General features: G+C 36.6%; 9 protein-coding genes across 27 annotated transcripts; 7 read left to right on the top strand and 2 right to left on the bottom strand.

The window, feature by feature from the left end:
• Window positions 1-17,569: 17,569 nt before the first annotated feature.
• Window positions 17,570-29,025, top strand: LOC110720849. Of its 19 annotated transcripts, none has more exons than XM_021899909.1 (20): window positions 17,576-18,032; window positions 18,171-18,244; window positions 19,258-19,306; window positions 20,986-21,074; window positions 21,605-21,722; window positions 21,806-21,957; window positions 22,084-22,174; window positions 22,250-22,314; window positions 22,410-22,481; window positions 22,575-22,865; window positions 23,142-23,456; window positions 23,564-26,111; window positions 26,191-26,389; window positions 27,143-27,410; window positions 27,487-27,592; window positions 27,691-27,821; window positions 27,897-27,973; window positions 28,053-28,164; window positions 28,266-28,444; window positions 28,525-29,025. In XM_021899909.1, exons 6-17 carry the CDS (start codon window positions 21,954-21,956, stop codon window positions 27,935-27,937), a joined length of 4,131 nt encoding a protein of 1,376 aa, XP_021755601.1. In that variant the 5' UTR covers window positions 17,576-18,032; window positions 18,171-18,244; window positions 19,258-19,306; window positions 20,986-21,074; window positions 21,605-21,722; window positions 21,806-21,953; the 3' UTR covers window positions 27,938-27,973; window positions 28,053-28,164; window positions 28,266-28,444; window positions 28,525-29,025. The 19 variants fall into 19 exon arrangements, with proteins under 19 accessions (XP_021755616.1, XP_021755614.1, XP_021755601.1 ...); XM_021899906.1 differs by having other exon boundaries at window positions 20,986-21,086; window positions 21,882-21,957; XM_021899914.1 differs by having other exon boundaries at window positions 20,986-21,086; window positions 28,271-28,444.
• Window positions 29,026-35,965: 6,940 nt separating this feature from the next.
• LOC110720848 (protein GLUTAMINE DUMPER 2-like) lies at window positions 35,966-37,200 on the bottom strand. The gene has a single exon (XM_021899904.1). The coding sequence runs from the start codon at window positions 36,940-36,942 to the stop codon at window positions 36,421-36,423; it is 522 nt and encodes a 173-aa protein (XP_021755596.1). The 5' UTR covers window positions 36,943-37,200; the 3' UTR covers window positions 35,966-36,420.
• Window positions 37,201-41,680: 4,480 nt separating this feature from the next.
• On the top strand, window positions 41,681-42,289 carry LOC110720671 (uncharacterized mitochondrial protein AtMg00810-like). The gene is made up of 2 exons (XM_021899724.1): window positions 41,681-41,878; window positions 41,999-42,289. The coding sequence occupies exons 1-2, from the start codon at window positions 41,681-41,683 to the stop codon at window positions 42,287-42,289; spliced, it is 489 nt and encodes a 162-aa protein (XP_021755416.1).
• A 17,095-nt stretch (window positions 42,290-59,384) lies between these two features.
• On the top strand, window positions 59,385-67,858 carry LOC110720846 (uncharacterized protein At1g32220, chloroplastic-like). Its single transcript, XM_021899903.1, has 10 exons — window positions 59,385-59,801; window positions 62,084-62,201; window positions 62,342-62,430; window positions 62,783-62,838; window positions 62,915-62,970; window positions 63,319-63,412; window positions 65,686-65,765; window positions 66,549-66,591; window positions 67,048-67,139; window positions 67,300-67,858. The coding sequence occupies exons 1-10, from the start codon at window positions 59,758-59,760 to the stop codon at window positions 67,474-67,476; spliced, it is 849 nt and encodes a 282-aa protein (XP_021755595.1). The 5' UTR covers window positions 59,385-59,757; the 3' UTR covers window positions 67,477-67,858.
• A 1,227-nt stretch (window positions 67,859-69,085) lies between these two features.
• On the top strand, window positions 69,086-76,582 carry LOC110720845 (transcription initiation factor TFIID subunit 10-like). The gene is made up of 6 exons (XM_021899902.1): window positions 69,086-69,361; window positions 69,445-69,509; window positions 70,472-70,534; window positions 71,141-71,198; window positions 71,361-71,411; window positions 76,270-76,582. The coding sequence occupies exons 1-6, from the start codon at window positions 69,263-69,265 to the stop codon at window positions 76,348-76,350; spliced, it is 417 nt and encodes a 138-aa protein (XP_021755594.1). The 5' UTR covers window positions 69,086-69,262; the 3' UTR covers window positions 76,351-76,582.
• A 2,076-nt stretch (window positions 76,583-78,658) lies between these two features.
• LOC110720844 (glutamate receptor 2.8-like) lies at window positions 78,659-84,411 on the top strand. Its single transcript, XM_021899901.1, has 5 exons — window positions 78,659-79,238; window positions 81,127-82,469; window positions 82,595-82,907; window positions 83,018-83,424; window positions 83,508-84,411. The coding sequence occupies exons 1-5, from the start codon at window positions 78,932-78,934 to the stop codon at window positions 84,033-84,035; spliced, it is 2,898 nt and encodes a 965-aa protein (XP_021755593.1). The 5' UTR covers window positions 78,659-78,931; the 3' UTR covers window positions 84,036-84,411.
• A 706-nt stretch (window positions 84,412-85,117) lies between these two features.
• LOC110720843 (glutamate receptor 2.7-like) lies at window positions 85,118-90,505 on the top strand. The gene is made up of 5 exons (XM_021899900.1): window positions 85,118-85,442; window positions 87,334-88,646; window positions 88,785-89,097; window positions 89,275-89,681; window positions 89,768-90,505. The coding sequence occupies exons 1-5, from the start codon at window positions 85,151-85,153 to the stop codon at window positions 90,272-90,274; spliced, it is 2,832 nt and encodes a 943-aa protein (XP_021755592.1). The 5' UTR covers window positions 85,118-85,150; the 3' UTR covers window positions 90,275-90,505.
• Window positions 90,506-92,149: 1,644 nt separating this feature from the next.
• LOC110720842 (histidine kinase 5-like) lies at window positions 92,150-99,097 on the bottom strand. The gene is given in 14 exon segments (XM_021899899.1): window positions 92,150-92,563; window positions 93,321-93,491; window positions 93,920-94,690; window positions 94,885-94,988; window positions 95,144-95,454; window positions 95,593-95,642; window positions 96,235-96,365; window positions 96,466-96,672; window positions 96,759-96,852; window positions 96,954-97,181; window positions 97,341-97,397; window positions 97,509-98,063; window positions 98,066-98,392; window positions 98,964-99,097. Coding segments are annotated over 13 exon segments (2,964 nt in total). The 5' UTR covers window positions 98,228-98,392; window positions 98,964-99,097; the 3' UTR covers window positions 92,150-92,440.
• A 7,832-nt stretch (window positions 99,098-106,929) lies between these two features.
• LOC110720670 (protein NLP2-like) lies at window positions 106,930-108,107 on the top strand. Its single transcript, XM_021899723.1, has 2 exons — window positions 106,930-107,211; window positions 107,496-108,107. The coding sequence occupies exons 1-2, from the start codon at window positions 106,930-106,932 to the stop codon at window positions 108,105-108,107; spliced, it is 894 nt and encodes a 297-aa protein (XP_021755415.1).
• Window positions 108,108-129,546: the final 21,439 nt, after the last annotated feature.

The raw sequence follows: 129,546 nt of genomic DNA, 5'->3' as shown, positions 1-129,546 counted from the left end.
TCACTAGATGATCAAATAGTATCATTGAACATTCAGTGGTACTATATATTCATTCAATGGTACTGTATATTCATTCAGTGGTACTAACTACGTGTAGAAATAGAATCACTACATAGTCAATGATATTATATAAGCTTTCAGTGGTACATTTAAAACTGGTCCCACATGCCCATCTCTCTCCTCCTTTTCTCCCACCCCCATGTGCTTTACAATACTTTTCAATATTTTAATGTTTGATATGTATTTGCACATACATATCAAACCTACATTAGTACTTCCTCATATTCGATGTGACTAAATTCATACCCTAGAAAATGTTACCATCACCAGAATCTTCATATCAATTATTGCAAGATTTGCAACCTTATCAAAGTGTGTACTTCGTGTATTACATATGAGATCAAAGTACGTAATCCAAATAGATATCAAATTTTTACAATTTACTTACGTACTCCATATTTTGATATTGTGCTTGTACTATATATATAGTATTGAGGATCTAAAACGGAGGAAGTGTATAGCTTAATTAGCTAAGTTATATTTTAATTTTTTGGTCTAATTAGTATACATACATTCGATCTTGTTTGCTAGTCAAGTTTAGAGTCGTGAGCAAATACATGTTGATACATCCTCATGAAATTAAAAGCCTCAGGCCTCGTCAAACGCATCCATTAATTCTTTGTATATTATTGTTAATGTAATGCAACAAACGGTCCCAACACTTGCGTACAATGCTATGGCCTCTTCCTGAACAAAACCCGGGCAAGTTACTAATTATTTTATGCCTTCATTCAAGGTTTATATATACATATAATATCATATCAATAATACAAGTATTAAGTATACATGCTCGTGGAAAGTAAGGCTTTCATAAAATTACAAAAACTTACGGATTGGAGAAAGTGAGGAAGTATTAATGTAGCTTTGATATGTATGTGCAAATACATATCAAACATTAAAATATTGAAAAGTATTGTAAAGCACATGGTATATAGCTTTTATAGTTTTATCCCCCAACAACTAGCGTTCTCTCTTTCTTTTTTAGCACTGGCAAATTTATAAATAAATTTGGCATGTTGCCTGCTACATGCTTTATTGCTTCAAAAAGCCAAATCAAATATAGTTAATACTTCCTCCGTTTTAAATACTTTCTCTATTTTTTTCATGCGCGGAGTTTTGAGAAAATTTAGAGAAAGCAATAAAATATGAATTAAATATTATAATTTTTTTTTAAAATAAGGATATAGAGCAAATATTTAAAAACGACTCAAAATAAAAAGTGGAACAAGTATTTAAAAACGGAAGAAGTATACAAGTTTCTAAACATGAGTAGTCAAACTTTTGTGTGCATACCATATTACCATCTACCCCTTTTAAACGTGAATAAAACCACAAACTAGAGAGAAATTCAATAGAATCAATAGCATAAGATTTATAATTATCAGTTTATTATTGCATTTAGTGTCGTCTAAACAATTTTTGTACGCGAGGCAATAAGGTAGGAAATCAAACAAGTAAACAATCTACATGTTTCAAAATTTGATAAGATATGTTAAAATTACAGAGAATGTCTTTATCATGTCAAAATTTATAAATATAAAAAATATACTTTGTAATACACATAATGATACATCATACTGGATCAGGCCTAACTCAATTTGAAAAATACTCAGGTTAAACATAAAAAATACTCAGGTTAAACATAAAAAATACTCAGGTTAAACATGTCCGTCGTTCTCCCTAATTTATATTAATGGTCTACTGTTATTCCTAATTTAAATGGAGACTAATTTGGGTACAAAATACTACCTCCGTCCCTTAATACAATGTCTGGTACAAAATACTACCTCCGTTCCTTAATACAATGTATCTTTTGAGCATTTATTCCTTACATAATAAGGAGAAAGATGCATTATATTAAGGGACGAAAGTTGTATTAATTTTTCATAGTACTCTATACTTTATAGCAAAAAAAAAAGGTAATTTAGTGATAATGTAAATGATGCATCGTGTATTAGTACAGTAATAACAGTAGTTGGTACTAGATTTTTGGGAATGGCAGTTGACAGGGACAAGGATGAGGGTTGAAGACCACGGGATACATACGTACATAATTGAAGTTGGAGGCTTTGGGCCGCTCATTTGTTTGGGCTGGCCTTTCGAAAACTGAAGGAGCTGTATTATCATTTCAGTTATCCACTCTGGGTCCCGCCTCCATTTTTGAGTTCCGTTCAGGCGTTTACGCGGACTTATCAAAAGAAAAAAAAAAACTGTCGTAAAACACAAATTCAAGTGGCTTCGCATACCGCCATACCGGCCAGTTCTCACAGGGTTATCTAATATATAATTGTAGAGTAAGTGAATGAGAAGCCTCCAAAATCTTATTTCTCAACTCTCATGCATTAAAAATAACTACCAATCCCATTACTTTATTATTATTTTTTTTTTTAAATCAATAACTACTCCATTCACTATTTCCTTTTTGTTTTGTTTTTCTTTTTTTTTTTTCTCCAATGGACTACTACTAACATTTCACTTTTTTTTTTTTTTGGTACGTAGTATAACATATGACATGCATTAGCACAATTATATAATTCTTTTATCAACGTTTCAATATAACACTCAAAATCCCCAATATTTCATTTTTTTAAAAACACTACGTACTAACATTTCACTTTGTTTTATGAGTTTTTTTTTGGTACATAGTATAATATATGTCATGCATTAGCACGAATATACATTTCCTTTATCAACAATTCATTATAGTACTCTAAATCCTCAACCCTTCAATTATATGCATTTTTTTAGAGACTACCCTCCAAACATTTTCCACATCTTTAATCATCAAAAAAAAAAAAAATTACAACTGGCCTCAGCAAATAACTACTTGCAACAGAACAAAGTATGTAATCCCTAGAGCAAGACACTAACTCATATGACACTAACCGAGTAACACGAGTAACCCCTATAACACTGAACGGGTAACCTCGATCTATAACTTTAAAAAAGTAAACCCCATAATAGCATTGCATGGCCACCGACATAAAAGAGTAAGACCTGTTTTTTAAGCTTCTAAGCAAAGCATAGAATATCATATTTCAGCATAGCACAACAGGTGTCAACACATTATTAATACTCAATACAACAGAGCTAATTAGGGTTCAACAGAACCGACCAGTCCAAAATCAACCATTATATCTCAAGTCTAAATTACAATATCAAAATCAGCTTTTCATATTTTAAATAAATTTTTTTCTTATATATCCCGTGCATTTTGCACGGGTACACTCTAGTTTCGTTAATATAATAGGGGTCACTTCGTTATTGTAATAGGGTTTACTTTGTCATTTTTATAAGGAAACTCGATCAGTGTTATAGGGGTTATTTGGTTAGTGTTACAGGAGATACTTTGTTTTTTTATAAGTGGTCATACGGTTTGGCCAGCCACACACAGGACGGACTATTCGTAAAATGATGGGTGTTAAGCTGTTAACGAAAACCCTGGTTTATAATGTTAGTCCTAATAGTAATAATTACTAGGAGTACCTCCGTTTCATATCACTTATAACGATTAGACATCTTTATTCACACTTTACGTCAAATCGTTGCAAATAATTGAAACGGAGGTAGTTTAAATTTCCTCCCTCTATTTCGCAGTAGTCGCAACACTTTTCTTTTTCATCCGTTTTATAATAATTGTAAGGGCTTGTTTGGTGCACCTTATTTATATTCTACTCATTTCCTATAAATACGCAATTTAAAAATTAAAGAATATGAGTGAGTGTAAGGTAGAGTAAAAGAATGAATGTAAAAAGGTAGGTTTGTGTAAGAAAAAAGTGATTAAAATAAAAGAGATAGAATGAAAATGCGTAATTATTGTGGAATTGGAGGGGTAATATGGTAACAAAAAAAAATCCACAAATAGATTAAAACAAAGTGGGTAGGGCTTAAGAGGAACAACATAAAATGAAATGTGGGTAGGATAAAAAAAAAAAACAGATGGAGTATTTATTTATGTTGAGAAGTAGAAATCAAGTAAACATGAGCATAGCATTCTAAATTTTGGATGATAAAAAAAATTATACATTCAGTATAGGTTCATTGTGTATTAGTGTTAACTATAAATTCATAGATATAATTGCTCGCTTTTGAATGAATCATGTTAGGTCAAATAAGAGTGAGGAGAGGAGAAAGAGCCCAAAGAGGGTGAGCCTTGTTTCGGGGTTTTCTGATATCCTGCGAGAGAGTTACAATTCCGAGACTGGAACCGGACGCCTGTACCTGCAAAACAAACGGATGCTCCGGATGATTGGAGATCCGCCTCCGACGGTCAAGTTAGTACTTGATTAAGGAGTAATTAATGCGGAAATTAAAGTGATTGGGTCTCTCTAGGTGAGAGAGTTTAATGTGTGTAATCTGCGTTTTTTTTTTCGTAATCCCCCTTAATGAGGATTAAGGGAGGTATTTATAACCTCGGGAAACGTGCCAATCTAGGTTTAGGTTAACCTTGGGCTGATTGGGCTTCCCTCGGAAGTTGGGCCTAGGTGACCGGTTATCCCAGGTGTCATGGGAAGGACACGTGTCGTGTCGTAATTGGTCCATAGTGGACGGATCATTGCTTGACACGTGGCAGGCTCCTATTGGCCCATGTGACGGACACATGGCAGAACCTGATTGGTCCACTTGTCAGATGGTGATTGGTGGGGAAAAATCCCCTAATCATTTGCCCCTCACAGGTGGCACGTGACTGGTCACGTGTTACCTGTGACAGGTATCGCCCTGTAACAGGCGACGGCCTGCTACAGGTGTCACTCGGCGAGAGGCCGAGAGATTCTCCCGCCAAAATTTTGAATTCTGGAAGTGACCCTTCGCCTTCTCACTTCGCCTATATAAAGGAGTGTTGACTTCGGTCATTTTCACACTTGAAAACTTTGAGAGAACATTCGGACCCCTGAACTTGCTCTGACATTTTGGACCCTTTCTGCCTACCGCCTGCTCTGACAAGCCGACTGTAAAGGATTTTCAGAACTTCATCAATCGTCACTCGTTCAGGTAACCGTCGGTTCTCATACTCTTAATTTTCTCTTTACTTTATTCTTTTTTGAAATGGCACCACGGAAGCACACGACACGACCTAGGTTAGTGATCAGCCGGTCACCGGGGACAGCTGAATCTAGGACTAGGAGTGCCGCCTGCCCTTTTCTGGACCCATCTTTGCCCTTTATACAAAGTCCGACTGGATCTGTGTCTATGCAGAGAATGATGGCCAGAACAAAAAAGACTGCCAGGATCTCAAACTCAGACGGCTCCTCCCACAGGGTGCCGATTAGTGAAACATCTGACCAGGTGCCAGATGTGGAAGTGAAACAAAGCGGCTTGAAAGCCGGCAGTTCTGAGGGAGGAGTCAAAGTGACCCCTTCCCATTTTACAGTTGACAATTCTACATTCTCTCCTGCTCCTTTTAAAGGAGAGGAGGCGGGCCCCTCCGGGAGAGGGGAGGAGTCGTCCTCTTCGGACTCGTCAAAGGACGATTCCGAGTCTAGCTCTTCTGGCCATGCTTCTCTGGACACAGAAGAGAAAAACAGTCGCCTACAAGAGGCGAGGCTTTCTCACGCAGTTGAGAAGGGGGACGATTGGGCGGAGCCATCCGCCTCTCACCGAGAGCAAAATACCCCCTACTACTGCACGGTACCTCGGGGCCGGATCACAGCCATGCAAGAGAAAGTGGAGAGCTTTATCGCAAACCACACAATGGGCCTCGACTTTTTAGTGTTCGTGCCGGATCCAGAAGACACAGTCGTCTGGCCGGCTGGTACCAGTTATGATGGCGCCTGCTTTGGCTGCTACGAGGCGGCCATCAAGGGTGGGCTGCGCTTCCCACTACATCCGGCTGTTCACCGGATCTTGGATGGGTATGAGTTGGGGTTATGGCAATTAGCCCCGAACTCCTGGGTCAACGTACTCGGCTATGTGGCCGGGTGCGAACTGCACGGGGTGGAGCCGAACTTCGAGGCTTTCGCCCACATGAACTACCTCAGCCGGACCCCTAAGGTAGGCGGTACCGGCTGGTATCAATTGACGAGCCACAGGGGCTACCTCATGACGAGAGGTAAAACAAACAAATGGAAGGACTGGCGGAGCACCTTCCTTATTATTGAGAGTTCAGACACAGAGCTGAACAAGCGCTTCAACAGGTGGAACAGGAATCCGCCCCTTCTTGCAGGCGGCCGCAGCATGCCGCCTGTTCCCCCCAAGGCTAAAAAAGAGATTCTAGATAAAGGACTCTTCAAAGTAGAGTCGAAGGTGAACTCTACTTCAGGGGTACGAGAGCAAGTACCCCTGCACTGCGTCCCGAGCTTCAAATGGCTCTACGACGAGTACTTTTTGGCCGCCTGTGGCCTCAGCAGTCGGTGCTCAAGAGGTAGCCGGCCTGTCGAATACTCTGTTGTTCCGTGCATTTCTTGTTATGACTTTTATTAACTTTGCTATTTGTTTTTGCATCGGACGCCATGAGAAAAATTACCGCCTCCAAGACTGCGGCGGCCATGTTGCGGGCCTCCATCATGCAAAAGTCTTCAACCGACTCCCCCAACAAGGGGGCACCCTTGGTGGGCTTCGAACCTTTCACCCTCTTTTTGGAGTTGTGTTTATGCATATACTGAGTCTTTTCTTCTTTTTTTAGACGGGCGCTCCAAGAGCTTCTTCTTCCCAACAGCCGGACCCCAAGGCCCGGAGGACGACTGTTGCGAGCTCTCCTGGTTCTGCCAGGAAACATGTGGCGGCTGAGAAGCAGCCGACCACTTCTTCTTAAACTCCAGCTGGGCCACCTAGAAGTATGAAATTATCCTTGTAAATTTTAGACTTGCTCCCTTCTTTACTAGGTCTAATCCGTTTGTTTATGCTTGATGCAGCCGACCCTCAGGAGCCTGACTTGGTCGAGGTGGCCAAGTCTATGATTAAGGCCGTTCCTCCAGCTGAAAGGGAGGCGGTCAGGGGTGTCGGCACCCTTGACCTAGATGGGATTGCAGGGGTCCTTGCTGAGGTATACTTAGCATATTTTTGAGTATTTGAATTCCAGGACGCCTGTTTTCTTTTTTGTTTGGAAATTGACGCCTGTTCCCCTTTTTACTTAGGCCCTGCTCCGAGTGAACGGCCTTCGCAAGCCGCTTGACCGGAAGAACAAAGAGGTAAAGGCTGCAAAAGCTATGGCCGCCTCTGACTGTGATAAGGCAATGTTTCAAATTGCCCAAAATGAAGTTCTGACCATTGATATTCTTTATTATCAGGTGCAGGCTACCGCCGCTATCCGGGCTCAGTTAGAGGCGGCCCAGAAGAGGAATAGCGAGCTGGAGGCGACCATCAACAACCTCACGGCCGAGCTGAGACCTCTTCGCCAAAAGATGTCCTCATACGAAACCTTGGAGAAATCCTTGGCGAGCGTAAAGGTACGCCTGGTGACCCAGGAGAAGAGTCTTACTCAGGAGCTCTCGGAAAAGGCCGAGCAAGAAAAGAAAGAGCTGGTCCGGGAGATGATGGAAGACTCTGCTCAAATCCAGCGCATGACTTGGGGCCGCCTCTTCCCCAATGCCGACTTTGCCTCATGGGAAAAAACGTACCGCCAGTGTTCTGATAGATATAATCAAGAGATCCTGGCGGCTGCTGAGGAAGAGGCGTTGGAGGAGGAGGAGCAGCCGGTAGTGGCGCTTGTGCCGCTTGGGGGTAATGCATCAAAGAAGGATGCAGCTGAAGCCGAGTCCAGCAGGAAGAGTGCTGACCAGGCGGCAGCTGCTAATATTGAAGATCTGCCCCCTTCTTAAGTTTTATGTCTTCTTTCCACGGCCTGCGTGCCGTTTGTTTGTATTTACCCGGCCAGGGGGCCGGGGCTCTGAATATTTTGCCGGTCTTTAATGACCGGCTTCTTTTTAATGAATTTTTTTGTTCTGCTTCAAATTTGTTCAAGTATGGAATTATTCTGATATCCAATTGTACACTATACCGACTGTTTTACATGGCCTATAGTTGCAGACAGGTACGGATAGTTAGTCACGCCGCCTACGCCCCTGGACGACTGGTTGTCTGTTTCCAGGCTAGACAATCAGTCGGCCATTTATCCAATCGGTATTCGAACCATTTTAAAGACTGGATCCCCTTTAGGCAGGCGGTCCTGTCATTTGTAAAATTAACCAAGTAGGGAAATTGTTTCCTACTTGTCATGCTTTTAGGCTAGAGACTTTAGGCCGTCTAGGCCGACTGTATGAACACCTTTTTAGTTTCAAACTAAAATTTTTAGGGAGTGACCAAGTAAACATGATTGTTACCTAGTCGCCAAGTAACTGAGTAGTAGAGGTATCGCGGTGGGTACCGGTTGTCCCCCTTTATTCGCCAATGTTTGTTGGCTTTTAACTCACAGGTTGTTAACTTAGCAGGAGTAGTGGTTGAGAGCCCCTATTTGCTAAAAACAGGCGGACGACTCATACCTTTTAGGCTCCATACTAAGTTTGAGAGAGTGACTATGAGTTAACTTTGGTGTTACTCAGTCGCCGTCACTCCTGCTTGAGTAGTAAAGGTACCAGGCGGCGGAGGCCGGCTGAACCTTTTGATTCGCCAATGTTTGTTGGTTATTAACTCAAGAGGTACCCCCTGCATTTATCCCAAGTAATACAGGCGGTCATCTGACTCAGATGCCAACTGCTACCACTGGTTTGGTTAGTGATAGAGTTATCCTTGTCTCAAAAACGGCTACGTGGTTGCCTTTGGGGTCAGTCGTATAGGTGCCGTTTTAGTTTATAGAGCAATGTTCCACCCAAAAGGGAGCTGCTCTCTGCGACGAATTTCATCCGGAGGGATGCCGCCGGACGCCTGCTATGATGTTGGGACAGGTCGTATTAGTTTTGAAGATTGGATCAGTTGGCTTGGCGCCTGGTCTGATCATTCGGCCTGTGGCCTTGGTTAGTTCTTAGTGAACGTAGGTGCTAAGTAAAAGGAGGGTAGCCGCCTGTTTAGGCACAGGGTCGGCTAGGCCCTGATCATTTTTAGCTAAGTATAAGGGGGGTGGCTGTGTGCTTTGGAACCAGTCGGCCCTCTTCTATGGAGAGTAGCCGACTATATATCCAGACGGCATACCCCTATGGTGATAGAGTAAAATATTCAATGGAGAGTAGCCGACTGTAAAGGTACAGGCGGCATGCCCCTCTGAAGATAGAGTAAAATACTCAATGGAGAGTAGCCGACTGTAAAGGTACAGACGACATGCCCCTCTTAAGTAAGAATAAAAACTGAGTATGGAGAGTAGCCGACCGTTTGTTAGTAGGCGTGCCCCTCTTAGTACAAAATTGAATATTAAGTATGCAAACTTTTATTAAGTAGCCCTTGACTATTTACATCATTCAAAAGAAATATTTCTTAAGATTATCTACATTCCAAGTTCGAGGCAACGGTTGTCTGTCTGGTGTTCCTAGACGGTAGGTACCGTCCCTGACCTCTTCACAGATTCGGTAGGGTCCTTCCCAGTTGGGATTTAGTTTGCCAGACTCATTAGCCCTTCCAACTGCTTCCATTTTTCTAAGTACAAAGTCCCCCACTTTGAGTGGACGCCTGTGTAATTTTTTGTTGTATGATCTAGTCATTCTCAGGCGGTAAATTTCATGGCGCAAGACAGCATTGCCCCTCCTTTCAGGAAGTGAGTCTAATGCCAGGCGCATGGCTTCCCAGTTTGCCTCTTCGTCATATAGCATTACTCGAAGAGTCGGCTCGTAGTGTTCTATTGGAAGAACAGCTTCCGCACCATAAGTTAAGAGGAATGGAGTTTCTCCAGTCGCCCCTTTTTCAGTCGTCCTAATGGCCCAGAGAACATGTGGTAATTAATCCGCCCATAGGCCGCCTGCTCGTTCAACCTTTTTCTTGAGACCGTCTGAGATGATTTTATTAAAGGCTTCTACCTGGCCGTTTGCTTGTGGACGGCCGACAGATGCAAAGTAGTGTGCAATTCCTTGGTCACCCAACCAACTTTTGAGAACAAGCATCTCAAATTGGGGACCATTATCAAAAACCATAGACATGGGAACCCCGAACCGAGTGATGACATTTTTCCAAATGAATGAAATTACATCCTTCGTCTTGATTCCCTTTACAGCCTCCGCCTCTACCCATTTAGTGAAGTAGTCGACGGCAACAAGTATGTACCTCCTTCCGCCTGTAGCAGGCGTATATGGACCCAGAATATCCATGCCCCACTTAGCAAACGGTAGTGGGCTATGAATGGTAGTGAGGTCAGTAGCCGGACGGTGAATTAGCTTGCCAAACCTTTGGCACTTGTCACATTTTTTCACCATCTCCATTGCATCTGCTTCTAAAGTAGGCCAAAAGTAGCCCTGCCGCTTTGCCCGTTGAGCAAGCGTCCTACCGCCTATATGGGAAGCACAGTAACCAGAGTGAAGATCGTCTAGTATCTCTCGTCCCTTTTCTGGAGTAACACACTTTAAGAAGGGTTGAAGGTACCCCCTTTTTTGAAGTTCTCCCTTTATTATTTCAAAACTGGTTGCTCGTTTTTTCAGTGCTGTCGCCTGTTGATGATCATCCGGCAGGGTACCGTTTGTCAGATATGCCCTGATTGGATCCATCCAGGTTGAGCTTCTGTCTAGGATTCCAATAGGGTCTTCCTCGATGCTTCTCTTCTCCATTACTTCCCAAAAAACAGTTCGAGGAGTATCACAGGAGGCGGATGATGCTAATTTTGACAGTGCATCCGCCTGGTTGTTTTCTGATCTCAGCACTTGGGTCAGATGGAAATAGTCAAGGGAGCCGACTGCCTGTCGGACCGCCTGTAAATACTTGATCATGGCCGGATGGGTTGCTTCGTATTTGCCATTGTACTGACTCACTATCAATTGTGAATCGGAACAGGCGTCTATTTTTCTTGCCCCTGCCGCCTTGCACATGCGGATTCCGGCTAGTAAAGCTTCATATTCTGCCTCATTGTTTGAGGCCTGAAAACAAGCGTAGAGCATACTCGTACCTGTCGCCCTCTAGCGACTGACATATGACGCCTGCTCCACAACCATTTGAAGTAGAGCTTCCGTCCACATATACCTTCCAGACTTGGTCTGTAACTTGAGAGTCAGGAGGACGAGTCATCTCAACAATAAAGTCAGCAAAGGCTTGCCCCTTCACTGCTTTTCTAGGCTCGAAAGTAACTTCGAGGCTCTGTATTTCTATGGCCCATTTGATCATTCGGCCTGACGACTCCATGATGGTCAGTGGCCGCTTGATAGGTTGGTCTGTATACACGACGACTGCATGTGCCAAAAAGTAGGGCTTCAATTTTTTAACAGCCATGAAGAGTGCAAGACCAAATTTCTCCACTAAGGGATACCTCAACTCGGCATTTTTCAGTACATGACTGACAAAGTAGACCGGGAGCTGACAGCCGTCTCTTTCAGCAAGGAGAACAGCGCTTAACGCATGATCAGAGACGGCCAGGTACATGTAGAGTACTTCTTTGGGCAAAGGGCTGACCAGCCTCGGCAAGGAATGCAAGTGAACTTTCAATTTCTGGAAGGCCGCCTCAGCATCCGGCCCCCATTCAAACCTTGCCTTTTTCTTAATTGCCTAGAAAAAGTATAGGCATTTGTCGCCTGATCAGCTTAGAAATCTTCCCAAGGCCGCCAGACAACCTGTTAACTTCTGAACCTCTCGGGTGGTACGAGCCGATTGCATGTCGATGACCGCCTGCACCTTCTCAGGGTTCGCCTCTATTCCTCTCTGATTGATAAGGAATCCGAGAAATTTCCCAGACTCAACTCCAAAGACACATTTCTTGGGATTGAGCATGACATGGTGCCGCCTGAGTGTGGCGAAAGTTTCTCGGAGGTCCAACAAATGATCTTTCTGAAGTTTAGACTTGACAATCATATCATCAATATATGCCTCGACATTTCTCCCAATCTGATCAAAGAACACAATGTTTATCATTCGCTGGAAAGTGGCCGGGGCATTCTTAAGACCAAACGGCATGACCGTGTAACAGTATAACCCCTGATCAGTGACGAAGGCCGTCTTCTCCTGATCTTTCTCCCATAAAGGAATTTGATGGAAACCAGATTAGGCGTCCATAAAGCTCATCAAAGCATGGCCGGCTGTTGAGTCGACCAGGTTATCAATTTTAGGCAGAGGGTAACTGTCTTTGGGGCACGCCTTGTTTAAGTCTGTGTAGTCTACACACATTCGCCAGGTGCCATTCGGCTTTTTAACAAGCACCACATTTGCAACCCAGTCTGGAAAGTAACATTGCCGAATGAACCATGCATCAAGTAATTTTTTAACTTTGGCGGCTGCCGCCTGACTTCTTTCTTCGCCATGGTTCCGCTTCTTCTGCCGTACCGGCTTCTTTTTCGGATCCACGGCCAGTTTATGTACCGCCAGATCAGGACTAATGCCTGGCATTTCATGGACTTCGAATGCAAAGATGTCCTTGTATTCTTTCAATAGTTTGTGAAAGTCGTCACCCAGGTCCCTTAGAGCAGTCGTCCCAACCTTGATTGTTCTGTCAGGACGCGAGTCATCTAACATCAGGTCCGTATGCTCACCAGCTGGCTGAGGGCGGAATTCATCCGACCGCTCCTCTGCCAATGATTGCTATTTTCTGTCTTTTCTTGCGGCCCCTGTCTGGGATGCCTTTCTCTTCTTGCCGCCTGCTTCTTGAACAGGCGCACTCTCCTTGACATTGTCAAGGTCTATTTTTCCACCGCTCGACATAGTGGCCATAACAGTGGGCTTGACATCCGAGAGATAGCACTCTCGGGCCATCCTCTGATCTCCCCTTAGGGACCCGACTGTTCCATTATCCCTCTCAAACTTGAGCAACATAAGAGATGGGATTATAACAGCCTTGGAATTATTCAGGGTTGGTCGTCCCAGAATCATGTTGTAGGCCAAGAGTTCTTCTACTACCAGGAACCGGACTACCATGTGTCGTCCTTCCCCTTTTTCACCCAGGCGGATGGGTAAATCCACTCGTCCCACTGGATGGACGACTCCTCCTCCAAACCCTACTAAAGGGTGGGATGCCGGATGTATGCAATCAGTCTGATATTTTAGTTTCGACAGACATTTGCTACTGATGAGATCTGAGGAGCTTCCGGTATCTATGAGGATTCGGCCAACTCTCTGGTTGGCCACTTTACATTCAATAACGATAGGGTCGTCATGCGGCCCTCTGACCCCTCCTAGATCTTCTTCAGTGATGACAATCTCAGGAAATGAATATTTGGAGGGCCGTTCTTGGTGAACAGAATTTACATCTAACCGTCTGATATTGTCTTTGTTGCCCCTAATAGTGGGGCCGCCTCCTGAGAAGCCGCCTGCAATGGTGTAGACGACTGCATCATCTGTATCGGAACTGTCGGCCTGCTGATTCTTTTTGGCCGACTGCTTTTTCGAGGAAGTGTTCCCCGTAGATTTCTTGACATAAGTGTCAAGATCACCTTGCTCAGCAAGGCGGTCCAGATACCGCATGAGACTGATGCATTCATTGGTGTGATGACCAACATCTTCATGATAATCACAGAATTTTTCTTGGTTCCGGTTGTTTGCAGAACCCTTCATGGGGACCGGCTTCTCAATTGAGATCCGTCCCTTGATTTCCTTTAGGATAAATTGGCTATCCTTGTTAAACGCATACTTTGGGGAGTATGGTTTGAATTCTTTTTTCTTTTTCTGGGCCGGCTGTTTAGAGGAATCAGCCGCCCAGACCTCTTTTCTCTTCTCGTCTTTGTTTGACGACTGTTTCTGTCGTCCTTCTCTTTTGTCGGACCTTCTCCCGTCTGACTGTTTTACCGTACTACAAAGATCAGTCGCCTGCATATAAGCTTCCGCTTCAATCAAGGCCTCTTGAAGATTCGCCACCCTCTTTTGGACCAAATCAAATTTGAAGGTCGACCCGTCTTTGAGACCTCTGAAAAAGTCAGTATAGGCTACTTCATCCGGTAACCCTTGAATCTGTATTCTCATCAGGTTAAACCGCCTGATGTAAGAACGAAGCCCCTCCTTCTCGCCCTGCTGAATTGTTCCTAAATCAAGGGTCGTCTTCTTCGCAGGGATGTTCATGGCGAAGTTGGAGGTGAATAAGTAAGCAAGCGTCTTGAAGTTATTTACACAACTAGTCGGCAGGTTGCCGAACCATTGTTGTGCGATTCCTTTGAGAGTCGCTGGGAAACACTTGCACCAAGTGGGATCATCCAACCCTTGAAGGTACATCAGGTTGGTGAATGCCATCAGATGGTCTTCTGGGTTAGTAGTGCCGTCATAGGCGCCTACTAATACATTTTTCACTTTGGCCGGCTGAGCGGCTTCAGTAATTTCCTTGGAGAAGGCCGACGACTGTTCGCCAAGTCTAAGCAACCGTAGCTGCCAGTCCATAGGTTGGACGTTTTTTTGCTGCTTGTCCACCAAACGGAGGTGGCTGCAAAAAAATACTGTTGTTGCGGCACAAATGGTAAGTTTGGTACCGCCTGGTCGCTATGAAAGCCGGACTGACGGGAGGTGCCGCCTGACTGACTCTCATGATACGACTGAGTATGCCTCATCGAGGTATTTCGCAGACTGTCTTGGAAGTTTGAAGTAGAGGCCGACTCTGACAATCGGTCACTCTTCTTCTGCTCTAGCAGTAGCCGAGCGTCTGTGTATGTTTTTCTCGACCCGTCCGCCTGAATATGACGAACAGGTTTCCTATTTCCTGGAGTAGGAAAACGGTATTTTGAGAAATCAAGGGCAGGTGGCTCCCACTTCCTAGATTTAGGATGAGGGGTCGCCTCTCGCCCTTGAACTGGCTTCCTCTTCCGTGAAGTGGAGGGTTTCTTAGCCGACCGCTCCTTGTACAGAGCAGGCGGCTTCTTGTTGATCAACTCTTGAATTTCTCCCTTGAAGTCCCTCATGAAGGTCATGAGTTCGTTCCTTGTGATGGGAGCAGACCCATCAGTCGGCTGTTGCCGAAAAGGCGGTGCGCCTGCTGGCTCGCTTCCAGTTTGAAGATGTTCCCGTTCCCTCCTTTCGGTATGACGGGTACGTCGGGCCCTTAGGGTCCCGTCTGAAGCTGTGTGAGCTTCAACTTCAAATTCATTCTCAATATCGTGGTCCGACTGAACTTGAGGGTCGTCTAGGGGACGCCTCTCTTCAGGAGCCGGTACAAACGTGGATGCCATCTCAGAAGTACTCTCCCCACAGACGGCGCCAAAATGTTTCGGGGTTTTCTGATGTCTGCGGGAGAGTTACAATTCCGAGACTGGAACCGGACGCCTGTACCTGCAAAAAAAAACGGATGCTCCGGATGATTGGAGATCCGCCTCCGACGGTCAAGTTAGTACTTGATTAAGGAGTAATTAATGCGGAAATTAAAGTGATTGGGTCTCTCTAGGTGAGAGAGTTTAATGTGTGTAATCTGCGTTTTTTTCGTAATCCCCCTTAATGAGGATTAAGGGAGGTATTTATAACCTCGGGAAACGTGCCACTCTAGGTTTAGGTTAACCTTGGGCTGATTGGGATTCCCTCGGAAGTTGGGCCTAGGTGACCGGTTATCCCAGGTGTTATGGGAAGGACACGTGTCGTGTCGTAATTGGTCCATAGTGGACGGATCATTGCTTGACACGTGACAGACTCCTATTGGCCCATGTGACGGACACATGGCGGAACCTGATTGGTCCACTTGTCAGATGGTGATTGGTGGGGAAAAATCCCCTAATCAAGCCTCATTTATTACCGTAGTCCTTCAAAGGGAAAAAGTGTTTAGGTTGTGGTTTATGGACTTCGATAAATTGGTCTTACAAAGTCATTGCATATATTGGTCCAATGGTCCCCTCTAGACCTCTAGTAGGTGCCAGGTGGATAATCTATTACATTATTAATAAACCAAATAAATTTGTTTTGTTGAATAAACAAGTTACTCCCTTTTGTTGCAAATTTGCAAAAGGCATGTTTAGAATGGTTAACATCTTTGATTATGAATATAGTTAATACTTAAATTAATTTTATTAAAATTAGTTGCTACTTGCTAGTACCCAAATCTAAGATATGTCCTTTTCAAACGAATTATTTTAAAATTTTGATAAACAGATATGTGATATGTCCTTTTTAATGGAATTATTTTAAATTTTGATAAATCACATAAGTTGTTAAATTTAGACAATATATATAATATACAATAGTGTTTAAACTTACTATGAATTCTTATATATACCAGTAGTAAGTTTAAACCAATTTAATAATTTAAATCTAAGGGGTACATATATAATTAGCTTTCTATTATTTTTGTATATCTTTCCTATAAACTTTTTTCTTGAACGTCCCTTACAATGATTTACATACAACTATACCAGTTAAGCTCTTAAGAGTGAACATGTTAGAGAATCATAAATACTCATCATTAGAGAATCCTTATCTTGAAAACATGATAACTCGATTCAAAAAAAGTTCTACAATCAATGATCGTTGCCATGCACTAAAAAGAGCTAACATGCCTGTTCAAAATGTGGAAATGTAACTGAAAGTGCAATACATAAACTTGTAGCATCGTATTATGTTTCAAGATACACATGAAAGGTCGCATCTACTAACATGTATTGATTCCAAGATTTCCAACTCCAGGATTTAGATTCATCAGCATGGATAGAGTTGACCTTTTTGGTCACTCGTTAGTATAAAGGTATACATAATTTCATAACTTGGATTAGATATATTACTACTAGAACATAGAATTTGTCAACTAGCAAGTTGTGCTTGCATTTTTTTTTCCTTGATTAAAGTCGTGGATTGTGTGATGCCACCGAAAATGGAATAAATGGATCATTTAGTTGATTTGACAACTCCATTGCCGACTTTAATAGATGAATTACCATACTAATAAGGTAATTGGTTGCATTATGGTGTTAAAGTGTCATGTGGTTTTTTAATCTTTGATTTTTTTCCCTTTCCTCTCATGTACCCTTTAAGATGATAATGAATGTCCGCTTTAAGATGATAATGGATGTCCGCGTTTAGTTTCTACTTTTACTTCGGATCATAAATCAAAACCCTAACTTTATTATTTTTTATTATTATTGAGTTGCATAGAACCCTTATAATAAAGTAATAGTTGATCAAGCCAGCCAATAAGTTAGGTACGTATATATATTCATATATTCGAATAACTCATTTACAACTATTAGTGTTGAAACATAGCCACCAATTCAAAACTACCAAACCTTCACATCATTGATTTTGTTTTTATCAAATATGTAGGGGAGGGGATGGAGGCCAGAGAGGTAGGCGATAATATATTATTATAATAATAATGAAAGTATGTATGTTTGACAAAATAGTTCTCAGCTTTTACATGTTGCTTGATTGGTAAGGAAGATATGATTATATGAAGATATGAGAATTTCTACTATTGTAATGCATATAATCCTAAAACAGCCAGTTGCAAAACACAATCTATTTTCTGTTTCTAGTGCATAGATATAACAAGATCTTAATGTTTGCTCAAATATTCTGAGAAGGATTATATAATAATATAAGAAGTGGAATCTATCTATCTATCTATAATTCTATATTATATATACTCTTATAAAAGCCCCAAGCACCCCTACTGTAGCAATTTTACTGTTCCTTATGAACAAGAGATTGACGGTTTTGTCCTCCCCTGCCCTTAGCACCCTTCTTTGATTGACTTGATTGACAGGGGTAGTTCGGTCATTTCGCTTTGACAATCCAGCTGTTCTGAATAAGCTGACGCGTGGCATTCATCTTTCTGATTAGCTATGTCTTCTTTCTTTTTCCATTGTTCCTTCCTGAATTCTACTTTCTTTTTCCATTTCGTTTATGTGTTTCCTTCTTAATTATTTCCTTTTTAGTTGTTTCCTTGTTAATTATTTCCATTTTGAACGAGTGTTGCAGCGGTTAGTTCGATGGCGAGGTTTCATGGAGCTGCTGTAATTGCCATGGCTATTTTTGTCCTTTTGCTTAGGAGGGAAGCGTAACTCATTCTCTCTCTTTCGTTCCTGGTTAGCTGGGTCTTGTTTGCTTTTTTTTTTTTTTTTTTTTTTTTTGTAATAAGGGTGTTGCATTAATCGTGTTTTGTAAGGGTGTTGCATTCATCGTGTTTTGGCTTTTTTTTTTTTTTTTTTTTTTTTTTTTTGCAGCTGTTAATTTCATGGAGTGGTTTGATGGAGCTTCTTTGGTCGCAGCTCTGGATCTGGTTGTTGAGCAGTGTGAGGTGTGCTTAATTATTGTTTCTCATTTTATTGCGAATTAGTTTAATTATTGTTGAGTTTGATGATAGAAAATTGTGAATGAGCAGCCCATTGTTATGTTTTAGCTTAGCTAATAAAATTGTGAACAGAAAATTATATTCTTGTAGATTTCTCCTATAAATTAATTAAGGATTAACTTAGCCTCAATGAGTATGTTGGTGAAAATTTGGCTTTGGAAATTACAGTGGGAAAGTAACTTGGCTTTGGAGACTACACTGTTCAAATACAGTATTTATACAGAATTATCTGGTAGTGTATGTGTATATAAAATTTGATAGAGGGGTTTTATTGTGTATTTATTGTCCTTTTTTTTTTTTCCCCTGGGGAGATTAAAAAATGGTTGCTTTTTTGGTGAATAATAGAAATATATGTTCTTTTAAGTTGCATGTGTATTATTTAATAGTTTTTAGAGGATAGATATTTGTTTATGATGTACTGGATCAATTTATATGGTGTAGCTTTTTTGGCTAATAAAATATAATATATTTGTCCTTTGCTTTATTCTTTGCTTTCAACTTCTGTATTTATATATACTGCATATTTGGTTTGCTTTCATTTCTTTTACATTTCTGGCTTGCTCCTTCTTTATCCTCTGACATAAAAAAGGTTGGTTTGTGAAACTTTGCTGGGGTAATTGTTTAGCTTGTAATTATCTCATAAAAATGTAATGTGATTGCTGAAATTCCACATGGATCTCAATTATACAGACAACATTGGATAATGACTTAATGAATTTTGAACTTTTACGCTACATGATCACCTGGACATACATTGAACTACAATTACTTACTTTACAATTATGAACTTCATACTAATAATCTAAAACGAGTTATTTAAAGTTAATATAGATTTCTGGAACCTTGAATTTGGTTAGATAGCTTATTTTTTTTTATTTTCTGTGTTTTCTGTTCTCTCCTTTTTCTTTTTAATTTTTTTTTGAAAAATTAATTGAAAAAAAAAAACATAATTATTGTAGGTCTGTGCAGTTGGAGCGGTGTTGTTAAAATTGCTTGCTGCTATTGTTGGTAAGTTTGTTGAGATCTTTTAAATTAAGATTTTACAAGGTCACTTAGTTTTCTTAGATATGTTGACTTTGGCTGTAATTTGATTGTAGTTTTGATTTAGTGGATCTGTATGTTTCTTTAATTTTAATTTTTGCCGGTTACAGGTTATGGCTATTCAGTCAAGCAAAATTGCCATTCCATTTTGACCTCTTTTAGGTCAATTGGTTGACTGTTTAAATTTTCCTAAAACAATTTATGGTTTTATAGATAAGGATAGGAACAATGCCTGCGTTCGTATTAGAACTGAATGTGGCAAGTCTGAATTTGTATTTTTCGGTGGGGAGGCTAATACAGTTCAGGAGTCGCAAGAAAGGGCTGCTCAAAAAGCTGTGCAAAAATTGATGAGCCAGTTTGGGGTGCAGGTGAGTGATTTTACATCCGATAGAGCAAGGATGTATCAGCTATGCAATAAGCTTTTTAAGCATAAGGTTGTTGAGTTATGTCGTGAGAAAGGAATAGAGATGCCTACTACTCAAAAGAATTTGGGAAAAAAACCATCTAATGAAGTTATCCATGTGACAATTGATTTTGTGAGCTTTTTAGGAGCTGTTGTTACAAGGACTGGAGCAGAGGTGAGTCCATTAGAGACTATTTGGGTTGAAGATTTGGGTTTTGTGTCTTGGCTAACAGTGTCTTTCCCACATAATGGAGCTGAAATGGAATGCATATATAGTGATCCTTGTCCTGAGGTAACTGGTGCAAAGCAAAAGGCTGCTAAAAGAGCTATTCATTACCTGGTGACTAAGTATAGCTTAGAGATCATTGATGCTAATTATGGTGCAGCTTTAGAGAAGAGTGTTGCTTGTAATGCTTTTAAGAGTAGGTTTTACCAGTTAAAGGAACACTTGGCTGCCAGAGAAGAAAACTTTGCTGGTGATGAATGCTTGACTCCTACTTCTGAAAGGTTTCAGATACCTAAGGTTGGTGTGCCTCCACCAGCTCCAATGAAAAGACGCTCTGCTACGCCATTAGATGCTGCATCTTCTTCTACCATTAGAGTTTCCGAGCCTTTAGTTTCTGGCATACCTGAACTAGAGACTGTTTGGAAGCGCACAAAGTTTGCTTAGGTTATTTGGAGTCTTAGTTTAGTATTTTGGGTAGCAAGATGTTTGCCTGATTAAAGGTGTTTAGGTTTAGTATTCACATATGCCTCATATTATCTAGATTTCTATCTTTCCTTTTGTTTTAAAACTTAAGTCTAAGAGTAGTGATTGTTGAAATATTTCATTAGAAAATAGACTTGTATGCTGTAACTGAAATCTAATGTAATGTGTATTTTGAGTAATTAATGGATGCACTTTTGATTTGCATGTTGGTTCAAGAATATTTTATAATTTTACTGTTTATTGCATGGCTTCTTAATTTAATAATACTCTTTTGTGTTTGATGTTATGTATGTTCAGCACATTACATTTGCCTAATAGCCTGAGTTTATGCACCAGACATTTGTCATGTAGGCATCCTCTATAGTTTTAAAATCTATCTGAAGTTGTCGTATAAGGTTTTTGTTTTTGTGTAATGCTTCTATTATTGTTTTTTGTGTTTGTTAAGAATGAAGAAATAAGGATTGACTAGATTATAATCTGAAAGTTTTAAAATGTCAGATAGTTCATTCAGTCCATAAAGTTTTGTTAATGTAGGAAAGGAATTGGCGCAGCTTGCTCTTGCGGTTGGGTTTTCAGATGCCAAATTTTATGAGATTGTTGGCGGACTAATTGGAAATCTGGTGGTAATTCAATAAGTGGGTCCTTGTATATTACATCATAAATACGGCATTCTGATAAATTGGTGAATTATTAGCTTTTGTTTTACCTTGTCATCTTTTATCTGTTTAATTACATACTGGATAATTTGTAAGTGTAATGAGTCTAATTATTGGTTCATATGACTTCTTTGCTAACCTAGCATATATTTGCATTTAGCATCTTTTGTTTTGGGGATTGAAGAGGGATTTTTTAGAGTAGATGAAGAGAACCTTTGAACATCCATAGAGTAAATAAATTGGTTAAACTTCCTCCGTTATTTTTAGATGCATCACTTTAAAAATGAAGGACTACTAGGCAATTTTTGGAGTACAGAGAGATAGAGAGAAAAAATAAAGAGGGCTCATGTAATGAAGGAGAGATAGAGAGAATTTATTAATTAAAAAGAAATTGATGCAAATATTGTTAGTGATATGCAGATACCATTAATAAGATACAAAGCAATGTAGTGGATTAGTAGAATTCATTTTGTTTTGTTTTGTGGCATTGAAAATAGGGGGGTATTGCAATTAGAACCTGAGATCAGTGTCAAATTCAGGAATTACTGTACAGCAATTAGAACCTGAGATCAGTGTCAAATTCACAGAATTTTAAGCAGAACAAATATTGAACAGGTAAACATCTACTTAGAATCATTGAGAGAAATGTGCAGGTTAATGTATCAAGTTGATAGAATTTTTGTGGATTTAATTTGCAGAGCCTCTCATTTTACAGACCAAAAAACATCTTCTGAACTGCAGCTTCGGAGAATTTAATATGTTTTCTTTTTACAGTAAATGACATAAACAGGAATCATCAATATCCTGTGCGCATTGTTGAGATAGCTTGATCTGCACCAAAGTAATATGGGTATGTCTGAAAATTGACATGATGTTTAGGAAGGATTTTTTTATATATGCTCATTGCTATACTCATTTACGATGTTTGTTTAATGTTTAAAATGCTGAGTTATTGCTTTTAATATGTATATGATAGCTGATGCACCTGTTAACTTTAAGAGACCATCAAGTAGAGGGCGGAAATCAAAGCGAATAAGTGATTTGATATCAAATCATAATTCTTCTAGGTAAAGTACATGACTTATAATAATGGATTTTATTTTTTGTGAAGCAAATTCATAAACTCTTTATGCTTTGCACAGTCAAGCAGAACAGTCAAAGTCCAAAAAGGCAAAATCAAGACCTTCAAAATATTCTGTACTTGAAAGTGGGTATTTTTCCTTGGTTTAGGTTTATAAAGTGAATATATATGTAGTGCTATTTAATCGGACCTGGTGTAATTTTCTCTTCGTACCTCTACAGAAAGACCCGTGTCTCTTAGAGTTACACCATCAAATGCACAGAGTTTAAAGCAGCTAAGGGATGCTGCTAAAAGTAAGCCTTGGTAGAGATTTCAGTTAATAGAGTTAACACTTATATGCTGTTGCACAATACAATTATCTTAGATATCCTTTTATACTATTACAGAAGCCCCTGCGGCCACTATAGGAAGACCATTACCTACGCAACCCTTAGAATTATCTCCGCCTACCTACTGTGCTGAGTGCGGGGCTAAAAAGTTTGCGTTTGAAACCCTGCATTTCTGCTGTGGCAATGGTGATATTAAAATAGTTGCGAATGAATATCCCCCTGAATTAGTGAGACTTTTTACTTCAAGAGATGAAGATGCTGTGCATTTTAGAAAGTATGCTCGATTATACAATAACCTATTTGCCTTTAGTTCAATTGGAGGTAAAACTGACAGAGAAACATACAAAGGTATATATGTCTTTAAATTACATGGCCAAATATATCATTCTGTACCAGACTTAATACCAGATGAGAATGGTCCAAAGTATCTACAGCTTTATTTCTATGATGGCCAAAATGAATTGAAACACAGAACAAATTGCTTTCCTGAATTAAGACAGGATGTTATTGACAAATTAATGCAAATAACTAAAGATAATCCATATGCAAGATTTTTCAGATCTTTGAGAGAAGTAAATGTCGATGAAAGTACTAACATTATAATAAATTCAAACACTGTGCCAGATCAAAGGGTGTATAATGCTCCCACTTCAGATGAAGTTGCGGTTATCTGGCCTGATAGTGTTTCATCAAGTCAGAGTTCATGGCCACATGTTCTTGTGACAGCAAAATCTGCGAAATCCCATCGGATTGCCCATTTTTATGGGTGCTATGACCCTTTACAGTATCCCCTGCTATTTCCAAGAGGTGAATGTGGTTGGCATCAGGGTCTAAAAAAAACTTCTTATGGTGGAGATAGGCAAGTGGCAGCAGAACCTGATCCTATTCAATCATGTGCAGTGAACACTCCGGCAGATTTTCTGGATGCAGAAGCTGCTCGTAAGTTCCTATCAAAACTATGGGATTTTTTGGTTAATTGCTTCTTCGCCTATGTTCCCTTAAAATATGCTTAGTTTGAATTTTTTTTTGGATTTTAATGTGTATAGGAGCTTCCGGAAGACATACGAAAGCTGATAAGAATATCTCTGCAAGGGAGTACTATACTTATAAGCTTCAAATTAGACCAGGAAACATGCTCTTAAGAGCAGGCCGTGCATTTCTGCAATACATCACAGATATGTATATCAAGGTTGAAAATACAAGGTTAGATTTTTTCCGGCAAAATCAAGATACAATAAGAGCAGATCTTTATAAGGGTATTCTTGACACAGTAGAGAGTGGACAGACAAGTGCAGCTAATGTTGGTCATAAATTCATTTTACCACCATCATTTATAGGAGGCCCTCGTGATATGAAAAGGAGATATCTGAATGCAATGGCTCTTGTGCAGAAATACGGGAAGCCAGATCTCTTCGTCACTATGACATGCAATGCAAATTGGCCAGAGATAAAAGCCGAACTAGAGCCCGGTGAGACTGCCCAAGACCGACCTGATTTAGTTGCTCGTATATTTCGGGCGAAGTTGATTGCTCTGAAACAAAAATTCAAGAAAGACATGGTATTTGGAAAAGTGGCAGCGATGATATATGTTGTAGAATTTCAGAAAAGAGGATTGCCGCATGCTCATTTCTTGTTGATTCTAGAACAGCAGCATAAGATGAAATCTCCTGCTGATTATGATAGGTATGTTTGTGCAGAGATACCTCCTGTTACTCAGCCTGAACTGTGTAAGATTGTATTAAGGCATATGATGCATGGACCATGTGGCCAATTAAATCCAGAGTGCCCTTGTATGAGAAAGAAGGATAATGTCTTTTCTTGTAAAAATGGATATCCAAAACAATTCACCGCACAAACAACGACAAATAAAGATGGTTATCCTTGTTATAAGAGAAGTGATACTGGAGAACAAGTGAAGGTCAGAAATGCCGAGTTAGATAATCGATGGGTTTTACCTTATAACCCTTATCTCGCAACACTCTTTGATTGTCATTTAAATGTAGAGGTTTGTTCGACTATAAAAGCAGTGAAATATTTATATAAATATGTTTACAAAGGACATTATCGAGTGGCCTTCAATATTTCGGCAGAAGATAGAAATTCTGGAGATGAAATTGCTCAGTTTCAGTCAGGAAGGTGGGTGTCACCGTGTGAAGCGGCTTGGAGAATTTTCGGGTTTGATTTATTTGAGATGCATCCACCAGTCTTACCTCTGTCTGTTCATATTCCAGACATGAATACTGTCTGTGTACGCCCGTATGAACGTCTTGATATAGGTATTGCAAGTGGTGTTTATGCAAAGACTCAATTAACAGAGTTCTTTCGTATGAATGCAGCTAATGATAATGGTCTTGGTTACTTATATGGAGAATTTCCAGAACACTATAAGTGGGATGCTTCAGCAAAAACATGGTCCAACCGACAAAATAAAAACTCGATGGTTGGCCGTTTAGCTTTTGTGGCTCCTTCTGAAGGTGAACGCTTTTACCTTCGACTATTATTACTGAATGTCAGAAGTCCAAAATCTTTTACAGACTTACGCACAGTTCAAGGTTATGTATGTGAAACTTTCAAGGAAGCATGTCTTAAAGCTGGCATTTTGGAAGAAGATGATGCTGCAAGCAGTTGTTTGGCTGAAGCAACTGAAATTCAGCTCCCCGGGGCTCTGTGCCGATTGTTTGCAACTGTTCTTATATTTTGCCAGCCGAGTGATCCGGCAGAACTATGGCGCAAATATTATCCTGCATTGTCAGAAGATTTTGCACAAAAGTACTCTGGTGCAGAAAGCAAAATTAAGATACTAACTGTAAGATCAGTGGAACAACATTTAGAGGCTATGGGGAAGTCATTATGTGGCTGTGGTCTAGCTGTTTTAGTGGATAACAATGATACTGAAATTGATAGAACAAAAGACATTCAAGATGCACTAGATGCTCCGATTCCTCAGGCTTGTATAGACAGCCGAAGCTTGCTAAATCCAGCACAAAAGGAAATATTTACATGTATCATGCAGCATATAGTGGAAGGAAAACCAGGGGCATTTTTTGTAGATGGTCCTGGTGGGACTGGCAAAACATTCTTATACACTGCACTTTATGCTGAGATCCGCCTTATGAATAAGATTGTTTTGCTAACAGCTACATCAGGAATAGCCGCAGCAAATATCCCGTCTGGTAGAACGGCACACTCAAGATTCAAGATTCCAATGGATAGTGATGCTTCATTAGCCTGCAGCGTTTCTAAGCAAAGTAGTTTAGCAGCATTAATAAAAGAAACGGCTCTTATAATATGGGATGAAGCATCAATGGCAAACAAACAAAATCTAGAGACTCTAGACCTTCTGTTACAAGACATATGCAATAATGATGTAATATTTGGTGGAAAGGTCATTGTCTTCGGTGGAGATTTCCGACAAGTGTTGCCTGTTGTCCCTAATAAGACTCAGAGAGAAGCTGTTGAAGCAAGTGTAGTGAGTTCTTATATATGGAAGCATTTAAGAAGATTCAGGTTAACTGAGAACCTAAGAGCCAAGGAAGATCCTTCATTTTGTCAATTTTTGCTTGCACTAGGAAACGGTGAATTTAGAAATTTCTTGTGAGTTACTTGATTAGTTAGAATTAGCTAGATAAGTGATGAAAAATTATGCATTTCATAAAAAGATGCTACTAACCAGAATATTACTGGAACCATTTGCATGCACAGATCAGAAATACAAAACAACAAGACAGAAGCCAGAATATGTGTACTTGAATCAATTAAATGCAGCAAGCAAGGCTTATATAGTAAGGGTGGTTGTTGCTGAAAAAGGAAGGGACATACTATCTTCCAAAAAAACGGTCAGATTCCAGACTTTACTTCTAAAGGATGAAAAGGTATGCATTTATTACTTTATATGTGACTATCATACTAAATCTGCTACATTTATGATGCAATTGAAAACTACACTGTAAAAAGGTTTCACATACTAAAATACTAAAATATTGAGAATAGAAAACCTTCAAAAGATCGCATTGATTAGCTAACATTCACATAAACAAGACTACTATTTTTAGATCATGTTTGAGTGCAGTTTAATTCATATCAGGCAATATGGTAGGCTGTACAATAATTATAGTAACAAATAATAAAAAACAGCTTGACTGATTATATTACTTTACTATTTTTATATTGTGATTTAGCTTTTAATATAATTTTAGTTATGCTGTAATCAATAATCATACTCAGATTAACATTTAGTTACCTGAATTATACTATAAATTACACTATAATGCAATTCCACTTATGTCTAAATGATAAAAATTCAAGTGAAATATTAGCTTTTTAGATTTATTTTACAATAAGAATAAAACCACCTTCTAATAACGCTACTCTACAGAGCTTAATGTTGTTAAAAGTTTTGAATGGCTGCTTATCATTTATAGTCAATTACATCAGTGATAAAGTAACTTTGTCTGAGCAACAATTATATTAAGCAAAGCACATATTGTATGCAATTTAAATCAAAGAGCAGTGACGCCTTATTCTCCCTACCTAACAACAAGGTATATATAGTTAACAATTTTGATGCATAACTATAATATAATGGTTATGGTCATTGAACTTAATTACTGATGTCTGCTTCACAGGGTAATAGAATGCGCGGTACTTTATTTGGCGATCAAATTGAAGCCTTTGATGAGGCATTACAGTACCTCGGAGAGTATGACATTTCTGCTGCGCCAATTAAATTCATTGACGAAAAATGGAGGACTGAACTTGATCAGTTTCCTTACCAAATGACTTTTGGTAGTAGAACTGTAATTCAGCCAGTACATCCAGAGCTTGGACCAATTCTGCCCAACTATCGACCAATAGCAAGTATACCTCGTGCGGTAGATCCTGATGAGAAAAACGGTATAATGCACTTACTAAACAATCTCGCACCAAAGTTAGATAATTAAAAGGCTAACAAAGTTGTCTTAATTCACAGATGTCGTAGGTGTAGTGTTATTTGTAGAAGAGGAGCCGAGGAAAGTTGAAGCCAGAGATGGAAAGAGAGAAAGCTGGGTGCGAGAAATAGTCATCACTGATCAAAGGTTCATTTTCAAAGAACTAAATGTTCGGATATGCCAGATATATAATTTGGTACAAATTACAAATTAAGATCACTAAGAATATGCATTTCATGTAACAGCTGCGATCGATCGCTCACCATCTCAATGTGGAATGACCTTACGGCAGGAAAGTACTTCGACAAATTACCTACTTGGGCAGAAGCGTTCAAGGTTATAGGATTCACGGCTCTTAAACCATACACTCGTCGTGGTAAGACAGATATTACTATAACTTACGTAAATGGTTAATTGCGATGAATCAATGATCCCATCTTGGTTATATTAGGTTTTTCGATGAATTCTGCTGTCCACTCGAATAATATATGAACCTGAGGGAGAACAAGCTCGTGTGGTGTCTGATTGGTAATTTCCTAAACCTAAACTAACAAAAATAATAGCCTTTACAGTGTGCTGATCTACTCTTTAACTAACATTGTGTCAGGGCTAATCTCTTCCACCAGAGGTTAGTAGATAGACAAGCAAGAGTCTTAGATGTAAGGTACCCAAGTGAAAACAAAAAAATTGTTTCCATTGCTGAACTAAAGCAGAAAAAGGTAAACATTAAGGAATTACTGCCTGTTTTCAGACGTTCATGCTAAACTATAATCAAGTATACAGATTCTAACTGATATTCATAAATATAATGTACATGTAGCCAAGTAACACCTTGCAAGAAGAAACTTTATGGATTGAAGTGACTATTCAGGATGCTGAATTAGAAAAAGTGAATGCATATACGGGCTGCTCAAACTGTTGCAAGCGCACCAACCTTCCATTGCAGAAGCGCTATTCTTGCTCTTCTTGTTTGAACAAAGAATGCATCTGCACTGAGAGGTATAAAACAAGTTTCCTTTTATATCCATTACTATTTATTAATATTCTAGATGACAATGCTTACTTTACATTTGTACCAGAATTACGTTCAAATTTGAAGCTAGCGACACCACAGGAACTATGGCATTCACCACTTTCAACGATGATATAGAAAGATTATTCAGGAAAACTGCAGCTGAAATTTATGCCATTAAAGAATCAATAAATTAATTTACGATATTCTTACCTTCTATTTACTTTCCAGCTTATATGTGCAGTTTAACCTTACAAAGAATGCTAAAAAAACTTTGCATTCAGAAAATTTTCAGCCTATATGTGCAGTTTAACCTTACAAAGAATACTAAAAAAACTTTGCATTCAGAAAATTAGAGTTATAGGCAACAATATGCTTAAACTTAGGATTAATCAAGTTAAATTTAACACTTGAAATCTTCTCTACATAATTCATTATGTAAGACCAATAAAGCAATCTACTTACATGAAATCAGTGCTTATACAGATTACATTTTTCATTTATATGAGTAACGATTCTACACGTGCTCTTTCAGTTAATTCTAATGCTTGCTGTTATAACAAAATCAACGCAGGATGATCACAACGCATTCAAGACCATTCAAGACTTACTCAGCAGCACACCGTTCTATATTAAAGTTGGACCTACTTGGCACTTGGGTCAGAACAATGTTCTGGAGTGGACACTCAGAGCTATTGAGCTTAAAGAAAATCCTCACACCCAAGAAGCTGAGCAACTATCTGCTGGTTACTTCAGCCAAGAAAAAGATGCAAGTGAAAAGGTTCCAGAGAACACTATTGAGTCAGGTAATTCTGAACCGTTCATTCCTACCCCAAACTTGAAGAAAAATTCTGACAAGCATACACAAGAAGAGCCTTACACTGAAACACTTGACACCCCTCAGCAAAGTATTGAATCACTTAAGCGCAAGAAATCCTTAGGAAAAAGTCCTATGGAATTTGAAAGTGAAGAAAGCGAATCCCAAGTGCCACTATCACAAGTCGGGGCGAAAAAGAAACTTTGCTTTGGTGGAATGACTACGAAGAAGGACACTGCAGGTCAAAATCCTACAATACCTTTGGCAAAGGATCGTGTTGAAGATGTAGCTGAGCCTCTGGGATCTGAGCACAGGCAAACCACACCAATTATTGTGAAGACTGAAAAGGTTAACAAGCCATCTGTTGAATCTGCCACCAAGGAAAAGTAGTCTCTGAACTACTAAGAAACTATATATGCTGCTAATGAAGTATTGAAGATTATCTACTTAAGGTGCACTACTTGAAAATCTTTTGCATATTAAATCTTTTGCTAGACTTTAAGTATATGGGCAACTATAAGAACTTCGCTTTCGCTGGGACAGTAGATCAGCATATTATGATAAGGACAATAGATAGTTGCCGAAAATTTTTATAAAAGCTCCAGCATCGTGTAGTACTAAACTTCAGTTTATCTTCAGAATTTCATGTATATAGGAATTAGATGCTGTGGAGAGAAATCTTTTGAGGAGTTTTCCAGGAACAATAGCAATAGTTAATGTTCCTGGAAAACACCATACTAGGACTATATTCTAATGTACTGCTAAATTAATGTGCATGTTAAAATATATCTATAAAAAATATATTAGTTTATGTATATTGCTTTTCGTGAAATTTATTACATTGCTTTTGGTGAAATTTATTACTATGATGTTTGTTTAAAGCTGCTTGAATTATGATCAAATAACTAACACAATATTGAGAGCAGTAAGCTTTCAAAAGATCACATTAATTAGCTAACATTCACGTAAACAAGACTTTTCTAAAAAAACCATTAATACATATAATACAAATTAACTAAATATTACAACCGTAGATATAGAAAACTCCATAATAGAAGATCAACACCAACTGACCAACTTCATATTGGAGAATTTTACACGTTAGATGGCTAATAGCGAAACAAGTTTTACATATCATTAGAAAAAATTGTATCTTAAAGTATATAGTGTAAAGTCACAATATTACCATGTAATATAATTACTATTACTTAATAAATGTAATTTAATATACTTTTAAATTATTTTTTAATATTGTTCAAAATCATAATAAATATGAAACTATTTTTATGGATCATTCCACCAATAAACGAAATATTTGAAGCAATTACTCACTAGAAAAATTCGAAAGGATCTACTATTACAAAAAATAACCAAGGTAGATACATTCACCAATAAAATTAAATTATCATACATTTTTCAACTACTATATGTACATTAAAGTGACAACTAAATGAGGTAAAGATAGTATTGATTCTGATTTTTTATTTTTGGTTTTAATTTCGATCAGTAGTTTGCAATTCATAGATGATCAATACAATGAGCCCATGAGCCTACGACCCATAGAGTATACCAGACCTAACCCATTTAGACTAGACACTTGTGTATAGCCTATACTAGGATTGAACCTTAATCCAAAAATTGTCCTTTTTTAAGGTATTGTCAAATGCAAAGTATATTAATTAATTAACTAATTAATTAATTAATTAATTGTAATAAAGTTAAAGTAATGCTTTGCATACGTCAGTAGGTATGTATTTGTTTAAGTTTGATTTCTTTTTAATTATTCCTTAAAGCATGAGCAAGTGACCATTATTATTAATGTATTATTTATGATATTGTAACTATTTAAACAGTTGGATCAAATTAACATGAAAACGCATAAAATTAGATAATTCTCATCGAACTTTAAGATGCTTTATTATGACTCAAGTCATTATAAACCACGTCGCATTTTATTCCATGACAAAGGAATTCGAGATTTTCTTATTTGTGCACAACTAATATTCAATGATATGGAACTAAAGTATGATAGACATCACTGATTAAATTATATCCAATTACATAAAAAGAGATGCTTTTATTTATTATATATATATAAGTAAAAAATTTTAAAAAAGGATGCTTATATTATTTATACATAAGACCAACTTGAAGCTTTGTAAATATCGATGTAGTCATACTCACTACCTCTTTCATAAAACCGTACTCATACTTAAAGTCATGAAAAATAGAGTATCAAGAAAGTGCAAAATATGTATAAAGTTTGTATAACTCTTGTTATTTCCAATAGAAATGCATGGTAAGTGTTAAACTAAAGAATATTGTAATACCTAACTTGCCTAGAACTCCTAAACAAGATAAACTCTCCAATAATACAATATTAAGAAATATAACAAACGAAACTCTAATACAATATTAGCAAAACGTTGATTCTGCTCCATCTATACGATGATAATCTGTGTTAAATAGTCTAATAAAACAGCACCACCAACAATCAAATTACGGCGAATTACATTAAAGGATAAACAGCGGCTAATTAGACACTAATCACCAAAGCAAAATCACCGTTGGGGGATCGCGCGCGTTGCGCGCGGGCCAACAACTAGTATGTAAAAACATGCATCTCTCAAAGTTAGTTAATATATATGCTTAATTTCTCAAAGGTTTGCCCATATCTTTCAAAGCAGGTTTGCCAAGATACTAGGAAAGTGCACGTCATTATCCACCCCCACAAGCCACGCACCACTATAAAAGAGTGTCCAAAGTTTAGGGGAAATATTATTTATCAAGGTACATGGATAGTTACAATTCATATGTTACTTGCAAAATTACATGTTCTTTTATAAGTTATTGTAAACATCAAAGATTCAAAGCCCTAGCTACCCATCATGCATATATGCAAATGCAAATGCAAAGAATAATTGAATTGAATCTTATTCTCCAAAAATTTTCATGATTGATCGAGTATCTCTTGCTTGAGATCCATTTTCTTCAATTTGAAGTTGATGAAGGTTCGTATATATACGTGGAGGAGCCAAAACTCTAAATCTCGGATTCATATATGTGGTGGATCCTAAACTCTTAACTTAATCTCTTATCTGCTAAAAGCACGTGTTCATATTCAACCACGTACAAATAGTATGATGGACAAAATAGTATGCAATCTATACACACAAGCCAAGTTAAATGATTTAAAGTCTACAAAAACATCTGATTAACTCGTCTATCAAGGACGTATAATCAAAGATTGTATTCACGGGACATCACTTATACTGTATATAACACAATAGTTGTTTAATGTAGGTTTCATTTCTTCATATATATTCCTAGACATTTTCCTCATAAAAGAAGGAAAACCATTTTTCTTAAATTTTTTGGGGTATGCAATTTTAGTCCCACATGGAAAGAATAATAATGTCATGGGTTACAATCCTTATAAGGGTTACACTATGTGTGTTCAGTGTTCTATTTGTCTAATTTTTACTTATATCATTTTTTTATCTGAACTTATTAATAAAGCTCTGTTATGTTCACCTTATTTCCACGTCAGGAAAAATAAGTTCAAGCTTATTTTAACTGTAACTTGAACATGTATGAGTAATCCTTATTATAACTTAAATATTTCTAAACTTATCTTATATGAATTTAATTGAATTTTATTAGACTTAACATAGTAAAAATAAGGGAACATAACATATCAGATAACCTTAAGTGTCCACTTACTCCATTAATATGTGGTCTTTTGAAAAAGGTATCTAAAAACAAATTTATGGATTATATCAAAACAGACAATATCATAATAATGTGGGGTGAAGACGAGCATACGACTCAACAAGTTGTTGGATGACCCGGGCCCAACATTAGAATCCTCTTCAACATATTTGAGTAAGCCTGGCCTTAAGATATTGTTATATCTATGCACAAGAAACAGAAGAAATACTGTAGTTTGAAGTGTGTTCTTGCAACTGGATGTTTTAGGATTATATACATTAACAATTGAATAGGGGAAATTCTCATATCTTCATATAATCATATCTTCCATAATCCCCACCAAGCAATAAGTAAAAGCGTGGACTATTTTGTCAACATTATGCATATTATATTATGTCATGGAACAATTTATTTATATTCCGTATCAACTATCAAGTACGAAGAAGCAGTGATCGACTACTAATTATGGAGAAAAAAATAAATTAAAAAAACCGACAGTGTTGTATTTATTTTTGTTTAGGTTATTTTTAATTTTAATATTTGTTTTATTTTGGTTTATGAAAAGACCGCAAGGTTGTTGAGTCATACGTGTTCCATTATGTTGGGTCTGTTGAGTAGTACTAGTACGCTTTTCGTAATTTCGTACCATAACAAAAAACCAACACCTATTGTTTGATATCTGGTTGGATTGCACCTTTCTGGCTTATTGCTTGTTTTTGGCTAAGGATATATATATTCTTTAGAGATAAATTAAGGGTTTTATTTATGTTCTTAATGGTTTATATTTCATTCTTGATATATATATATTTATATATATATATATATATATATATATTGATAGAGTATAAAACATATTCCTGGACCTCAACCATCAATTTAAACTTTTGGTTGAGTTAGTTCTTTAACATGGTATCAGAGCCAACGTGACATAGAGGTCACAGGCTCGAATCTCATCCACCCCTCCTTTAAAATGGAATTAATTCGCGCCGGGTATGAGAGGGTCTGTGTTGCGTCCACATTTCAAGCCCAAAGGGCCTTTCATCTGAGGGGGAGTGATAGAGTATAAAAAATATTCCTGGGCCTCAACCATCAGCTTAAGCTTTTGGTTGAGTTGGCTAAGGGGCTAATCCCCTCATTGCCATATGGTTTTGAGGTGGAACCTCCTTGGTCTTGTAAAGTAGTGGACTTGCACTCTCCCGTGACGGGTGCGGCCCAGACCCGTATTTAACATGGTATCAGAGCCAGGCCCACGATCGGGGCCTTAATGGCTAAGGTATACTGGGCCAAACACTATGGATAGCTCACATGTGAGGGGGAGTATTGAGCCCATGAACAACCCACATGTGAGCATTCTCTTGTCCCACACTAAAATACTAAACACTATAGGGGGAGTGTAGTGGTAATGAAATCCCACATTGAAAGAATTCAAGAGTTACCACCACAATATAAGGCTAAGGGGCTACTCCCCTCATTGCCATATGGTTTTGAGGTGGAACCTCCTTGGTCTTATAAAGTGATGGACTTACACTCTCTCGTGACGGGTACGGCCCAGACCCGTATTTAACATATATATATATATATATATATATATATATATATATATATATATATATAATACGATCCGATTAATTTAATATAAATTGATCAAAAGCTTGAATCTTATATACAAGTATAAATTAGTGAACCTTATAACAATAATAGGGATACTTAAACGCATAACATAAACTGAGTTTTAGTCATAATATAGGTTTGACACATTAATTGAAATTAGTAACTATTTTTAATTTAAATTTAATTTTTACAAGTTGATTGTTGTTTGTTTTGGCATTCTTTCTAACTACAGTGTGATGAGCTCAACTCGTGGCTCCACGCACAATTGATCCTACTTTAAATATTAACACATTGGACAAATATTTAGTGCTGTACTGCTGTATTAGGAAGGCTTTAATTTTAGTACGAGTATTGCTTTGGGCTTACGTTTTTATTAATGTGCTAACTTGTAATTAAGGTAAAACCCGTATTTTAAATTGTACTTTCTAAATAAATGGAATTTTATGCAATTCAACCTAATCTAATTATGTCTAATTAAATTTAGAGGGCCAAAACCCCGATAAGACAAGAGTGGCCTAGGAAGAAGGGTAAGAGAACCCTCGCCTCAACATGCAAATCTTTCTATTAGACAAGTTGTCGTACTAATGGGTACTCCGTACATTATAACCGGCAGTCGGGTTGCCCCATCACCCAGCCTGTAATTCTTCATCCGTTTCCCAGCAAAGTTAAACACAAATTGGTTTCTTTACACTACTTTTATTCATTTCATTGCCTTAAGAATATGTTCCTTCTTTCCCCACTTCTAATCAGTAGTCACTCAAGCAATCACTAGACAAATAAATGTACAAATATATTCTCCACTTACCCAATATCTAAAAATTTTATGAGTTTATTTTGTGCACCAATTGATTTATGAGTAAATTATGATATATGGGCTACTCTAATATTTTAAGTATTGTGTATATGGATATGGAGTATAAAGAAATTCATTTTAAATAATATGTTTTAAAATTATTTTATAAATAAAAATATAATATAAATGGTAACTTTTGTTGTGAGCATTTTCTTTTCTTCTCCCCTTTTAAGGGTTTGTACAATGAGTAGATATAAAGGCTAATATATGACCTTAGGTTTTGAGTGTACATAACAAACTTACTTTACAAGAAATGAATTATTGAATTTGTATGATTAGTTTTGTTATAATTTGTCCTTTTCCTTCTTTTAATACAAGATTGTACAAAAGTTAGTTTTTCTTTTTTATTTTTCAAATTTTTGACATAAATGTTAACGATTATTGCATAAACATTTCATGGACCCAAGTTCTTATTGTTTACATATTTTACTCTTTAAAATATCATTTAATTAGAAGTGGTTCTAATTTGATATAATAATTCCAAGTAGAGAATATTATTTTCAGGACTATCTAATGAGTTAGAAAATCAAGAACAGAACAAGTCATTTTAAGTAATTAATGAAGATATAATTCCATATCAACTGAGACATGAAATATTACATAATGGAGTTGATGATAGTCTCTCCTCTTGTATACATCTCTCGCAAGATTAAACCAAAACTCTACCATTTACGAAGTAGAAGGCAACCAAAAAAATAAAAGGAAACCAAGATTGTAAAGGACAAAAATATATCCATATGGGTCATTATCTAACTAACTTCAAAATTGATGGGTTGGATTCGACTCAAGTTACCAGATACTTCAGTAATCGGCGATTTGGAGGAGGATTAATAATTTGGTACACATATTCTCCTTCTCCTTTTCCACTCTCGAAATCTAATAACTCGATGATCTAGTAACTAGAGAGAACCCTCACCCGTGTCACAAAAAAAAGGTACGTTTTTTTTTTTTTGTGTGTAATGAACTTATTATTAATCATGTGGGTGAGAGGTTTCATCTTCTTTAGGCTTCTCATCATCATCATCATCATTTCCAACACTAGTACTCTCATCATTAGCAATAACATTATTATTACCAACCTTATTAAGATGATGATCATCATTAGAATTACTCTTAGACATGAGCATTAAAGCAGGGGTAGCCAAGAAAGTAGGCTTATCATTGCCAGCCATAATAACAACAATCTTTTCTTCAAAAACAGGAGCACCATTTATCTTACTAACACCTTCACCTTTCTCACCACTCTCCAAATCTCCTCCTTCATTGCTTTGTTGTTGAGGATCATTATCTCTAGACAATCTCCAATAAGAGCAAGCCAATATAAAGAGAGCAAAGGCTATGAGGCCGAGCATCGCCGCTAGTCCTCCGAATAGGTAAGGAACCGGCGAGTGCCAAGGTGATCTTGGAGTCACCGTTGTCGCTCCCGGGGCAATGGAAAATGATGAGGTCTTCTCCGGGGTTAGGGTGGCGTGTAAGGTAGTTGTCATCCTCATTTTTAAGTATGTTCTGTTTTTTGGTTTTGAGAGATAACAGAGGAAAAAAGGTATTATTTTTTTGTTTTGGTTGTTGTTGATGTTGTTATGTTGTGGTTGAATGTTAGGTGGTGGGTTATGAATGTGAGTGTGGATGATGGGGGTGTGAGGGTGTATTTATAGGAGAAAAAACAAAAGAAAATAAAGTAGAAATGAAAGAGATAATTTGAGGGAGTAATTAAAAGGATCACAGATAGAGTGATGTTATGTTGTTGGAAAGAGTTAGCTAGCCTAAAAGGATGGGCACTAGTGCTAAAGAAGCCTACAAAAGTTAAATTAAAATTGAAACCAATTTTAGGGGGAACTTTTTTTTATTTTGTTTTGATTCCATCTTGTATTCCTATGTATGTACCAAGATGGTGTCAATTTAGTGAAAGATGATAGGAGGCCCGTTGTATACCTCAGCATATGGTTTCGACGGGTGGAGCCCATTCTACATTCCTACTACATTTCATTCACAACATAGTTATTACTTATTAGTTATAATGGTTTGTGGTTGTTCGGTTGACATCTAAATACATGAAAAGTTAAATCTTTTAAAGTTGAAAAAAATGATCGAGGTGCAGCGTATGTTTGATCAACATGTATATAATAATGCATATGAAGTCTAAATTTGTAGGCAATATTACTTCCTACAAGATGGCATAAGTGACTTGATTACCTTATTAATCTCCTTAATAGATCTTTCCATCAGAATTCTAATCTTTTGTGGTCGACACTATACCTTGATCTATCAGTTGTGTAACTAATAAGAAAAGATCCTTTCACCCATTCATTCCTGTAACCTGCTGCTACCAACTGCTCTATTTGTGTGTTGTGTGTTATCATAGTACTATAGGAATTTTTGTATACCGTTGCTGCCTTGTTTTCAGTGCAATGATTAGGTGTAGGTGATTCTGTAATTTTGTCATCTTGTGACTATTTATTTCTTTGGCTGCCCTCTCTGTAAGCTCAAGCAGAGCAGATATTTTCTAAACCTAATATCATCTCTTCTTCTTCTTTCTCTTATCTCTTTTCTCTCTTCTCTCTATTTTAATGTCCTCCTGCACCAACTATATTCAGCTCATCATGGTATCAGAGCCATAGGTGCAAAATCAGGACTCCTTTAAATCTGCAACTCTGCTCAAACTACTCTGCTCTAGAAAAATCATCTTGTTGTCAAAAATCGAAGCTTTATTTCTCATCTCTTTTTCTCACAAAAATCGAAGCTTTTTTAAACAATGGCAACATATGCAAACAATGTGTTTTATTTGCACCCAAATGATGGCTCATACTCTATCTCAGTAGACAAACTCACTAGGGCAAGTGACTACAGATCCTGGAGAAGATCCATGGAGATTGCTCTCACATCAAAAAAGAAGATTGGCTTTGTTTTAGGCACAGTCATACGTTCAACTTATGCTGCAGATGCTGTCAAAGCAGATCAATGGGACACTTGCAATTCTATGGTAATATCTTGGATTCATGCTTGTCTTTCAGATACAATTAAAAAATCTGTGCTTTATGTCAATACTGCTAGAGAGACTTGGGTACAACTTGAAAAACGGTTTTCTATGGAAAATGGATCTAGAAAATATAAGCTTAACAAAGATCTCTATTAGCTGAAGCAACATAATAACACTATTAATGAATATTACACTGCTATGTCTAGCTTGTGGGAAGAACTAGTTTCCATGAATGCTTTTCCTGTTATTAGTGAAATGTCTGCTGAGGTGAGAACCTTGTTGAATACAGTAGCTAGAAACCAGGAAGAGAGTCGTTTGTTCCAGTTTCTAAATGGTCTAGATGACCATTATGGTGCCATGAGAAGCCAGATGCTCATGCTAACCCCCCTCCCTACAGTTGAATCTGCCTGTTCTATGTTACAACAAGAAGAAAGTCAGAGAGATGTTCTGATCTCTAAGGTTGACACTGATATATTTGCAATGTACAGCAGACAGTTCCCTGCAAAACCATCTGTGACTTGCTCTCACTGTGGTGGGAAAGGACATAACCAAAGCAAGTGCTGGTATATCTATGGTTTCCCTAAGAAGCAGGACAAGCCAAGATTGAATCCTATTAATACAGGAAATAAGGAAAGATCCTTTAAACAATCTTGGAACAACAACAACAGCAACAAATTTAGGCCAAAAATGGCTGCAGCAGCTCAAGTTTCTACTGTAGAGGGAGGTAATATAACCCTAACTGCTCAACAGTTTGAACAACTTCTTAAACACATCCCATCTTCCAGCACAGCAAAGGGAAGTGAACTGATGAGGAGTTGGACAGCAGTTTCTCAGGAATGGTGTCCTGTAACCATACTGAATCTGTCTTAGATGGTTGGATAATAGACTCAGGGGCTTCAGATCACATGACATATGATCTGAGCAAATTTGCAGATCCTAAACCAGCTGGTGCTCTACCTAGAATAACTCTGCCTACAGGAGACTCAGCATCTATTTCACACATTGGTGTTGTTAACCTCTGTAACTCTTTGAATCTGCATAATGTTCCATGTGTACCAAAGTTCAAATACAATCTTTTGTCAGTGCCAAAACTGACTAAAGACTCGCATTGTGAGGTGAATTTCTATGGTACACATTGTGTGATCAGAGACACACTCACAAAGAAAATCAAGGGAGTTGGAAGAGCCAAGAATGGTCTTTATTACTTGGTCAATCAACCTTTGGGAGCTGATCTGTTGACTGAAGAACAGAACATTCATACATGTCTTGCAGCACAAAATGAATATGCTTCTGTCCCTTTTGCTGTCTGGCACCATAGACTGGGGCATGCCTCTTTGAAAAAATTACAGCACATTCCTTGTGTAAAGAAGATCATCAAGGAGAATAGCCAGATATTTGTAACTTGTCATATGGAAAAGTTTACAAAGCTGCCATACCAGTTAAGTGAGTCTCATGCTGCACAACCTTTTGAGCTGATTCACATGGATATTTGGGGGCCATATAAGGTCTGTACCAGAGAGAAATACAGATATTTTCTCACCATAGTAGATGACTACTCAAGAAACACTTGGGTGTATCTGCTTCAGCACAAGTCTGATTCCTTAAACCAGCTGAAATCATTCTCAGCATATGCCAAGACTCATTTTAACTCAAAAATAAAATTATTGAGATCTGACAATGCCTTGGAGTTTCATGATAAACCCTGTCAAGAATTCTTTGCTGAGTTGGGCATAATACATCAAACATCTTGTGTGGACAAACCTCAATAAAATGCAAGAGCTGAAAGAAAACACAGGCATCTCCTTGAAATATCAAGAGCCTTAAGATTTCAAGTTGCATTGGCTTTAACTTACTGGGGTGAATGTGTGATGACTGCTGTTCACATCATCAACATATTGCCTACCCCAATTTTGAAGAACAAAACACCATATGAGATGTTGTTCAAGACCAAACCCAAATATGATCACATGAAAGTTTTTGGGTGCTTGGCATTTGCTGCTAACCCATCCTTGATTAAGGATAAATTTGAACCTAGAGGAATTCCTTGTGCATTTCTAGGATATCCAGCCACACAAAAGGGTTACAGATTACTTGACTTGAAAACAAAGAAAATCTTTGTTTCAAGAGATGTGAATTTTCATGAAACCATATTCCCTTTCCAAGTTCAAGCCCTTGACAAATACATGAAACCTTTTCCACATTTTCTAAACCAAAACCAAGCTACAAAATTGCCTGTGAACCCTTTGGATGATGAGTATAATGATACTGATACTGAAAATGACACAAACCAAGCTGAAACACCTCAATCTTCTACTCACACTCACACCAATATAATTCAGCCTGAACCAGAAACAGAACCAATCCTAGAAACTCAACCTGATCCCAGTGCTCAACCCACTTCAAGACAAAGCACAAGAGTATCTAGACCACCATGCTGGTGGAAAGATTATGTGCAACCCAAATCCAAAAGAAACCAGCAAATTTCAAATCTTGCAACTCAAAATATAAACTCAGAATTTCACTGTTTCTTGACCACTCTTACAGCTTGTCATGATCCAGAGCATTTTAAACAAGCAGTGAAGGAAGAACATTGGGTGAAAGATATGAATGAAGAATTGGAACAGTGTGAGAAGAATGGAACATGGATTGTCACTATTCTTCCAGAAGGAAAAAAGGCAATTGGTCACAAATGGATTTTCAAGACAAAATACAAATCCAATGGTGATATTGAGAGACACAAGGCAAGGATTGTGGTGCTAGGAAACAGACAAAAATATGGCTTGGATTATGGAGAAACATTTGCTCCAGTAGCCAAAATGACAACTGTTAGAACTCTGCTAGCAGTAGCTTCCTTGAAAAATTGGATAACCACACAGATGGATGTCACAAATGCTTTCTTACATGGAGACTTAGTAGAGGATGTGTATATGACCTTGCCTCAAGGATACACTGGTTATGGGAGCATGATACAAATTGGTGCTGAAAGTACAAACTCAAAGCATGGAAATCTGGTTTGTAAGCTTGAAAAGTCATTGTATGGGCTTAAACAAGCACCTAGGCAATGGTTCTCAAAATTGTCATCAACCTTGATTTCTTTTGGATACACTCAATCCAAAGCAGATTACAGTCTGTTTGTCAAAGCAAAAAATGACTCATTCACTACTATTTTGGTGTATGTTGATGATCTATTGATTACAGGGAATGACAGTTAAGAAATTCAAGTTCTAAAATCTCTTCTCTCTTCTGACTTCCATATGAAAGATCTTGGAAAATTGAGGTACTTTCTAGGATTGGAAGTTGATCAGTCTAATGAAGGTATCTCTATCTCTCAGAGAAAGTACACTATGGATTTGCTCAAGGATCAAGGCATGCTGCAAGTCAAACCTCTAAAGCTGCCCATGGATTCTCATTTGAAGCTCACTGCGGACAAGGGCACTCCTCTCTCTAATCATGTTGAGTATCAACATTTGCTGGGAAAGTTGATCTATCTAACAGTTACAAGAACAGATATTGCTTTCTCAGTGCAAATTCTGAGTTAATTTATGCATTCACCTACAACAACTCATTTACAGGCTGCAAAAAGGCTCCTGAGATATCTGGCTGGAACTGTGAACCAAGGAATTTTGCTAGCTTCTTCTTCTGCTGCTGAACTGATAGCATGTTCAGACAGTGATTGGGCAAGCTGTCCTAACACCAGGAGATCAACTACAGGTTATTGCATTCTGTTAGGAAAATCTCCAATTTCTTGGAAGGAAAAGAAACAGTCAGTTGTAGCAAAATCAACTGTTGAAGCAGAATACAGGGCAATGGCATTAACTGCTTGTGAAGTCACATGGCTCAAGGCTGAAAGTCTAACTGGCTAATACAAGAGGGGGGGTGAATTGTATTTGAGGTGAATTCTAAAACTTTTGCGGAATTTAACTAAATAAAACAAAGACAAGAGTAGATATAGGATTTTCCAAATTTCCACTATGTAATCAAACTCTTTACAAGTGAAAATTCAAACCCTGTTAACAAGTTCCACAAATTAGGAACTTGTTCCCAACTCTCAGAAGACTTCAGGAACGAAGCTTCTTTAACCTCACTTTACAAACTCACAATCCCAAACCCAGAGTACTTGAATACAATATGTGATTACAAATACCTATTGCACTCAAGAATATTTGAAGGAAAAAAACTCTTCTTATGATATGTTATACTACTAGAATTTTTATGCTCAAGAGTCGTAAGTTGTTGAGATAGTTTGCATGAGTATTTATAGAGAAGACTTAGTCATTAACCTCCCACTACAATTACATACACATGTCAACACCCCACTAACAATTTGTGGAGTGAACGTGACAGATGTTGATCATGAAGGAGGTTTCCTTGCCTTACTCACTAATCCACTATCTCAACAACATGCTAAATATTTGCTTTGACAAAACCGTGTATTCAGAGATTCATGCAACAATAAAACTGCTTATTTGACTTTGTCAAAAACTAGTTTAAAAGGATTTTATTTTAAACGGATTTTATTTGAAAAGATAATTTATAAATTATTTATTTAAAACAACTAAGATAATTATTAAGATAATTATCTTTATTTCAGAAACTAAAAGGCTAGATAAAACATTTATAAATTATCTTTTTCCTTAAATAAAAATTATCTTTTAAAACTAATTTTTATTCCAGTAATCATAAGTCATTGAGTTCCTTCCCAGCTTTATATTATTGAGTGCTCACAATTAAAACTAGAACGTGAGATTGCATGAGACTTTTTGGAGAATGCTACTCCGCATCCAAGTTCCTACTGCGGAACGAACTTTGCTTGAATCCTTTATTCACCAAAGACTCAAAACACTCATTAGTCGAGTTTGTCAATTTTTCCATCAAAACCAAAAGGGTCAACAAATTCCCCCTTTTTGATGATGACAAACATTGACAAACTTAGGTAAATAAAATCATCCAGGCATGCAACATAAACTTAAATCAAAACATGAAAACTTTTAAAACAAACAGATTAATTAAAGAACTTAGAAAAGTACTTTAATGTATTTATTTAAGTAAAACAAAAAGACTGAGCTAAAGAAAATTACTTTATTGAGTTATCTGAACTTAGCAAAAATGTTTACCTTCGATGTGTGAGTTCCTTGGTAAACGCCTTAGCCGCCATGAAGTTTGTCTTTTCCCCCTTTTGGCATTATCAAAAGATTGAAAAAACAGTTTGCTATACTCCCACTAGACTACGTAGGGAATAGTGAGCTCAAATAATGCAAGGCAAATATAAGTTAGGCATTGAATTATCAACAAACACACACAATCATATGAAAAATAAGAGCCAAGTTCCGATATAGGAAATAGAAGAGGAACATAGAGAATGTAGAAAAAGATAAAGGCGTACAAGCCAAAGTTCAGAAAGATTAAACAAAACCAAAATAAAATTGTTCAACATATGAAATTAGAATAAGTGCAATCAAGGATTTAAAAGGCTGCATTGGTAGGATCAAGGGCTGGATTTGTGGGATCAAGTGAGTCTTCCTCGACTTCCTCAAAGGCTACGTTGTTGATAGTTTCCAGGATCTCCTTGTTGCCTTCACTAAACTTGCCTTCAGCCTGTGCAAGCTTTGCCTCCATGCCTGCAAATCCGGTTGCCTGAGATTCTGCCAGAGCCTGCACGTGGCCTTTAAGAGAGAGCAGTTCCGAGGTCATTTCCTCCAGTTTCTTGCTCACCAGAGTAGTCAACTTCTCCATATCTGCTTTAACCTGTTGAAAATCATAAACAGACACACGAGTTCCAGAGAAAGCAGCAAAGCCAGTAGGCTGAAATGGAGGAGGAGAAGGTGAATGAGGAGGCTGCCTAGTAGGTGAGACAGGAATAGAAGAGGGTTCAGTGGCAAAGGGAACTTGGGTAGGTTTGAAGGTGGGATCAGATTTGTCTGAGGAGCTGATGGTTTCTACAGTCACAGGGTGTGTAGTAGAAAGGGCAGGCTTGACCACATTCCTCTTACTTCTTCTAAGGCCCCCTGTAAATACAGGAATGACAGGTGGTCCAGCTGTGCTCTCAGAGTCTGTTGTATGTTCCCCCTCACTTTGATCAGTTCCCTGCCCCTCATGTGAGTCAGATTTTCGAGCTTCCCCCTCAGAAACTTCCTTATGTTCCCCCTCAGAATCACTGGAGGTGGTAGCACCCTCACTAGCATCCTCACTACCCTGGTCACTGCCCTCCTCATCACTTGCATCACATTCTTCCTCATCTTCTTTCCCTTTCCCTTTCTTTTTCTTCCCTCCTTTCCGAGGCACAAAACATACTTTGCCATTTTTAAGCCTAAGACTCAGTCTAAGTAATGATCGTTCAGAGAGGATATTATCGGGTTTGAGATATGTAGGGGATTCACATTCAACATCAATACCAAAAGATTTGAACAACACAATAAGGAAAGAGCCATATGGAATTGTGGTCTTTTGAGCATAAAAATTCAAGTGTTCAATCATTAGAGCAGGGAAATTAATCTGTATTTTGCGTGCAAGACAGAATATGAGGGAGGCATCCAAGAGTGATACGGTACTCCGTTTTTGTAAACGGGGTACTATACCCTTCTAGGTGAAGGTAAACAGTAGCTTATGAAGGGGTGTTAGGGCATGATGGTGAGTAGTTTTCACTTTCGGATTTCCTCCAATAAATTGAAGGATTTTGCATTCATCATTATGGCCAATGTTTATAGATTGTTTGTGCTTTAAATAAGAACAATAGCCTTTAACAGGAACTTGAAATAGATTTCCAAGATAATTGGCATCAAACGAAATTGGAATATCATTAACTACGGCCGAGCACACACCATTATCACATTGAAAGGTATTTTTGTACTCATAAATAAATTTAGGATAAACAGGATAATGAGAACAATTCTGGAACAAGTGAGTCCATTTAAGATAATCAATTAAAGAAGTAAATTCAGTGAACTTACTCGCCACACACCAATCATAGTTGATGTGATATCCGAGAGTGTAATTCCATGATGGGAATTTGGTGGTTGCGCGCCGTTTCCTGTCGCCGCCCTTCACAGCCTTAGCCTTCCTCTTTGGCTAAGCAGATGGATGCACCACCGCAATTGGCACCGGTTGTGGAGACCCCGTGTTTGAGGAGGGTTTGGATGGTGGTGATCGGGTTTTTGGGGTGGTGTTTCGGTTGGTTTTCATGGTGTTGAAGGTAAGATGAAGGGAAGGAGAAGATGAATAGTGTGGATAGGAAGGAGAGAGAGTGAGGCCGGTTATGGGAGTTTATGGGGAGTTTAATTGATTTGATAGGTGAAGGTGGAGTGAAAAGAAGAAGAAGAGTTTAATTGGGAGGAGTGAGAAAGAAAAGTGACAGGTTAAAAGGTGAGGTAGTGGGGTAGTTTTAGAGGTAGTAGGATTTAATTGGGTGAAATAATTGCACTCATCTAATTCAATGTAGATAAAATAAAGTCGTAAGTTAAGGAGTTGATATACATGCTCCTTATCGTACGTAACAAATACAATCTTTTTGTATTTTTTGAATTTTGAAAAGAAAACAGAACTAAACACAGGAAAATAAGGAGGAAAAAATAAAAGATAAAGAATATGAATAAAAGATAAGAATAAAAGATAAGAATAAAGAGGAAATAAAAGATAAAATCAAGAACAAAAATAAAAATAAAAAATAAAATAAAATAAAAAAAATGTACAGATTGATCGTAAATTATAATGATAATTTACGTGATCATAATACAGAGATTAAAGAATGATGAAAAGGGAACTTGAAACAACATGGCTCAATATTTTTACATATTAAAAGTATGTATAAGTGACTTTTCAATACTTTCACAAATCTTTCCCCTGGGTAATTTCAGCTGTGTTATGCACAAAAGATTGAGCATAACATTGTTAGTTACATCCGATTTTACCTTAGGGGTTCCAAACAAAAATCACTTGAGCCGTAGCATCTCCAATTCCACACGCATCTTTTCAAACTTGTCTCTGATTAAAGGCTTAGTCAATATATCAGCAATTTGGCATTCAGTAGAAATAAAATCTAGCCTTATTAAGCCCTTTTCAACATTATCTTTCAAAAAGTGATGCCTTACATGAATATGCTTGACTTTAGAATGTTGTACTGGATCTTTAGAGATACAAATGGCACTTGTGTTATCACAATGAATAGGAACACACTCTAAAACAATACCAAAGTCACGCAACTGTTGTTTTATCCACAGCAATTGAGAGCAACATGCAGCAGCAGCCACATATTCTGCTTCGGCAGTGGATAGAGCAACAGTGTTTTGTTTCTTGGAACTCCAAGATACCATGCAAGAACCTAAGAATTGGACCATACCTGATGTGCTTTTACGATTTACTAAATCTCCCGCATAATCAGCATCAGCATATCCTCTTAGGTTGAACGAGTCACTTTTAGGATAAAACAAACATAATTCTTCCGTCCCTTTTAAGTATCTTAGAATCCTTTTGACGGCTGTTAGATGCGATTCCTTTGGATCCGATTGAAATCTTGCACAAAGACCTACACTAAAAGAAATGTCAGGTCTGCTAGCAGTTAAATATAACAAGGAACCAATCATACCTCTGTATTTTGTTTGGTCCACACGAGTTCCCTTGGGGTCTTGGTCCAACCTTGTGGTTGTTCCCATGGGAGTGTGGTTTATCTTTGTGCTTTCCATACTGTATTTTTTTAATAACTCCTTCACATATTTCTGCTGATGGATCATTATTCCTTCATCAGTTTGCTTAATTTGGAGCCCAAGGAAGAAGTTGAGTTCCCCCATCATGCTCATCTCAAACTCACTGCTCATTAAATCAGCAAAGTACTTGCACAAAGATTCATTAGTTGCACCGAAAATAATATCGTCAACGTAAATTTGTACAACTAATAAATGAATTCCTTTTGATTTTAAAAACAAATTTTTATCAACTTTTCCTCTTTTGAAATCATTTTGTAAAAGGAACTTAGAAAGTCTTTCATACCATGCTCTTGGAGCTTGTTTTAATCCATACAGTGCTTTATCAAGCTTAAAAACATGGTTAGGAAAGTTTGGATCCTCAAATCCAGGTGGTTGTTCAACATAGACGTCTTCCTTTAAAAAACCATTTAAAAAATCACATTTGACGTCCATTTGATAAAGTTTAAAACCCATAAATGCAGCAAATGCAATTAAAATACGAATTGCTTCTAATCTAGCTACAGGAGCGAAAGTCTCCTCAAAATCGATACCTTCCTGTTGATTGTAGCCTTTGACAACCAATCTTGCCTTGTTCCTTACAATTGTGCCATGTTCATCTAGATTATTCCTGTACACCCATTTGAGACCAATAACCTTTTGATTTGTTGGTTTGGGTTCAAGGTGCCACACTTTGTTTCTTTCGAATTCATTTAATTCCTCTTGCATGGCAACAATCCAATCAGCATCTTCCAAGGCTTCTTTGTGATTTCGAGGTTCCAGTGTTGATAAGAAGGCGTTGAATGCACAAAAGTTTCTCAGTTGGGATCTCGTCTGAGTTCCCTTGCTTAGGTCACTTATAATTTTATCCAGGGGGTGTGACCTTTGATGTTTCCATGGTTTTGGTTGAAATGATTGAGCTGGTATAAAAGTGTTATTTTGGGTTGCTTTTTCTTCCATTTCTTCATGGTGTTCTGCTTCTGCATTTGCTTCGCCTTCTGTGTTTTCTGTTTCTTCTGTATTTTGAACAGAAGCTTCAACATTATTTGGAACTCCAGTAGGTTCCTTTTCAGCATTTTCAGTAATTCGAACAGGCTGCTTTCTGGGAATTAATTCTTCATCTTGGTCTGCTGAACGAGTGAGACCAATTTCAAAATCTCCATCTTCATATTCCTGTACACAATCATAATTATTAGTTTCATCAAAAATCACATGTATACTTTCTTCTACACACATAGTCCTCTTATTGTAAACTCTATAAGCTTTACTATTAGATGCATATCCTAAAAAGACTACTTCATCACTCTTTTCATCAAATTTTCCAAGATTTCTTTTATCATTATTGTGAACAAAGAATTTGCATCCAAAGGCTCTTAAATGAGCAATGTTAGGTTTTTTCCCTTTTAACAGTTCATAAGGTGTCTTGTCCAACATTGGTCTAAGCATGGCCCGGTTGATGATATAGCATGCTGTGTTGACGGCTTCTGCCCAAAAGTTCCTTGGAAGTCCACTCGCTATTAGCATCGTTCTTGCCATGTCTTCCAATGTTCGGTTCTTCCTCTCAACCACACCATTTTGTTGTGGTGTTCTTGGTGCTGAGAAATTGTGACTTATTCCTTGTTCCCTGCAAAATTCATCAAACTTGGAATTTTCGAATTCCGTACCATGGTCAGTTCTCATATGAATAATTTGATTACCTACTGATTTTTGTGTCTTTTTCAAGAAAGTTATAAACATATCAAAAGTTTCATCTTTACTATGTAAGAATATGACCCATGTAAATCTAGAATAATCATCCACAAGAACTAAGACATATCTTTTTCCACTTCTACTTTGAATTCTAATGGGGCCACACAAATCCATATGAATGAGTTCCAATGGTTTTGTGGTGCTTACCATTTTCTTTGATTTAAACGATGATCGAACATGCTTTCCTTTGATGCAGGCTTCACAAATTTTATCATTTAGGAACTTGATAGAAGGTAGTCCGATTACCAAGTCCTTTGACCTTAATTTGTCAAGCAATGAAAGACTAGCATGTCCAAAACGTTTATGCCATAGAAGTGGATCATCCTCAATAACACTTAAACAAGATAGATTGTATTTTGGAACTTTGTTAAGGTCTACGGTATACGTGTTCCCTTTACGAGTTCCTTCCAAAACGATTTTTCCAGTGTTATTGTTGATGATTTTGCATTTTTCAGAAGAAAAGCTTACAGAGTTTCCTTTATCACAAAACTGAGAAATACTGAGTAGATTATGCTTCAAACCCTCGACTAAAAATACATTGTCAATTGCATGGGAACTTGACCTTCCTACTTTGCCAACAGCAACAATGTTGCCTTTCTTATTGTCTCCAAAGGTCACTGTTCCCCCTGTATAGGCCGTCAGTGAGAGAAATCTGGATTCATCTCCTGTCATGTGCTTAGAACAACCGCTATCGAGGTACCACTGGTTGTTCCCCCTCACTGCGACCTGCAAAAGAAATTAAGGGTTAGTAACAGGAACCCTTTCATTCATGGGTTCCTGTGTTGACACATTTGAATCAGTTTTCTTCTGCCAAACATAGTTCACATTCTTATTGTACTAATTTACTTTCTTAGTACATTCTTCACTGCAATGTTCCTTTTTACCACAAAAAGAACAAACGGTCTCACTAGGTAAATCCACATACTTCTTTTTCTTTCCAGTGGACTTCTTCTTATGAACATAGCCTAGACCTTCTGTTCTTTTTGTCTGAGCTTCCTGTACCCACTTAGGAACACCCGTGCTTGCTGTACTTCTACTTTTTCTTGCAATTTCTAGGTCCTTTTCTAGTTTCTCATTTTTATCATTTGTATCCTTTAACTTTTTCTTAACATGCTCTAGTTCAGTATTGAACATTATTAAAGGAACTTCAGTAGACCTGCAAGAATCAATGTTAGTACGCAACATTTTATATTGAGTCAATTCAACATTCAGCATGATATTCTCACTCTTGACTCTTTCAAGGGATTATTTTAGCATGATATTTTTATCTAATAATTCAAAGAATCTGCCTTGAACATCATTTCTTAAGCTATTCAGATACTTAACATGATCTCTACAAATTCCAGTTGCCTTTTCGGCTTGCCTTAGTTTTGCACATAATTCTTTATATTCATCTAAGGTTTCTAACAATAAAGAGATTAACTTATCCTTTGAGAGAGATTTCAAATAACTAGGTTGAATTACTACCTCATCATCATGCTTTGCCATTAGACAGAGATTGGCTACTTCATCGTCTGTGTGTTCCTGTTCCTCTTCTTCGGAACTTGATTCTCCCCACGTGGAAATCATTGCTTTCCTGAAATTTGTTTTAGAAAAGTTAGGCTTGTAGTTTCTGTTTTGATCAGCTTCTTTTCCCTTGCCTTTCTCAGATTCCCATAATGGACACTCTTTGATGAAGTGGTTGGTGCTTCCACATTTGTGACAAGAAGACTTGGCTTTGGATTCCTGATTTCTTTTACTGTATCCTTTCTTCTTGTCTAAAAACTTGTTGTTACGGTAGAATTTTTTCAGCCTTCTCACCAACATTGCAGCTTCTTCTTCATCAATGTCAGACTTCTCTTCGGATTCTTCATTAGCTTTTAGTGCTAGCCCTTGACTTTTGACAGTCTCCTGAGTCCGGTTGTTCAACTGGATCTCGTGGGTAATGAGGGAACCCGCAAGCTGTTCTAGATTGAACTTGGTGAAGTCTTTTGATTCCTGCACAGCTGCAACCTTTGCTCTCCATCTTTCATTGTCTGGAAGACTTCTTAAGATCTTTCTGACCTGCTCATCTATAGGAATTATCTTACCAAGACACGTTAGTTCGTTAGTAATACTTTTAAATCGAGTAAACATCTCTTTAATGGATTCTTTGTTTCCCATTTCAAAGCGCTCATACTGAGACAAAAGAATGTCTATTTTGGAACGTTTAACATCTGACGTTCCTTCATGTGTAACTTCCAGAAGATCCCAAATTTCCTTTGCGGATTTGCACCCTTTGACACGAGTATGTTCATCGGGTCCAAGTCCCCAAATTAAAAACTTTTTGGCAGTAGCATTCATTTCTAGTTTTTCGAAATCAGTTTTTTCATATTCATCCATAGGTTTAGGGATTACCTCATTGTTAGCATTCGTTTTCGTAATTTCGTAATCTCCTACTTGTATAATCCGCCATACCTGATAGTTCTCTGCTTGGATAAAGATTTCCATCTTATCCTTCCAATAAGGATAATATTTGCCGTTGAAGTATGGAGGCCTTTGAATGGATGTACTCCCGAATTCCTTTTCCTCTGTGTAAGCCATTTTCCCAGGAACTTACTCAACAGGGTTGCCTGCGTGCTCTGAGTTCCTGCTCTGATACCAACTGAAAGTCTAACTGGCTAATACAAGAGGGGGGGGGGGCGGTGAATTGTATTTGAGGTGAATTCTAAAACTTTTGCGGAATTTAACTAAATAAAACAAAGACAAGAGTAGATATAGGCTTTTCCAAATTTCCACTATGTAATCAAACTCTTTACAAGTGAAAATTCAAACCCTGTTAACAAGTTCCACAAATTAGGAACTTGTTCCCAACTCTCAGAAGACTTCAACAACGAAGCTTCTTTAACCTCACTTTACAAACTCACAATCCCAAACCCAGAGTACTTGAATACAATATGTGATTACAAATACCTATTGCACTCGAAGAATATTTGAAGGACAAAAACTCTTCTTATGATATGTTATACTACTGGAATTTTTATGCTCAAGAGTCGTAAGTTGCTGAGATAGTTTGCATGAGTATTTATAGAGAAGACTTAGTCATTAACCTCCCACTACAATTACATACACATGTCAACACCCCACTAACAATTTGTGGAGTGAACGTGACAGATGTTGATCATGAAGGAGGTTTCCTTGCTTTGCTCACTAATCCACTATCTCAACAACATGCTTAATATTTGCTTTGACAAAACCGTGTATTCAGAGATTCATGCAACAATAAAACTGCTTATTTGACTTTGTCAAAAACTAGTTTAAAAGGATTTTATTTTAAACGGATTTTATTTGAAAAGATAATTTATAAATTATTTATTTAAAACAACTAAGATAATTATTAAGATAATTATCTTTATTTCAGAAAATAAAAGGCTAGATAAAACATTTATAAATTATCTTTTTCCTTAAATAAAAATTATCTTTTAAAACTAATTTTTATTCCAGTAATCATAAGTCATTGAGTTCCTTCCCAGCTTTATATTATTGAGTGCTCACAATTAAAACTAGAACGTGAGATTGCATGAGACTTTTTGGAGAATGCTACTCCGCATCCAAGTTCCTACTGCGGAACGAACTTTGCTTGAATCCTTTATTCACCAAAGACTCAAAACACTCATTAGTCGAGTTTGTCAATTTGTCCATCAAAACCAAAAGGGTCAACAAAGGCCTTACTGAAAGACCTAGGAATCTCTTCTCTGGCACCAGCTCTTCTAGAAAGTGACAGCCAAGCAGCTATAGCTATTGCAGCAAACCCTGTGTTACATGAGAGAACAAAACATGTTGAAATGGACTGTCACTATGTAAGAGACATGGTCAACAATGGCTCTATAATTACTCATCATGTGGCTTCCAAAGATCAACTTGCAGACATCTTAACAAAGATTCTAAATGTGAAGCAGCACAATGATATTATGCTCAAGCTGGGTGTTCAAGCTTCACCCCACACTCAGCTTGAGGGGGGTAATAAGGAAAGATCCTTTCACCCATTCATTCCTGTAACCTGCTGCTACCAACTGCTCTATTTGTGTGTTGTGTGCTGTCATAGTACTATAGGAATTTTTGTATACCGTTGCTGCCTTGTTTTCAGTGCAATGATTAGGTGTAGGTGATTCTGTAATTTTTTCATCTTGTGACTATTTATTTCTTTGGCTGCCCTCTCTGTAAGCTCAAGCAGAGCAGATATTTTCTAAACCTAATATCATCTCTTCTTCTTCTTTCTCTTATCTCTTTTCTCTCTTCTCTCTATTTTAATGTCCTCTTGCACCAACTCTATTCAGCTCATCAGTAACCATACAATACCTTGATTTATTAGTTGTGATGCAGTAAATAGGGATTCACTCACCACTCACATGCAAGCTTGGCAACCTTCAAGGGGCTACTAATACGACTACTAGAGTGCGATAATGGACAATAAGAAGAGACCTCCAAGTCCCACCAAAGCATGCACACTAACGTACTAGTGTTCTACTACGATCAAATTAACTGATTAAGACAAGTTTGAGCTGAAATTATACACAATTAGATGAACGTATTTGTACTATATATTGATGAGTTTTCATTTAATGTGTACATTTTCAGTGCATGTATGAGTCACATACATACAAGCTAGCTCATTGAGCTTTTAAAACATCATATTCATATTGACTTGTTGGTTGAACGTTCAACTTGCTAATTAACTACTCTGTAATGTATTTGGTTTAAAAAAAAAATAATAATTTACTACGTATTTGGTTTAAAAAAAAAAAAATTTACTACATATTATATTATATAGTATAAATGCATAATAAAACAAAAAAAAGTACTATTTTTTGTATGAAATACTTAGTCTATTATAAAATTAAATATTACGTACCCTCTAAGTTGTACTTAGGGGTGAGCAAAAAATCAGGGTACCCTGAATCGGAACCGGATGCTGTTAGGAACCGCAGGTTCCGGAACCAGAACATGTACAAGAGGTTCCGGTTCCGGGTAGCAAATTGGAGAACCTGTTGTAATAGGTTCCGGTTCAGGTTCTTAATTTTTTGGAACCAGAACCTGTAGGGTACTCTGTACCTGATAAAAGTATCACTTAATTTCAAATTATACACTAATTCTTACTCAATTTTTAAATAATAAATATCAAAATTACAGTTATAAAAATATATATATTAAATTTGTTAGACAACTACTATTAGTTTGTCTTATTTCCAAACATTATAAATTAGTGACCAACCAGTTTTTTATTAAAAATTCCGCGAAAAAGTTAGTGAGTATATTATAATACAGGGTACCCTGAATCGGAACCGGAACCGGAACCTACAGGTTCCGGTTTCGGTTCCCAATTTCCAGGAACCTGTTCAACAGGTTCCGGTTCTGGTTCTCATTTTGAGAAACCTGTTGCAACAGGTTCCGGTTCCGGTTCCTGGAATTTTTGCAGGGTACCCTGTTATGCTCACCCCTAGTTGTACTTTGTATTTATTTTAAGAGTTTTTGTTTAGGATGGGCATCATATGTACAATTTTATAAATTATGATGTCAATTATCTCAAATTTAGTTAGCACATAACAGTGTGATCGTTAATGACAACTTTTTATCTGCAAAGTGGAATAGCCCATATGATATGGCCAATAAATACATTCATCACCATGATCATTATCGTCATTTATGTTTTATTCTGTTTCTTAGTGATGTCAACGTAATTCATATGATTGTGCAACCAATAATGTCACACCACCTATATCAATCATCCTTACCTTCCTCACAAACTAAACGTCTATGTCAAGCTTGTTTTGTTTTGGTTATTATTTTTTTTTAATAATTTTACAAACAAACTTAAACTAAAATTTCCTATAATTAAATTAAATTAGCAAAATAATTATTCATAAACGAGGATGCTTAAAGTAAATTATTATATATCAAGATATATTGATAGCACATAAAATAATGATCAGATCATACCAATTCAGATGCATATGTATGATAATTAACAATTATTACAAGTTTAGTCTAATTGTATAGAATATAAATAGTAATTAACCATGAGGTCCATGTTAATCCCCTTCCTCTCATTGGTATGTACGGGATTAAATTGGTTAGTAACCCTCCAATAAACTAAGAGCCTAAATCGGGTTTATTTCATTCTCTTAGGCCGAAATATATATATATATATATATATATATATATATATATATATATATATATGACTTTATAACTATTAGAAACTATGTCTCTTATATATAAAATTCTAAAGTTTCCATGCATTGATTGACATCCACAATATGAAGATAATGTGTATACAATACATACTTCTAGCAATAGATCGATATCTTATTAGTTACTTTTCAAACCAATTGATTAAGCTTCAAAAGGTGTACTTAACATGCTTTAATTACAGTACTACTATCAAGTAACTTTAATTTATTCTGTTACTAAATGTATGAAACTTGGCCACATGAACTGATTCCTATATCTTTTTTTGTTTCATCATTTCACCACATAAATAGTGATTAGTGATTACATGAATGTCACAAGATGATTTGCTATCTTTAGCAAATTAAATATTAAGTACGTGTTTCATTCTGCAGAAGTTTCTAAAGAATAGTGGTATATGCCAAGTTTAACAAAAGTAATCACATAATTTTTAATTCGATAAAAATGCTAACCTAACAACTAATATGCACTTATATGGTAAGATAATTATATTAAATTCCTTCGTATTATATTTTGTTTGTTAATGACTACTTAAAGGGACAATTAGTTTCATATTCGCCACTAATTATATACAATGGGCCTCATCATAAAATGTGTTGATAAATATATATATAGGTACATGATGTACCAATCAGGGCAATAACACTTTAATGAGAAAGAATGAAAGATTATTATACTCATAAATATATATATTTTTTAATTACTCCATAGTATAGCTAGGAAGATATTAGGAATTTCATACCCATCTAAAATTTTTTAATACTTACTTGTTCATGCTTGTTAAAGTAAAACTTTGATTATTTTTATCTTTATTGTGTACTTATGTATATTATAAATTTATAATTATAAAAAGTTGATGTTCAGAAAACGCATGTGGGTGAGTGCTAAGACAAATTTAACCAAGCCTCATACATACAAACGTATATGTATCTTTGTAAATATAAATTACTACGTAGTAATTAGTAATGAAATTTGTAAATAATGTCAAAAATCAAACTATTATCCATAGATACTTTTTAAATATTGAAGGTATAGCATACACTAGGTGCAAATCTTATCCGGATTCCAATATTATAACTTTGATTGATCAACTTCCCCACGAGTCTATTTCAAACGTTATAGTGGAAACGCACTCAAATACTATTTTGGGGGGCAAATTAACAAAGATGATATCATCCAATACATTCTCATTAACCTGCAAAGAAGATGTATAAAGAAGAGAATGGTGGGTAAAGTAACAACAACAATTTGTTCTCCCCCTTTAGTGCAATTTCAATGCACATCATGACAAAAACTATATGCTTTTTACACGTCCTAACATTAGTTATTTATAGCATATAAAATATAAATGAGATCAACTGGTAAGAAAGTTATTCTGACTTAATAACATGTTCTAAATCTAAAAACACAACATAATAACATGTACTAGTCGAATTGAATTTCTAAAATTAAGCCTAGTTGAATTCAGATTAGTCGAAATCTAAGTATATTCCATATTATTGAGCAAGATACCATCGTGAATAAACGATGTGCTAGCGAAGCTAGTGCTACATATTTTTAGTCTACTTTATTTCAGGTAGTGATATGTGACCTAAGCTTATATATTGATTAATTTTGCTATTTCACATAATCATATCTCTTTTACTTTAATTTTACTGGGGCCATATGTATAATATGAAATTAAAGTTTTTGTTATAATAATTGATTGAAGGATTAATCAGCACTAGGGGCCCGTGAGCACCAAATTCAACCATCATTTGATAGTTTAATTGACTCTAATAGAATTGGATAACATAGATATAAAAATAACTATACCTTAATCAGATTACATATGAAGCATTTATAACTTTATTAGTTTTAATCCTTGATTAGACAATACAAAAAAAGGTTCGATTTGGAGTTTAAATCTATACAACATAGATTAATTATGTCATTTGGATACTCCTAAAAGAAGGTTTGGCAATTATTCCATCATCATTATCTTGAAGCTTAGTATGAAGTCATTTCATATGATCAAGTGAAATGAATATGGAATATATAGAAATATTCTTATAAATAAACAATGGATAAGCCTAAGACAAATTAAAATAACATATGGAATTTGCTTAAGTACCGTATCTTTTTTTATTAACAGTGATGGCATATATTTTACATATAATATGTATCTGCTTAGGTTTGACATTTGATAGTGGATTAATAGAAAAAAGGAGGCCAAGAAGATGTATGAAAATATATATGATGCAATTTATGAACTTATTAACCATAGATTCTCTTGTCTCCAATATGGTTGCAACTATGTGAATATAATAATCCTTTTAAAGGATAAATACCAATATATATGTGATGTGCTATTGCCCGCTCCTTTTTTTTCTTAAAAAAAATTATGGATCAGACGATATGATTAGTTTTTCAATAATATTGATTGAATCATAAGGTTTTGATAATGAAAAGAGTTTTAATAATATTTCACCGTGGGTGCTTTGTGTCAAAAAAAAAATAATAATGAAAAGAGTTTAAATTAACTAATTATGTAAATAAAATTATAATCTTTTGACTGGATAGGTAAATACGAGCGATAAAATGAGGATAGAATTGGGAGAAGGTTGAACCTCAATTTTCTTAATAAAAGGGTGATTATGAAAGGAAACTAGTTCCAACTTTCGCCACTCCCCTTCTCTCTATATCTAAATGAGTGTAATTTATAACTTCTCAATTCTCAAGTTCTTTTTTTTGTATACTCACAAAGATACAAGAGCATGCAAAGAGTAGATATAAATGGGTGTAGAGTTGCAAATTTAGTGCAATGATAAAAGTCATCTTTAAATTATCCATACCCTAAATTATATCTAGTTTAATCACGTTTGTCATTTGCTTTTGTTTTACTCAAGTTATAGCATTTGGAAACAAGACTAGAAAAGAGATAAAAGTAAAGTTGATGGTGAAATGATAGCAATATTCAAAGGTGTATACCTGGCCTTGTAAGTCATATTTATACCTATTCCATTGCGCACTCTAGCTAGCTAAATGCCCTCTTTTTCTTACTTTTGATGTGAGATATTGTCATTGGTGTATATATAATTTGATGCCATCTTAATCCAATCAATTTCTCTATTTTCCTTGAAGCTTCATCTTAGAATATGATGCTTTTATTGGAGAAAATATTTTTAGGCTCACCCATTTGTCAATTAATTCTTGGACCTACCAATTTTGTTAAGTAACAATATTAATTAATTCTTCCTTTTATTTTTAATCTTCATTAAAATTGTGTATTTTGTAACAGAAGTTTCTTCCACTTTCTATTTGTACCAACAGAAATAATCACCCATGCATATTTTACGTATAAATTATATTTTTAGAGCTAGCTTACTAGCTTTCTTTATATATGTCATTGTCCTTACTTCTTACAACTTTACAAGTAGCGCATATATTCCCAAATTGGTGAGAAACATTACCCTATTGTAACTATTGACCTTATTTAACATGCTTGTAAAATACTTCACTATTACAAATTTTATATGATGGTAATTTAATAAAGTTTCCTCTACCAGATTAAAAGAGTATAACAAAAACTATGAGGTTATATTGCAAGAATGTTGTAAAGGCAATCTGGCATAGAAGAATCTGATTCACTAATCGTCTATGCATTATATTATGAATATGTGCTTCCTCATTGCACCATGTTAACTTGTATGCTTGTCGATGCACAATTTTGAGCGTTAATATGTTTAATTCTCATTGACTAACTGTTTTTAAGTTTATCATGCTGTCCATAGCATGCATAATTGTTTTTAAGTTCATTACTAGTATAAGTGAGATATAGTTGCAAAAATGTTGTATTAAGAAGTCTAATCCGATTCAAAACAAGACCTACGACATAGTTTTATATTCAAATTACTTCTTCTGTCCTATACCAGTAACATTTTTTTTTTGTTTGAGAAATTCTGTCCTATAACATAGTTATGACTTATAAAGTTATGGTGCAAGTTACCATTTCTATTTTATGGTCAAACTTTTAAAATTGTGACTAATAATTCTCATTGTTATATACGAAGTACAAAAAAAATGGTCTCATGTGTAATAACTTTGTAATAATATGTAAATGAAGATATTGATAGTGAAAAAAAAATGTTTAAGGGCACGTTCTCTTCAGTTTAATTTCAATACAGTTTCTAATATCCTTCTCTCACAAAAAATTCAATTCAGTTTAGTTCAGCTTCAAATAGTTCAGTCAGTATAGTTTAGTTTAGCACAATTCAATACATCGAAACAGGCCCTAAAAATCTATACAAACAAAAATGATAACTATATTATAAAACCAATAACAATCTAATTTTCGATTTACAAAATGAACCATTACCGATCTTTTGCCGGTTTCGATCCTGTCCGGTCCGGTCCGATTCTGGTTGGTGCATTGGCCCTAATGATCTCATGGGAGTTAGAAGTACACCAAAACCGGGACCCTTCCACAGGATGACATTGAGCCACATGTTAGTAAGAGACCTGCCTTCACCTTCATTCGCCACGTGTTCGAGTCTCAACTTCTTCCCTTCTCTTCAAACACTCACTCCTGTTTCCTGCAAATTAACCAAAAAAAAAAAAAAAAAAAAAAGCCAACAAGATCATCCTGTTTTCCTGCAAACTAACCCAAAAATTTCCTTTTTTTTTTTTGCTACGACGTTTAATTTCCTGCAAATTTCATCACCATGTCTCGTCTAATTCAAGCTCGATCTTCTCTTTCTAAATTGCAGTAAGATCATCTGTTTCTTTCTCTGATTATTGATTCTTGTAAATGGTAGATTACATAACCTAAAACAAATTGATCATTAATAAGTTGCTTAATTTTGCTTTGTGTTGTTGAGCGATTGTTGTTTGTTTGATCATACTGTGATTATCATTTCATTTTAATATATTTGATTGTAAAATGTGACGACTTTGAGTCATATGTTTCATATTTGTATTATGTTTCGGTAATTGGATTGCATTCTCAGTGTTCGACGAAATTCCTCAATGAACTTAGTTTGTTTTTGTATGTATTAAATTATGCGGTTTATCGAATTAGGGCCTTTAGGCAATGGTGAAAATTGGCATTTTTTTTTCTTCTTTTCTAGGGAAAAATTTGTAATGCAGCTCTTGATTTGGTGTTGGATAATTGTTTAAGGGGAATTCACATTCTTGTGGTTTATGGGTAGGAGTTATGGTATCTTCATTTGAGGCCGAGACCCTTCGCCTTTCCGTAGTTGGTATATGAATATGTATAGGAGTGTGGGGAGAAGGTTCTAGAGGTTGTCGAACCCTATATATGTGTTCATGATAAATTTTTAGAAGAGATGAAACGAGGAGTGATTGATCACAAGAGGTTCACAATAAAACCAATTGGTGATAGTAGTAGTTCCTCTAGCTTATAAGATGATATTTTCTCTCCTTTTTCTTCAATGAGGGACATCTCATGTATGGACAACAGAAGAATTTCAACATTCTACCATATGTGTGAGTGTCTGTTAACCCTAGAAAATGGAAGAGAAGAGTTTGATTCACTTACAAGCTAAGATGAGGTTTTATACTAAAACCAACCAATTGTGATAATAATTTGGAGTTGTTCCTCTAGCTTATTAGGTGGTATTTTCTCTTCTTTTTCTCTAATGTGGGACAACTCACATGTGGACAACAAAGGGGTTTCAATAGTTCACATGTGAGTTGTCCTACATTGGAGGAGAGGAAACAGAATTACCATGTATAAGCCTACTCGCCTAGAGTGTTACTCTACTTAGTGCTAATTGAGTATTTAGTTTTAGGATGGAACATCGCTTTGCTTGTCAGTGGTCTAAGTTGGAAACCTTCTTCGTGAGAATTCCAAAGCCATTTTCATATCTTTCTGACTTTCTCAGCTTCATTAGAGGGTTTATTGGTTTAAAATTTAGAAACTTCCATATACAAGGTTTCCAACTTGTTCAGTTACATCAATTTCGAACCTGTTTTCTAATAAATGACACAAACACTTTTTTATTGAGAATGCTATAATTATTTTATTTCGAGATATCTGCAATAGATTTTGTGAATTTTGCTTATGGGGGTGAACAATGGTCTATGTATTTGTTATAGACATAGCGAGGAGCTGAGGACTAGTGTCCTATTTGATTTTTTGTTTTAAAGCTGTTGCTTTATATATTGCCAGTTCCCGCATCCCTTTGTCCCTCTAATATTGCCCCATTGGAGTATGGTTACTTTTTGAAGTTAAGTTGAGTGGAGTTGACGAGAGAGAAAGTTGGCGGGACAAAAGTAGTGTACGACTATGTGTGAGATTGTGAGAGTGAAATGGTGGCATCTCATGTTCATTATTGATATTGGGAAAACTCTAAGAGACAAACTAAACTAGTTCAATCGTAGAGAAATGGAGGGAGTAACTAATTTTAGGTTTATGGCTTAGAACTTGGAAGTTCATTATCTCATTTGGATTTGACTTGCTTTCCCACCCCCTCTAAAAGAGACGATTAAAAGGAGAAACATAAGTGACCATAAATATGTGGGGCAAGTACTATTACCGCTGCATTTTATCTGCATATCAGCTTGATTACACATTGCTCACCTTGCCTATAAAACATACTTTTTTTTGCTCACTGCTGTCTAAAGTTATCAAATTGAAGGGAAAATTTGACTGCTGTCTAAAGTTATCAAATTAAAGGGAAAATTTAACTTCTGTGAACATGATGAGTTTAAAATATAGATTGAGGAAAGATTATCAATAACATCGCTGGTCTCAAATAGGAGAATAAAACTGTCTAAAATGCATGAGAAATACATCATTGTTGAGTTTTCTTTTATTTTATCTCAAGAGATGTTATCTGCTCATCTACTTGTTCTCATGTGCTTTAATGGTGCTATTTTTTTTTTTTTTTAAAAAAAAGAGAGTTCTTTTTGATGATTTTCTAGGCTGCAGGTAGTTTTTTCATTTTTTTTGTACATATGGATATAACTAATTTGGATATTTATTCACCTGCATCTTGACCCTACTTTAATCTTTTGGTTTGCCAGTACATTAGCAATGTCTAGAAGTTGTAGATTTCTGTCTGCAGAATCTACAGGGATCAATGGAGGCTCTAGAATTGAGGAAGCCGAAACAGTCAATGTTCCTCCTCCCCCTTCTGAAAAGGTATCTCCTTTTAACTTTCATGTACATGGTACTTTGTTTTTGTTGTGATTTAGTGAAAAATCCGTTTTAGTTGTCAACTTTTTGCCTATAACCAGGGAGTTTTTTATTTTGACTCTATTCATTGTGTTGCGTTGGTTAAGCTACTTGTTTTTGGAGGCAATGGATTTGTCGGTTCTCACATATGCAAAGAAGCTTTAGAACATGGCTTGTCAGTTGCTAGCATGAGCAGGTATTTCCATAATCATTTCCATCACAACTGTAGATAGTGGATTTACTGGTTTTATTTGTGTCCCACTTTATATTCAGCTGCTAGAGTTTGTGATGCTCTTTTAGCATTTCTTTTAGCTCTTGTGAAGAGGTAGTTAAAGTTGAACGTATAGAGACTTTGTGTTCAATACAAACTTTGCATGTCGCTGGAGGCTTAACATGAGATCTTTTAGCTGTTTTCTATTCTCCTTGAACGGTTGTAATTGAAGTTCTGAACCAATTACTGATTGACAACATTTTTAAAATGAATAAGTTGGTATATGATTCTTCATAATCAATAATTTGGATATGTTACTTGTGCCTTCTTCTTTTAGATCTGGAAGGTCATCCATTAATGAAGCTTGGGCAGATAGAGTGAGTTGGCATCAAGGTTTGTTTCATATTTGTGGCTACGTACTATTGGGAATGTTCAATGCATGTTGTCTTATATTTTTGCCTTGTTGCAGGAGACCTATTTTCACCTGAAACAATTAAAGATGCACTGGATGGAGTGTCTTCTGTTGTATGTCTCCTAAACAATTTTTTCTTGTTTGAACCATAAGATTTTTTTGATAGGGTTCTTGCAGGTTGTTTATTGGAAACTATGATCCTTAAATCACTGTCCACATGATGACATAAATGCCAGTTTTTTCCACATATATAGTTTTTTTTTTTTTTTTTTCCATTCATTGTTATATTCGTGTACCTACTCTTCCCATTTAGAGGCCATTGCTTAATTATATTTGTCTCACTTTGTTCTTGTTGCACAGTGCAAACTATTTTTTGTACTTTTGTAGGAATTTTTTTAAGAGCTGCTAGCAACTCTAGCTGTAGAGCCTGGACTCCATAATCAGATCTATGATATTTGCAGATATCCTGTGTTGGTGGCTTTGGGTCTAACTCACACATGTATAAAGTCAATGGTACTGCAAACATGAATGCTATTAGAGCTGCTGCAGAGAAAGGTATAGTATTTAACTGTTTATTGATGGATTCACCATGATTTAATTTACATTGAATTCCAGAACTATGCTACATATGTATCTGTGTCATTGCTTCATTCGTCTCCATCATCCTCATTCAGTCCCTGGGAACTTGCCTATTTTAGACACTTGGAGGTTCAGGATTCTGAAAATGAAATCAGAGTCCAGACTCCAGAACTCCGGATATATATATTTTCTAGGCACATGATCAAATGTTCTCCTAGTAGTTTAATAGTGATTATCAACCCACTAGAGAAACAATAGGGCTAATGCAATATAACAAAATTGGATACAATATTGGGAAACAATGTTAACCTATCCATGTAAGTCAAACACTTTAGGCACAAAATTGTTACATACCCTGGAACTTGCTTATTTTAGAACACTTGGAGGGTCAGGATTTTGAAAATGAAATCAGAGTCTGGAACTCCGTATTTATCTTGTAGGCACATGATCAAATGTCTTTTGAATAATTTTATATTGACCCACTAGAGAAACAATAGGGTTATCTTATTACAATACAAATATTGGATACAATGTTGACTTAAATACTAAGAATTTCAAGGATACTATCTGGAATACAAATCAGCATTATAAAAGGAATAATGTAGTGGTTCACATTATTGCATTAGACGTGCAACGAAGATCAGAAACATAGTTGAAGTTCTGGACAGACTGCACGGATGTGCAGCTACAAGTTCCCCTGTTGCACTTCTGCTTTGCTTCTGGCTTCCTGACTTGGCTGCGTGGCCATGCAACACCTTCAAAGGCTCGTTTCAAGTTGCATAAAGCCACAGGGTACCTTGAATTGCATTCCTTACTTTCGTTTCATGTTGTTTTACTTAAATACCTCGACATCATGTAAAACTTGTACAACAAAAAACAAATATGCATCACGAGCAACATCTATGTATTAATTTCCAACAGCTTATATGTCTCAGTGTCATGGAGGTCTAAGACATCAGAATCTACCTTTTTGTTACAGGGGCTATGACTTCATACCTTTAAATATAAAAATTATGCTGTATTTTTACGTGTCTATCTGCGTGTTCTACATTGGTTTATAATCTGCAATCACATTTATTGATCATGGAGATTGTTGATGGCTGAGTTGTTGACACTACGCTCTTTTTTCCCCCCTTTCTTTTTTTAAGAAACGAACTATAATTATTGACAAATTAATTACAGACATGTAGATTTATACTTAAGTATTAAACCTAGAAAAATGGATTTAAGGTTCAACATAGGATTTAAGTCTTCGGTTATCATTTGATTATAATTGGACTTTAAGAACTTGTTGCATCCTTGACAACTAACATAATCTCTTTACCAAACATATAGAGGATATAAATGAGACCATGAAGGATATCTCTGATGGAATTCCATGCAATAGCTTTCCTAATTCTTGTAGTTGGTGTCCCATGGCCTTAGTAGGCTAGAAAAAAAAAGTTCATATTAGATTTTTAAATCTTTAATCTTACATCAACAAGAACAGTCATTCAGTATGTGCACCATAAGCAGGGTGTTGAAAGGTCCAGATTTATGTCCCCCCTAGTCAGTGTAAACATTGGGAAGTTATATTGTGTATTGGAGATACAGATCCCATCGTAAAGGGATTTAAGAACTTTGTCAACCTGATTGAGCACAATTATTGAAATTAAGCTGAAAACCCTTCATTGTAATTGAACTAAATGCACTTTATGAGGAGGCCTGGAATATGAATCGCCATAAATCAGCCTTCTTAACCTACAGATTCTCTTATGCTTGAGAGTTGAGACTATGATGTAGAAAGGAAGGCAGGTCATTGCTCACTTGTTAGTTCAAATATAATTCCATTAAAAAAAAAGAAATAAATGGCATTCTCAATCTTATTGCTGTTAATTATCACTTCTCATCCAACATTGGACAACTATCAAGTGGACACAAATCTTATTGCTGTAAATTATCTCCTCATCCAACATTGGACAACTAACAAATGGACACACATATACTGTGAGGCTCAAGTGCTCAACTCACTTCCTCAATCATTAGTTTCATTGAAACTTGTGCCATTTGGAAAGGCAAGTACAATAAGTCCTTATAGGAAATCTAGTAGAGTGAAATCCTTTTTTTTTTGTTGCATCAAATATTCTTTTTTATATCTTGTGTTTCTTTGTTATATATATATATTTTTTTTGTGCTTGTTCTATTGCGAAGTTTATTCTTTTGTTTTAGGATGTCTCCCACCTAGATTTGACAGCATAGTCAATTTGCAGGTGTGAAGAGATTTGTTTACATCTCTGCTGCTGATTTTGGCGTGGTTAATTACCTGCTGCAAGGTTATTATGAAGGAAAGGTACTTTGGCATTAAATTTGTATTGCTCTCTGTCAAGTTCAAATGAACCTCTGCCATAGTCCCTTCATGACTGCATGTGTCTGAGCATTCTTTTGCACACAAATATTTCTCATTAATAAATCCTTATGCATTCTGCCTGGAGTACCTGCTGTTCTTTTTCACATTAGACTGTTTCCCCTGATCTGCATTTTTTTCTGAAACAACTGTTATGTTCTTTGCTAGAAGTTTTTGCTTTTACATAATCTTGATTTTGGTTCAAACCTTTTACTTCCGTATTTCAGCAACTTACTTGTAGGTGCTCTGGTGGTACTTGCTTTCTGTTGCTGTGTATCAGATGTCGTCAGTTCATTGCCCAATCCCACCCCTGTTTTTCTACAATTTTCTTTCCTGTGGAAGCTCATTTTCTTTTGTTTTTTTCTTCCTGGAATTTACGTGAAATGCTTATGATTTTTATCTTGTGCTTTGCTGCATATGCTCTATGACATTTTTATTTATAGAGCTCAGTTTGAAATTGATTTTACAAAGAATAAAGTAAATGAGAAGTTATTATCTTCCATATATTGCTAACTTTGTAACTAATTGATACTAGTATTAAGTGATTTCATGATCATAATACAGCCATGTATTCATTTTACTAACATTGAGTTGTTACACGTGTCCTGCATTTCACTGCTGCTTTGCTACTTTCTGTTTGCACATGCATAGATTTAATAGTTGCATTTAAATGCGTAAGTGTCTTATCTGACTAGAGATTTTGCTTCTTTATTTATTTATATTTTTCAGAGAGCAGCTGAAACAGAGCTACTTACCAAGTTTCCTTATGGTGGTGAGCTTTCATATAACTTCCTGGTGGTATTTGCAGACGCTAAACATACTAGAGAACATATAAAATGTGCATAACATTATTTGGCTGCATTTTTAACCTGAAAAAAATTATGTGCAATCAAGAAGCCTTTGAGCCAGAAAAGGATTCTGTATGACTAGAGCTTTTCTGTCTGTGGTGTGTAAAGCTTGTTACCTAAATCTTATGGGTTACTCAAAGAGTATGCAGTTTTCATGGTTTGACGTGGAGCCTGTTTCACTCTAAAATGATTGTATATATTCCAATCTTATCAAGTGTTGTTCTTATCTAGAGACTTAGTTGTTTGTCGAGCTTCACTCATGATTTAGGGAACCATATAAATTGACTAATCTTGTTTGACCCTCATAGTCCTTTGGCTTGCCATTCCTCAATTTTTTCGTAATTATCTTTTATGAATAATGATTTTCAATGTTTTGTCAGGTGTTATTTTGAGACCTGGTTTTATTTATGGGACACGCCGAGTTGGTAGCATGAAGTTACCTTTGGGTGTTATTGGATCTCCATTGGAGATGGTATGCTGCTTCCATTCTTTGCTAATATTTAGGTTTTCTTTTTCATGTTCTTGCTCTCTTTGTAATAAGCTGCAGATAAATCTATACTTAGCTAGAGCATTGTTTTGGACTATGTTGTGGAAGATTTTCCTGAGATATTGTCTTTCTGTGTGTGTTGTAGGTTCTTCAACATGCAAAACCACTGACTCAAGTTCCACTAGTTGGGCCTTTGCTCACTCCTCCTGTTAATGTCACAGCAGTTGCAAAGGTTGCCGTCAGAGCTGCTACTGATCCTGTATTTCCTCCCGGCATCGTTGATGTTCATGGAATATTACGCTATGGCGGGCAGAAGAAGTAGAACATAGCTTTGTACATCTGCTTATAACGCGTTCCAGTCAGAGTAGTCCTTGCTGAAATTGTTATGAGTATGTCTTTGCTTCATTGAGGGGAATTCTGGAGCTCATTGATTCATCAAATGCGTTGAAAGATGCAGTAATGTGTCTGGGTGATGTCCCTTTAGGTAGTTCGTCCTTGCATCTGTTTAGGTGCATAATAAATGCTCATACAAATTTTGTTACAGTAATCAATATATTTAAACTGAATCTAGTTTTGAGTTTCAAGTAGCCAAGGTCTTGCCAGCTGCAACGGCTTGCATATGCACATATCTTGGGTTCAATTTATGTTCTTTCGTATATATTAGCAATATATGGTGCTTAACAGTGAATAATGATTCATTACTCTTTTCTTACTCTTTCCACTTTTTATGGCCAATTATCTAGTCTTTTGGGTGAAATTGATCAAACATACATACATAATTTCATACTCTGTATATGCCTATTGACAAAATAACAAGCTTATGTTGAGATTGAAGAAAAGTTCAATTGGAACTAGCTAGTTGCTATTCTTTGGCCCCTTTTATTTCAACATGTTAAACATATTCATTCGTGCACACAAAACTCATCTTACCTATCCCTATGTATACATAAATGTTGTCAATAACCACTGAAAAATGTCATTCATCTGTTTTTATCTACTTTAAATTATTAATTTATTCATATTACGTAGTACATTTCTAGATACATCCGTACATAAGGTTTGTGTAACAGTGTAAGGAATCAAACTCTCATTTATCCAGTTAAGAAACATGTTACAAACATTGAGTTGATGTTTATAAGAATTTTACCAGTAGTGTAGCTATTAAGCCCTTGATTAGCAAAAAAGATTTGTAACATGTGTGAGACGTGATTGGAATGCAAAAATGTTCATATTTTGATATAAAGAAGCTAGCTCTCTAAGTGGTTATTATAGTTCACACTGTATGATTGTATGCATCTTTTTCTGTAATTGTCGTCGGATAGAACCGAATCACCAATTGTTTTGATCAATAAATGATAGGTGGAATAGCCCCCAAGATTATAATGCTAATATCTCATCGATCTTAGTTTCCTTCAAATCTTATCTATTTTTCATTTGTAAAGTCAATTTATCCCAACTCACATATGACTATCTTGTATTTCTATAGGTCCTCTAAAAAAAACTTGTATTTCTATAGGTAAATCCTTATCAAATATACATTTCTAATGAATGAATGATTTGCCCAGTTGAAAATTTTCGAATTAGGAGATTATGATGGAAATGTTTATTGTTTGAAATGGTAACGAGTAATGCCTTGAATAGGGCCATAAGGGTCTGCATTCTTTGGCATTAAATAGATTTGAGCCACTATCAAGCCTACTAACCATGTTGTGTTTGAGTACATTAGATAAATAAGAAAATAAATTTAACTTATCTTAAAGTTTGGTGTGCTATGTTAAAAGAAAGTGTTTTAGGTATGGTATACGAACAGTACACGCACTTTGACACTTATTTATATTAAATTATATCTAAATGCTATTATGCGATGCCTAGACTTACTTTGTTTTTCTTTTTATGATAATTCGTGTTATAATGCCATCTTTTTATGTATGTGTTTTACGGGATGGTCAGGACTCGGGAGCCTACCCTTTTTCTTAAACACGGAAGAGTATTAACATAACATAGAAATACCACAATTAGCAAAGGAAGAAATTATTGAAGAAAGCGCTAACGACTCAACCTTAAATTGAAAAACCCAGAATCGTAGCAGTGAAGTGTAGAGAGAGAAGATGAACCAGAATCAGAGCCCTCAAACTAGCGAAGGCAAACACGATGATGATGCCGCTCTCTCTGAATTTCTCGCATCTCTAATGGATTACACTCCTACCGTAATTTCAAAACTTTTATTTATTTTTGCGAAGATTTCTGATTGATTCTTTGACAATACTTTGATGTTTATTCTGTATAACAGATTCCTGATGAATTGGTGGAGCATTACCTTGCCAAAAGCGGTTTTCAATGTCCTGATGTTCGATTGTAGGTATTTTTTTTTCAAAAGTTTTAATTATAATTGCTAAATTGTCAGATTTATATTGCTTATGTAATTTTCGAAGCACAAATTTGAGTTGTTTAAATTGGAAAGCTTGGATTATATTGCAATTGTTCTTGTTTCCGATGAATTTAACATGTTTAGCTAGATGATGATTTTTTTTTTCCCCTTATGCTGCAATCATTAGTTGCCTGTTTTTTAGATTACTAATTTTTGAAATTTTAAGTTTTGTTGAAATTTTTTGAGTTCAGTATATGTGTGTAGTGTGAAGTTCACTGTTTGGATCGGTACTCGAAAATTGAGCTTATTGTTGTTTCCTCTATGTGCATTGATGACAGATTTAATTTTAGACAAGACTATAACACGTTTACACATTAAGAATTCAGCTAGATTTATCAATGGAAAAAAAAAAACTAGTCTAACAGTGTAGGGATTATCCCATATATATGGCAAACTTAGGGTTGGCAACCTGAGAGACAAGAGAGTTTCGTAAGTGCAATAAGGTTTATGAGATCTATGATGTACTTCAATCAATCTCTTTCATGAGGTTTGCAAACCTTAAGGGTCATACATTCCCCTGTATTACATTGATGATATAAAGTAACTTTTGTTTGCACTATAAATTTGTAGATTGATGTAATTATTGAAGCAAAATTTATTGTAACGAAGGCAATATCATTGACAAACTAAAGGACTAGGAGTCTAACTGAAACCAAATTACACTGTAGGAAACCTAGAAAAGCCTTAGATGCATGAGTATACACGGAGATATGAGAACGGAGAAGCCTGCAAAAGTAAGATATTTTTTTTTGTTTTATTCAAGTAGGTGAAGTGGGTATTTTTCTGTTTGATGTTCTTATTTTTATTGCTTCCTCCTCCTCTTGTTCTTGTTGCATAAATTGCTGACTCTGCCATTATTTATTTATACTTCTGACCCTTTTTTCCCCAGGATTAGACTGGTGGCTGTTGCTACTCAGAAGTTTATTTCAGAAGTTGCTACCGATGCTTTCCAGTATGTCTCTTGCTATTTTTATTCTGCCTATATTGTTTGTAGATTAACTTGTTTATTAGTATACATATAAAATCATTATCCCTATTGCTAAAAGATGATGTTGCGGTTGACACATTCAATTATAGCTTTTTTCATAAAAAAAAATTATTTATTTAAAATATTCTTATAGTGTGCGACTGTATAAATCATTACCCTTATTGCTTATGTGTACCTCTTCCTGTTTACAACACTTCCTGTTTGCTTATAATGACTAGATGATATAATAGGATTAATAGCAGCATGACCGAATGAAAAAACCTCTTTTACAGTTTTGGGCTTCTTGTGCGCTCAGCATCCTGAAATATTAAAGGAGGTCCCTAGCGGATGACTACGTGATATGATTGCAGTATGACCATATGTAAATAAGCCTTTTTTTACAATTTCGGGTTTCTTGTGCGCTCAGCATCCTGAAAGATTAAAAGAAGTTCCCTAACTGAAGAACAAAGCAAAATAATTCCTGTGTGCCACTGCATCTGTTGTATTGCTTGTTAAAGCTTTAGTTATTGAAGGCTGACTATTGATTCTAATACCATGATGACAAATATTTATGCCTTGACATAAATGCAGGCACTGCAAAGCCCGGCAGTCATCTGTGGTCAAAGACAAAAGAGATAAGCAGCAAAAGGTATGCTGGTGTTTAAGTTTTCTTTGCTAATGAGCTTGTGTCCTTAACATACCCTTTTTCCGCGCTCCCTCCCAACCAAAGCGGTGGTTACTGGTTATGGTTGGTGGAATAGCAGTGAGTAAAATTAATAATTGTCTCTTACATCTTAATATTCTGTAACAGGAAAAGCGTCTTGTTTTGACAATGGAGGACCTTTCAAGAGCTCTAAGAGAGGTATGTCTTGCATCTGAGATTAGTAGGGCACTTCTGTATTCAGAAAAGGCTGTCATCTTATGTTAGACTTTTTTTAATGAGTAATTGGATTAATGGCAAACGGCAGCTGATGAACTTTTAAACATTATGTTAGCTGTAGTAAGTATTATGGAATTTCCACCCTTTTCTTTTTGGTATTTTGTTAATAGAATTAAAAGAAAAAAGATGTGAAAATATTTTGATTGATTTGAATGATTTTAATCATTGATCTCAGACAAGAGCTAGGAATCAGTTGTGATGTGAATATATTCTATTAATATTTCTCAGTCAACAAACTAAAATCTGTGATGATGAGCCCTTAGAACCTAGGTTTCCTAGGAGAATGCTCATCAAAGGATTATGTTTATTAGATATTTAGATATGACTACAATCCAGAACTCAATGTGTAACCTAATCTCTCTTTACTTTCATACATGACATCAACTTAATTCAATATGTACTACTAGTATATACTATTCTCAAATTCTATGCACAATCCTAGGCTGTGTAAACAGAAAACGACAAAGTAACTCGAACATACAAATTCTTGCTGAAAAGAGAAATGAATCTCATAGTCATTGGTAATTGCATTTTAAATTGCTCTTGCACAGTGGCACCTATTGATTGCTTTTGATAAGAATGTAGAGCTTCATGTTTGAGACTTATTTCTTGTTGAAAAGGTCTTGAGTTTTATGCATTTTAAAAGGGTAAATAAGGTCTTGAGTCAAACATGTGCTATAAGTCACTCAAATTCTACAAAATATTATCTTTGCTTACTTGCTATCTTGCAATTAACACGTCTATCTTGATTTTAAATAATGTGATTGATCTCAGTATCTAGTAATTGAAGGTCAATATACCTATAGAACCCTAAGTATCCAACCAAAATGAAATATACCTCAAAAAATCCTAATTAAGTTTGTTGCTTTTCTACTGATTTAAAAACATGAAATTATCTCAAGATTAAAAGTGAATGCAATGTTTCCTCAAGTCAAATTGTGATTTTTTTCTTAAATTACTTGTACTTCTTGATATTTAACACCACTTAGGGTTCAATAGGCCTTCAAAAATCAGAAAAGCTATACATAATACCATAATGTTAAGGTTTAATCACGCTTATTGATCTGTAATTGAAGAGCCATTAACCATAGATTTGGAATTGTAAGGTGCCTTTGTCCTCAATACTTGAACAACCTTAGATCTTCTGAGTGGGGCAGGATTTTCAATGTGAAGGTCAATTTGTAAAAAACAAAACTGCAGAGTTATGTTTCCACTAAGCGAGAAGTTGGGGCAATTGTATTTCAAACTTTAATTGCATCTTGACTATGCGGCATCATCCTTCATAGCTCAACCCAATTACTAAATAGCTTGAACTAAGTTGTTTAATATATTTTGACAAGTTAAGCTGACCTTTTTTGTTAAGTAGACAGCTTTTTTTTTTTCCATCCCTAAATGTTTGAATAGCTTAACTTTTACTGGGTTACAGGATCAGGACCTCCCGCTCTGCAAAAGCTTTAGTCTTGGCTAATTTAATTTTGACCTATCTAAACATCTAGTTGAATCAATGTTCAACTGTTAGAATTTTGCATGGCTATACTATAATTTCATTTATTCTGTTGTATGTATACTTTGCTCTTTGTTGTTGTTGCTATTGCTGACCTTTCTTATGTAACTTGTAGTTACATTCTACCCTTGTTGATGTGCTTAATTGCACATTAGACTTGCCCTATTCTATTGCTTTGGTTGAAGGAGTCTCTTATCCTTAGAAGTTTTTTTAGTGTTTGTCCTAGACATAGTGAAGGTATTGGCTTTAAGGTTTTCTCTGTATCCATATGGTAAGAGTGATATCCAGTGCCTTACTATGTGTTATAGCGGAGGTTTCTGTTTCTGTGATGACAGATGGATCATGGCTACCTGGCATGTTTAAGTGTATAGAAAATATCAGTGTTTGATATGGTTTGGGCAGACGTGCTTTACACTATAAGTGAGTGTACACTGCATATTATAGGTGGAGTTTTGATGGAGTTTTTTTTTATGGTCTTCTAGTTTCAAACATAGATTTTGTGCAAATTTTAACAGTGGAAAAGGGTGGACAACATATGGTTGATTGATTGAGGCATTAGTAGTTCATGTTTTTTGACTAGAGGCTTTCTTGAATGTTATTTCATGCTAATGCACTTTTAGTGGATTGTCAATGAGATTTATTTCATCTTTTGCAATATAGCACTTTTGGTTACTTTCTTACTGATAATGGAGGTTCCAATATTTACATCAACATGAAATATATTATTATGATATTAAAATTAAGAACTTTCATCTCCCTTTACTCCTTGAAGCTTTACCTTCTCTAGGAGTCTAAAACCAACTCTATCCCCCATCATATTTAGATGCAAATGCAATCAATTTACCTGCACAAGAGTTGAATAGAAAAGCAAATTTTTTAATAGTATAATCATGGAAAGTATCCAAATACTTCAAGACATCCCAAAAGAGGTATACTAGGGAAACTCCAAAAGATGTAGGGATGAATTCTTTTTCATGTTTTGGTGGCAGCAGTTTATTGTTTGTGGCTGACTTGTTGAGTGAAAAAAGAAACCATGTATAGAGCAAGTGACTCTGGTGAACACTTTCCACTGTTATCAGATAGAAATTTGATCCGGAGCTTGAAGAAAAACCTTGACATTTGGTATTTGTTGAAGACGATAAGACTTGACTTTCTTGTTGAACCCTCAAAGCATGGCTTTACTATGCTGTCAAGAATATTGGATTTACATCCTTTTTTTTTTTCTCAAAAGGGAAGATAGGGATTATTTTTTAATTTAGTTAATCATGTTCTGCCAAGGCGACAATACCATGAAGGTAAGAGTTTAAAAGTACATGTTCAACCCCATGTGGAGGTAGTACTCTAGTTGTGAAATGAGCTACTGGCTGCTGAATTCCCTACCTTACAAATTGTATTTACTTATCTGACTGGATTGTGGAATTTATGACCAATAAAGATTTTGCAGTCTCAGTCTTATTGCCTTTTGTTTATGGAGGTTTGGGAAAGATTGTGAAATTTAGGAAGGATCGTGTTAGAAAGGGTGTTGCAAAAGATTGTGTATATTAAGATGGATTTGAGGAATCACCTTAAAGAATAGAATTGGATGATAGTAAGAAAGTTGGAATTTTGGATGTAAGGATAAGGGAGAATATTAATGTTGGTTTGAGCATAAACTGTAGTTACTTGAAGATGCCGCGCTAAGGAATGTGGAGATTTTGTTTTGTGGAGGTTTTATATGTAATCAAGAGATGTCGGAGATAACTTGGATGGATGGTCTTAAGAATTGATAGTAAGAAATTTGGATTTGGATGATCATATAACATTTGATTTAAGGCAATGGAGGTATAGGGTCTTTATTGAAGACAACTGGACGTTTATGCAGCATCATTGATATTAAGTTTTTACGGAGTATTCGTTGTAGTAGCATGGAGTTTGATGCAATTTTCTTGGACTTTGGGCATTTCATTCTTCTTTTTTTTTTTTTTTTCTTTTTTTTTTCTCTCTCAAAGAATGCTTTGGACAACTCTTTGTTTATTTCTTTCACTTGTAGTTTCTCTTTGTATAGCTAATTCTCATAGGATCACAAGTTTGGATGACCTTAGCTACTTAATTTTCCTACTAAGACCTTGCTCATGCAATTTGGGTTCCTCATTTTGGGGTGCCCCCTCCAAAAAGGGTTGGCAAGTGACCAGGCCCGGGTGACCTTTGCAATCGAATCTTAATAATTAGTCTACTATTTACTTCCTTAAGAACATTAATAAAAAGAAAAAGTGTTCTGTGGAGCAACCTGGCGGTCTTTGCCCCTACAGTGATTAAAGAATGTGGGTGTGAGGTCAAGAAAGATTATAAGGTTAGAGTTCTTGGTGATATGAAAGATCTTCCTCCAAACTGTACATACAACTTTCATCGAATACGGCTTTCCACATAAAGAAACTTATCGATCATTTGAAGGAATTTCGCAATGTACGACCTTCTATGCCTTTCTCATGGAACTAGAAAGGCAGTTTATGTCAAACAAAAAGGATTGGAAAGCAAGCAGAAAGTGGTAGTTTAGTAAAGAAAAGGACTAATTCTGACAACTTCAGGAGAAATGGAGGCAACCTATAATGGATTTCTTCTGTAATTTATGTAATATATATATGGCTATATGGTTGGTCCAATGTCGTGATACTTGTGAGGATGAGAATCTCAACATAAAGGAACACATAGGTTGCATACAAGCAGAAATGAGCTACAATTGCTAATATGATACGGAGTATGTATTTTTATTTTCATAAAATATAAACTAGGACTTTCTGTGTGACTTAATTTTTAAAAGATATTAATTCTGCACAAAAGGTTTCTCAATGAAGCCTATATGAAAATATTCATATATATGCTGCTATATGGTGTTATTTTTGGCAAGTTAAAATGTCATGACTCATATCCAGCCAATGTCATGTTGCTTTCCTCTTCTCTTTGCTCTTTTACCCTTTAACTCTATGTCAGGGGTACTTTCTGTCAATTTTATTAATTCTGGCTGCCTATGCCCTTGTATTTTGCTTGACTGCTAATAATCCCTGCATTGATTCTTCTGTAACATTAGTCTTGAGATTCATCAGCATGTTTGGATGAAATTTTGAACATGTGATAGAGATCCTGAATTTTAATTTGAATGTTGAAATAAATTACCTTTGCTTCAAGACATGCCCTATTTTATTAGTCTGTTAAACACGTGTTTATCATTTGATTATATTACTCCTGCTTGATGATGAAATTACTGATATAACTTAATGTAATTTGGATGCATCTTCACAGTATGGGGTGAACCTGAAGCACCAGGAGTATTTTGCCGACAGCCCCTCAACAGGGATGGATCCAGCTTCAAAAGATGAATGACTTAGTGTAGTTTTTAATCGACGAACTGTTGTACAAATCTACTAGACGTGTATCTTCTGCATTTGGAACTTATACTGTATTCTCAATTTCTCATGTATCAACGAACTGGTTACATCCTGTAGTGGGTGACAATTAACTCTTTTTGGCTTCTCATCAAATTACAATGCTTCTGTACTATTTTTGTTTCCTGACCTTTATGTTATTTTATCAAAACTCTTTTTCTTTATGATCAGATCAAAGTTTGTCAATGTACTGCAATCTTTGTTTCAGGACGCAAACAATCCTATATAATCTGAACATTGCTAATGCCAGTTGCTGAAGTTGGTATTACAAGCTTCACATTTCAGATAACTAACAATGCAGCTTCCGATTTTTCTGATATTTGAATGTTGCGTTTTGGCCAACCGTTACTGCAAAATCATATACTCGTACGATTTTTATTAATTTATTTATTTATTTAAGGAATACAAAAGAATCTTATAATATCCTATAGTTACCTAAAATAAATTGTACAGAGTAGTAATATCTGAATAAGATAGTACGGAGTATTTTTTATTTTTATTTTTTTATTATCCAATTAGAGATAGACCATAGTAATATCTGAAAAAGGGCCTTTTTGTTGGTCTTTGTATGAACTCCGTTCTAATACTGGTATATTACTAAGCATGATTTTGATGAAAGATTAGATGATAACCATCAAAAGAATTTATCATTGTTACCCTTTACCAATATAAGTTTCGATACAATCCCTTTTGCACCTCCTGAATATCATAAATTTCTTGAACCAGATGATGTTGAGGTACTTGCGTTTATTTACTCGGAACTTATGCTTCACGCTAATGTAAAATGTTCGGAGATTTCCAAAGATATATTATCGTCGGTGTTTATGAAGCTAAAACAAACCGTGGAGTTGATACACACAAAATCTATAGGTGATGGTGATGCTGATGATGATATTATATGCTCCATTTGCCTTGAGAAGATTTCTACAAGTGAGGCTGAAGATACTACAATCTTGGTTTGTTGCAACCATGTATTTCATCGCGACTGCATCTTCCAATGGCTTCCAGGAAAACACAGCTGTCCCTATTGTCGATCTAGTATGTTAGTCGATATAAGGTTGTAATCAATTTCAAGCTAAGATTGAATATTTTTTTTTTCTTTTGTTGTTGTTGTTGAGAACTTATAATAACACAAGACCAAAGATTAATGATATCTACTACCTCCGTTACATATTATTTGCAACGATTAGACATTTTTCCTCTCTACTTTATGTCAAATCGTTGCAAATAATATGTAACGGAGGTAGTATAATCTTTGCAAATTTTTTGTTTAGAGAAACAAATTAATGATACAGACTAATTAAATTTAACTTAATTGATCTTAGCTTGGATGTTTGTTGCCTAAATTTTAAGACTATTTGATTGATTTTAGCTTGGATGTTTGTTGCCTATAGCATATGCTCAGTATAATTAGCAGAGTTTCAGGTTGTGGTATTTCATGTCTTCATCTATTGCTGGTTGAGTTGGATTAATATCTTAAGGGGGTTTTTCAAATGAAATTAGGGTTTATATAAATTAAATTTGAGGAGTTGATTCATTCTAGGGTTAATAGTTGCAAAATTGACTCTTATTTCGCGATTTACTACTAATTAAGATCTAAGGAGAGAGAGAATAGTGATGTATAATGTATCATTTGTCATTCAATTTCGTAGAAACTACTCGTAATAAGAGAGTACGCTATTATTGCTTGTAATTGTACTCCATAATAAACACTAATTATAAAGTTGTCAATGCATGATATCTAGTTTATATAACAAGATCAAATTAATCCATACAATTTATTATTTTATTTTAAGGTAAGGATTATTCCTTTGCAAGTAGGGGGAAAATTAGGGATCTCACTTGCTTGGGGTGGGAATCAAACCACTCTCACATGGATGAAACATGTATACTATGTTACTTGGACTCGGGTACCCATGTCCAACACGGGTACATGTCCAAACGTCCGATACGGCTATTTTGTAAAAAAATTCCAATATTTTGAACTAAAAGTGAAGTGTTCGGGTGTCATACTATCCATGTCCGAGTGTCGAGCGTCTAATACGGGTATGTGAGGTGAAATGAAGAGTCCAAGTGACATAGCATATATATATATATATGTGTGTGTTCATTATAAAATAACTATATATATTCAATCTACCTTATTTTAAAAAAAAAAAAAAAATTAAAAATCCGTATGCACCAAGCATGGTGCATACACCTCCAAGAAGAAAATTTCAGGAAATTAATTTTTAAACCGACACAATTAGAAAATTATTTTATTTTTAATTAAGCAATTTATTGGGAAAGAGTTCGGAGTGAGGGACTATATTGAATCAATATAGCTTTCAAATCACAGAGGGACCGAGTTGTATAATAAAGCAAAAGAAAAGTTATTAATAAAAAAATACACATCCCGTTTGACATTTTCCTTGTACTTAATACGTGGTAGCCACTATAAATACATCTAACACCTTATTAAATTATTTGAAACAAATTTCATTCATCCAAAACTACAATTTTGGGGAAAAGTTATTAAGATGGCAAAGAACAATAAATCAACTGAAACAATATCAATAGTAATAACAAGTTTGTTTTATCTAATGATCATCAACTTCTTTCAAAACAACAATTCCTTGAAACCACAATGGTTGGTATTTGCTGATGCCCAAGCAGTGAAGATAGGAGTTGTGTTAGACATGGAAAGCATGGAAGGGAAGATAGGATTGAGCTGCATTAACATGGCGATTTCGGATTTCTATGATGCTCATCCTGAGTTTAAAACCAAGGTTGTTCTTCATGTTAGAGACTCCAACCACCATCTTATTCTTATGTCTACGGAAGCTGGTACGTATATATGCATTTATGCATGAGGTTATATAATATACTTTTTCGTTTTTTATTTTTTTTATTTTTATGAACATACTTTTTCATTCGTTCTTTATTTAATTTAATTCTTGTCATGTAATTCTTTATATTTGGGAAATGATTCTCTCTATCTTAATCTTGGTGTTCGTGTTGATTATCACATGCTTTCCTTTTTAAAATTCTCTTCTTTCATGGAAGTTTGTACATGTTTACATGTATATATGTACGTACACAGTTAAATACTATCTTCAAGTTGTGATTTGAAGAAAAATATGGAGAATATATATATATATATTTTTTTTTCTATTGATATTCATTGTTAAATGGCCTTTATCTTGGTGTTTTGTTAGTTGGTCTTATCATGATGTTTAGTTTAATTAAAATTAAAATACTCGATTGGTAAGGGAGTATTATTGGCAATGTCCAATGGGAGTTGACTAGCTATATGTATTAATGTATATGTGTATGTACAGAACAGTATTGAAAAGTAAGGGGTAAGCTAAATACGTACAAATTTTAAAAGTCAACTCGCCGGGAATTTGACTAATTATTTGCCGGGAAATAAATGCAGCTTCACATGTTAGAAATTAAAGGATGCTACTATAAATCTGTAATTTACAGTTTGATATAAATAGTAGTGCTTACATAATGCATAAATGAAGCAAATATTATGGTTGGATTTTTATGAGATAATTAAAAGATTGGATTTTTTTAGGGAAGACCGGTGAAAGGTTGGGGTTTCCATTTTTCCCAATATTTATTCTCATTGTTTATATTTTTTTTAATTGTGTTTCAAAGTTTTTACAATAATAGCTAACTATCCTATTAGAATCATATTTCTTAATTAATTACAATATAAAAGAAAATTTTGTATTTTTGACTTTTTGTTAATTACATTGTAGTGTATTAACAGAAAATATATTCAAAGTTTAGTAGAGTTGACTACATAATATATTATAGGGATAGTGTACTATTGACTGTGTCCTTACTCCGTAACACAAGTTAGCGTTAGCTCTATATATAATTTTGTAAATGATACCTTAATTGGCGGTTTAGCGTCAAAAGGGCGGTAATAGCGAGTAATTTTCTGTTAAAGTAGTACATTGTACATAATACTAATTAATGCGTGTACAATCTTGACGAAGAATATCTAAGGATTAGAGTTTCGTCCTTATTGACTAGAATTCTAGAAGAAAAGTCGCCAAGAAGGGTCGAAAAAATTGAAATCAAGGTTTTTTTTTTTCCCTATTCTTTATAATAAAATAAAATCAAAATTACGTAGTCCTTCATTGGTGGTGTACCAATAAGGAGGAAGCCCCAATTTTCATTGCATCATGTTGTCATTTTGACTAGCTAGGCATGTGTTAACGTGTGCAACATTGACACTTAAATACTCGAGTAGAATTTATTGTCTTAAAATTGTATCTTTTATTGTGTAATGATGATAAGAGTAACTTCGTGTAAAAGTTTATCTTGAACAATATGTATCAAGACTAATCTAATAAGTTAATATGATTATATTACGTAATTGAGTGTTGCATCATATGTATTGATATAATGTTATATGTGTACAACACTTAGCGTCTTAGCTTATGAGGAATATACGAGCTACGTGTATTATATTGGTACTTTGGTAGCCAATCAGCCATGGTTACATTGATGAGATGCTAAAGCCTAGTTTATTTTGTTTTTTTGTTTTTTTTTTTTTTTTTTGTACCAATGTGAGGCTCATTATCAAACACAATATACCAATATTCGTTAGGATATACAAGTAGTTAAGTAGGAGTCTAGGACACTATGAAATTAAAATTAAGTTGTAAGCACTACTAATAAGTAATAAGCCCTCTTTTCACTTTGAATAATGCAGTTTTGGATTTACTAAAGAACCAACAAGTTGTTGCAATAATCGGGCCACAAACATCTGAGGATGCTGAATTTGTTGCTAACCTTGGGAAGAAAGCTCAAGTTCCCATTGTTTCATACTCCTATACAATCCCTTTACTTTCTCCCTTACAAAACCCGTATTTCATTCGTGTAACTCAAGATGATTCCTACCAAGTACAACCCATTAGTGACCTTATCCAAGCTTTTGGATGGAGAGAAGTTGTACCTGTCTATGTTGCTGATGAATTTGGTAGTGGGATTATACCTTTTCTGGCTGATGGTATGCAGAAAATTGGGACTCGAATCCCCTATAGAAGTGCAATCCAGCCTGCTGCCACTAGTGATCGAATAGAAGCTGAACTATACAAATTGAAATCTATGTCTCCTCGTGTGTTTGTAGTTCACATGGATGCTTCTCTAGGATCGCGGCTTTTTTTAAAAGCAAAAGAGTTGGGAATGATGAGTGAAGATTATGTATGGATCATCACGAATGCAATGGCTGATGTATTGGAGTCATTGGATCCTTTAGTAATTCAATCGATGCAGGGTGTTCTGGGAGTGAAGACTTATGTAAGAAGAACAAGGGAGCTAGAGATTTTTAATTTTAAATGGAAAATGAAGTTTCAGAGAGAAAATCCTGCCCTTCTTAATGCGAATATGAACATTCATGGACTTCGGGCTTATGATGCAACTATTGCTCTTGCCAAAGCTGTGGAAGAAGTTGGTGTTACAAACTTCACATTTCAGAGAACTAACAATGCAGCTTCCAATTTTTCTACTGATATTTCTGATATTGGAGTGTCGCGTTTTGGCCAACAGTTACTGCAGTCGATACTAAGGTCAAAGTTCAGGGGACTTGGCGGTAACTTTGTTCTAGACGATGGACAGCTACAATCTTCTGCCTTTGAGCTTATAAATATGCAGGGCAGTACAGGAAAAGAAATCATGTTTTGGATGTCGTCTACTGGTTTTGTTAAAAATGTGACTTCAGTGTCCAACAGTAAGTTTACTGCTACAAAGGCTGATTTTAAGTCAATTGTATGGCCGGGAAACTCTACTATCGCTCCTAAAGGTTGGGAAATTTCACCAAATGGAAGGAGGTTGAAGATTGGTGTTCCAGTCAAGAATGGTTTCCTACAATTTGTGACTGTCACTCGAGATCCTTCCACCAAAAAAACAAAAGCTACAGGCTTCTGTATTGACATCTTTGATGCTGTAATGAAAAAATTGCCGTATTATGTACCTTATGATTATGTCCCTTTCTCGGAGGAAGAAGGTCAACCGACAAACAGCTATGACAAACTGGTTTCTCAAGTCTACCTCAAGGTAATGCGCACTATTCATAAGCTGCTTCAATAACTTACATCCCAAGTACTTTGTGTTCATTTTTTCTGATGTAGAATAGTACAAAGCTTAGAAAGCTGCTGATGGTGTTGTATACTGTTTTGCAGAAGTATGATGCAGTGGTAGGCGATGTAACGATTAGAGCAAAAAGGTCATTGCTAGTAGATTTTACGTTTCCTTACACAGAATCTGGTGTTGTAATGGTTGTACCTGTGAAAAACAATAAGAAAATTCGAGCCTGGCTTTTTGTCAAACCCTTGACATGGGATTTGTGGGTTGCAGCCTTTTGTTCCTTCATGTTCATTGCGTTTGTGGTTTGGGTGCTTGAGCATCGAATAAACGAAGATTTCAGAGGACCACCAGGGCATCAAGCAGGAACAAGTCTCTATTACTCTTTCTCAACATTAGTTTTCTCACACAGTTAGTTTCTCTTCCTCCATCTCACACTCCAGTATTTTACTAGTAGTTTGAATTGTTATATATTTATGAAATGACCGTCTTTTTTTTTTCCTTCTTCTACAATCATTCAGGTTTTAATGTGTTCAACAACCTAACGCGATTTGTAGTCATAGTTTGGGTATTCGTAGTGCTCATCCTTATACAAAGTTATACAGCCAACTTGGCGTCCTTGCTGACAATAGAACAACTTCAGCCCACAATCAGAGACGTTAACGAATTGATAAAGACAGGGGAAAGTGTTGCATTTCAAGAAGGCTCATTTGTTAAGCAATCTCTATTAGAAATGAACTTTAGTCTACCAAACCTGAAGTCCTATAATACTACAGATCAGTTACATGAACTTTTTGTCAAGGGGCCTAAAAATGGAGGGATTGCAGCAGCATTTGATGAACTACCGTTTATTAAGATCTTTCTTGCAGAGTACTGCTCAAAATATACCATGATACCGCCAACATATAAGACTGATGGGTTTGGATTTGTAAGTCCTCAATCTCATCCTCTGTCAATATACAGTATATAGTTCGCGATCATATGCTTAATTTTGATGCTTCTTGTCCACAGGTTTTCCCCAAAGGCTCCCCTCTTGGATCAGATGTCTCGAGTCAAGTGCTAAACGTAACTGAGGGAAAAGAAATGACAGATATTGAAAACAAATGGTTTCAGAAAACAAATTGTCCTGATTTAGGCGTGTCATTGTCTTCAAATAGTCTTGGTCTTGACAGTTTTTGGGGCTTATTTACAATCGCGGGGGCTGCTGCATTATTTGCTCTAATCATATCTTTGGCTAGCTTCCTTAAAGAGCATCGAAACGTATGGTCTGATGGTAGTGCCTCAGTTTGGACTAGAATAAGGACATTGATGAAAGTTTATGACCAAAAGAATCACAATTCTCATACTTTTAGGAACAGTCCACAACAGGGTCAGAATTTTCTTGGTACATCATCAAGTAGTCCGTTTCCACAAAGTCCATCGAGCTTTTGGCACAATTCAGGAAGAGGCTTCAATATTTATGAAGAACAATCAACTCCATCTTCGGAGAAAATGGATATTAATTCAAGTAGGCTAGAAAATTCTATTGAGCCCTGCTAACGGACATATGCTTAGTATTAAAGGTACACACGAGTGTATAAAAGGTAAAGAATGCCTATTGTTAGAAAATGTGAATTTATTAAGATTGGTGTAAATCCTTTAGGTATGTGTAAAGAGATAAGTAGATATACAACAGTTATGAGTAGCAAATGTACAGGACTCTTTCGCCCCAAAGTAAAAAAGTGACACCGTATGAAAAGAGTTAACACTTAACACATGACTTCAATGTTTAACCTGCTGACCTGCTGCTGTCTTTTGATCAAGAAAATATTTTTTTGGTAAACTTGTTTATGTTTAGGACTTGGGACATGATTGTTTTAGTTTTGTGATTAAAATTAAATTCCTACTTACCTGATTCTTTACTTTTAATTTTTAAAGTAAAATTATTAATTATTATCATGAATTTTTTTTTTGGTAAACTTTTTTTTTTTTTAAAAAAAAAAAAAGAACATTATGAAACTTGATTAATAATCCCAAATAAAAATTGGCGGGAACCTATTTTACCATCATTGATAATTTAATTGACTAACATTGGTATGTAAATAGTAGCACAAATGATGAACAGTTTAGGTTTAAACTTAAAAAAAAAAAAAAAAAAAAAAAAAAAAAAAAAAACATTATGAAACTTGATTAATAATCCCAAATAAAAATTGGCGAGAACCTAATTTACCATCATTGAGAATTACATTGACTAACATTGGTATGTAAATAGTAGCAAAAATGATGAACAGTTTAGGTGAATTGTACGTAGTATATATGATCCACGTTTAATAAATTTAGACCGATTCAAAACTAGACTAAAAAGGCATACCGATCGAAACCAATTTGTGACCTCTACTCCTAGGATTCCTAGGTAGTTTCCAATTTCTAGAATATATGAGTATAGGACTAGTATATCAACCGAATATACAAGTTAAGAGTAAGTATATACCACTAAAACTTAAACACAAAATTTTATTCTTATATAAAAATACTTGTATAAATGTTTGGTATGACAATTTCTTTGCACCCATTTGGCAGTACATACGTACGTAGCCACTATAAATATAACCAAATCCCGAATTTCGTAACATAATCTAAAACAAATAATATTCAAAATCCAAGTTTGGCAAATTATGATGACCATAATGAAGTTAACTCAAACACTATTACCTACAATAATAACATATTTATATCTACTCAATCTCAGCTTGAATTCACAATGGCCAGTATTTGCTGCTGCCCAAACAATGCCAGTGAAGGTAGGTGTTGTGTTAGATAATGAAAGCATGGAGGGTAAGATAGGGTTGAGCTGCATAAACACCGCGATTTTGGATTTCTATGCAGCTCATCCTGAGTTCAAGACCAGGATTGTTCTTCATCTTAGAGACTCCAAAGATCATGATATTGTTATGGCCGCGTCTGCTGGTACGTATGCAATAAAATACTACTTGCATATTTTTGTTGATTAAATTAATTAATCCATCATTTCTATATTCAATTAACTAGCTTTCCGTGGTTGGTCTTTTGAGTTCATGATTTAGACTTTATTAATGTTTTATAAGTAATTGATTAGCAAGCTAGGGAGTGCTATCTCCTGGCTTAGTTTCAAGAATCCTAACAAAACTAATTATGTAATATTATATAATGGATTCATTACTCATCTACAAAGTTTAATATAAATAAATCTTATAGAAATGATACACGCAACTCTTATATATGTATGAGCAATTAATACTATGTATGTATGTATGTATGTATGTATGTATATATGTATGAGCAATTCAACTTGTAGGACTATGTATGTAAGAGCAATTAATATATACTAACTAGTCTTTAGGTCCGTGTGATGCATGGGCTGTTGAAAGTAAAATTCAATTGGGATAAAAATTATACATATATAGAAATGTCATGAGGAATATGTTTTTTTCATATAGAGAAATGAATGTTAAACTATCCTAATTAAATATACTAAATCATGGAAAATGTGAAAATAGCAATATATAAAGAGTTTGATACATAGGATTGCTTTTAAAAAAGGAGGGGTGAGAGATCAAAGGAGGATGAGACAAATGTCGTTGATGATTTGTATTTATAAATACGAAAGTAATAAGTATAGATATACTTTAAATTTTTTTTTTTGAAGGAAGATATACTTTAAATTAGAGTTAACTTAAGATTGTATAGCAAAATTATAAGTTAATTAAATGCTGTCGTTATGGTTTTATACATCAATTTCTTTTTATTTTTCCCTTAATCTATCTAGAATTATCTCCTTTTTTCAACAATTTAACATTCAATAATGGATGGAGGAGGAACAATCTATCTAACAATGTTTAATAGAGTTGACTCGATTTTCCATTTTTTATTTTCATTTATTTTTTTTTAAATGAAAGAGTTGACAATATCATAATTGCTAACTTCCAATAATTTAATTGCTAACTTCCAATAATGTGTGATAGAGTATTATATAATATGAATTGACGAGGTGTATAATGCCAAAGGGTGTGTTTAATTGGATATTTCGCAATCAAGCATTGCGTGCTAAGAGTTGTGGCTGTATTAATGTGTAGATACATACAACATACGTTCGCAGTACCTGACTAGAAGAAAAGTCTTGAATGAGTGTTGAACCACATATTAAAACTAGAATTTTATGCCATTTGGTCTAATTTTGTTGACGAAACAAACAAAATAAATTCAAGTAAACAAACAAAATTCAAGTTTGGCGTTGTGTAGTCTTACAGTACAATAACCTCTAGAAAGACTATGAATACAATAACCTCTAAAAATTAATTTTTCTTTGAATACGAATACATAACTTAGTGATACATGACAGTGTGACATACATGTGTAGTACGTATCATATGAAGTACTTCCTCTGTTCTTTTTCACTTGACCCGTTTCTTTTATCATGTTTGTCAATGCAAAACTTCAACGATTAATAACTTTAATTCTCCATAAATAAATATTATAAAAGTTACTTATATTATGATAGTATTTCTTGAGACAAATTCAAAAATTTCCAACATGAACATGTTTTTCCTTACAAAATTACGACAGTTTGCTGGCTGTCGTAGAAAAATTGTCGCTATTTGCCCGGATTCTAGTAGTGAAATTATTCACAAAAGACGGTCAAAGGAGGAGTGGTGAATAGTATAAAAGTCAAAGCGGGTCAAGTAAAAAAGAACGGAAGAAGTATGTGATATCCTATCATAGTTGATATGGCATGAATGAATGAACTTACAAGTAACATTAGCCATTGTTTAGATGTTAAAGCTTAAATTTTGATACCAATAGTCCTGTTTTGAGAATGCAGTATTGGATTTACTGAAGAATGACCAAGTGACAGCAATCATAGGTCCAGAAACTTCTCCTGAGGCTCAATTTGTTGTCAGTCTCGGGAAGAAAGCTCGAGTTCCAATTGTTTCCTACTCAGCTACGAGCCCTTCACTTTCTCCCACGCAAAACCCGTATTTCATTCGAGCAACACAGGATGATTCCTGCCAAGTGCAACCCATCAGTGACCTTATCCAAGCTTTTGGATGGAGAGAAGTTGTACCTGTCTATGTTGCTAATGAATTTGGTGGTGGGATCATACCTTTCTTGGCTGATAAACTGCAAGAGATTGGGACAAACATTCCTTATAGGAGTGTCATTCCATCTTCTGCCTCCAATGATCGGATAGAATTAGAGTTGTACAAGCTGAAATCTATGTCTCCTCGCGTCTTTGTAGTTCATATGGAAGCTTCTCTGGCATCTCGGCTGTTTTTGAAAGCAGCAAAGCTTGGTATGATGAGCAAAGACTATGTATGGATCATCACGAATGTAGTGGCCGATGTCTTGGAGTCTTTAGATCCTCTAGTAATACAGTCAATGCAGGGTGTACTAGGAGTGAAAACTTATGTAGCTAGAACAAAAGAGCTGGACAATTTTAGTACTAGATGGAAAATGAAATTTCAGCAAGAAAATCCTGTCCTTGAAAATGTAGGAATGAGCATTGATGGACTTCGGGCTTATGATGCAACTATTGCCCTTGCAAAAGCTGTGGAAGAAGTTGGTATTTCTAACTTCACATTTCAGAGAGCTGACAATAATGCTGCCAATTCATCAACTGATATCTCTGATATAAGAGTTTCGTTGTTTGGTCCTGAATTACTCCAATCGATACTGAGGTCAAGGTTTAGGGGATTCGTTGGAAGTTTTGATCTAGAAGAAGGGCAGCTGCAATGTCCAACTTATCAGCTTATAAATGTATGGGGCAGTCGAGAGAAGGAAATTAGTTTATGGACTTCAGAAAGCAGCAGTAAACATGCCCTTGTAAAGGCTGATCTTGAGTCCATCGTATGGCCTGGGGGCTCTAAGTCTGCTCCCAAAGGTTGGGTAGTTTCACCAAATGGTAAAAGGTTAAAAATTGGTGTTCCAATTAAGTTTGGCTTCACTCAATTTGTGAATGTCACTCAAGATCCTGCCACCAATGAAACAAAAGTTACAGGATACTGCATCGACGTTTTTGATGCTGTAATGAAAACACTGCCATACTATGTAGCATACAATTATGTCCCTTACACAGAGAAAGAAGGTGAACCTACCAGTAGCTATGACAATCTGGTTTCTCAAGTCTACCTTAAGGTAATGCACAACTTTCGTATGGTTCTGAAAAAATACGACTTAGGAATTGCCTTAAATCATTGAGACTCATCATTTTTTTTGTTTGGTCGAGTATTATGCAAGCATAATTTGCTAATATATGATGTATTCTGTTTGCAGAATTTTGATGCAGTGGTAGGAGATATAACAATCCGAGCAAATAGGTCATCGCTTGTTGATTTTACGTTGCCTTATACTGATTCTGGTGTCGTAATGGTAGTACCTATGAAAAGCAATCAGAAAATACGAGCTTGGCTCTTTGTAAAACCCCTGACCAGGGATTTATGGGTTGTAACCTTCTGTTCCTTTATATTCATTGCATTTGTAGTTTGGGTGCTTGAACATCGAATAAACGAAGATTTCAGGGGACCACCAGGGCATCAGGCTGGAACAAGTCTATATTACTCCTTCTCAACACTGGTTTTCTCACACAGTCAGTATATCTTCCCATGTTTTGCATCACAATTCACAAATTTATATCTTTACAAATCATCTAGAAGAAGATATTGCTTGGATCATAACTTATTGTGAAGACTAATTGTTTTTCAAATTGAATATTGAACTGAATAAGTTTTCAGGAAGTGAAGTCTTTTTTTCTGCAACTTTACAGGTTTTAATGTGTTCAGCAACCTGACAAGGTTTGTGGTGATTATTTGGGTTTTTGTGGTGCTCATTCTTATACAAAGCTACACCGCAAACTTGGCTTCATTGCTGACAGTGGAACAGCTTCAACCCACCATTAAAGACGTTAAGGAGCTGATAAAAGGAGGGGAAGTGGTAGGGTTTCTAGAAGGTTCCTTTGTTAAGGATTCTCTAAGAGAGATGAACTTTAGTCCCTCAAACCTAAAGCCCTATAATACGACAGAGCAGTTGCATGAACTTTTAAAAAAGGGAACACATAAAGGAGGCATTGCAGCAGCATTTGATGAACTTCCATATGTGAAGATTTTTCTTGCAGAATATGGCTCTAGATATACCATGGTTCCACCAACATATAAGACCGATGGCTTTGGATTTGTAAGCCTGCACTCGCCTTCTCTATCTAATCTGTATGTGTCTTTCTCATTTGCTTGAATGTTGATTTTTATGCTCCTTGCCCGCAGGTTTTTCCCAGAGGTTCTCCTCTTGGATCAGATGTTTCCCGCAGAGTGCTAGCTATAACAGAGGGAAAAGAAATGACAGCATTGGAGAAGAAGTGGTTTAAGGATACAGATTGCCAAGATTTGAGTGCATCATTGTCTTCAACTAGCCTTGGTCTTGACAGTTTTTGGGGCTTATTTACAATTGCAGTGGCTGCAGCGTTGTTTGCTCTCATCGTATCCTTGTCAGGCTTCCTTAAAGAGCATAGAAATGTATGGACTGATGGTAGTGCCTCAGTTTGGACTAGAGCTAAAACATTGATGAGGGTTTATGACCAAAAGAATCTCAGCTCCCATACTTTCAGAAAAAGTACAACACAAGATCAAAATTTTCTCGGTACACCATCAAATAGTCCTTCAAGGTATTGGAATAGTTCAGAAAGAGGTTTAGATAATTATGAAGGACAACCAACTCCTTTGCCAGAGAAAACAGATGTTAACTTGGAAGATGTAAAGGTTACTGCTAATTAACAGGCTCAAGTCGAGTTCAGATGCACAAACCTATACACAGCATAGACTGATGTAGCTCATTTAGGTATGCAAGGAGAGACCATGTAAACTTGTAAAGTATGATGAAAATGTATAATCATTATTTAATGTAAACACGATTCTGTTCTTACTTATCTGCCTAACTAGGATATACTTAGACTTTGTACATGACCTCATCTTTAAACATGTTATGCAATATGACATGAATTTTTTACAGCCATTTCTTTAGTGAATGAATAAAATGGTCTATTTGGATGCTTTGGATTATTGTTCTTGTTAGTGTTTTACTGCCATTTCTCCTGTTCCTATATAATGTGACCGTAAAAGTTAATGATAGTGCAGTTGCCTTCTTCCTGATTTATGCAACTTTTACTTTCAAAATTGGCTGAGTTTACCAATTAAATCTAAAATGATTCTACCCCGTAAAATAGCAAAGATTGGACCAGAGGCACAGGTAAAATAAAAATCTTTGATGTTTAAGAATTGAGATATCACTATTACTAAGGAGGTACAAAGAAGGGTTGATCAGTAAAGCTAATTTTGAGCTTATGTCATTTTTTTTGCTAGAAATAGCAATTTGTGCTGTCAAAAATAGAAAAAAAGGAAATTCATATTGTGTGTATTTTGGTTTGCATATTCCATCAGTTTCAGCTGCATATAGTTTCAGTTTTCGCTTTCAACAAAAAGAAAGATTTAAAATGAGTTGGATTTGGTCCCATGGAAGAATCAAAGCATTTGACTAGCAAAGTAAAATCAAGCCTCTTCCATAGTTATTGTCCTATATTTGAAATGTACACACATTTGAATGAAAAGTCAAACTGTATTACGTCTCAACTTGGTTTAGCACTTTAGCTTAAGAGGACCTCAGCAACTAACTATGCTAAAAAGGTCATAGTCGTCGAAAATTGATCACTAGTCCTTGTCTAATCTTCTAGATCAAGAGTGGTTAATTTTGTAATTTTGCAGGCTTGTACTACAGAAAGGTAAATCCAAGTTAGTAATTTAGTATACACTTCACATCTCTAATTTTAATTGTTACGCAAATGAAAATGTGAGTTATTTACTATTTAGTATTAATTAATTTTAAAGGTTGTTGTCCCTTGTTTGCAGGAGTGATGTATTAGCTTGGACAGATTTGCTGTGATCATTTGGAACTTTGTAGTGTTTATCTTGACTCAAAGCTACACCGCCATTTTTTCTTCTATGCTAGCTAACTGTTCAACAGTTGCAGCCTATTCTTACAGATTTAGCTAATAAGCAAAGGGGCTTATGTAAGGTTTCAAGAGGCTTCCTGTATCAAGGGATTCTTAAAACAGAAGGATTTAATGAATCAAAACTAGTTTCCCACAACAAATTAGGGTATTTAGGCAACCTTTTATTAAATGGTAGCACAAATTGGGGCATTGCTGCTGCTTTCAATGAAACCCCTATCTGAAGCTTTTCCTTGCAAAATATTCCTCAAAACATATAATGCCTCAACCTAATTAAAAGGCAGAAGGCTTTGGATTCGTAAGTCCTTCCTTCAAACGCTTTAATATGTACAGTTAATCCATTAAGGCTTTGTGTTTTATTGCCTGCTTATCATTTTAAGACTGAACTTAAACATATCGACTGATTTGAACTGATCAAACTGATTTGCACAGATTGAAACTGGTTTTCACAAATAAACTGGTTTATTGGTCAAAACTAATGTATGTTGTTGAGCATAGTTTACAGATAAGATTTTGATATTATAGTTAACTTAAATCTGATTTTACCAAACATTGTAAAGCAGTTTTAAGATGAAGAGAAAAGGGCTTAAGAATGAATATCACGATATATCAGATGTTCATTCCCTTACAAACATTATTTGGCTAGTAGGAATTTCCTCAAGGCTCATCCTTAGTCCTTAAATCCTAATGCATAGTCGCATACATTATTGGCTACTTGATTAATTGCTAAACAAGAAACTTTTCAGAGGTAAAACTTTTATTTCCAACCCATTCAGCTTAGCTGCAAACTTTTATTTCTTTCCCACCAGTAAAAGAATTGGCAAAATTTTTTTACAAAGATGCTCATTCCTAAAAACATGATACATTTGGTTACAAAACTTTCCTAAAAAGAAAGACATTCTACTTCTGTACAGATGAATGAATATACAAGAAGACATCACGGCAAATACTGCTGAAGGCACTCTTTTAACTTTAGGAGTGTGACAGGCTTTGACACAAACGAATCCATACCATTCTCAAAGCACTCATCTGCACTCTCTGATAATGCATTTGCTGTCATCTGCACTCATCAAATCAAAAATAATTAAAATGATTATCTGCAATACAACTAATTACAACAAAAAGCACTAATATGTGATTTCATCTCAAAACTGCATGGTTCAAGTCCTTCATAAGAGAGACAATGATCAAAACTGAGCTAGAGATTTGGGTAGCTTGCTCAACTCAAAATGAGTCAAATTCATTTTTCAGTTCAGAAACTTCAGACTTGGGCTGGCTCGTGACTCAGAAAAAACTCCACCTATGATACCCATATATCTGACCTATACTATGTACTTCGTATTATTACTCACAGGATCACAAGTCACTGTTTTATTTTCATTTGACAAATACATTATTTGAACCAGTGCATGCTAGAAATTCAAGCTCTGCTCAATCAGCTGATTTCAGTTAAGTTTAGAGCCGAGCTTTGACTGAATTCTGAGTGGCCTGAGCTCGAGTAGCTTGCTAACAGAATAGACTCATTACAACCCTTAGTTAGGTCATACTTTTACATTTCTCAGTATATTTAAGTCCATCTATTTGTTTTTGGTGAAAAGTTAATAAAGCAAATCTATGAGGCTATAAGCCTACCAGGAGTTTTTCAAAATGAAAAATCTTTAACTAAAAGGTAAGATCTATTATTGCAAATCATGATACAAGGTTCATTTTTAGCAACAATGATCTACGAGAAAATGGTGCAATGTACTCTACACTCTACAGAACATACTAAATTGCAATTTCAAGGACCTTGAAAAGTTGAAATTGCAAATGTTTACCGCAATAATTGGAATTCTCTTCGGTGGATAATGAAAATTCACTGGTGAATCCTGAAAACGCATAGGTTGATCAATTCCTGCCTCCATAGCAGCATCCCAACTGCCAGACTCTTCGCAAGATCGAATGATCCTTGTAGCTTGAAGTCCATCCATCACTGGCATGCAGACATCCTGCAGATATTGCTTGTGTCAATCAAACAAAACTTGTGTTTTGCAATTATTGGACTTACTCTCTAGCTATATTACAATAATCTATTTCTTAAAAAGAATGACTACTAATGCTAAAATAAACAGAATAATGAATAGATCTATTTGATGTGATTCAACATACTGTTAGATGTATGTTCCTTGTATACTATTTATTGAATGGGAATACATATTACTTTTGTGATTTTCTTCTTTATTCTGCCCTTGTTCTTTTTCTTCCTTTACCTACCAATTGGCAATTAGGAACAGTGCAATTTTTTTTATGTGATCTATCCATAGAGCAACACATCCTACTTTATAAGGGTAACAGAGAAAAAGAAAGTACGACAAAGCAATCTTTATAATGCTATTAGAAGAGAAGACACAACTAGAAGAAGTCAGAGTTACATTACCATCAAAACAAGGTCATAAGTATGATTTTGAACAGCACGAATGGCTTCAATTCCATTATTAACAACGTCTATTCTGTGACCCAATTGTTTCATCATGGATGTTGTCACCACCACATTGATCTTATTGTCTTCTACAAGGAGTATTTTAGGCTTTTTCTCAGGTGTCTGTACATCAGGCACGCTGCTTGCAGTACTCTGCAGACTTGTATCACGATTCTGCATCATCCGGTGTTCATCTTGAGGGTCATGTAATGTCTTTTCCACTTGCCCCCCACTTACACTAGACCCAGCCTCCATATCCAATGATCTTAGGTTTTCACCAATATTCCTTTCCTCTCCAACATACTGATCATTTCTACCACTTATTTCAGCAGCAGCATTATCACCACTGTTCCTCGAAGAACTTTCATGTGATCCCTGCTCAGTTTCCAACTCCTTTGGAGTGGCATGAGTAGGAGACAATGAAGCTAAATTTGGGTTGATGTCAGGCATACTAAATCCGTAATTATTTTGTAATATATTTTGGCTCCTGCTTTCTCCACTGAGGGATAACATAGATGAACTCAATGTCCGAGGCTGGAATTGGAAAAATCCAGCTGTATGATCATCAGTGGCTGTTGCATCATGATGAGTAGAAGCATCTGAAAGCTCATCAGGATCATCAGACTGGTCATCGGATTCAGGAGATACCCTGTATGGGAGAACAAATGTGAATGTTGATCCACAATGCTCTTTGCTGGATAGCGTCATATGTCCACCCATTAGCTCAACCTGTGCACAGAAAACAAATCAACAATTTTCTGGGTATCTGCAAATTATCAGAATTATAACTATTGGGAGTGGGATTAAAGTAACAGTTTCAGGGCTTCCCCAAATAATTAAATAGCTTGAAATTGATTCACGAAAATATGAATACTACTTTAAAGGAAAGATAGTTATAAATGTACTGTAGTAGCAAAATTTACCAGTTGTTTGCATATGGCCAAGCCTAGTCCAGTTCCACCATACTTACGAGCATGATCAGCACTGGCTTGCATATATTTTTTGAATAAAGTGGGCAAAGCGTGCTCTGTCACACACGAGATCAAATAAGAAACAAAATTATTATACAGCTCTAGCTCTAGTCAATATTACATATAATGAGTTAATGATACACCCTTGGCTACTACTGCTGGAAACTGAAAACTGACATTAAGTGGTTACGAAATGAATTAATAATCAAACCTGGAATTCCTATTCCAGTGTCATATACATCACAGCGTATCCATACTGTTGTTGGAAATATAATGGGATGCCTATCTTCATCTTTTGATTGTGATTCTCCTCTCTTGACTGGCGTTCCAGACTCATCCGAATTTTTATGAGCTTCAGAAGGATCATCTCCATATGGATGATCAGAATCACCTTTTTCATCTGTGGCAGCATTGGCTTCGAATCTTTCGACAGGATGGAGATCTTCTTCTCCAGAATAAGGCGCTGGTACTACATAAAGTCTTATGCCAACTTTACCTTCATGCGTAAATTTAATGGCATTACTGCAGTAGAATTACAGATTAAAATTAGAAATATGTGTCTTTTGAGCCATAAATATGACACGATTTTAATCTACCAGAGAAGCTGTATGCTGAACAGAGAAAAAATGACAGATAGCGCAAGGTGCATTCTCTGTATACCTGACTAGATTAGTGAGAATTTGTCGAATTCTAAGAACATCTCCAATCACCTGAAAGAGATACAGTAAGAAAGTATTGTCAGACGGTTTGCATGCAAACATGAAATACATGAGATTGTTCTAAAGTTTTGAAAATAGCCAAAAGTATCCGCATCAGCAGATTTAACAATAATATAAACCAGATGCCTCTATATAAGGCTACAGCTTAGGAGAGGGTGAGTGGGTTGATTGACATCATATGCATCAATGTAAGAAGCTTATATAAACCACATGGTGTTTATTGTTGTATATCTGAATTGATTAATTCAACTTCTGACATCAGGAAACCTGGACTGAAATAGCATGGTAAAATTAAAGCACTGCAGGGCCCAAAGTTATAAATCCAAAATCTTCCTATATTTTATTATTGAGTTTAAGCCAGGATCTTTATGAAATTTGAGAAATACTATTGCAGAAGATTGGCACAAATTTACAAATGATCTGATCAAGACTCACAAACTGCAGGGATGGTTTATAGTGTGAAGACTGAACAGCTTATCACTTTGAGAGGAGCTTTACTTAGATAAGCACATAGAGTTGAAATGTATGTCATGTGCAGAGCACAAGCTGAATTTCTAATTTCATGGTAAGAAAATGATCTCACCTCTATCGGAACATCATCTGCTATGTATCCTTCCAACGTCAACATTTTCTTCAAAGATGCTGCAGCTGTCTGGAGTACATGCCTTACAACTTCTCTTGGTCGGAACTTGGTAGCTTCCAGTCTCATAACACCTATAACCCAATAATAAATAACAGAAAGCAGTCAATACAATTAAATACTTAAACCAGCCCTTGTAGATTCTGATTAACATCAAGGTCAACAATATCAAACCTGACTCAACCTTGGAGAGATCAAGGATGTCATTGATGAGCTGAAGGACCAAATCCCCTGAAGAAATCATGACATCTAACAATTGTCGTTGTTCCTTGTCCAGCCTAGTGGTGGCTAGAACCTCGGCCATGCTAACAACACCAGATAATGGTGACCGTATCTCATGAGACATAGTGGCAAGCATTTGCTTAGCTCGCATAGTTTCCTCTAAAAAATGATAGAAAGCATCTTTTAGTAAACTCCATGTGCAAAGAGAAGCTATAACTCATGAATCACTTAAAATCCAACCAAACCTGTTATATGTATAGTCTTATTCATTTCAGTCTCCATGGCTTTCTGAACAGCTATCTCCTCTCGAAGCTTTGCCATCTTCTCTCTTTTTCTGACCTGTTAAAAAATGGACACCCTATTCAGACATTACTTGTAATGGCCTTTTGCGCATTGTATCCACCAAAATTTCAAGGCATAATATTGAAATATGACCTGACCTGATCTGTAATATCCATTCCAATGTAATTGACACCAATGGTCTCTCCTGCCTTATTAAACACAGGCTCCACATATATCAAAAAGGTTTTTGACCCAAAAAGTTCAGTTTCAAATGTTATCTCTCTCTTTCCGGGTAGTCCACGTTCTAAGACTTCTCGTTTGAAGTTTAGAGACTCCTTCACTCCAGCACCAGAAAAGATCTCTGTATCCGTTTTCCCTATAATATCCTGAAAAAATCAGGTAAGTTGAGGAATACCATACCGTTTTCCTACGAAAGATGCTTTGAAACAAAAGGGAAAATAGAATTACACAGTCCTCGGGTGCAGAATTATTGAGGACGAAGCTAGCTTTAAGGCACTAATTTTACAAGCACACCAAAGTCTTACCTCCTCTTTAAAACTTGGGTAGTGATTGTAGATAAAACGGTAGCGCAGCTCTTTATCCTGAAACAAATGCACATGATGAAAGCATCAATGCAATTGCTCACCCAGACATAGAAAGGGCAGTCCGAGAGAAGTGAATGAATGGATATAGCATATCATTTCCAGCCTTACCATATGACCAAGAACAATGGGTGCATTTTGAAGAATGAAGTGAATAAAGTTATCTGCTCTTTTAAGCATCTGTGACAATTCTTCCACCGGTGTGGACTGTTGCTCCATATTCTTGATGCTTTCGTCCAGCTTTTCCAAGAGAATCTGCTCCCTCTGCCTGCTTTCCTTCAGCAAATTCTCAAGGATCACAGCCCTTTGTTTCCAATACACAATGGTATCATACTCAGCATCTATTTCAAGTCCTTTATTACTTTCAACAGGGGAATCGCGTTTTTTCTTAGGAACAATCGTGTAGGAATCATAGAGCTCCTCCAACACAGAAACAGAATATCTGTCAGCCCCAACTCGTTCTTCCTCAAAACGATGTTCCTCTAAAATCTCCAATCTCTTAAGCTCAACCTCCTCTCTTTGCTTGCCGAGGCGATCAAGCTCTTCTCTGAGGAGACGAGCAGCATTCTCTTGCTTATACTCCCAATACTTCATAAGATAGGCCAGTTGAGAGCCACCCTTATCACTGTCTACTGTCATGTCATGGAGACGCTCCAAATCTATTTCTTGAGGCTCCCCGCGTTAATTGCTACTTCTTTCAACATATCTTGATCCTCCTGCGGCCAATCCACATTGAATTGACTCCCAGCTTCATTTACATTATCCGGCCACATCGGATTAAGGGCCTCCTCAACATCCATATGGTCATCCACTATTATTTGATCCTCCATAATAATAATAATCCCTACTATTACTTTACAATTCTATAAACCCTTGTTTCAATTCAATGTAATACTGTTCTTACAACAACATACACTGTCTTTCATCATTCTTTTCCTAGGAAAGGGTTTTTCAATCCACCAAGATCCAATTATAAACACAAAACAGCCAGAATTCTGCTGTCACAACACATCAAACAACAACATAATTTCATCAAATTAAATTAAACTACTTGCAGTATAATAACAATCAATATAGTAAACATTCTTTAAGAAATAAAAAATAATCATCAACTCATGTAAATATTTATAATTTTATTTTATGCTTTACTTTACTCCCCTTTTTGTAAAAAGAACGAAAAAGGGAAATTGGAATGAAAGTACCCCACTTAAACTGAAACAACAAAGTGATTGAAACAGACTGTTTAATCCATATAAATACTGCATAACTTAAACCCACCATTATTGAAAACTAATCAAATTATTTGATGTAAATAATGGAAAATTGATTGAGCAATGGAAAAAAAGTTGACAAAATTAACAAGTATTACAAGATTGATACTGAAAAAACTGCAAAAATTTAAGATGAATCTAGAATCATGACATAATCATATAATTTAAAAAAAAAATTGAAGATTGCCCGCCAAATATGTTGACATTGATGAGTACTGAACCACCCCAGAAAAAAAAATAAAAACCAAGAAATCAAGGAATTAAATAAGATGAGAAAAAGTAAGAAGAATCTAACCTGGGAATTGGGATAAATGATGACACAAAATAAAATCTGAGAAAGTTTATGAATTTAGGAAGAGTAATAATAATAACAATAATAATAATATAATAAATAAAAACAGAATTAATAATATTGTTGGCAGGTGAAATAATGGAAGAAGAAGAAGAAGAAAAGGAAGAGACTTTTAATAGGAATATGAATATGAATATGAATATGAATAAGGGGGGTTGTGTTAGATCTGAGAGTTTGTCATAAACATGTCTTGAAATCATCAGTCAATTAACCAGAGAAAAAACTATATTAGGATTAACAAAGATAATAATATTAATAATAATAAAACATTATATTATAAAAATATAATTATAAATTATGTATGTATGTAGTAGTACTAAGTCCAATCTGTAAGTAGGAGAGAGAAAATTTAAGTAATAATAAAACCAAAGCTAAAGAGGTAGCCATGTGCCTTTGTGAAGAGGAGGTCAATTTTTTGTTTTTAATTTTTTAATTTTTTTTTTTTTCGGGGTTTATTTCCATTGTTTAATGTCTGCAACAACTCACACACATACACTCTGAGTAGTTTTTGTGCAGCCGAAAAGTAGTTTTTTCTGAGAATCTGATGAACACTGAATTCAATAATTTGTTGAATAAGAATGAAATGAAAAAGAAAAACCCAATGTTTTTTATATTTTATGTTTGTTTATGAAATGAATGACATGCAGATAATAAGATTTGACTGCGCTATGCTTCACTTTAGTTTATTTTGTAGGGAAGAACATAAAGTGGAGAAAGAAAGAGAAATTCATATGAATTGTTTTCCCGGCTATTTCAATTTCCAAAGTAGTGTTCACGTATTGCTACGCGCCTTTTGTTCGGGTGTTGATACGCACTTGTCCTTTAGAAGGAGGGAAGGTAGGGTTGTCAAAAACTGACTTTTTTCAATTCTAATTTTGATTTTGGTCCAACTGATTCGAGCATTCAATATCCAAATTAAATAGACTCGATAATTGTTAGGAAAATATGTAAAATGTATTTACACAACTAAAGAAAATCAAATTCATGATTTTTAACTAGATTGGTCTACTATATATTGACTCAGCTCAAAACTAGTTTAAATTGAACACGAACAAGGTCATAAGTAGTACACCTTGTTATTAAACGGGCCAAGGAAAAGTTGGGCTCATGCATAGATGCCAAAAACCAAAATTTGTGAAATGTTGGTTGGCCATATTAACATTTTTTAGATATTGAAGTTAGCTTGTCATTCAATCGTTGAGTTTTAGAAATGATGTTACTCTCATGTCATGTCAAGCTTACGATATGATTGTGTGGGGTCGAATACTCGAACTAATTTGTATTGGGTCTAAACAACCTTCCTGCCTATCAAGCTAGTTATCAAAACCATCTAATTTCCCAAATTAAATTCAACCTAACGATCCAATATTAATCGAGTAGCCCATTTTTGCTTACATTAATTAATACTTCAATTAATCAAAGGACTTTAAACTAAAATTTTCTTATAACCATTTTTTTTTTTGACAGGTATAACCATATTAACAGAATAATATCTATCTCAAATTTGTAAATTTTTTACTCTTAATTTTATAGATTTTATACTTAATCAAAATTCAAAATAAAAAAAAATAAAAAATTTACTAAAATTATGAATGATTTTTTACTCTCAATTTTGTAGATTTGTTCAAAACTTTAACCTTATGTTTTTTGCCATAATCTTTTTCTTAATAAAAAAGTAAGGGAATTATCCTAAAAGGATAAAATGTCTCTTTAAGCATTAAAAGGACTTAACAAGAGAAAAAGACAGAATTAGATATTAAAAAGCAAACATTGCATTTTCTTAGAATTAGTAAAATGACAATTGCACTATAAAATGGTTTCTTAGTACAGTCGCCCTTGTTCAAAATGGCTCATTAAAAGAAAATAAATTGAGTTTTAAGTTGAAATTGTATTACCATTATGCATATCACGTTTTATTACGTTGGATGACAATGATCATGATAATTTGTTGTTTGGACGTAATCATTCTTGGAATTATTCCCACTCATCAAAACTATTGCTTTAACTTCAAGAAAGAAACGAATAAATTAATTAATACTTCTAAGTCTCCCTGTCTAATTCAACTTATCTCGTACTTCGTATACTTGCATGAAATTATACTCCATATTATATTTCTACATTTACATTCATTATAACAAAACATACAAAGGGTGTATTCTATTCACCTGATTTTCACTTATTTGAACTTATCTGAACTTATTAGACCTTATTAAAACTTATTTTAGTTGTAATTTGTACTTGAATAATCCTTATCAGAACTTATTAAACCTGATCTGAACTTATCTGAACTTCACTAAACTTATCTGAACTTATTAAACCTGAAATAAGTGAAAATGACTGAAATAAGTGAAAATAAGGTGAACAGAACAGACCCGAACTTACGAAGTATATTATAAACCTTTTAATGAACTTATTTATACTTATTTTATTAAAAGTATGAAATAATATTTAAAATAATTATATAATTTAAGATAAAACAAATATATATTTTAATTTTTTTACTCCCACTGGGCTCTGTTCTGTTCACCTTATTTCCACTTATTTCAGGGTTAATATGTTCAGATAAAGGTTAGGTCATATTCTGTTCACTTTATTTTCACTTATTTCTGGGTTAATAAGTTCAGATAAGGATTAATAAGTTCCGATAAGATAAGTTCAGATAAGTTGTGATAAGGTTAATTAGGGTTATCAAGTTCAATTTATAACTAAAATAAGTTCTAATAAGGGTTAATAAGTTCAGACGAGTTCATATAAGATCAGATAAGTAAAAATCAGGTGAATAGAACGCACCTTTAAATTCAGATAAGTATAAGTTTAGGAATTATGTTCAGATATGTTGTGATAAGGGTTAATCAGAGCTACCCAAGTTTAATTTATAGCTAAAATAAGTTCTAATAAGGGTTAATAAATTCATATAAGAGTTTAAATAGATCCAATAAGTTCAGACTAGTTCAAATAAGTAAAAATCAGGTGAATAGAACACACCCTAACCCTATTTGTTATTCTCATTTACAATCAATTTGTGATTTAAAAAAAGTCAAAATTAAAGAACAAAAACGATTAAAGAGACTACTATTTGCAAGGGTAATAATATATACAACTCCATCTCCATCTTATAATATTTTTAGCTAGTGATGAGCATACACTTTGACTAACTATTATTTTATTCATTAACAAGCCTTTATAAAACGTAAAGTAAGGGACCACTCGAATTTCAACTTTCAATTTACAGTATTTTAATTGGCTGATGAGCATTCAATCTAAAGTACTTAAGAAACGACTTAATAATAATTCAATTTAATATTTGGAGGTTAAGAGTATAATTGTGGTGTTACATTGTTTTTAATTTTCAAAGGTACTAATTCTTGGCGTAAAAAGTTATAGTACTCTGTATGGTATGATACTATGATCTTAATAGACTTTTTATTTTTTATTTTTTTTACAGGACTTTTATAGACTTTGTTACATACAAGATTATGGCCGCTATAAAGTATTAAAGTCTAATTTTAAATTTTAATCATTTATCAAAAGGTATTAGAAATTTAGAATTTATTACAATTCAAATGATAAACTTTTTACAAGCTAGGGATGATAGTGGGTCATGAGTAAAGCTTAATGACTCATTTGCTTGCATGGTAGGTAGTGAGCAAAGCTTAATGACTCATTTGGTAGCAAAGCTGATAAATGAGTTTAATTATTACAATATATAATTGTAATTTTACTAGGAAAATCTTGTGACAGTACCTAAAATCATGATTTCATCTCAAAAAAATCTTCATTATATTGATTCAATCAATCAATATGATTTCCTTTTTTTTCCCCCATAAAAAAAAAAATCAAATCTCAAACTATAAGTGATATATAATGAAGATTTAGAAAGCAAAATCATACAAAGAGATGAATAGGTCGTGTAGATAAATCAAATTATGTTCATAGACATTGACATGAGATTTTCCATTAAAGCATTCTTCGCTATATAAAGATCATATTAATTATTATTGCAAATACGATTGATATTATTGGTCTACATGCATAATACCTAATGGCCAATGTCTACGTTTGAGGTTATATATTGTAGGACAGTGTAGAGAGGCGAATATTATAACATACACATTAGCTTAGATGTAGCTTAGTCAAGAAGGTTTTATTACAACGTTAAAATTGGGAACAATAATCTAAAAAATTAAAAAAAAAATGTGATTTATTTTTATGGCGTAGGAACTTAGGTTAAAGTGATTGATTGGTTTAAATTTAATGTAATAAAATAGTGTAGGCTAATAAGATGCATGCATAAAGGTTGGGAGGTTAATTTAATTAAATTTAACTAAGCTAAGCTTAAAATTATAGAAAGAAGAAGAATCACATCCACCCAAAAGGGTCGGCTTCTTCATGTGCACTCTAATTGTTAGGACGGTTGCTAATCATGTGAATGTTTTTTTTAATTAAAATTTACAGACTCTTTTCTTTTTATTTGGTTGTATTAGCGCAGAAAACCAACATGGAGTTCATCAACAAATTTGGCTTTATTATTATTTTTTTATTACAATTATTAATTATTCAATTAATGTCTTAATGACACATGGTCAGGGACCTTAATCTAGTTACATTACTGGGATTAGGGGAGTGGGTTTGGTAATTAATTAATTTATTAAATAATTATTTTTTCTTACTTTTGTCATTTTATCCTTCACTAGGGTGGCCAACGCGCGCGATGCGCGCTACATGGCTAGCCAATGTGGAGAAGTTATCAAGGCTTGTCTTTGTACAAAAGATTTTAGCATGTACATAGTTCACGTAAAATGTCTTATACAATCTTTAAATACCTTGAAACTGGTAAGAATTAATACAATAAACCTTTAGAAAGAGTAATAATCGACTATTAAGTTCAAAAACATATATCCTTAACCTTTTCTTATGTATTTTAAAGAGTAAAAAATAGCATTTACATGATTTTCTTATAGAGTCTAGATGATTCTATAGAATAAAATTTTGATACATATTACAAGCTGAAAAACAAAGAGAAACAAACAGAGGAATAATGAAATTTTGCATCAATTTGTTCTTGGGTACCCTATGAGTAGTTAGGACTCTTATGTGTTAAATTTATTTTTGAGTTTGAATTTTGCTCAAGTCCAATGCAACGTACATTTATACTTAGTATTGTTGTTAAGGCTAATATGATCATCTAATATAAAGTTTTGGTAGCTTGAACTAACCCAATGTAGAAATCCAAAATAATAAAATACGGAGTAGCTTTTTTTTTCCTCTCTTTGTATATTGGTCTAGGGGCTTTATTTTTTATTTTTTAATGCTCTGTAATTAAACCCAGTGTAAGAAGAGCTGAGTTATCCAATGCAGGCAAGCTTGAGGTCAACTTAATTCAACTCAACAATACAAAGAAATACAGTAAATCATTAAGCTGATACTCATTGATGCAGAGCATATAGAATTATTAGGATGCATCATATCAGAATCTCACTAGAAAAGTGGTGTGTATCTTCTATTCTAACAAGTAACAATAAACCTTTAAGGTAAGTTAGGATTGATAAGAGAACTATCACACCTCCTTTCCTTCAAATATAGAATATACATCCAGAGCCTAAGCACAAAGGCATTCTACTCCCTTTAAAAAACATGTACCTTGAAAAATTGCATCTTTTAAAGTTGTGGACTCTCATTTTACGCTTTTAATCCCAAAATTATAATTGAAATTTAGATGTCTTTTGAATCTCATAACAACGAATCTAATAGCAATGTTGAAAGCGACCTTTGTAAAATTCTACAATCCCCAAAATCAAAACCAATAATAAAAATCCTAAAAAATCGTATAGGGAAAAAATTAAAGTACCTTTTGATCGGATTTGTGGTAGCGCTTAACTGGACAAACCACAAAGTCACTGACAAATATTCATGAAATGATCATATTGAAAGAATAGAAAGAGACATGAGGGGCTTCCATGGGGTAATGCTTGGAAGTTGGTATATTTCTCTCGCTTATAGTGTTTATGGTTCTCCATTCACTTTAATTATCTACTATATTTTTTTCTTTCAAAATCCAATCAAATTTAGGAAAAATAGTTGATTACCCAGACCCTAAAATTTAAAAAAGATAATACCTTAAAATCTAAAATCAATCAAAACCTTATAAAACAATTGAAATTAAAATTGAAAAATACCTTTGATGATTGCTAGTGACTTTGTGGTTGAAACTTGAAACCAATAATTCAACCGATTGAATGGGAAGATGAAAAAGTACGTAATAACAGAGAGAAGATATACAATATTATAAAAAATCTTATAATATTAAATGGGGGCAAATGCGTAAATACACATTTTTGGGTTATAATTGTCACAACACTATTCATAAGAGCAATATTCTACTTTTTATAAAGTAGGGATTTATTGTAATTTTTACATCGCACAAAGCTTGCATTGGTCCATTAAGAAATCACAGTAATATACTGTTGTATATTGTTCAAGAACATGGAGTTTTAACTTTTTTTATTCTTATTTTTAATAATAATGATAGTCTATAATTAGTTTTAATAATGATGGTAAAGGACAAAGTTAAGGATATATAGATTTGAATTGTAAAGTAAAGCTATGTAACCTAGGCCTTAGTTGACATTTTGCAAGTAACAACTACAAGTTGATGATTTTATACTAATATTAGCAGCCAACTTATGAAAGAGCAGTGGTACACTTGTACTTGGTAATTTAGTATAGCAACAAGTAGAAGCATAGTACATTGTATGTTTTCTAGAACTATTTTATTTGAGAAAGGGCCTTAATAACTTTGAAACTTTAAATAGAGAATTTTTCCTAGAACAATTTTATTTGCTTTTAATTTCATGAATTTTTTCAGCAAACCATGATTAGCATTGATAATAAGCTAGTAAAATATTTAGCATTTTTGGAGAAGTGAATAAATGAGTTCTTATAAAACTGGTTGAGCTTCTTTATATGAGTGAAGTATTAATATTTGTCGATTGTAGTTATGGTCTTTCTTAAATTATATACTCGATCACAATTTGCAGTATCGAGGTCTACAATGAAGCTTGGTTGTTGCGATAACATTAAGTTCTCTTTCCTACGAGTATTAGCATCACAAATCTATGCAACTTGAAAACTTTAGAAATGAACAAATGTATTTCCCTTACACACCTGCCTATTAATTACAAAGTGTTGAATCAACCTTAAATACTTGGACGTTGTTGTCTGTAGCTGCTCTGATGAATCTTTTCAAAATTTGAAGAATCCATACAGCCTACAACACCTCTCCATTTCAACCTGCTTTAGGCATAACAAATACTCGTATAAAATAAAAGGCAGATCCTGGGAAATCAATAAATACCTTGGATGAAAGCAAAGACGAATTGAAGAAACAAAACTAGGTGTTGATCCTGGAGGTAATTAATTGATGACAACTTACAGCATACTGCTTTATGTTCACAACATCAGTTCAATCCTTTGGGAAATGGCAGATTTATGACAAACCTTCCTGGAGCTTATTCTTTCGGTGTGAACAATCAACATGCTCTAAATGATGGACAACTTGGCACCATGACTTTTGAAAATGCACATGAGATTGCTCCAATTTTTCAGCACATATCCTCGCGTGGTGGAAGTAGTTTTATTGGTGCCTGGAACAATGATTATGCTTTAGAATTTAGACATAACAACAATACTTGTCAAAGTTATGATGCTGATGCTATTAGACAAGGGAGAGAACTTACTCCAGAAGCAACTCTAGAACTATGGCCTGCTACAAACATGAGACTTGTTGGTTGATGCTGCAGAGAACCTTGATGGTTAGTTATTTTCTTAGTTTCACAACCGTATACTAGTATAAAGAGAACGAGGGAAGGGCGAAAGGTCCTTCTCTTATAACTTAGCAGAAAGTCTCAGTATGAGGTCTGGCAGAGTTGGTTCTAATTTGATATCTCTGCGCAAACAGCCAGAAGGTGAGAGTATCCCTGCTTCACATACTGATCAAAATGACATTATGACTACAGAAATTGAACAAGGAAATGGTGATAACAGTCATCATGATTCAGAAAACGAGCAGAATCAGATCCCTCAAAGCAATAACGTCAAGGGTAAGAAAGGAAAAGAAATTACTTTGGAGACACTACTACAACCATTCTGGTCCAAAAACATGACACTGGAAGAAGCTGCTATAAAATTGGAAGTATGTTTGCATTTCTTTTTGTTTGTAATAGACTTGTTAATAACGTGAGATGTACATCCTGATGATTTCCTAGAAAACTGCTTCATTTTCTTTGGTAATCAGTAGAGTTTTAGCTCACGTATGTGCTTTAATTTGATGCCTTCAACACCTTCCATTAGTGTAACATTATTGTAAATACTACTACATGCGTAGTACTTCTCATTATGTACTTGTGTCTTCTATTTTGTCCTTGATCTAACTTATTATATGATTCATCGTACTTGTCCACAATTTGGAGTCTCAAGGTCTACAATGAAGCGAAGATTGAATCAAGCAAAAAAGGGAAGCAACATCAAAATGCAAAGAAGAGGAAGTTCAATGATAAAGAACCATGTGGAAGTGATTCATCACAGCAAAATTTGGCGAATATTACTGTTGGGGAGTGTATAATGGGAGCACACCAGCTTACGTTGCCAAATCATGTATTATCCAACCCCGGCACAGTTAGCAACTTGACCTCGGACACAGTGGAAACCATCAGAGAGAACTTAATGGAAACTCTAGGAGATATAGATCATCATCAATGCGCCCACGAGCATTTGGATGGTGCAAATGAGTGTACATTGTCAGATGCTTTGCAACAAAATGAAAGTAGTTCAAGCAACTTTACAGTGAAGGCCACTTATAAAGATGATATAGTAAGATTTGATTTCTCATTGAGTAACAGTATTGACCAGCTCAAGGAAGAAGTTGCCAACCAACTAGAACTCGAGGTTAACACATTCAAAATAAAGTATCAAGATGAAGATAAAGATTGGGTACTAGTGACCCGCATCTCTAACTTAGAGCATGCCTTAAATCTGTCAAGATCTAATGATAGCAATGTTGTTAGATTGTTGACTGTTCCGAAAACATGACATCTTGTTTTATTATAGTAGTAGAACATTTGTTTTAATTTTGCTTATGTATATACTCTTAATTTATAGCAGATGGTGAGAAAATTCACATCTAACTCCAATTCCATATTTGAGTGGTAATGTACCTCCATCCATTTGAGTGACCTAAGTGCAACACTCCAAAGTTGGCCTCAATTTACTTTATCTTATATTGTAGACACGTTTGTGACTGTTATGAACAAAAATTTGTCATGATGCAACTCAATAACTTAACTACTGTTCTATTGAATAATACCAGTGCATAAATATTTTTATTTTTTTGTAATGAATCAAGAACTTTGTGATAAATTTTTTTGCCCCAAATGCTAATACTTGAACTATTATTTAGTTCAAAACTTGGTCATGCAAGTCATGAAAGAGTTGGATTTGAACACCTTACAAGGAACCAAGTGAATATGGTGGCAGACTATATGGCGAAGTAGGGCACCAGCATGACACCCAATGCTTTAGGCATAAAGCATCGATCTCCTACCAAAGGGCTATATATTGTACAAGTATTAATCACATACTCCGTACATCATATAAGATCTTGTTTCATTTCACCTTAACTTGTTGTACTGAAATTATTTATACTGAACTAAAATTAATTTTACTAAATATTTTTTTTTAAATCATTAATTTATATTGAACTTATTCAAACTAATTTTTTTCTTTATAAGTTGGAGTAAACCAGACCTTTAGTTTTACAAAATTCCTTGTCCTGTGAAAGATCGATGCGATTACTGATTTGTGCATCTGAATATTATTAGTTCCTGTATGTATTTATGGCAACATACATATTGCAAATTTTGAACCTCAGCATGCTAATGAGCTAATAATCAAACATATAAGTACATAACTGAATCATGGTAGTAAGACTGCCACATAAGATGTTTTAACAATGTTCTGCAAATGGTTTAGTAAGCAATAATGCTAATTACATGTAATTTCCACATTTTCAGTAAGCTAACTAAAATTCACACATTCCCTCAAAAAAAAAAATAGTGTACTGTAATTTTGAAGTACTTAACAAAACTAAATACGTTTCTGCACAAAGTTAGGGCTGATGATCTTTAAATCACCAAGCTCTTGGAGGCTGAATATCTTCATAACCATCTTCACTTCTTCATCACAAAAAAAACTCATTGCCAATCTGGTGCTGTAGGTAAAGCAGCCCTCAGCATCTGCAAATGAGGCCATATGAATTGTGCCTGGTGATTCTGTCCCGAAGCCATCTGCAAAGTGCATAACATAACCTGTTAATTATTGGATCATACCACTTCCATGTTCAATCAGTTGGTCTGTTTTACACATAATTTATACCTCAAATTGCCAAGAATCCGGAGGAACTCCAATAGAGACCCTCAAACTATTCTCTGTGATGGTAACTGAAACCAGTAACTTTGCTATTCATGTTCGAAACTGTGAACTTGACTTCACTTGTACTCACTTGTATCACTCCATTTCCTGATGCATTAAACTCTCTATCGGATAGTGTGTTAATGGCTAGCCTGAATTTGGTTAACGGAGTGATAGTAAATCTGAAGATTTCTGCCGGGAGTTTCTTCAAAAGCTGGGAACAGAAAGAGCACTGACTTTCCGCAGAAATCAATGGTGTAAAACTATAACAGACAATCTCTTCTGGTTTACTCATCATAATCCTGGGTCTCCGCATTTCGATTTTTCGCCCTTTTTTTCTTTCTTTTCCTTGGAGGTAATCCCGTAATAATTTCAGAAGATCCGGAACTGACTGCCAAAAATTGCTAGACTTCTGTATCCTTCCATATACTTGTCTTAAAATAGATGGTAATACACCTATTGGGCTGGATTATGAATTGAGGCAGAGATAGCCAGCATCTTGAGGATCGACGTTTAGAGCCGTAAAATCTGCTCTATTTTTAATCAGTTCAGTCACTCCACATGCAACAAGTTTGAAATCTCGTTTCCAAAACGCAGCAGCAACGGCTTTAAGTCGAAAACAGAGAGATGGTAAAAGATTAAGTTAAGAAAAAAAGATTATCAACAAGTAAAATGTAAATAAAGATATTTCCTGAAATATTTTTTGTAAAACTGATTATCAGGATTAAGAACCTCAATGTTAAACTTCAACATCATCGTCACAGAATTCAATAACATCCATGAAAACTAAGTTATACTAAGCGGAATTTGTATCGAAAAGCGTTGCATCAAAAAAGACATACAACTACAGAATGCAAATAACAACCATACAGGATTGAACAGAGAAAAAGAACGCTAAACGCTTAAGAAATTATTAAACAACCTACAAAAAAATTAGTAAATTCATTCATAAAAGTTGTACTACATTAACTAATACTTCGTATAAGAAATCTTGAATATAAAGAACTTACCAAAACTGAAGGTGAGTTTATTAGAACCCTCAATATGAAAGATGGTAATCGAGTCATCATTAGAACTTTCTGCAACAGTGATAATCTGGGAATTTTTTCTGAAATTAACCCTCATTTATCTGTCTTTACATTTACTGATATATAGGAAATCCTGCAACGCAGTAGATAACCAGCATCATTCGTATCGACGTTTCAAGCCGTAAACTCAACTCCATCTTCATCTACTTCAATCACTCCAAATCCAATAGGATTGAAATCACGTTCACAAAGTGCATCAATTGCTAGTCTAAACTTCTTTAATGGGGTTATCTTGAAGTTAAAGATTTTTTCTGGGTTTTGTTGTGAAGGTTCTGCCATGGTAGTAAGTCGAAAAACAGAGGAAACAGAGAGAGGTTAACAAGATTAAGCAGAGTAAAAATGATTGTCAACCCAAATAAAATGTAAGTAATCAAGAAATCGGTTTATATAGTGGTGAATCAACAAGAGTTCGTTACACTTTTTTGGTTAGTTAAATAACTAACTTCCTATAATTGTTAAAAGTGTGATTGCGTATGCTGTAATTGGGCCTTGAGTCTTGACTGATTTGGACTTGAAACATATAAATTGGAATGGGGTTGACCGGCCTGACAACCAGTGGTCATGTACGGTTCCGAAAAACAATATATGATCCTATGATATATAGACCTGGCAATCCTGACTCAGACCCGATGGCCCAACCCGAATAACCCGACCCAGGACCCGAAATTGACCCAAAACCCGAATTAACCATACCCGACTCGAAGTGGAACTAACCCGACCTTGACCCGAAAACCGAAATAACCCAACCCGAAACGACCCGACCCGAGATCACCCGACCCAAAGTTGACCCGACCCGAAAATAACCCGACCTATAACTTCTTTTAGTAAATAATTATATAAGTTATAAAAAGTTTATATTAGGAAATTATACATTAAAATTGACCCAACAACATCTTACATGACTACATTGACTTTCATATAATAGCTAAAAAAGATGGTCAAAGTGAGATGTGTGAATAGTGCAAAATGTCAAATCGTTAAGAGTAATTTGGGACGAAGGGAGTATAAGAATAATTCAAAGAAATTATTACAACAATGACAATGATAATAAAAGTAGGTATTAAAACTAAGATCAATAAGAGAGTGAGTGTTGACTCGAATGAACAATACAAGAGGGGGGTGAATTGTATTGTAGAGGAATTAGGGTAATTTTTGCGGAATTTATAAAGGAACTCAAACAAAAACTAAAAGTGCAAAGAGATATTTTACGTGGAAAACTTCTTGTCCCTAATCAAGAAGAAAAACCACGACCACAAGGGATTTTAAACTCAACTCTTAATAATAATAGGGCAAACAACCTATTACAAATTAAGACTCTAAACTCAAGTTCCTCAACGAACTTAAGCTCCCTTCAACTGATCCCTCAATCAGTCGATCTCTCTAACTCTCTCTTTCTCCTTGCTTCACTCAAAGCAATAAACACTCTTAGAGTTTCCCTAAACTCTATCCCAATACAATTCAAGATTAAGCTCTAAATTGCTAAGTACAAAGACACTCAAGGACTTAAGTGGATTATGACTCTTATGAAAGCTAAAAGACTGTAATGCTCAAGTGTATATTTCTCAACAGAAAATCGAAGCTATTTATAGGAAAATGAGGAAGTTGAAATAATCGTTGCCTTAATCACCACTCAGCCACCCACAACTCCCTTAAAACTAGGAAGTGTAAGGAGTGGGATCTTGGGTAGCAAGTAAACCGAAATACTAGGAAGTGGTTTTACTGCTTCCTAAATTATCTCAACTTATTTTGACAAGTAAAACGCACGCTTAAGAGAATATTTTCCAAAACAGATTTTCCAAAGAATAAGATAAAATTAAAACAGAAAATCTTTTTACAAAAGATATTTTAACTTAAAAGATATTTTCAAAATTAAATCAGTTAAATATGGAAAATAAAATCTTTATCAAATAAAATCTTTATCAAATAAAATTAAATCCACTTAAATCTTATCAATAATTATTGTACTTAACATAATTACAAGTAGCCTAAAGTAAAAATAAAATACATTAGACTCCTTGACACTCTGAGAAGCTTCGTCTCTGAAGCTTCAGTTCCTTGCTTAAGGAACTTGCCTTCGAAGTTTCAACTCTGGAGCTTCAATTCCTCACCGAAGGAACATGACTTGTGATTGACTTCTTTATCCTCCCATAACTGGCTTTGATCTTGTTCTATGCTCCCTTCTTTCTCAAGAATTTCATAGCACAAACCTGTCATTAATCAAAGCTAAAAGCGAAAGTTAAACTAATATGGGTTTGCTTAGGTTCTTTGAGTCATCATCAAAACTTAAGGTTAACAATATTCCCCCTTTTTTATGAATGACAAACCTAAGCAAACTCAGTAAAATAAAGAAGTGGCAATCAGGAAAAAAAAAAACAGAGAGAGAGAGAGAACCAAAGTGTTTTTAAAAAAAAAAACGAACTAGAAATATCTACAAAACAAGGAACTGAGACTGATGATATACCTCAACATGAAGATGGATGGAGAACTTGTCAACAATCGAGTTTGCCTTTCTTTTCCCCCTTTTGGCTTTCATCAAAATTAATGCACACACACACACACACACACACACACATATATATATATATAAACACAGCACCATTGTAATGGTTTGTGTCCAAAGCATAGAATAAGCACATATAGGCAGAAATAGTATGCAAATAGTCACAAAGCCAGCAAGCAACATCCATATCAACAAATTGATGTTCCTCCAGAACATCAAAAACAAAAGCAAAATACCCTGTTTAATTGTTTACAGACCAAAAGAAGCAAAATAAAAAACCAAATTTAATATAAACCAAGTTCAAAAGAAATAGTTTCATAGGATAGGCAGAAAGAAAATAAGATTAAGCTTTAGGTGCTGAGGACTGGTGCTCATCAGCTGCATTGTCATCTGAAACTGCTTTAAGGACCATCTCTTCAAGTTTCTTCAACAAATCAGCTTGACCTTGAGAGATAGCAGAAGTGCTTTGCTGGAAGGATAAAGTGAGTTCCTTGGAGGTTTTCACCAAATCAGCCATTGTCTTCTCAAAAGCCTCGAGTCTTTGAATTAGAAGAGGTTGGACATCAGTCATCTGTTTTACTGATTCCTTCAGAGTTTTCAGTTCCAGAGTGGAGCTGAGGGAACTAAAAGCAGCAAATCCAGTACTTGTGGGAAAGGACTTTTCAACTGAATGTTGTTCCATGGTGTCTTGTTCCCCTTGAACGCCCTGTTCCCCCTGAGCACCTAACTTCTCCTCACTTAGATACACATATGGAACAGATTCTACCTATTCACTCTTTCTCTTTGGCTTAAAAGCCAACCTGACACTTTTTCTTTTCCCTTCACTTGGAGCACTCCCTTTCTTTTCTAACTCCTCAATTTTCTCCTTCTTTTCTTTCTCTCTCTCACTCTCCTGTTCCTCCAGCCAATTCTCCACCTCTTCCTCTACAGACAGTTTCTTGATTTCATCCTGTTTTGGTTTGGGAAAGGTTTTTTGAAGAAACTGAGTCTTGCCATCCACAACATGCAAGTTTGTGCTTTCTAGAGTTTTGGGTTGAACAAAGTGGTTGGTTTGAAGTTTGAGGTGTTCATAGAAAGATTCCCTCCCAAATACCGAGAACTATATGATTCCCTCTCTAACAAACCCTAAGCTTGCTGTTAGTTCCTTTGCTAGCTCATTTCCTTCTTCTTTCTCAGCTTCATCCAATGCAACAGTGTCAATTTTAGCTATGATCATGCTCTGGTTTGTATCAACCCGCACCTCCTCCACCAGCCTAACCCGGCCTCACCGGAACGCACATAACTGTGGCTAGCTTCAAATCGCCGACCAGCCCCATTGGAACCCACCATAACCGCGACCAGCCCCAAATCGCAACCCCTCTTCCCCAAAAAACGACCACAATTTCAGCCACTAATGGTCGAAATCGGCCGGTTTAGGCCACTTAGCCCCAAAATCGGCCGTTTTAGAACTTAGGGTTTCGGTTAGGATGGTTTACGGGAGCGAAATGATAGGGGTATAGGCTCCGGTGGTCGGGGGTGGGTTCTTGTGGTCGGGGCTGGAGAGGAGGGTGGGTTCTGGTGGTCGGGGCTGGAGAGGAGGGTGGGTTTGGTGCCGGCCGATTGAAGCTACGCGTGTGGGGTGGGGATGTGGTGGTGGCTGTTGGGTGGCTGTAGGATTTTAAAGCTTTTTTTATTTTTTTTTGTTTTTTTTACCAAACAAAAAGAGACACATGGCAGTGTAGACCCCACTTAACAGATTCATGGACGGAAACTGTTAAGTGGTGGTAAAATCAAATTTTCGTCAAATTTGTTGGTGTTAAAATCATTTTTTTTTATGGAGGTGTTAAAAACCATTTTCGGGTTTTTATCAGGTGTTAAAATCTAAAACTACCGAATAATAATAATAATAATAATAATAATAATAATAATAATAATAATAATAATAATAATAATAATAATAATAATAATAATAATAATAATAATAACAACAACAACAACAATAAATATTACTGTAATTGTAGGGAATATTTCTAGCACTAACCCCAAGCTTGAACCCCACTATGATCATACACTAAAGTATAGTGGCATCCAAAGGGAAAGAAAAGAGAGCAAAAGAGTCGCCAACAAGTTTTAGGAACTTGTAAACCGTTCACGAGGTGAAGGTTACACCCCTTAATGATCCATAAGATCGTCAACTCCAAAAGGTCTTGAACCAAATAGGGTTCGGGGATGAGGGTATGAATCCATTCTACAAAAGAGAGGACCCGCCCTATAAAATAGGCCTCTACTTTATTCTACTCGTATTCATGTGCGCTTTCTAACTAACATGCAACATTAGGTTAACCCTAAACCTGTTTAATCTATGTTGGTTGAATATTAATGCACAAATAAATCTATTATTGGCAATCACTTGAATGAAAATCATATTAGCCTAAACCAAATTATTAATTATCTTATTAAGCGTGATTTCAAGTACAAATTCCCTTTAAACATGCATAAAAGGCGTGATCAAGCATTAACAATAAATATATAACCAAGCAACATAATAATCACCATATTAATAATCAAAATCATGTTAATAATCATAATAAGGCATAATAAAGCTTAATAATAATATCAAGATCCTAGGCATGATACTAACAAGATTAATAACAAATCCTAGCATGTCACTAAACAATAAAGATCAAAGCTTTAAACCTAACATGGTACTAATTAACATGCTATTAGAAGGAAAAGGCACCCTAAACATGATTTTAGAAAGCAATAATAACATCCTAACATGATACTAGGAATTAATAAGTAATAAACATGATTTCTACAAGAACAAAGCAATAAAATTACATACTTTGATGCCTCGTACCTCTTACTAATAACAAAATACACGAGTTAGTAAACTTCAGTGAAAATATTAGATCAAAGAATTAAATTAAATAATTTGAAAGAAACAGTTAAAAAGTTTAGATTGGATTTGGGACCAAACCCTAAAAAATTATCAACCTTTCATGTCTAGGGCGAAGGCAACTTCAAACTTGGCTAGGTGATTCTAGATATTGTGAGTGTGGTATTGTGTTTGTAAAAGCTAGTTTAGAAAGAAAGAGAGAAAGAAAGCATGTATTTCTCAAGAGAGAAGAGAGAGAGAATTAGGTGATTATGAGTTGTAGATTGTAGATGAATAAAAACGAAGGTCCATGACCCTATTTATAGGAAAAACAGTCTGGAAATCGATTGAAAAATAGTCAGAATTTGAAAAGGAATAAAACTCCACGATGTCACCAGAAATTCAACCTGTCGCCATGCGACAAGGCTTGTCGTTTTGCGACAAAGACAGTTTTTTGCGGATTTTATTTTTATCATATCTTTTGATCCAGAAGTCCAAATAAGGCATATAATATGTCGTTGGAAATCTCTCGAAGTCTACTTTCAAATACAATTAGAATAAGATTAAAATCTTTTGTAGATAAAAAGATATGGCCGAAATAGTGGAAGGGTGTCAGTTTTGGATAGAGTTTCGTATTTCTTTCATATCTTTTTCGTTATAGCTCAGAATTAATATTATAATATATCATTGGAAAGATAATTTCAAGATCTATCCAATCATATGAAATTTGGATAAAAAATATTTGAGGCACAAAAATAATATATGACTGCCTTTGGGCATCTTTAAATCTGAATAAAATTAGGACTTTAAAAAAAAGAAAGTTTTATTCAAATTCAAACTCTATGATCTTATCTTTTCAAAAAAGGATAATTAAGATCTTTTAGAAAATTATAGAAGATTCTAATCAATCTTAATTAGTTTAGGAATATGATTAAACCTTTGGACCCTCCTCATGATCATTGGGCCGTAGATAAAATCCGGTTTGGGCCTAGTTTAGTATTTTGGCCATAACTTCCTCATTATTCATCAGAATTGGACTTATAATAATATCGTTGGAAAGGTCTTTTTGAGACCCATCAAACTATACCATTATTGTACCCTTATCATGAACCAAATTAAACTGGATTAGACGTTTTTATAAAATAGAATTGGTTTTCGAGAACAGAAAGAAAGATTTTTAATAAAAACTACCGCATCACTAGACTTTTCACACTTTCAGTTCATTCGATTATGGTTCGACGCGAAAGGTATTCATCACTGGGTTTGGTTTTGGGGAGACACAAATAGGGTAGTAGTAGCAGCAACAGCAGCAGCAGCAGCATCAGTAGTAATAATAATAATGATGATGACGTTGTTGCATTATTGAAGCGGATCCAGAAGTTCTCGAAGACTCAAGACATTGGGGCACATGCTGCAATTCATATCTTTATTAGGGTAGGTTTTGCTATAGCTAGAGGAGTGACTCAAGACATTGGGGCGCGTGATGCAACTCATATCTTTACTAGGGTAGGTTTTGCTATAGCTAGAGGAGTGGGGGTCAGATTGTATCTCGGCTTCCCATTAATTTATTGTAGGTTGTATGACTTTTGTTTATAATAATAATAATAATAATAATAATATTAATAATAATAATAATAATAATAAAGTAATAATAATAGTAATAGTAATAGTAATAGTAGTAGTAATAGTATTAATAATAGTAATAATAATAGTAATAATAATAATTATAATAATTGTTTCGGGGTTTTCTGATGTCCTGCGGGAGAATTACAATTCCGAGACTGGAACCGGACGCCTGTACCTGCAAAACAAACGGATGCTCCGGATGATTGGAGATCCGCCTCCGACGGTCAAGTTAGTACTTGATTAAGGAGTAATTAATGCGGAAATTAAAGTGATTGGGTCTCTCTAGGTGAGAGTGTTTAATGTGTGTAATCTGCTTTTTTGCATGTTATCTCCCTTAATGAGGATTAAGGGAGGTATTTATAACCTCGGGAAACGTGTCAATCTAGGTTTAGGTTAACCTTGGGCTGATTGGGCTTCCCTCGGAAGTTGGGCTTAGGTGACCGGTTATCCCAGGTGTCATGGGAAGGACACGTGTCGTGTCGTAATTGGTCCATAGTGGACGGATCATTGCTTGACACGTGGCAGACTCCTATTGGCCCATGTGACGGACACATGGCGGAACCTGATTGGTCCACTTGTCAGATGGTGATTGGTGGAAAAATCCCTAATCATTTGCCCCTCACAGGTGGCACGTGACTGGTCACGTGTTACCTGTGACAGGTATCGCCCTGTAACAGGCGACGGCCTGCTACAGGTGTCACTCGGCGAGAGGCCGAGAGATTCTCCCGCCAAAATTTTGAATTCTGGAAGTGACCCTTCGCCTTCTCACTTCGCCTATATAAAGGAGTGTTGACTTCGGTCATTTTCACACGAATACTTTGTGAGAGAACATTCGGACCCCTGAACTTTCTCTGACATTTTGGACCCTTTCTGCCTACCGCCTGCTCTGACAAGCCGACTGCAAAGGATTTTCAGAACTTCATCAATCGTCACTCGTTCAGGTAACCGTCGGTTCTCTTACTCTTAATTTTCTCTTTATTTTATTCTTTTTTGAAATGGCACCACGGAAGCACACGACACGACCTAGGTTAGTGATCAGCCGGTCACCGGGGACGGCTGAATCTAGGACTAGGAGTGCCGCCTGCCCTTTTCTGGACCCATCTTTGCCCTTTATACAAAGTCCGGCTGTATCTGTGTCTATGCAGAGCATGATGGCCAGGACAAAAAAGACTGCCAGGATCTCAAACTCAGACGGCTCCTCCCACAGGGTGCCGATTAGTGAAACATCTGACCAGGCGCCAGATGTGGAGGTGAAACAAAGAGGCTTGAAAGCCGGCAGTTCTGAGGGAGGAGTCAAAGTGACCCCTTCCCATTTTACAGTTGACAATTCTTCATTCTCTCCTGCTCCTTTTAAAGGAGAGGAGGCGGGCCCCTCCGAGAGAGGGGAGGAGTCGTCCTCTTCGGACTCGTCAGAGGACGATTCCGAGTCTAGCTCTTCTGGCCATGCTTCTCTGGACACAGAAGAGAAAAACAGTCGCCTGCAAGAGGCGAGGCTTTCTCACGCAGTTGAGAAGGGGGACGATTGGGCGGAGCCATCCGCCTCTCACCGAGAGCAAAATACCCTCTACTACTGCACGGTACCTCGGGGCCGGATCACAGCCATGCAAGAGAAAGTGGAGAGCTTTATTGCAAACCACACAATGGGCCCCGGCTTTTTAGTGTTCGTACCGGATCCAGAAGACACAGTCGTCTGGCCGGCTGGTACCAGTTATGATGGCGCCTGCTTTGGCTGCTACGAGGCGGCCATCAAGGCTGGGCTGCGCTTCCCACTACATCCGGTTGTTCAGCGGATCTTGGATGGGTATGAGTTGGGGTTATGGCAGTTAGCCCCGAACTCCTAGGTCAACGTACTCGGCTATGTGGCCGGGTGCGAACTGCACGGGGTGGAGCCGAGCTTCGAGGCTTTCGCCCACATGAACTACCTCAGCCGGACCCCTAAGGCAGGCGGTACCGGCTGGTATCAATTGACGAGCCACAGGGGCTACCTCATGACGAGAGGTAAAGCAAACAAATGGAAGGACTGGCGGAGCACCTTCCTCATCATTGAGAGTTCAGACACAGAGCTGAACAAGCGCTTCAACAGGTGGAACAGGAATCCGCCCCTTCTTGCAGGCGGCCGCAGCATGCCGCCTGTTCCCCCCAAGGCTAAGAAAGAGATCCTAGATAAAGGACTCTTCAAAGTAGAGTCGAAGGTGAACTCTACTTCAGGGGTACGAGAGCAAGTACCCCTGCACTGCGTCCCGAGCTTCAAATGGCTCTACGACGAGTACTTTTTGGCCGCCTGTGGCCTCAGCAGTCAGTGCTCAAGAGGTAGCCGGCCTGTCGAATACTCTGCTTTTCCGTGCATTTCTTGTTATGACTTTTATTAACTTTGCTATTTGTTTTTGCAGCGGACGCCATGAGCAAAATTACCGCCTCCAAGACTGCGGCAGCCATGTTGCGGGCCTCCATCATGCAACAGTCTTCAACCGACTCCCCCAACAAGGGGGCACCCTTGGTGGGCTTCGAACCTTTCACCCTCTTTTTGGAGTTGTGTTTATGTATATACTGACTCTTTTCTTCTTTTTTAGACGGGCACTCCAAGAGCTTCTTCTTCCCAACAGCCGGACCCCAAGGCCCGGAGGACGATGTTGCTAGCTCTCCTGGTTCTGCCAGGAAACATGTGGCGGCTGAGAAACAGCCGGCCACTTCTTCTAAAACTCCAGCTGGGCCACCTAGAAGTATGAAATTATCCTTATAAAATTTAGACTTGCTCCCTTCTTTACTAGGTCTAATCCGTTTGTTTATGCTTGATGCAGCCGGCCCTCAGGAGCCTAACTTGGTCGAGATGGCCAAGTCTATGATCAAGGCCGTTCCTCCAGCTGAAAGGGAGGCGGTCAGGGGTGTCGGAACCCTTAACCTAGACGGGATTGCAGGGGTCCTTGCTGAGGTATACTTAGCATATTTTTGAGTATTTGAATTCCAGGACGCCTGTTTTCTTTTTGTTTGGAAACTGACGCATGTTCCCCTTTTTACTTAGGCCCTGCTCCGAGTGAACGGCCTTTGCAAGCCGCTTGACCGGAAGAACAAAGAGGTAAAGGCTGCAAAAGCTATGGCCGCCTCTGACTGTGATAAGGCAATGTTTCAAATTGCCCAAAATGAAGTTCTGACCATTGATATTCTTTATTATCAGGCGCAGGCTACCGCCGCTATCCGGGCTCAGTTAGAGGCGGCCCAGAAGAGGAATAGCGAGCTGGAGGCGACCATCAACAACCTCAAGGCCGAGCTAAGACCTCTTCGCCAAAAGATGTCCTCATAAGAAACCTTGGAGAAATCCTTGGCGAGCGTAAAGGTACGCCTGGTGACCCAGGAGAAGAGTCTTACTCAGGAGCTCTCGGAAAAGGCCGAGCAAGAAAAGAAAGAGCTGGTCCGGGAGATGATGGAAGACTCTGCTCAAATCCAGCGCATGACTTGGGGTCGCCTCTTCCCCAATGCCGACTTTGCCTCATGGGAAAAAACGTACCGCCAGTGTTCTGATAGATATAATCAGGAGATCCTGGAGGCTGCTGAGGAAGAGGCGTTGGAGGAGGCGTTGGAGGAGGAGGAGCAGCCGGTAGTGGCGCTTGTGCCACTTGGGGGTAATGCATCAAAGAAGGATGCAGCTGAAGCCGAGTCCAGCAAGAAGAGTGCTGACCAGGCGGCAGCTGCTGATATTGAAGATCTGCCCCCTTCTTAAGCTTTATGTCTTCTTTCCACGGCCTGCGTGCCGTTTGTTTGTATTTACCCGGCCAGGGGGCCGGGGCTCTGAATATTTTGCCGGTCTTTAATGACCGGCTTCTTTTTAATGAATTTTTTGTTTTGCTTCAAATTTGTTTAAGTATTGAATATTCTGATATCCAATTGTACACTATACCGACTGTTTTACATGGCCTATGCCCCTGGACGACTGGTTGTCTGTTTCCAGGCTAGACGATCAGTCGGCCATTTATCCAATCGGTATTCGAACCATTTTAAAGACTGGATCCCCTTTAGGCAGGCGGTTCTGTCATATAAAATTAACCAAGTAGGAAAGTGGTTTCCTACTTGTCATGTTTTTAGGCTAAAGACTTTAGGCCGTCTAGGCCGACTGTATGAACACCTTTTTAGTTTCAAAATAAAATTTTTAGGGAGTGACCAAGTAAACATGATTGTTACCTAGTCGCCAAGTAACTGAGTAGTAGAGGTATCAAGCGGTGGATACCGGTTGCTCCCCTTTATTCGCCAATGTTTGTTGGCTTTTAACTCATAAGTTGTTAACCTAGCAGGAGTAGTGGTTGAGAGCCCCTGTTTTCTAAAAACAGGCGGACGACTCATACCTTTTAGGCTCCATACTAAGTTTGAGAGAGTGACTATGAGTTAACTTTGGAGTTACTCAGTCGCCGTCACTCCTGCTTGAGTAGTAAAGGTACCAGGCGGCGGAGGCCGGCTGAACCTTTTGATTCTCCAATGTTTGTTGGCTATGAACTCAAGAGGTACCCCCTGCATTTATCCCAAGTAATACAGGCGGTCATCTGACTCAGATGTCAACTGCTACCACTGGTTTGGTTAGTGATAGAGTTATCCTTGTCTCAAAAACGATTACGTGGTTGCCCTTGGGGACAGTCGTATAGGTGCCGTGTAATTAGTTTATAGAGCAATGTTCCACCCAAAAGGGAGCTGCTCTCTATGACGAATTTCATCCGGAGGGATGCCGCCGGACGCCTGCTATGATGTTGGGACAGGTCGTATTAGTTTTGAAGATTGGATCAGTTGGCTTGGCGCCTGGTCTGATCATTCGGCCTGTGGCCTTGGTTAGTTCTTTGTGAACGTAGGTGCTAAGTAAAAGGAGGGTAGCCGCCTGTTTAGGCACAGGGTCGGCCTGGCCCTGATCATTTTTAGTTAAGTATAAGGGGGGTGGCTGTGTGTTTGGAACCAGTCGGCCCTCTTTTATGGAGAGTAGCCGACTATATGTCCAGACGGCATGCCCCTATGGTGATAGAGTAAAATATTCAATGGAGAGTAGCCGACTGTAAAGGTACAGGCGGCATGCCCCTTTGAAGATAGAGTAAAATACTCAATGGAGAGTAGCCAACTGTAAAGGTACAGGCGGCATGCCCCTCTGAAGATAGAGTAAAATACTCAATGGAGAGTAACCGACTGTAAAGGTACAGACGGCATGCCCCTCTGAAGATAGAGTAAAATACTCAATGGAGAGTAGCCGACTGTAAAGGTACAGACGGCATGCCCCTCTGAAGATAGAGTAAAATACTCAATGGAGAGTAGCCGACTGTAAAGTTACAGACGGCATGCCCCTCTGAGTAAAATACTCAATGGAGAGTAGCCGACTGTAAAGGTATAGACGACATGCCCCTCTGAAGATAGAGTAAAATACTCAATGGAGAGTAGCCGACTGTAAAGGTACAAACGACATGCCCCTCTAAAGATAGAGTAAAATACTCAATGGAGAGTAACCGACTGTAAAGGTACAGACGGCATGCCCCTCTGAAGATAGAGTAAAATACTCAATGGAGAGTAGCCGACTGTAAATGTATAGGCGGCCTGCCCCTCTTAAGTAAGAATAAAAATTAAACATGGAGAGTAGCCGACTGTTTGTTAGTAGGCGTGCCCCTCTTAGTACAAAATTGAATATTAAGTATGCAAACTTTTATTAAGTAGCCCTTGACTATTTACATCATTCAAAAGAAATATTTCTTAAGATTATCTACATTCCAAGTTCGAGGCAACGGTTGTCCGTCTGGTGTTCCCAGACGGTAGGTACCGTCCCTGACCTCTTCACAGATTCGGTAGGGTCCTTCCCAGTTGGGAGTTAGTTTGCCAGACTCATTAGCCCTACCAACTGCTTCCATTTTTCTAAGTACAAAGTCCCCCACTTTGAGTGGACGCCTGTGTACTTTTTTGTTGTATGATCTAGTCATTCTCAGGCGCTAAATTTCATGGCGCAAGACAGCATTGCCCCTCCTTTCAGGAAGTGAGTCTAATGCCAGGCGCATGGCTTCCCAGTTTGCCTCTTCGTCATATAGCATTACTCGAAGAGTCGGCTCGTAGTGTTCTATTGGAAGAACAGCTTCCGCACCATAAGTTAGGAGGAATGGAGTTTCTCCAGTCGCCCCTTTTTCAGTCGTCCTAATGGCCCAGAGAACATGTGGTAATTCATCCGCCCATAGGCCGCCTGCTCGTTCAATCTTTTTCTTGAGACCGTCTGAGATGATTTTATTAAAGGCTTCTACCTGGCCGTTTGCTTGTGGACGGCCGACAGATGCAAAGTAGTGTGCAATTCCTTGGTCACCCAACCAGCTTTTGAGAACAGACGTCTCAAATTGGGGACCATTATCAAAAACCATAGACATGGGAACCCTGAACCGAGTGATGACATTTTTCCAAATGAATGAAATTACATCCTTCATCTTGATTCCCTTTACAGCCTCCGCCTCTACCCATTTAGTGAAGTAGTCGACGGCAACAAGTATGTACCTCCTTCCGCCTGTAGCAGGCGTATATGGACCCAGAATATCCATGCCCCACTTAGCAAACGGTAGTGGGCTATGAATGGTAGTGAGGTCAGTAGCCGGACGGTGAATTAGTTTGCCAAACCTTTGGCACTTGTCACATTTTTTCACCATCACCATCGCATCTGCTTCTAGAGTAGGCCAAAAGTAGCCCTGTCGCCTTGCCCGTTGAGCAAGCGTCCTACCGCCTATATGGGAAGCACAGTAACCAGAGTGAAGATCGTCTAGTATCTCTCGTCCCTTTTCTGGAGTAACACACTTTAAGAAGGGTTGAAGGTACCCCCTTTTGTGAAGTTCTCCCTTTATTATTTCAAAACTGGTTGCTCATTTTTTCAGTGCTGCCGCCTGTTGATGATCATCCGGCAGGTTACCATTTTCCAGATATGCCCTGATTGGATCCATCCAGGTTGAGCTTCTGTCTAAGATTCCAATAGGTTCTTCCTCAATGCTTCTCCTCTCCATTATTTCCCAAAAAACAGTTCGAGGAGTATCACAGGAGGCGGATGATGCTAATTTTGAAAGTGCATCCGCCTGGTTGTTTTCTGATCTCGGCACTTGGGTCAGATGGAAATCCTCAAGGGAGCCGACTGCTTGTCGGACCGCCTGTAAATACTTGATCATGGCCGGATGGGTTGCTTCGTATTCGCCATTATACTGACTCACTATCAATTGTGAATCGGAACAGGCGTCTATTTTTCTTGCCCCTGCCGCCTTGCACATGCGGATTCCGGCTAGTAAAGCTTCATATTCTGCCTCATTGTTCGAGGCCTGAAAACTGAAGCGTAAAGCATACTCGTACCTGTCGCCCTCTGGCGACTGACATATGACGCCTGCTCCACAACAATTTGAAGTAGAGCTTTCGTCCACATATACCTTCCAGACTTGGTCTGTAACTTGAGAGTCCGGAGGATGAGTCATCTCAACAATAAAGTCAGCAAAGGCTTGCCCCTTCACTGCTTTTCTAGGCTCGAAAGTAACTTCGAGGCTCTGAATTTCTATGGCCCATTTGATCATTCGGCCTGACGACTCCATGATGGTCAATGGCCGCTTGATAGGTTGATCTGTATACACGACGACTGCATGTGCCAAAAAGTAGGGCTTCTATTTTTTAACAGTCATGAAGAGTGCAAGACCAAATTTCTCCACTAAGGGATACCTCAACTCGGCATTTTTCAGTACATGACTGACAAAGTAGACCGGGAGCTGACAGCCGTCTCTTTCAGCAAGGAGAACAGCGCTTAACACATGATCAGAGACGGCCAGGTACATGTAGAGTACTTCTTTGGGCAAAGGGCTGACCAGCCTCGGCAAGGAATGCAAGTGAACTTTCAATTTCTGGAAGGCCGCCTCAGCATCCGGCCCCCATTCAAACCTTGCCTTTTTCTTAATTGCCTGGAAAAAGTATAGGCATTTGTCGCCTGATCGGCTTAGAAATCTTCCCAAGGCCGCCAGACAACCTGTTAACTTCTGAACCTCTCGGATGGTACGAGGCGACTGCATGTCAATGACCGCCTGCACCTTCTCAGGGTTCGCCTCTATTCCTCTCTGATTGATAAGGAATCCGAGAAATTTCCCAGACTCAACTCCAAAGACACATTTCTTGGGATTGAGCATGACATGGTGCCGCCTGAGTGTGGCAAAAGTTTCTCGGAGGTCCGACAGATGATCTTTCTGAAGTTTAGACTTGACAATCATATCATCAGTATATGCCTCGACATTTCTCCCAATTTGATCAAAGAACACAGTGTTTATCATTCGCTGGAAAGTGGCCGGGGCATTCTTAAGACCAAACGGCATGACCGTGTAACAGTATAACCCCTGATCAGTGACGAAGGTCGTCTTCTCCTGATCTTTCTTCCATAAAGGAATTTGATGGAAACCAGAGTAGGCGTCCATAAAGCTCATCAAAGCATGGCCGGCTGTTGAGTCGACCAGGTTATCAATTTTAGGCAGAGGGTAACTGTCTTTGGGGCACGCCTTGTTTAAGTCTGTGTAGTCTACACACATTCGCCAGGTGCCATTCGGCTTTTTAACAAGCACCACATTTGCAACCCAGTCTGGGAAGTAACATTGCCGAATGAACCCTGCATCAAGTAATTTTTTAACTTCGGCGGCTGCCGCCTGACTTCTTTCTTCGCCATGGTTCCGCTTCTTCTGCCGTACCGGCTTCTTTTTCGGATCCACGGCCAGTTTATGTACCGCCAGATCAGGACTAATGCCTGGCATTTCATGGACTTCGAATGCAAAGATGTCCTTGTATTCTTTCAATAGTTTGTGAAAGTCGTCACCCAGGACTCTCAGAGCAGTCGTCCCAACTTTGACTGTTCGCTCAGGACGTGAGTCGTCTAAGATCAAGTCCGTATGCTCACCAGCCGGTTGAGGGCGGAATTCATCCGACCGCTCCTCTGCCAATGATTGCTATTTTCTGTCTTTTCGTGCGGCCCCTGTCTGGGATGCCTTTCTCTTCTTGCCGCCTGCTTCTTGAACAGGCGCACTCTCCTTGACATTGTCAAGATCTATTTTTCCACCACTCGACCCAGTGGCCATAACAGTGGGCTTGACATCCGAGAGATAGCACTCTCGGGGCATCCTCTGATCTCCCCTTAGGGACCCGACTGTTCCATTATCCCTCTCAAACTTGAGCAACATAAGAGATGGGATTATAACAGCCTTGGAATTATTCAGGGTTGGTCGTCCCAGAATCATGTTGTAGGCCGAGAGTTCTTTTACTACCAGGAATCGGACTACCATGTGTCGTCCTTCCCCTTTTTCGCCCAGGCGGATGGGTAAATCCACTCGTCCCACTGGGTGGACGACTCCTCCTCCAAACCCTACTAAAGGGTGGGATGCCGGATGTATGCAATCAGTCTGATATTTTAGTTTCGACAGACATTTGCTACTAATGAGATCTGAGGAGCTTCCGGTATCTATGAGGATTCGGCCAACTCTCTGGTTGGCCACTTTACATTCAATAACGATAGGGTCGTCATGCGACCCTCTTACCCCTCCTAGATCTTCTTCAGTGATGACAATCTCAGGAAATGAATATTTGGAGGGTCGTTCTTGGTGAACGGAATTCACATCTAACCGCCTGATATTGTCTTTGTTGCCCCTAATAGTGGGGCCGCCTCTTGAGAAGCCGCCTGCAATGGTGTAGACGACTGCATCATCTGTATCGGAGCTGTCGGCCTGTTGGTTTTTTTTGGTCGACTGCTTTTTTGAGGAAATGTTCCCCGTAGATTTCTTGACATAAGTGTCAAGATCACCTTGCTCAGCCAGGCGGTCCAGATACCGCATGAGACTGATGCATTCATTGGTGTGATGACCAACATCTTCATGATAATCACAGAATTTTTCTTGGTTCCGATTGTTTTCAGAACCCTTCATGGGGACCGACTTCTCAATTGAGATCCGTCCCTTGATTTCCTTTAGGATAAATTGGCTATCCTTGTTAAACGCATACTTTGGGGAGTATGGTTTGAATTCTTTTTTATTTTTCTGGGCCGGCTGTTTAGAGGAATCAGCCGCCCAGACCTCTTTTCTCTTCTTGTCTTTGTTTGACGACTGTTTCTGTCGTCCTTCTCTTTTGTCGGACCTTTTCCCGTCTGACTGTTTTACCGTACCACAAAGATCAGTCGCCTGTATATAGGCTTCCGCTTCAATCAAGGCCTCTTGAAGAGTCGCCACCCTCTTTCGGACCAAATCAAATTTGAAGGTCGACCCGTCTTTAAGACCTCTTAAAAAGTCAGTATAGGCTACTTCATCCGGTAACCCTTAAATCTGTATTCTCATCAGGTTAAACCGCCTGATGTAAGAACGAAGACCCTCCTTCTCGCCCTGCTGAATTGTTCCTAAATCAAGGGTCGTCTTCTTTGCAGGGATGTTCATGGCGAAGTTGGAGGTGAATAAGTAAGCAAGCGTCTTGAAGTTATTTACACAACCAGTCGGCAGGTTGCCGAACCATTGTTGTGCGATTCCTTTGAGAGTCGCTGGGAAACACTTGCACCAAGTGGGATCATCAAACCCTTGAAGGTACATCAGGTTGGTGAATGCCATCAGATGGTCTTCTGGGTTAGTAGTGCCGTCATAGGCGCCTACTAATACATTTTTCACTTTGGCCGGCTGAGCGGCTTCAGTAATTTCCTTGGAGAAGGCTGACGGCTGTTCACCAAGTCTAAGAAACCGTAGCTGCCAGTCCATAGGTTGGACATTTTTTTCTACATGTCCACCAAACGGAGGTGGCTGTAAAAAATACTGTTGTTGCGGTACAAACGGTAAGTTTGGTACCGCCTGGTCGCTATGAAAGCCGGACTGACGGGAGGTGCCGCCTGACTGACTCTCATGATATGACTGAGTATGCCTTATTGAGGTATTTCTCAGACTATCTTGGAAGTTTGAAGTAGAGGTCGACTCTGACAATCGGTCACTCTTCTTCTGCTCTAGCAGTAGCCGAGCGTCTGTGTATGTTTTCCTCAACCCGTCCGCCTGAATATGACGAACAGGTTTCCTATTTCCTGGAGTAGGGAAACGATATTTTGTGAAATCAAGGGCAGGTGGCTCCCACTTCCTAGATTTAGGATGAGGGGTCGCCTCTCGCCCTTGAACTGGTTTCCTCTTCAGTGAAGTGGAGGGTTTCTTAGCCGACTGCTCCTTGTCCAGAGCAGGCGGCTTCTTGTTGATCAACTCTTGAATTTCTCCCTTGAAGTCCCTCATGAAGGTCATGAGTTCGTTCCTTGTGATGGGAGCAGACCCATCAGTCGGCTGCTGCCGAACAGGCGGTGCGCCTGCTGGCTCACTTCCAGTTTGAAGATGTTCCCGTTCCCTCCTTTCGGTATGACGGGTACGTCGGGCCCTTAGGGTCCCGTCTGAAGCTGTGTGAGCTTCAACTTCAAATTCATTCTCAGTATCGTGGTCCGACTGAACTTGAGGGTCGTCTAGGGGACGCCTCTCTTCAGGAGTCGGTACAGACGTGGATGCCATCTCAGAAGTACTCTCCCCACAGACGGCGCCAAATGTTTCGGGGCTTTCTGATGTCCTGCGGGAGAGTTACAATTCCGAGACTGAAACCGGACGCCTGTACCTGCAAAACAAACGGATGCTCCGGATGATTGGAGATCCGCCTCCGACGGTCAAGTTAGTACTTGATTAAGGAGTAATTAATGCGGAAATTAAAGTGATTGGGTCTCTCTAGGTGAGAGTGTTTAATGTGTGTAATCTGCTTTTTTGCATGTTATCTCCCTTAATGAGGATTAAGGGAGGTATTTATAACCTCGGGAAACGTGTCAATCTAGGTTTAGGTTAACCTTGGGCTGATTGGGCTTCCCACGGAAGTTGGGCTTAGGTGACCGGTTATCCCAGGTGTCATGGGAAGGACACGTGTTGTGTCGTAATTGGTCCATAGTGGACGGATCATTGCTTGACACGTGGCAGGCTCCTATTGGCCCATGTGACGGACACATGGCGGAAC

This window comes from Chenopodium quinoa, unplaced genomic scaffold (assembly GCF_001683475.1).
Source record: "Chenopodium quinoa cultivar QQ74 unplaced genomic scaffold, ASM168347v1, whole genome shotgun sequence".
In the NCBI taxonomy this organism is placed as follows: Eukaryota; Viridiplantae; Streptophyta; class Magnoliopsida; order Caryophyllales; family Amaranthaceae; genus Chenopodium; species Chenopodium quinoa.
Note: the sequence above shows the minus strand (reverse complement) of the source record. Positions and strands in the feature narration are given on the sequence as shown.

Bases quoted from the DNA above. Each gene is read 5' to 3' on its own strand.
- LOC110720845 (XM_021899902.1), top strand. From the start codon at position 69,263: ATGAACCAGAATCAGAGCCCTCAAACTAGCGAAGGCAAACACGATGAT. The intron at 69,362-69,444 runs GTAATTTCAAAA...TCTGTATAACAG, and splicing joins TAATGGATTACACTCCTACC to ATTCCTGATGAATTGGTGGA. The intron at 71,199-71,360 runs GTATGCTGGTGT...ATTCTGTAACAG, and splicing joins AAAGAGATAAGCAGCAAAAG to GAAAAGCGTCTTGTTTTGAC.
- LOC110720846 (XM_021899903.1), top strand. From the start codon at position 59,758: ATGTCTCGTCTAATTCAAGCTCGATCTTCTCTTTCTAAATTGCA. The intron at 62,971-63,318 runs GTATGTCTCCTA...TGATATTTGCAG, and splicing joins TGGATGGAGTGTCTTCTGTT to ATATCCTGTGTTGGTGGCTT. The intron at 65,766-66,548 runs GTACTTTGGCAT...TATATTTTTCAG, and splicing joins AAGGTTATTATGAAGGAAAG to AGAGCAGCTGAAACAGAGCT.
- LOC110720671 (XM_021899724.1), top strand. From the start codon at position 41,681: ATGAAAGATCTTGGAAAATTGAGGTACTTTCTAGGATTGGAAGTTGAT. The intron at 41,879-41,998 runs GTTGAGTATCAA...ACTCATTTACAG, and splicing joins GCACTCCTCTCTCTAATCAT to GCTGCAAAAAGGCTCCTGAG.
- LOC110720670 (XM_021899723.1), top strand. From the start codon at position 106,930: ATGAGGTCTGGCAGAGTTGGTTCTAATTTGATATCTCTGCGCAAACAG. The intron at 107,212-107,495 runs GTATGTTTGCAT...TGGAGTCTCAAG, and splicing joins AAGCTGCTATAAAATTGGAA to GTCTACAATGAAGCGAAGAT.
- LOC110720849 (XM_021899916.1), top strand. The intron at 23,457-23,563 runs GTAAGTTCCTAT...TAATGTGTATAG, and splicing joins TCTGGATGCAGAAGCTGCTC to GAGCTTCCGGAAGACATACG. The intron at 27,822-27,896 runs GTAAGACAGATA...TGGTTATATTAG, and splicing joins TAAACCATACACTCGTCGTG to GTTTTTCGATGAATTCTGCT.
- LOC110720848 (XM_021899904.1), bottom strand. From the start codon at position 36,942: ATGAGGATGACAACTACCTTACACGCCACCCTAACCCCGGAGAAGACC.
- LOC110720843 (XM_021899900.1), top strand. From the start codon at position 85,151: ATGATGACCATAATGAAGTTAACTCAAACACTATTACCTACAATAATA. The intron at 85,443-87,333 runs GTACGTATGCAA...TTGAGAATGCAG, and splicing joins TGTTATGGCCGCGTCTGCTG to TATTGGATTTACTGAAGAAT. The intron at 88,647-88,784 runs GTAATGCACAAC...TTCTGTTTGCAG, and splicing joins TTTCTCAAGTCTACCTTAAG to AATTTTGATGCAGTGGTAGG.
- LOC110720844 (XM_021899901.1), top strand. From the start codon at position 78,932: ATGGCAAAGAACAATAAATCAACTGAAACAATATCAATAGTAATAACA. The intron at 82,470-82,594 runs GTAATGCGCACT...ACTGTTTTGCAG, and splicing joins TTTCTCAAGTCTACCTCAAG to AAGTATGATGCAGTGGTAGG. The intron at 83,425-83,507 runs GTAAGTCCTCAA...TCTTGTCCACAG, and splicing joins AGACTGATGGGTTTGGATTT to GTTTTCCCCAAAGGCTCCCC.